The sequence below is a fragment of the Monodelphis domestica genome, chromosome 4, assembly GCF_027887165.1.
Source record: "Monodelphis domestica isolate mMonDom1 chromosome 4, mMonDom1.pri, whole genome shotgun sequence".
NCBI classification, from domain to species: Eukaryota; Metazoa; Chordata; class Mammalia; order Didelphimorphia; family Didelphidae; genus Monodelphis; species Monodelphis domestica.
Window position 1 is genome coordinate 179,901,174 of NC_077230.1, and position 111,951 is coordinate 180,013,124.

A 111,951-nucleotide genomic window follows, 5' to 3' on the forward strand; every position below is an offset into this window, starting at 1 on the left:
TTAGTATTAACCTCTTTTTTAAAAACTCTAGTTGTATATAACTATATACATATTTATGTCTTGGAATTTCATCCTATACAGTTTTTCACTGTTCCGTCTAATTATAATTCTTCTAGCTACCCAGATGATAATAACAATTTTTAAGAGTTACCAATATCCTCTTTCCTTATAGGGATACATATCATTTTAACTTATTGGGTCCCTTAAAAAAGTTTTTTGTTTTGTTTTGTCTCCCCACCTCTCCCTTACTTACCTTTTGATAATTCTCTTGAGTTCTGTGTTTGGGCATCAAATTTTATGTTCAGTTCTGGTCTTTTTTTTTTTACAAATGTTTGGAATTCTTCTATTTTATTAAATGACCATAATTTCCCCTGTAAGAATATAGTCAGTTTTGCTGGGTAGTTGATTCTTGGTTGTAGACCGAGTTCCCTTGCTTTCTGGAATATTATATTCCATGCCTTTTTGTCCTTCAGTGTGAATGCAGCCAGATCCTGTGTTATCCTCACTGTAGTTCCATGGTATCTGAATGACTTCTTCTTAGCAGTTTGCAATATTTTTTCCTTGGTCTGGTAGTTCTTGAATTTGGTTGTATCATTCCTGGGTGTTTTTAGTTGGGGATTAAGTATAGGAGGTGATCTGTTGACTCTTTCAATCTCCACTTTTCCCTCTTGTTCTAGAATGTCAGGGAAGTTTTCTTGGATAATTTCCTATAGGATGATGTCCAGGATTTTTTCTTTTGTCATGGTTTTCCAATAGACCAATGATTCTTAAATTGTCTTTCCAGGACCGATTTTCTAAATCTTCTGTTTTGTTAAAGAGGTGTTTTATATTTTCCTCAATTTTTTCATTCTTTTGATTTTGTTTTATAGTTTCCTGCTGCCTTGTGAAGTCACTTGCTTCTTACTGTTGTATTCTGGTTTTTAAAGACTGAATTTCAACCCTGGCTTTTTGGATATCCTTCTTCTGATCTTTCATCTCCTTTGCCTCATTTTCAAGCTGATTAATTTTGGCTTTTAAGACACTATTTTCTGTTTCCAGGTGACTTATCTTGCTTTTTAAGTTCTTTTCCCAATTCTCTTCATCCTCTCTTAATTGTGTTTTGAATTGTATTTTCAATTTTTCCAAAGCCTATGTCCAATTCGCTGAAGTTTCTGTGTTTTTGCTTGGTGCTCCTTGATCCTCCTCTGTTACATTTGCTTTTTGTTCAATTTTTCATCATTTGGTCATTGCCTGGATAGAAATTGTCGATTGTAATTTCTTTTTCTGTTGTTTACTCATATTTGCTCCTTCTTTTCCCCCCTGTAGTTGCTTCCTCTCATTATGTGCTAGATCTGTGGGTTTGGGCTTTTCTGTCAACCTTCCCCCTTGGAGCTTAGCAAGGTTCTCAGAACAGTCTGTGGGGAAAAGGTGTTGGAGCTTGAGCTTCTCTGCCCTCTGAAGACTTGATAAGATTAAGCCCTTTGAAGTTGAACTTGGAGAGCTGGATGTGCCCTGAGGCCAAAACCTCGGGGGAGGGGGGGATATGGAGTATCTTGGCTGCAATTGGGCTGCCTTCTTTGAGGTTCTCCTCCAGCTGCCTCCTCGCAGCCTGTGAACAAGGTACTGAACCTGGCACAGCTTTGAGCACAAGGTACTCCCTCTAGACTAGCACCCTTTCCTGCCCAGATTCCAGCCACTGCTGGAGGTTCAGTATTGTGGGTGGGGGAGGGGTCCTGGGACCTTTCTTCCTCCTTCCCCATAAACCTTAAATTTGAGTGTTCTCAAATTCAGGCTTTTGCAGGAGTACCTTTTAAGTTGAGCCCAGCAGGAAGGTTCCTTAGCTCTGTCCTGTTGTTAGATTTGGTTTTCAGTCCCCTAGGAGCATTTGGTTTTTAATTGGTAAGGAAGGGTTTTCAGAGGTCTGAGCTTTTGCTGCCTCTACACCGTGATCATGACTCTGCCTCCTGTCAGGCTTTCTGCATAACCTTGTGGCAAATGACACCATGTGTATTGTGAACTTTTCCAAATGAATGCAGATATCTTCTGAGTTTTTATGAATGGGAATAGAAAAGTATACAGAGCACAATTCTACAATAGTGAAATATTTTGCATGGCTGGGAATTGTTAAAATTATTGTTGCAGGATTTGGGACAACAGGATGCCTTTTTACCACATGGTTATTAATTGCTCTGAGATCTTGCAAAAGTGATACACAGGGGGACATCTGGGTAGCTCAGTTGATTGAGAGCTAGGCCTAGAGACAGGAGGTCCTAGGTTTAAATCTGGCCTCAGACACTTCCCAGCTGTATGACCCTGGGCAAGTCACTTGACCCCCATTGCCTAGCCCTTACCACTCTTCTGCCTTGGAGCATTGGCTCCAAGATGGAAGTTAAGGGTTTAAAAAAAAGCGATACACAGCTTACCCAGTTGCATCCAACTTGGGCTTCTTCACTGGCAATATTGTGTTGTATTCTGATCTGCACGGTACTATAATCTTTTGCTTTATCAGGGATTCTGTCACTGGCATTATTCCTTCAATAGCTTCTCTAGTTAGTGGGTACTGTGGAATAGAAGGGGGGTAGTCCTCCCCTAGTAGGAGTTCTCACTGACACAGCTGATTTTAGTAACCCCACATCTGTTGAACTGGATGTCCATAATGACTCAGGGATATCTGCAGGGATTTTACATATATGATTCTCCTCTTTATTTGTATTTGGGCTTTCTAAAAACAATACTGGGAATAGATCCAATTCCTCTTGTAACTAGAAATATGTCACTAGTTGGGATATACACAATTGTTGCCCTCAATTTACACAGCAAGTCCCTCCTCATAAGATTCACTGAGGAATTGGGCATTAATAGAAATGAATGTTCCACACTCAGGGGATCAAAGGAAATCATCCTGAGTGGTAGCTTCTTGACCTCAAAAGATATCCCTGAAATCCCTACAACTTTCATTGATCCCATAGTATTACATTCTTTATCAGGTGATTTCTTTAGTACAGACTTAGAAGCCCCAGTGTCAAGCAGACGATCATACAAAGCAGTTCCCACTTGCAGAGTAACATGAGGTGTGGTGGCGTTCTGTGTAGAGTGTAGTTGAATTACTGCTGTTAACTTGGGATCAGGAAAACTATTCCCTTCAACCTGTCCTTAATTCTCTACATTCCTTATTTTACTTTCTTCATTTTCCAAATTCTCTGTTCCTATATTCCCATTTGCAATATCTATAATTCCACTCTCCTTGGAAAACCTTCATAATTGACTGCTACCACCATGTGCCACGAACTACCTGTGAATACTTTGGACATGCCCCATTCTTTATGTATGTCTGCATATCCTCAGTCTGGGTGGTACCCTGATAATACTTATCCTCGTATGCATTTGGATACTTAGGTCTCCTGTCCTGATATTCATATCTATATCCATTGCCAAAACCATTGCCTCTAAAGTCTCTGAATCCACTGTAACCTCTGCCTTAGTTTCCCCTGAAATAACTTCCAGTAGTTCTAAAGTTATTGGGGAAGTATCTGCCATTCTGCCTGAACACTTGTCCCTATGCTCTACAAACCCTCATCAAATGGCCATTTCTTCCACACATGTAGCACCATGGACCATGATTATTAAAGCTTCTTTGATTACAGAACTGTCTCAGTGGTCTGTACTCACGTACTGCTGCTATGGTTTTTTTCCTGGTGCTCTGTCTCACTTATAGCTTTAGGTTTTTTATTTCATTTCTTAAATCCTCAATAAGCTCATTGATTCCTTCCTCCTGTTTATCTTTATCAGCCCTTTCCTTAGAGGTTCTCTGGGAATTCCATCCCTCTGAATTCCTAAGAATTCTTCATTCCCTTAAAGGTTCTATGTCTCTCTGTGCTGAAACTTACTTTTTTGACTAACAATCTATTCTTAATCAGATTACTTAATTAGCTCTTAATTAACTATTACCCCAGTGATGAAAACACCATGTCCCCATATTCCATTTCTAGGTTGCTTTTGGAAATGAATCACCAAAGTACCCATATAGGGAAAAATACCCAAAAGGTAACCTAGAAAGAGTTCTTTGGGATTATGCAGGCTATTAGGTATAGGCATTTATCAGATTTAACAAGTCTTTAGATCTCAATCATATCCAAGGACAACAATGTGCCTCTTGTCAAGGCAACAGAGCATTGCCTTATTACACCCTTTCAGGCATTCTGTTGACCATGATCTGTCTTTGTTCCCTGAACCTTTTAATGGATAGGTTTTCCTGGTAGCATTATTTCATGGGGTTCAGATCCATTATCAGTTGGAAAAGCCTCAAGCATTATTATATAGTTCCAAAGATTCCATGAATCTCCCCGTCTTTCTCTGTGCCACCCACTTCTCTTCTCCAACATATTGATGCACATTTGGCTTCCCCTCTGCCTTTCGAAAATCTGTTTTGGTTTTCCCATTGAAGCACTTCCATTCTTCCATGGAACACTTGACTGACTAGATAATCCTCCAACTCTTTCACTTTCTTGTCTTGTAAGTCACCCCACCTTCATCTTGTATGTACAGAGCTGGCATGTGGCAAAAATATAGCATGATCTCTCTAGATTGCAAAATCAATCACCTCAAATTCCATACTTATTGAAATTTGCATCCTTGGTTCTCTATTATATTTACTGCTAGTTGGCTTGTTCCTGTTCCTGTTAACTTTTTCAGGGACCCCTAGACATAACTTGTTTAATAGTTGTTTCTTTTTTTGCTCTCTTTCCAGTTTTAGACTCCTACATTGCGTGTGCTTTGTCTCAGACTTTAACTGCTATCAGTTTCTGTCGTAGAGGATCTGTTGTAAAAAGGACCTTTGTGCCTCTTCTTTTTCTCACCAGATTCTTCCCAATGAACAGACATTGTGGTTGGCATCTTTTCTCAAGATAAAACAGTATATACATATATGTGTATGTATATATAATACCATATTAATTTAACCTTAATTTAATGCCAAATCTATGTACCATTTATATTGCATTGGGGCAATATAAATTTTTTTCATTTTGCAGAAAGAGTATACATTTCATTTTTTTTAGTACCCTTGAAAAATAATTTAAATCCTTTAAAACTTTGAGGGCAACAATCCTATTATGTAAAATGAGATTCTATATATCTTTTCAAGCAAATCTCTGCCATCTTGGCTTCGCCCCAAGGAATAAATTTTAAGGATGAAATTCAAAAGAATAAAAGACCCATCTCTAAAACTACCTATCATTTAACAAGCATTTGCAAAGCCAATTAGGTGAAATCTGAGATATTTTTATTTGCATTTCTTTTATTAATGACTTGAAGCAATCATTAATGTCTGTTAATAATTGGCTATTCTTCCTTTGAAAATGGGTTGTCCATATCCTTTCACCATTTATCTAGTAGGGAATGGTTCTTAGTGGTATATATTCACTAGATTTCTGTGTGTACTGGACATTATAACCTTATTTTAGATATGTGATACAAAAAAGGAATGAATAGCTCTCCAATGAAATTATAAAGTGGCAATCAGCAAAACTATCTGGTGCTAGTTAAAAAAATAGAAAAGGAGATCAATGGGAACAGGTTAGATAAGAATGAGAAATAACTATACTCAATAACCCAATGTGTGATAAACTAGATTTGCACAAAAACTCCCTATTTGACAAGAATTTCTGGGAAATTGAAAAGCAACTTGGCAGAGATTAGGTTTTGATCAACATTATATGCCATATCCCACAATAAACTGAGAGTGGATAAGCAACCTGAATATTAGATAGTACCATAATAAAATTAGAAATGAGCCAAATCCGGTACTGTTCACAGCTATCTAAGGAGAAAGTTCTTAAGCCAGGGATAATGTCAGTCACAAAAGAGAAAATAGATTCTTTCAATTGCATGTAGTTGAAAAGTTTTTTACCTAAACAAAATCCAAGCAAATAAGACACTGTTAGTAATAGTATTCAGAAAGAGTAATCCATTTAGATATTATGGTATGTGTGAGATTTCTTGCTTTAATTCAACTAAATTGTACTTAATAGTTATCAGGGATTAAAATTAGCCAACTTTGAGTCACCCAATTCATATGAATTTGGATATATTTTCATAATTTTCACTCTATTGTTTTTGTGATTTCCCCTCCTCTTTTTGTAGAACAGCTAGGTGGCCCAGTGGATAAAGCACTGAGCCTGGAGTCAGGAAGCCGTGAGTTCAAATGTGACCTCAAATAATTACTAGCTGTGTGACCCTAAGGCAAGTCAGTTAGCCCTGTTTGCCTCAATTTCCTCATCTGTCAAATGAATTGGAAAAAGAAATGGCAAAACACTCCAAATCAATGCATGAAGAATTGGACATGACTGAAAAATGACTGGACCAACTCTTCCTAAAAATGCTGCATGACACATATATTTCTAATTATTGGTCTGAATACTTTGTGATGTCCCTTGAAGTAGCTGCACACTCCCTGGGAGTACTCTAAAAACCTGCTGTAAAAATCATTACTATGGAATATACTATTAAAAAGCCTCCATCCAGGTCAGAACCTCCCCTTGTCGATAGGCCTGGTTTATTCTGTAGCCCAACAAAGGCCAGAGTTACTCTAAGCAATCCTTCTAGCTCTTATTATAATGTATGGGATTAAAATATATCTCTATCAAAACCTTTCAGAAGATTCCACACTTTTTATTACATTTATCTCCAGACTACTTAAAAGGCTATACTTGAATTAAAAAAATCTTAGAAAAATCAAACCAGGGACTTTTATTTCAAGTCATAATTGAACAGCCTATCACTATCATACACAGAACAATATTTTAATGAAGTCATTTTATTTATAGTAGCATTTAATAGTAGTGTAATTCAATGACATATGCAATGAAAATATTTCTGTTAACTGCATTAAAATTTTGAGACAAAGTTCTTCTTAAAGTGAAAAAATAAAATTTGTTTTCTACCATGTAAAACCTAGTCTTTTTTTTGTCGTTTCAAGACTATCATATTTCATTTCTCTCCTAGCCGCATAACTGGGGAGCTGGGTTCCATAGAAATCCCTTGACTGATAACTGGGCCTGATTCCACCTCTGTCTTCAAAAGGTATTCCGTGACCACCTCCAGGACCTAATTTTACAGCTTGTTCTAAAGGATAAACATTTTTTGCTGATTTTGATTCCTCTTCAATGACTTCTCTAGCATACAGTTTAAATTCCTTCTCCTTCTCAATTGCAATATCTTCAGTTTCCCTGTCATAGTCCAAATTATTTTCCAATTCTTCCTTTGAATTAACCTTCTTTTCAGCCTATTTGAAAAAAGAAGAGAGAGATTATACATTGGTTAACACAATCAGGATGCGAGTTAGATGAAATATGTTCATTAAGAAAGTTGTGTCTGCCTATGTGCCATGCCTGTTATGGGTGCAAGCTATAATGTGTCAGAAAATGTTGAAAGACATGTATCAACTAAAATTATAGCTATAATCTTAAGGCTTTCAAAATCTTTGCTTTTATCTAAGTGAAGGAAGTCACACAAACATGTCTACTGAGTCCACTACAAGTTTATTTCAGCTGGACCCTCACAATCTATACTTCACTCTGTGTGTGTGTGTGTGTGTACATAAATATATACTAGACATGCAAATACATCTCTGGAATATCCTTATTCTTCCCTGAAACACTCCTCATAGAGGCTACTATAAACCTTTTCTCTTTCCAATCTTGCTATACACTACACTGACAATCATTCAGTTATTTTAGAAACTCTCCCATATACTGCCCTAGCATAATACTATGCACAGTGCCTTATACACAAAGCAGCTCAATAATATTTGCTAAATGAATAGCCAGGATGGAAGATATTTTTATACATATCCAGTATTCCAGTTGTACAGATTTCCCTGGTACACATATCTTAATTTCTCTGTTACCCTATAACTTGCTTCAAAAAAGGAACTTGTAAGGCCCCTCCCCAATTTCATGTCTGTGTCAAGAAATATACAGTTGGTAGAAGATAAGCACAGACCAACATCTTACACCATACTCCTAGTAAAGTCAAAATGAATATATGATCTAGAAACAAAGGGAAATATCATAAATTAGAGGACACAAAATAGTATTACCTATCAGACCTATAGAAAAGGGAAGAATTTGTGACCACAAAAGATATAGAGAAGGGGGCAGCTGGGTGGCTCAGTGGATTGAGAGTCAGGCCTAGAGACGGGAGGTCCTAGGTTCAAATCTGACCTCAGACACTTCCCAGCTGTGTGACCCTGGGCAAGTCACTTGACCCCCATTGCCTACTCCTTATCACTCTTCTGCCTTGGAGCCAATAATACACAGTATTGATTCCAAGTGGGAAGGTGAGGGTTAAAAAAAAAAGATATAGAGAATATTCTGAGAAGTAAAATGGATAATTCTTAATTATGAAATAATGATTACATTAAATTAAAAAGAGTTTGTACAAACAAAACCAATGCAAACAAAATTAGAAGTAGAACAAACTGAGGGAAAATACTTTCTATAACAAGTATTTCTGACAAAGGCCTTATTTCTCAGATATATAGAGAAGTGAGCCAATTTTATGAGAATATAAGTCATTCCTCAATTGCTAAGTGGTCAAAAGTTAGGAACAGTCAGTCCTCAGTTGAAGAAATTAAAGGTATGCATAGTTATGCTATATTAAATTAGCTAATATGACCAAAAAGGAAAATTACAAATGTTGGAGGGCATGTGGGAAAACTGAGATATTAATACACTGTTGGTGAAGCAGTGAACGGATGCAACCATTCTGGAGAGCAATCTGAAACCATAGCTGAAAGGCCATAAAATTATGTATACCCTTTGATTCAGCAATACCACTGGTAGGTCTGAATCCCAAAGAAATAAAAGAAAAAGGAAAAACAATGTTTATTATTTTTGTGGTAGCAAAGAACTGGAAGGAGAGGCTGTCCATTACTTGGGAAATGGCTGTGGTATATAGTTGTAATGGAATACTACACTATTACACCAAAAGAAATGATGAACAGAAAAACCTGGAAAGACATATGAACTAATACAGAGTGAGGTAAACAAAACAAGGAGAATAATGTATACAAAAACAGAAACATTATACAATGATCAACTATGAAGAACTAAACTATTATAAGCAGTACAAGGATCCAAGACAACCCCAAGGGACTCATGAGGAAAATGTGATCCATAGCCATAGAAGGCACTGTCAGAATCTGAATGCAGATCAAAACATACCATTTTTCACTTTATTTCCTTCATGAGTTTGTTTTTCCTATGTGCAATGTCTCTTCTTTTATAACACACTTATATAACCTGTACCAGATTATTTACTGTCCCAGGGAGGGTAAGGGAGGAAATTTGGATTATGTTAGAAATATAAGAAAACAATTGTTAAAAATTATTTAATTGAAAAAAGGAATACATATAAAAATTAAGTTTTTAAAAAGAGAGAGATATACAGACAAAGGACAAATTAAAGATTAAGAATCTTATGGCCCTCTGTATTTTATTTTTTTAAATCCTTACCTTTTGTCTTAGAATTGACAGTAAATATCAGTTCCAGGGCAGAAGAGCAGTAAGGGCTAGGTGATTAGGGTTAAGTGACTTGCCCAAGGTCACACAGCTAGGAAGTATCTGAGGACATATTTGATACCAGAAGGTCTCATCTCTAGGCCTGGCTCTCTATCCACTGAACCCCCTTCTCTATTTTCTTAATGTTTTCTGTAGTTTTGTGTTGAAAAAAATTTATAAATATAAAAAAGTATGAGAAATGTCACTATGATTAAACAATTATGGAAACCTGCAAAATCAAAACTTCTGCTATTATAGTCATTTAGTTTAAAAATCTCAGCCCTTCCCCATCTCCTCCAGCAAAATAAGATAATATATTGTCAATGTACATGAAAAGAAAATTTAAAAACCACAAAACTATGCTGTCCATGCTACTAGCTAGAGTGTGCATTTTTAACAAGAAAATAAAACATTTAGGAATAAGAATATTTCCATAATTACTATCTGATGAATGATGAATGATTGCACTGTCCTGTGGTCCTCATCAGATCTTCGTTTTTTTTCCTGCTGGTGTTCCCTAAACAAATTATCCGCATTTATGAGAGATTGCAGGGTTTCTTGAGATTCTTTTTTATTTTGTCTTCTTTGTTCCTCTTTATTTCTCAACTAGATGTGAGGAAAAAAAGAGGGGAAAGAAAGTAAGAGAAATTTCTAGCCAGTCACCTAAAAAACAAACCTGCTTGCTTTCAAAAGAAATGCGAGTTACTAATAACTCTATAAAAAATATTTTAAATGATTATTAGTGAGGGATTAATTCAATTATTTAATGTAAATTAAAACAACTTTGAGGTTTTACCTCATAGCCACAAAACTGCAAAAGCCAACAAAAGACAATGTATAAAATATATTGGAAGGGCTTTGGGGAGACAGACAGTGTCATGTTGGAGTTGTGTGGTAGAAATTGAAATTTGGAATTATACTAAAAAAAGTCACAACACTAGACTTTGATCTTGTCAAAGAGCGAGGAAGTCCCATATATACAAAAATATAGAGGGCACTCCTTTTTGTTATAGCAAAGAACTGGAGAGATATAATTGATTAAGTAGATGAACAAATTGTAGAATATGAATATAGTATAATATTATTGCAGCATAAGAAATGATGACTATGCAGAATTCAGAAAACCTTGTGAAAACTAAGACATTCTTATGAACTGTTTGTAGGAATTAAGACAGAGCTAAGTAAGCAAAATCAGCAGAACAATTTACATGATGACCACAATAATGTAAAGGAAGCAAAAGACAGAAAGACTAGCAGTCTCATTAATGCAGTCACTAATCAGAAGTAGATGGTGTAATAAACTTCCTTCCTCTCAGAGAGAGGTGGGGGACTAAAAGTGAGAAATGAAATACACATTTTCAGGCATGGCCAATATCTTGAGAGAGAGAGAGGTGTGTGTGTGTGTGTGTGTGTGTGTGTGTGTGTGTGTGTGTATGTGTGTGTGTGTGTGGTGATGGGGAGAGATGGGCAGAAGTCATTGGGAAATAGCAATGTAGTTTTTTTGTTTCTGTTATTCATTTATTTATTTTTGTTTTCTGAATGAGCCTAATTGAATAGTACAGTGAGAATGAAGTCATGGTCTAAGGGCCAATTCCCATATGGGTCAGTTAGCTTTGTTCTGCTCTTCTTGGTCTAACCTCTTAATTCCATGTAAACCTCAAGAACAGTGGAAAAAAAGAAAACATTAGGATATCTGCCATTTATATGGTATGTTACAGATTATGACACACTTTTACATACATTGTCATTTAATCTTAATAGCAACTCAGTGAGATAAATGAGATGAAAAAACTTGGGACCAGAGGGATTTAAGTGACAAGGCCACAAAGCCAGGCAAATGGGGAGGAATCAGAGCCTTATTCTAAATCCAGTGCTCTGTCCATTATACTACAGCTACTTTTGGGATGAACCATCAGTATTGTCTTTGTATAAGCAAATATACATAGAATGGCTGTGAAAATTAGACATTTGTGTTAATTTTATTCTCCAAAATGGAAAAAATAAACTATTTTAACCTACAATTTTAAAAAATGATTTAAATGAAATATTTACTCGGACAATGATACTTCCTTATATTTTGTTAATTCAAAAATATTAAATGAATGTAATAGCTATGAATACCTTAAGATTTTTATAAAGGACTAGATCTTAGAGACTAAAATCTAAAGCACTAGCTCTGAAATACCAAAAAGGAATTTCTCTACAGATCTGTCAATATATGTAGTCCATTCTCCCTATGTCCCACAATCCTTGGTTCAGGAGGCAGGAACCACAACTGATGGGTTCATTATTAAGGCTGACAAATACAGAGTTCTTACAATCCCCTTCATTCTTTTTTGAAAAACAAAACAATAGCCTCCAAGCAGCTACAAATATTACTTACTTATGGTCAGATTAGGAAGAGAAAGGTGGATCTTTCCTCCTCCTCCTCCTAGTTCCCTTAACTAAGCCCAATGTGCCATAGGGTAATGAAAAGAACACTGAAATAGGAGTGAAAAGACCTGATTTCTAGGATAGCCCTACCCTGGCATGACCTTGAGCAAGTAAAATTATTTCTGTGGCCCTAAGTTTTTTCTTACCAAATGATGGGTTAGAGTGGTAGATGATCACTGGAGTTCATTCTAGCTCTAATGTTCTGTGACTGACTGCACAATTCTCTAAGTTATATTATCTCTGAAGTATAAGAATAGTTAAATTTTTAGTGGTTAAATTTTGGCTTTGTTGGAAAATTGGTATACCCATTCCTAACTCAGGGCTTTGCACTTTTCATAAAAAAAAATACTTTACCACTTCAGATCTATAGTCTTCAATCTCTTTTATCCGTGTCTTTCTTTTTTCTTCTTTTTCTTTTTCAGCCTGTTCATATTCTTCATCAGCTTCTGCTTTATCTCTGGCAATAATATCATCTGCATTGTCAAGTTTCTTTCTATTAAGTTCATTCAGGAAGTTAAAAATCCTCTCCTTACGTTCTTCCATAAGCCTGCAATGGAATTGCCATAACTTGTCAAAAATAGATAAGGGTTTGTTCAGGTGCCACTGTAACTTAAAAAATCTGGAATATTTTCCATTCCCTTGTTTTTGCCTTTACATTAGTTGTTTTAAAAAATCTCATTAGGCTGAACAAATTGTGGTATATGTTGGTGATGGAATACTATTGTGCTAAAAGGAATAATAAAGTAGAGGAATTCCATGGAGACTGGAACAACCTCCAGGAAGTGACGTAGAACGAAAGGAGCAGAACCAGGAAAACATTGTACACAGAGACTGATACATTGTGGTACAATCGAAGGTGATGGACTTCTCCATTAGGGGCGGTGTAATGTCCCTGAACAATCTGCAGGGATCTAAAAAATACAATCCACAAGCAGAGGATAAACTGTGGGAGTAAAAACACCAATGAAAAGCAACTTCTTGACTACAGGGGTTGAGGGGATATGACTGAGGAGAGACTCTAAATGAACACTCTAATGCAAATACCAACAACAGGGAAATGGGTTCGAATCAAGAACACATGTGATAACCAGTGGAATCGTGCGTCGGCTATGGGAGAGGGAAATGTGGTGGGGGTGGCGGGGAGGAAAAGAAAATGATCTTTGTTTCCAGTGAATAATGTTTGGAAATGACCAAATAAAATAATGTTTAAAATTAAAAAAAAAATCTCATTAGTCTATAAATCTGTCTTTTTTTTTTTCACTTTCCAAGGGCTTTAGAATTGGACTTCTTATCACCTTAATATGGTCTTCTGACAAAAATGGATGATGTGAATGTATTTACAAAAAGAATCAGTATTCACCATAGGTATATTTCTTTAAAGCAGACTATGGCTCAATATATAGCAAAATCATTCCATTGATTCCATGCCTGGAAGTAGGGAGACCCTTTAGTATGTCCCATTAAGTCACAGGAGTGTTACACTCTGAAAACACAATATAAGGCTGCAATATTTAACCATGCCTAAAATGATGGGACTGGACTGAATGATATCCGAGAAGGTCCCTTCCCATTATAAATCTATAAATAAATGATCCAAAGATCTGAGATTTTGACCACAAAAGTATCACCAAAAAACTTTCTGATGAAATGAGATAATATTTGTAAAGTGCTTAACACTCACAGTGCCTGGCACATAGTAAGTGCCTAAATGCTTGGGGTTTGAGAGCTGATTTGTTTTTCACACACCATTTAGCAATAAATTCTCTCTAAATGGCTGATTCTTGTGGTAAGTCTCTGTCCATACCAGAAAAATGAAAGCCAGTGTATTCACACAACTTTGTTGCTGAAAGCCTAATAATTTGTATCAAATAGTGGTAGGGGGTTGCTATCATCTCAGTTTGATCTCGAATGAATGGGAACATAGTGGCTGAATGTCTCTAGTTTGGTGGCACATTTTTCTAGGCTTTGGGAGGTTGGGGTGGGAAGTAGGATGTCTGGTTTTAGTCTTCTGTTGATCTCACTGGTGTAAGTGTACCAGCTTCAAAATAGCCTAAAGGTAGGATCTCTGGTTCTCTGTTTATAGAGAAAGAGGTCTCACTCCCTCACATCTTATGATATTTTCATCAGTCTTCCATAATTTTAAGATCCATACCATATGGGGCTCTGGGGCACAGAGCCTAAACTGAAATTTTGCTTAATCCTTTGTTTTCATAGTCCGTATGCCTACATGTATAAAGATACATTATTATCTACTCACAAGCTCTGGAAAAGTAAAAGACATTTAGGGACTCATAGCTCCCTGTCCTCAAGGAACTAAATCTAAAATGACTCAAAGTTGAGAGGGGAAGATCAAAAAAGACCACAGTAATCTGGATGAACCGAAAGTTGACACTGTAGAACTTAATAGGCATAAAGAGAATTTATTACTCTTAGGTTGAAAGATTATCTGTACAAAAACAGAATGGGTTGGGAGGATGGAAAGAATTTCAGTGAAAGGGAAAATAGAAATAGAATTGTCAAAAAAGAAGAAACAGGGTTGGTTATTTAAGCATTTACAAATATGCACAGAAAGAAGCAATTTCAGAAGGATATATAAAAAAAGGACAGCTTTGAAAGTAAAACTTAATTCATGATATTCTTAAAAGGAATGTCAAACTGAGGTTTGATGCCTCATGTAGAAACCTCATTATTGGCCCTACTTTGTATAGTGAAATATTCTCTTTACTTGGTGTTTGTTAAATTCAGAATGATTTTTAAATTTAAAGTACAGGATGGAGGAAACCTGGTTTAAAAGCAGTTCTTGAGTAAAAGATTTAAGTGTTTTTGTTTGCAAAAAAACAGTTTTGAAAGAGTTTTGAAGTTGCTTTGTTTGTTTAAAATTTTAGAAATCCTTAGTGTACAATTTGCATTTGATGTAAAGACAAATTCTAGATTTCTTCTCCAAAATTTTTTATATTCTTACATTTCCAATATTTCCATATAAGTATTTAAGTAGTTTATTCAATTGAGATATGTGTATGCATACTTATACATATATAATTTTTGTTGAAAAATTTTCCTTACAATATAGCTGCATATATACTTAATTTTTACACATTACCCATTGACAAATTGTATTTTAATGCATGTTAATCTTCAATGGCATTTCACAATAGCAGATTAATAATATTTGAACTTCTTTTTACTTTAATATTTTTAATTTTTACATTTTGATCTCAATCCCGGTTTACTCAAATAACCTTTTACAAATAATCAACACAGTAGGCATTATTTGACTAAGATTCAGTAGCTTAAAGTTTAGTTTTAAGCTGACACAATAGATGGTAATTTTTGCCTTTTGTAATATTTTTAAAAATAAAGATAACCACTTAAATTGAACCAGATTTTTCTATAGGATGTGTCATTACTTTCTAATTTTGAGATTTAATACAATCATAATTTTTGAAAATTTAGAAAACTTTAGGAAATTTCTAAACAATTTTTATGGGTATTAACTGTTTTAACCTTTTTTAAGTCTGTTTCTATATTTTTTTCATTTTCATAAGTAAGCTTAAATATTTAATTTAAACCAATATTTTATTTTTTATTTTACATTTTTTACTATTTTTACCATATTTTTTACCATTTTACATTTTAATCATAGCAATATCTGTGGTTTCCCCCTTTTCTATATCATTTGCATTACAATGCAAATGTTGCCCCCAGTAGTGAGAATGAACCCCAGTTGGCAAGGTCACTGGGAAGCCATAGCTTAGAAACAGCCAATCATGTAGCTTGCTCCTCAGCATGAGAAAGCAACCCCTTCTCTCCCCAAATACTGTACATTCTTCCAGGAAACTATTGATAGATACAAGAATTCTGTGGGAAACTTGGTTAGATGGTTACACACTGACATACTGAATTATCACCTATAGAAAACTCTGTTTAGAGCCACTGAGATAATCTAAATCCATTGTCTCCATCCTGTGAAATCACTTCCATTTTGAGTGATCTAATCCCTCTGCTTAATTCAGTCCTCTATAAGTATCTATCTGAAATCAATAAACTTTGTCAACTGATTAGCAAGAAGCCTTTGAGTCTGTATGTCTATCTGTGACCCTCTTGATCCCAACCTCATTCCTCTTATCCTGTTCCATAACTCCAAAAAACTTGATGAACTGGTCTCTACAGGCTCAAGGCTGTATACTAAGAGTCATAAGTGCATTTGTTTAAACCAAAAAAACATCCTAGCTAGGAGGTTTTTCCAACCATGTAGCTTGATGATTAAGTGTCAACATCGGGAAGAGGAAGAGGGAACCTCCACTCATTGACGTTTTTCTAGTTACCCAACTTGGGGAGATAATTATTCCATTGTCCATCTTATGACCTACCCATTTTGTAAGCAGAGATGACCCTTTTCTTGTTCCTTTTATAATCACTCATGGAAAGTCACTTAATTATTTTAGGAGTCCATTGCCAGGATTTGGGTAGGATTCTACCTGCTTTGTACTTAATATTAAGGGAACAATTGCTCAACATTATGCAACAATCTGGTGGAGATCTACTGGTCTGTTATCCTGGGATTTACTAATAGTCCATTAATTTGTAAACCCCAATGTGAATACCAATGATATTTTGTATTTTGTGCTTCATCTGAACTGTCCAGAATTTTATAAAACTTGTACTCTAGAATATGGAGGGATTTCAGATTGTAAGAAAGATCTAGGATCCTGTTTGTTAAAGGTGGCCAGCTCCCTTTAATAAATTCTTCTTGGCTCAGAGTTCTGCCTCAGTTGTTTCATTGGAAATTAGACAAATTCCTCTTGAATGCGTTTGAAAATACTACAAATCACAATTAGAGAAATGCACATTAAAGAACTCTATGGTTCAAACTCACACCCAATGGATTGGCAAAGTTGACAAAAAAAGGAAAATGACAATTATTTAAAAGGCTATGGAAAACCAGCACCACAGGTAGAATTGTGAACTCATCTAGCCATTCTGGAAAGAATTGTGGAACTATACCCTAAAAGCTAGTAAACTATGAAGGTCTTTGATTCGGTAATACCACTACTGAGTCTCTACCCTGAAGAGATCAAAGAAATAACAGGATCCATGTGGACAAAGACATTTACAGTAGCTCTTTTTGTAGTAGCAAAGAACTAGAAACTAAGGGGATGCTAATAAATTAGGGAATAACAAAACAAAATATGGTATATGAATGTAATATTGTTGAGCCCTAAGAAAAGAAAGGTACAGTTTTTAGAGAAACCTGCAAAGATTTATACAAAATGATAAATATTCAAGTGAGCAGAATCATAATAACTGATACAATGATAAAATTATTGTTACAACAAACAGTTCTAAGAGACTTAGGAACTCTGATCAATTTAAAGACCAACCACTATTCCTGAGGAACAATGACAAAGCATGCTACCTACCCTTCTAACAGAGGAGGGATATGGTGGAAAGAAAGGAAGAGGGGGACAAATACTGAGGAGGAACAGAGTGGATGGAAATGCACAGGTAGTAACTATGACATTGGGTATAAATGGGATGCATTCACCCATGGAAAGAAAATGGAAAGATAAACCCAAAGACCCCAACTTTTGAGATAAGACCTCACTATCTGACAAAAACTGCTGGGAAAATTCAAAAACAGTATGGGAAAAATTAGGTTTAGAACAACATCTTATACCCTATACCAAGATAAATTCAAAATGGGTAAATGACTTAAGTATAAAGACTGAAATCATAAATAAATCAGGTGAACATAGAATAAAATACCTGTCAGATTTGTGGGAAAGGAAAGAATTTAACACCAATCAAGAGACAGGGAACATTACAAAATGTAAAGTGAATAACTTTGATTATATCAAATTAAAACTTTTTGTACAAACAAAATCAATGCAACCAAAATTAGAAGGAAGCAACAAACTGGGAGAACATTTTTTTATCTTGAGAAAACTTTACTTAATTAGTTAATTTAGAGTATTTTTCCATGGTTACAAGATTCATGTTTGTTCCCTCCCTTCCTCTAAGCCCCCTCCCATAGCTGATGCACAGTTCCATTAGGTTTTACATGTGTCATTGATCAAGACCTATTTCCATATTATTGATATTTGCACTAGAGTGATCTTTAAATGATCTACATTATTTTTATTAGAGTCTACATTCCTAATCATATCCCCATCAATCCATGTGATCAAGCAGTTGTTTTTCTTCTGTGTTTCTACTCCCACAGTTCTTCCTTTGAATGTGTATAGCGTTCTTTCCCATAAGTCCCTCCAAATTGTTCTGGATCGTTGCATTGCTACTAGTAGAGAAGTCCATTACATTCGATTGTACCCCAGTGTATCAGTCTCTGTGTATAATGTTCTCCTGGTTCTGCTCCTTTCACTCTGCATCAATTCCTAGAGGTTGTTCCAGTTCACATGAAATTCCTCCAGTTAATTATTTCATCATCAACATATACCACAATTTGTTCATCCATTTCCCCAATTGGGAGGGCATCTGAAAGAACATTTTTATAACAAAATTCTCTGACAAAGGTTTAATTTCCTAAATATGTAAGGAACTAAGTCAAATTTACAAAAAATCAAGACATTCCCCAATTGACTAATGGTCAAGGGACATGAATAGGCAGTTTTCATGTAATGAAATCAAAACTATCAATATGCACATGGAAAAGTGTTCTAAATCCCTCCTGATTAGAGAAATGCAAATTAAAACAACTCTGAGGTATTGGAGGGGATGTGGCAAAATTGGACACTGCTGGTAGAGTTGTGAATTGGTCCAACCATTCTGGAGGGCAATTTGGAATTATGCCCAAGGGGCTTTAAAAGAATGCCTACCCTTTAAAAGAATGCCATGCTACTATTGGGTTTGTACCCTAAAGAGATAATAAGGAAAAATACTTGTACAAAAATATTTATAGTTTTACTCTTTGTGGTGGCAAAAAATTAAAAGAAAACAGATAGCAGAAAGTATAAAAAACCAGAAGCTGATGTGCTGTTTACAATAAACATTGAAAATGAGGCACATAGAGTAAAGGTGAAGAGCTAGAATAGAATATACTATGCTTCAGCTGATCCAGAGATGGCAGTGGTAATAGTCATTATCTCTGACAGATTTGGGACTAAAATGGATATACTCGGAAGAGATGAACAGGATAATTATATTATGTTGGGGGCTGTTATGGGTAACAAGCATTATCAATATTGGACCTATATACCAAGAATTATAACATCCAGATTTTTAAAGGAAAAAAATAAATGAGATACAGATGGAAATAGACAACAAAATAATAATAGTGGGGGACTTTATAACTTTCCCCTCTCAGAAGTAGATAAATCTAACCAATAAATAAATAAGAAAATAAGGAGATGAATAGAACCTCATATGAGTTAATATGATAGATATCTGGAGAACCCACACACACCTGCATGAAGCTAGCAGTAGATATAAACCTGAGCACATATATAATCCAAACATAGCTTCTGATGGGACAACAATGGTTTAGAAACTGTAAATATTCTTCAAAGGTCTTACTCCAATACTCATCATACTATGGAGATAATTCTGCATTCCTGAGGGGTTGTAGCATTGGAACAAAAGTTCCACTGGGTATAACCAAGCTGGAAAGACTTTGTTTAAGAAAGAGTATGGTCTGGGGGGGGGGCGGAGGGGGAGACTGGGTAAGCTCAGTGAATTGAGAGCCAGGTCTAGAGATAGGAGGTCCTAGGTTCAAATCGGCCTCAGATACTTCCCAGCTGTGTGACCCTGGGCAAGTCACTTGACTTCCATTGCCTAGCCCTTACCACTCTTCTGCCTTGGAGCCAATATACAGTATGGACTCCAAGACGGAAGGTATGGGTTTAAGAAAGAAAGAAAGAAAGAAAGAAAGAAAGAAAGAAAGAAAGAAAGAAAGAAAGAAAGAAAGAAAGAAAGAAAGAAAGAAAGAAAGAAAGAAAGAAAGAAAGAAAGAAAGAAAGAAAGAAAGAAAGAAAGAAAGAAAGAGACAGTCCTGACAACAGATTGTGTCTGCTGCCTAAGACCAATCTAGTTAAATATGGCCCTGGTGATGATGTATGTTAACTTGTTAACTGAGAACCAGACAAATTAAGTCGACCAAATTAAATGCTGACAGAAACATGAAAAAAATAGGCCTTATATTACATCACTAGAACAGTTATGAATTGTTTTTTAGAAAACAAGATGGAAATATACATTAAGAGCTGAAAAGCTGTAAAGCTGTTAGTCCTCATTGACCTAGGGATCTCATTACTAGGAACTGGCCCTAAGAGAATTATTGAGAGGATAAAAAGCTGTGTATATACTAATATATTCATAGAAGCTCTGTTTGTAATAACAAAATAACTGGAAATAGCACAAATACAATTAGGAGAAATGGCTAAATAGACTGTGATATTTGAATGTAACAGAATATATGCATTATGTTATTTAAAATGACAAATATTAGAAGTATAAAAGAAAATAAGGGAACTATATGGAGAGTTCAAAAGAGAACAAGAATAATACATACTATGACTACATTGAAAAACAATAGCAACAAAATCAAGAGAAAAAATATTAAAGTAAAACAAATCCAAAGAGAACTAAAAAACAGAGGCTGTTTATATTATTGCATGCTGGGAGCCATCAGGCCACAATGCATTGACAGAGTTACGCATGGTAGCTAAGGATACCACAGAATGGTCCTTGGCAAGATGTGATTGCCCACTCTATCCCTTTTACATGACCTCTTTCATCAATGCCCCTTACCTATGAATTGATATGATTATTATTCCTCCTGGTCTCAAAAGAAATAATGCAAGAGCAAAACAACTGTACCCTAATTCTCTAAAACATCACCAAAAGATAAGACCCTTAAACCCAGTCCCAAAAAGACTATCATGGGTTAACTTTTACTTAGGTACATAATTCCCAGCAAAACCACAGCTACAGGCCAAACCCAAAACTTTCCCACTCACAGAAACCTATTCTCATGAAGCCAGCACACAAATCAGAGAGGCCCATGTGATAAGTACAAGTACATCAAGTTTCAGTATGCCTCAGTGATTCGATTACACAAATCAGTAACTCAAAAAGTCCCTAGTAAGACACCAGTCTAAATCTGAATTGTGTTCCCAGTACCCCTCAACCTCAATGATATGATTGTTGAATTGTCTTTTAATAACTGTTGATTAATTATTCCATTTTATTAAAAGCAATAAGTAATTTTCCTTGATTGTTTGTAAGCTCAAAACTTCTCACAGGGTAATGAGAAAATTAAGCTACCTGTGATGAAATCATTTATCTTGTATGCTGTTTGTAATCAAAATATAAGAATATAGAATGTTAATCAAGTGATTTGTTAAAAGTTAATGTACCACTTTTCCAATTATCTCTCTTTGAATATGAGTGTTAGGTAATGTAATCTGCATGCCAAGAAAATGGGTATAAAAATAAAAACCAAGCCTAGGAATGGTGGAGCAGCTGTCAGATGCAAAGTAGTCCCATGGCTGTAATGATTAAGCTGTCTTCTGTTTGTTATTTATTTTGACTGATCGTTCGCCACCTGTCGGGACCCTGGAGTCTTGAGTGAGGCTGGACCCCACCCGTGTCAAGCGCACATATAATTTATAAATTTTAAACAAATTGTAAACAATATGGAGTTTGTGGTTTTGCACATATTTTTTATTCATTTACTTATTTAAATGTTTTTTGGTGGTGGTGGCAGTTACTAAGCATATAATTTTTAAAATGATCAGAAAAAAAAAAGAAGAAATACTAAAGGATTTTCCAAATAGAGGTGCTCAGGATACAGGGCAGTCGTGGAATGAAGTTTTGACTAGTTTCAATTCCTGTACATCAGATCTGTCTCTATATTTTGATTTATGAATTTCTCAATGATAATAAAATTCTGCTTGATCAACTTAAAACAACAAGAAGAAACCCTGACATATCAGACACAGTTACAGGAACCAAGGATATTTAGCCAACAAAAAGATTTTAAAGGAAAGGTTCATAACCCTAATTTATACATTTAATTCAATTCAACAAGTATTTATTATTTTCCATGTACAAGCTACTATGCTAGGTGTTGAGAGACACAAAAATTTTAAAGACATAGTCTCAGAGTCTGTCCCCAAAGAAGAAATGGAAAAATGCCTCTCTCCCCTACTGTCAATGGAGACATGAAGAACTATAAGTATGGAACACTGGATACCTTGTTAGACTTGATTGATGTAATGATTCATTTTTTTGAACTGTTTCTTTATCTTCTCTGTTTTTTACTTTTTGTTATAAGTGATAGATTGTTGAGCAGAGGAGTAGGGAAAAACTTATTTAGAAGTGAATTAATATAAAAACAAAAGACATTAATAATTTTTCTTTTAAAAACACCATCAGACTTCAAGTGCTAAGGAAGGCACCCTCCTAAACTCTCCCAAATTCCTCTCCAAACCACACTAAAAAAAACTTCACATCAAATTTTGGAGGAGAGAATTAGCTTACTTAAACCAGAGCAATCTGAAAGACAGGACAAGAGGTCTATATCAGTAGAGTAGGGGGGAAGTGAAATCCCATCAAGCAGCAGCAAAGGCAGACCACAACCCAGCAGGCTCCTGGAGGCCCTGCCCCATCAGCAGTGAGGGCCCAACCTATGCAAACATCCTATGAGGCTCCATCCCTGGGTCTGGCAAGCAATAAAGCTCTGTCCCTGGAACCAGCCAGCAGTAAGGCTCATCCCTTGGGACACAGAGCAGAATAAGGCTTTGCCCCTGGGAGCTATCCAGAAGTCTCTGCTCCTCAATTTGTCCAGTAATGAGTTTCTGCCTCAATACAACCCTGCAGTGAGGCTTTCCATCAGTGAAATCCAGAAAGGAGACTCCCTACTATTATAATCCAGCAGCTAGATATCAAGGACTGGTACAAAACAGAGGGAAACCTCAAGCCTCAGCACAAGAAATATGGGATGGCACCCTGTCCAATTCACAAACAGAGCCTAAACTTTATTATATAGTAAAATGAAAAAAAAATCACAAAATAAGCTGATAATAAAAGAACAAAAAAAAAATCTGATTCTAGATCATTATCATAGTGACAGAGAATTTCAAGATAAAAATATAGAAGAGGATAGCATTGTCAAAATAGCTACATAAGAATCATCAAAGAAAAATATAAATTGGTCTCAGGCCCCAAAAAATCTAATGGAAGAACTCAAAAAAAAAAAAAGATTTTAAATATCAAATAAAAGAGAAGAAAAATGGAGGGGAAATATGAGAGTAATACAGAAAAACCATGAAAAAAGAATCAATAGCTTGGTAAAGGAAACACAAAAATTGGGAAAAGATATCTAAAAATTAACATTAAGTAAAGTCTTTTATTTGCATCTCCAAGGAAAATCAGGGTACTTCCATTTAACTGCAACTTCCTTTTGTCTTTTGTTTTTGTTTTCTTAAAACCCTTATCTTGCCCCCCAAAACAAAAAAAAATAGAGGTTCAAGAGCACAGACAAATAAATGCGGGGAGAAAAGAAGGGGTATATGAGCAAACAACAGAAAAAGAAGAAATTACAATAGACAGCTTCTATTCCGCAAACTAAACAGAAGGGGAGAGATCAGTAATAGATAAATCAGAAATGCCAGCAAATTGGATACAGACTGTGGAAGAACTCAAAACACAATTAAGAGAGACTGAAAAAAATTGGGAAAAGAACTTAAAAACTAACATAAGTCATCTGGAAACAGAGGCACTTGATTTAAAAAGAGAAAATAGTGTCTTGAAAGCCAAAATCAACCAGCTGGAAAATGAGGCAAAGAAGATGAAAGATGAGGGAAAGGATGACCTTCAAAGAAAATCAGACAAGAAGGAAAAGGATGACCTCACAAGGCAGTATATGACACTATAAAACAAAACCAAAAGAATGAAAAAATTGAGGAAAATATGAAGCATCTCATTAATAAAACAGATGATTTAGAAAATCATTCGAGGAGAGACAATTTAAGAATTGTCCAGAAGACCATGACAAAAGAAAAAGCCTGGACATAATACTACAGGAAATTATTCAAGAAAACTGCCCTGATATCCTAGAACAAGAGGGAAAAGTGAAGGTTGAAAGAATCCACAGATCACCTCCTGTACTTAATCCCCAACTGACAACACCCAGGAATATTATAATTTCCGATTTGAATTCTTCAAGAGTTTGTGGAGATTTTCCATTTCCTTTGGAAGGTTTTGGAGCATTTGTTTGCGTTTCCTCTTCTATCTCCTCTGTATTTTGTATTTTTGCTCCACAAAATGTGTCCAAAGTCACCCCCTTCTTCTTGCTTTTCTTGGTGATTGGAGGTTTGTGCACTTCTGTACTGTTTGCCATCTCTATGGTTTTTCTTCCCCTTTACAGTCAGAAATCTGAGTGAGGAGGGCTGGCTCTTAGTGTATCTGTCTGATGGTCCAAGGCGTTAGCCCCACACAGATTGTCCGTTCTCCTCAGCTGTACTGTCTTCCCAGGGAAGTCCAGGGTCTGCCCTCCCCTGCCTGCCGACGTTTCGGGTGTTACTTCTCTCAGTTCCCTCCAGTTGCTTCTCCACTGCCTTACTTCCACACTCCGAGCCTGGCACAGCACTGTCCCCAAGGTACCTCAGTGCCTTTGCCAGCCCTGAGGTTCCTTCCTTTCAGAGGGCCCTGCACTCTAAGGGGGTAGGGGTCCTGACCTCCTTGAGCTCTGATGGCTCCTAATGGGATTAGTTTCAGCTGGGTTGGTCTGGATGTGCCTCGAGGCAAAAACCTCCTGTGAGACTCCGATGGAAGGACTCAGCCAGGGGGCTACAGGCTCCCCCCATCTCTCTCAGATTGCTTCCCTATGTTGGATGCCCCGAGACTGGCCCAGGTTGCTTTCAGGGTATGCCCTTCAAACCAGCACCTTTGCAGGCCCTGAGGTTCCCGCTGCTACTGCGGGCTCAGTGCTCTGGGATGGGGGGGAGGAATCCTGGGACCTTCCTTCTGCCTTCCCCTTAGACCCGAGTGCTCTAGGACTCTGGCTTTTGGGGGGCATACCTTTTGATTTGAGTCCAGAAGGAGGGTTCCCTGGCTCTGTCCAGTTGTTGAGTTTGAATTTCAGTCCCTAGGGGCATTCAGTTTGCGATGGGTAAGGAAGGGTTTTCAGAGGTCTGAAATTTTGCTGCTTCTAAGCCACCATCTTAACCAGAAGTCCAACACGCAGGAATATTATAGCCAAATTCAAGAACTAACAGACCAAAGAAAAGATATTACAAGCTGCCAAGAAGAAGTCATTCAGATACCAAGGAAACACAGTGAGGATAACACAGGATCTGGCTGCATCGACACTGAAGGACCGAAAGGCATGGAATATGATATTCCGGAAAGCAAGGGAACTAGGTCTACAACCAAGAATCAACTACCCAGCAAAACTGACTATATTCTTACAGGGGAGAGTATGGACATTCAACACAATAGAAGAATTCCAAGAATTAGTAACGAAAAGACCAGATTGGAACAGAATAACATTTAGAGGGGACAGTGACAAACTGTATAGGATGAAAGGACAAGACATAAATAGGTATATAGATATATACATGCATAAATACATATACGTGTGTATATATATACATATATACACATATATACAAGTATACAACTAGAGCCTTAAAAAAGAGGTTAATACTAAAAGAAATGGGAAAAGAAAAAAATGGTGGTAAATTTATGTCACAAAGAAGCTCATGGCGGGAGGGGGAAGAACATCAATACACTGGAAGGGTAAAGAGGTTGGAGATAGGAAATACTCAAATCTTATGTGCTTTGAAATTGACCCAAAAAGGGAAGAACAATCCAATCTATTGCAGAGAATAAATTTGCAGCCTATAGGGGAATAGAAGGGTAACAAACAAACTGGTGGGGAGGGAAGCAGTACAAGGGAGGGAGAAGGTGTGTGTGGGGGTAATTTTAGAAAGACAACAGGGAAAATAAAGGAGGGAATAAAAAGGGAGGGGGATAGAAAGGGAAGTAAAATAAGGGTGGGAACTAGGGGGACTGATTATAAACAAACATTGGTGTAGAAGGAAATAGTGAAAGAAGAAAAAGCAGGACCAGGAGTAGAAATCAAAATGCTGGGAAATAACACAGCTAGTAATCATAACTCTGAATGTGAATGGAATGAACTCACCCATAAAACACAAGTGAATAGCAGAATAGATTAGAATCCAAAGCCCTACCATATGCTGTCTGAAAGAAAAACACATGAGGAAGATAGATACGCATAGGGTGAAAGTAAGAGGATGGAGCCAAATCTATTGGGCATCAACTGATGAAAAGAAGGCAGGAGTCTCAATGATGATACATGACAAAGCCAAAGTAAAAATAAATCTAGTTAAAAGAGATAGAGAAGGTAATTACATCCTGATAAAAGGCAGGATAGACAATGAGGAAACATCTGTACTCAACATGTATACACAAAATGGCATAGCATTCAAATTTCTAAAGGAGAAACTAGAGGAGTTCAAGGATGAAACAGATAGAAAAACTATACTAGTGGGAGACCTGAACCTTCCTCTATCAGAACTAGATAAATCAAACCAAAAAATAAATAAGAAAGAGGTAAGAGAAGTGAATGAAAGCTTAGAAAAATTAGAGATAGTAGACATGTGGAGAAAAATAAATAGGGACAAAAAGGAATATAACTTCTTTTCAGCAGCACATGATACATTCACAAAAATTGACCATGTATTAGGGCATAAAGACATTGCAAACGAGTGCAAAAGAGCAGCAATAATAAATGTAACCTTCTCAGATAACAATGCAATGAAAATAATAATTAGTAAGGGTGCATGGAGAGGTAAATAAAAAATTAACTGGAAATTAAACGATACAATTCTCCAAAACATGTTGAAGAACAATTCGTAGAAACAATTAATAACTTCATTGAATAAAATTACAATGATGAGACATCCTTTCAAAACCTATGGGATGCAGCCAAAGCAGTACTCAGGGGGAAATTTATATCCTTGAGTTCATATATTAACAAAATAGGGAGGGCAGAGGTCATTGAATTGGGCATGCAGATTAAAAAACTAGAAAGAGAATAAATACTCAAATCCTAAAAAAAAAAATCCTTAAAAATCCTCAGATGAAGACTAAATTAGAGATCCTAAAAATCAAAGGATAAATTAATAAAATTCAAAGTCAAAGAACTATTGATTTAATAAATAATACTAGAAGCTGGTACTTTGAAAAAACAAATAAAACAGACAAAGTACTAGTCAGTCTAACTAAAAAAAGGAAAGAAAAAACAACAAATTGACAGTATCCAGGATGAAAAGGGAGACCTCTCCTCTAATGAAGAGGAAATTAAGGCAATCATTAAAAACTACTATGTCCAATTATATGGCAACAAATATGGCAATCTAGGTGATATGAATACTTACAAAAATATAAATTGCCTAGACTAACAGAGGAAGAAAGAAATTACCTAAACAACCCCATATCAGAAAAAGAAATTGAATAAGCCATCAAAGAACTCCCTAGGAATAAATCCCCAGGTCCAGATGGATCCACAAATGAATTCTATCAAACATTCAAAGAACAATTAATCCCAATATTATACAAACTATTTGACAGAATGAGGCAAGAATGAGTTCTACCAAATTCATTTTAAGACACAAACATGGTACTGATCCCAAAGCCAGGCAGGTCAAAAACAGAGAAAGAAAACTATAGACCAATATCCTTAATGAACATAGATGCAAAAATCTTAAATAGGATACTAGCAAAAAGACTCCAGCAAGTCATCCCAAGGGTTATTCACTATGACCAGGTAGGATTCATACCAGGAATGCAAGGATGGTTCAATATTAGGAAAACCATTCACATAATTGACTATATTAACAAGCAAACTGAAAAAAAAATCACATGATTATCTCAATAGATGCAGAAAAAGCCTTTTATAAAATACAACACCCATTCCTATTGAAAACACTAGAAAGTATAGGAATAGAAGGGCCTTTCTCAAAAATAATAAACAGTATATATCTAAAACCATCAGCAAACATCATCTGCAAAGGGGATAAACTAGAAGCCTTCCCAATAAGATCAGTAGTGAAACAAGGATGCCCATTATCACCTCTATTATTTAACATTGTACTAGAAACACTAGCAGTAGCAATTAGAGAAGAAAAAGAAATTGAAGCTATTAAAAATGGCAATGAGGAGACCAAGCTATCACTCTTTGAGGATGATATGATGGTTTACTTAAAGAATCCTAGAGAATCAACGAAAAAGCTAGTCGAAATAATCAACAACTTTTAGCAAAGTTGCAAGATACAAAATAAACCTGCATAAGTCATCAGCATTTCTATATATCTCCAATCCATCTCAGCAGCAAGAAGTAGAAAGAGAAATTCCATTTAAAATCACCCTAGACAATATACTTAGGAATCTATCTGCCGAGACAAACACAGGAACTATAGGACCACAATTACCAAACAATCTCCACACAATTAAAACTAGATCTAAACAACTGGAAAAACATTAATTGCTCATGGGTGGGACAAGCTAACATAATAAAAATGAGAATCTTACACAAATTAATTTACTTATTTCGTGCCATAACCATTGAACTACTAAAAGACTACAGAATTAAAAAAATATATATAATAAAGTTCATTTGGAAGAACAAAACATCAAGGATATCCAGGGAAATCATGAAAAAAATGCAAAGGAAGGAGGACTTGCAGTCCCAGATCTCAAACTATACTATAAAGTAGTGGTTAACAAAACAATTTGGTACTGGCTAAGAGACAGAAAGGAGGATCAGTGGAATAGACTTGGGGTAAATGACTTTAGCAGGACAGTCTATGATAAACCCAAAGATCCAAATTTTGGGGACCAAAACGCACTTTTTGATAAAAACTGCTGGGAAAAGTGAAAGACAGTATGGGAGAGATTAGATTTGGATCAATACCTCACACCCTACACCAAGATAAACTCAGAATGGGTTAACGACCTGAATATAAAGAAAAAAACAATAAGCAAATTAGGCGAACATAGAATAGTATACTTGTTAGATCTTTGGGAAAGGAAAGCAAGAGCTAGAAAAAAATCACAAAATGTAAAATCAATAATTTTGATTAGATCAAATTTAAAAAGTTTTGTACAAACAAAACTAATGCATCCTAAATTAAAGGGAAAGCAACAAATTGGGAAACAATTTTCATTACAAAAACCTCTGACAAAGGTCTAATTACTCAAATATATAAAGAGCTAAACCAATTGTACAAAAGATCAAGCCATTCTCCAACTGAAAAAATGGGCAAGGGACATGAATGAATAGGCAATTCTCAGTTAAAGAAATCAAGACTATTAATAAGCACATGAAAAAGTGTTCTAAATCTCTTATAATCAGAGAGATGCAAATCAAAACAACTCTGAGGTATCACCTCACACCTAGCAGATTGGCCAACATGACAGCAAAGGAAAGTAATGAATGCTGGAGGGGATGTGGCAAAGTAGGGACATTAATGCATTGCTGGTGGAGTTGTGAATTGATCTAACCATTCTGGAGGGCAATTTGGAGCTATGCCGAAAGGGCGATAAAAGACTGTCTGCCCTTCGATCCAGCCATAGCACTGCTGGGTTTGTACCCCAAAGAGATAATAAGGAAAAAGACATGTACAAAAATATTCATAGCTGCGCTCTTTGTGGTGGCCAAAAATTGGAAAATGAGGGGATGCCCTTCAATTGGGGAATGGCTGAACAAATTCTGGTATATGTTAGTGATGGAATACTATTGTGCTCAAAGGAATAATGAAGTGGAGGTATTACATGGGGACTGGAATAACCTCTAGGAAGTGATGCAGAGTGAGAGGAGCAAAACCAGGAAAATATTATACACAGAGACTGATACACTGTGGTACAATCGAATGTAATGGACTTCTCCATTAGTGGCAACACAGTGATCCTGAACAACTTGGGAGGAACCTATGAGAAAAACCACTATCCACATCCAGAGGAAACACTGTGGTAGTAGAAACACTGAAGAAAAACAACTGCTTGAATACATGGGTCAAAGGGATATGGTTGGGGATGTAGACTAAATGAACATCCTAGTTTAAATAACAACATGGAAATAGGTTCTGATCAAGGACACAAGTAATACCCAATGAAATTGTGTGTTGGCTGCTGGAAGGGTGGGTGCAGGGGAGGGAGGGTAATAATGTGATTATTGTAACCAAGGAAAAATGTTCTAAATTGACCAAATAAACTTATTCAAATGGAAAAAAAAACCTTATCTTTCAAATTAGAATCAGTATCATGTATTGATTCTAAAGCAGAAGAGCAGTAAAGGGATAGGCAATAAGGGTTAGGTGACTTGCCCAGCATTCACACTGCTAGGAAATGTCTGAGTTCAGATTTGAACCTAGGACCTCACGTCTCTAGGCCTGACTCTCTATCTACTAATCCACCCACTGCCCCCTAGGAAAACGACTCCTTAAAAAGTATAATTGGCCAAATAGAAAAAGGAGTACAAAAAGTCACCAAAGTAAACATGTTTTTAAACTAGCTAAATGGAAAAGGAGATGTATAAGGTCACTGAAGAATATAATTTCTTAAAAATTAAAATTAGACAAGTAGAAAATAATGGCTCCACAAAGCTTCAAAAACTCAAACGAAAGCTAAGAGAGAAAAAATAGAAGAAAACATGAAATTTCTTATTGGAAAAACATGAAAAGTAGATCACAGAAAAATAATTTAAGAATTACTGGACTGCTTGAAAATCAAGTTAAAAAACATTCACCTGGATATCTTACTAAGAGAAATTATCATAGAAAACTGCTCTACAATCTGGAATGTGAGGTAAAATAGAAATTGAAAGAATCCAATGATCACCTCTCCTGAAATTCCAGAAAGAAAAATATCAGAAATATTATAGTCAAATTTCAGAGCTCCCATACCAAAGAAAAAAATACTTCAAACGAGCTGAAAGAAACAATTCAAATATCATGAAGTCACAATTAGGATTACACAGGATTTAACAGCTTCCACTTAAAAGGATCACAGAGGGAGAGCAGAGTCAAGATGGTAGTGTAGAAGCAGGAAAAACTTGGAGCTGGTTAGAATTTTCTTCCAAACTGATCATGACAGAGTGTCTCAAAAGGACAGAAGTCAAAAACGGACAAGAAAGAGGCTCTTCCACTAGACACAAAATGAAAGGGAGGCAGTGAGAGGGGATTCCCATGCTATAAGGAGTTAAAGCTACACAAGGAAAAGCACAGGGTGACCACCACCTGCCCCAAACTACTCTACCATGCCACAGTCAGATTCAGAGTCAGTGCCAGGGAAATCTCCGAACTTTTGGGGGTGGGGTGGGGTGACTGGCTGAAAGCACCATAGACTCATCCCAAAGGGCTGAGCCAAGCCTGGGCAGTGAGACTCGAGGCTGTGAATTTCAAAACTACTCCACCCTATTCAAATCATTCTTTAGAAGATCAGATTTAGCAATTTTCTGATCAATAACAACAGAGATACTTGCAATAACAGAATCAGATCTTGGAAACTACATTCTCCACCCTACTCAGTGTAACAAGATTAGGAAGGGCTGCAGCAAACACAAGATTTAATTACTTGAGAATATGGCCTTCAACAGACATGTGCAAAAAAAGGTCAGACCTCTGGGCAGTCCTAGGTCAAGCTAGAGCCACCATTGGCACATGTGAGATGCAGGAAGTGAGGTAGAGAACAGCCTCTGGAGTTCTCAGGACTTCCTGTGAGGAGGGCTAGAGTCAGTTCGAGGCTGGTGCTTGGAGTTGGAGAAGCCCCACAGACTGCATTCCTTCAAACTAGTCACATGAGTGATAAGGACTGATCCCTTTCCCTGCCTTGGCTATCCAAGGCCTTAAAGCCCGCTTTGGCTCAGCCTGAGCCAGAGTGGGTCTGAGTTAAACTTCTTTCCTTCTATCCCTTTTCCTTCTCTCTCTCTCCCTCTCTCCCTCTAATATTTTCTTCCTCCTGTTGTAATTAAAACACCATAAAAAATTTGGCAGCTGACTTGAGTGTTTCATTTAGGAATTACATAAGTGAATTCTTTGGCGACCTTAAATATATACATATATATATATATATATATATGTATATCAGTCTTTTAAAGTGATTTCAATATCACAGTTTGGCTGACCATAAAAGTTTAATGAGTCCCCTCAATAAATTTCCTGAATTTTCTTGCCTTTTACTCTACTTTCTCCTCACTCACTCAGTCCTTTTTAACAGCTAACTTGTCTTAAAGACATAGCTACTAGAATAGGTGAGTATAAAAAACTTCTTCTCTCTTCTCCTTAAGTTAAAATGGAATTGGCAGGTTTATTTTTTTTTACTTTTACTCTTAAGGGGCAGCTGGGTGGCTCAGTGCATTGAGAGCCAGGCCTAGAGACAGAAGCTCCTAGGTTCAAATCTGACCTCATATACTTCCCAACTGTGTGACTCTGATAGCTAGATAGATAGCTAAATATAGTTAGCTGACCCTTCTTGATTAGCAGCAAGGAAACTCTGGAAAATGGAGATCTTGCTTCTATCTCTCGCAACAAAAACAGCTAGACCACCAGAGTACAAAGCCCATTTTCCTGTTTTTGGGCCTCTCTCCTTAAATTAGATAGAACACAGCTGATTTAAATCTTAGCAACAGGGCCCTATGGTCCTGGCTGGGAGAACTGTTTCTAAATATCCTTTCCCTTAGAAAACAACTGCCTAGATTAGGAGTGGAAAAAACCTGTAGAAAGTTTTGGCTTTGTCCTGCTCCCCACATGTTTTGTGAAGACCGTTAGAAAAATAATTAATATATATATTTATATATATATATATATAAATGAATACTATATTCTTCAACATTTATATGAGGGACATTGAGGAATACAGCATACCTCCAATTTTTTATATTAATAGGTAATGTCATTTTTGTACTCCGCAGCACTGTAAATCTTGAAATCTTTCAGACTTGTGAATGTTAAAAATTTCCCCATTGGGGAATTCTTAATTGGAACAAATTCCCTACTGAGAAACATTCCTCATTTTGATGTGAGAACTCGCCAAGATCAGAAATGGGAGGACCTCTACTCCACTCGTACTTAAGACTGCTTTAGAAGAGAAAACTCCTTGCTAAAACTTGGATCCATGCTTATGGTGGGGCAAGGAGTTCTTTGAGCCAGGCCTGTTTTTAGAATTGATACAATGAGACGCTAGGTACCTAAAAGGGTCGGGCAAGTTTAGTCTTAATGAGATTAGTTGACTCAGCTGTGTTTTCACTGGTTCAGACTTACTGAGGAGATTTGTCGACTTAGCAGGTATTCAGATGGGCAGTCCTTTGGAAAGTGTCTATAGTGATTGGTAAATGTAGGGACTTAGGAGAGGTGACATGGGAGAAAAACCCCTATATAAGAAAAAGCAGAATCTCTTGAGGATTTATATCCTTTTGGAGAAATCCTTTTGGAGGATCTCTGATGAGGATTGCTTGGGAGCTCTCTCTGGTGAAGTCAGCTGAGATGGAACTGGCCTGGTGTCACTAGAATCCTTGTTTAGGCAGACCTTGTGGTGAGTGTTAAAAGACTGACTGACTGATTTCTCTCTTAAGACTCAGGTCTAGGCCATATTGGCTTGCGGCCCTTCATACTTATTCCTTTCCTACTCTCTCTCTCTTTCTTTGATTACTCATTGTATTGTTAATTAAAATATCTATAAAACCCAATTGACTTGGGTATTTGAATAATTGGGAATATTTCCCTGGCGACCACCTTGTATTTGATTTAAAAACCAAGACACTGTAGTGAAACATATTTTCTGCGGTTAAATTTACTCACCCTCCCTTATATCTATCACAATTTATATCTTCCACTATTTTAATCACTACAGTTTATGGGCTTCACTATTTTAAATCTCACAGCACTGTGTTTAGAGATGCTAACTGTAAACCTTAAAATTTCTTAGACTTATAAATGTTGGAAATTTCACCATTGGGAAATTTCATACTTGAAAATTTTCTTACTGATAGTCTATTGAAATGTGAACCCCATTGGCATGGGAGGTTCCTCCTTCTCCCTTCTTAAGATTACTTTAGGACAGAAACCTTTTGCTGAACAATGGAAAGGGCTGCAGCATAGATCAAAATTTAATTATTCCAATCTCTACCCTACCCAGGGTAACAGGATTTAGGAAGGGCTGTAGCAAAGGATCAAGATTTAATTATTTGAGAATATGACCTTCAATAGACATGTGCAATGCCACAGACCTCTGGGCGGTCCTGGGTTAAGCTAGAGCCACCATTGGCACAGGGAAGACATGGACAGTGATTGGTAGATGTGAGAACTGAGGGGAGGGAACTTGGATGGTTTCCTTAAAGATAGCGGGGTCTGAGGACTAGAGGTGGTTGGAGAGTTTTTGCTCTGAGAGGTTGTGCTCTGAGGAGCTTGCTCTGAAGGAAGCTGGAGGTGGAGGCCCCTGAGACTGTTTCTCCATTTTGGTCATGTGAGTGATAGGGACTGATCTCTTTCCTTTGCCTCAGCTATCTAAGGGCTTGGGCCTTTTGGCCCAGCCTAAACAGAGGGGGTATTTAAGCCCTATTCCCTTCTCTCTCTCTCTCTCTCTCTCTCTCTCTCTCTCTCTCTCATACTTTTCTTCCTCCTGTTTGTAATTAAACTCCATAAAAAGTTGACTGCTGACTTGAGTTTTCATTTAGGAATTTCATAGCTGAATTCCTTGGTGACCTTAAATTAATATTTATCAGTCTTTTAAGTGATTTCCTTCCCACATAACATAAAAAAATTAATTGAAGCTGAAATTCAGAAAAACACTTAAAAAATTGAGGACATAAAAAAGATGCAAGAGAACATGCAAGCCCAGTTTGAAAACTTAAAATGTTTCTTACAGGATCAATTGGCAAACATCCACCCTACCAGAAACAGACCTGTTTCAGAACCTTTGAATGAGGAAATTTCCTTCCCTGAAATAGAGATGGAAAGCACCTTCCCTATAGCTCAGTTAACAGACTGCTTCTCTTCTGTAGTGCAAATTTTGACTGAATTTAATCCCCCAAACCCTTCCCCTGCAATCCCAGTTTCTCATGTTCCCTCTCCTACAGAAAACCAAATTTCAGCCCAAAGGAGATCTCATCCTCCTAGAGAAACTTGTCCTAGTCAAACTGACCCACAGGTACAAAATTCAACTAGAGACCTCTTCCTCTAAGAGAAGTACCTGAAATAGGACGGAATGGGGATGTGGTGACTTTAAGACACAGGATTCCGTTTACTCCCCAAGAAATAAATATATTTACATGAAATATCCCCACATATGAATAAGATCCCTTTCTAGTAACAAAAAAGATGGGAGACATATTTTTTTCAGTAAAATCCATCTTACAAGGACATTGAGAACTTGCTACAGGCTTTTATAACTGAACTTGAGAAAAATAAAATAATTATTCATGTCAATAAAACCTGGGGGCTTAATGCACCACATTGGCCATCTCAGGATCCAGAATGGGACTATAACAACCCTGAGGATTATCTACAACTATACCTTTGTAGAGAGGCCATCCTTACAGCAATGAGGGAATGTGCAGACAGTACAGATAAGTGTATGGAACTTGAAAAAATTAAGCAAAAGGATGAAGAAACACCCTTCAGATTCATGGATAGAATAATCGAGTTTGGGGACAGATACCTGAATTGGGACCTAACTAAAGAGAATATCTTAAGACAAGTTAGAAGGATCTTTGTCAATAACTCTTGCAAAGCAATTAAGAATTATTTTAGAACACATTGTCCAAGATGGTCAGAGATGGACCTTGAAGAATTACAAAAAACAGCTCTATATGTTTTAAAGAGAAACAAAGAAAAGGAGGAAGAAAATAATGATGCCTTGGAGGAAATGAAGAAAGAAATGAGATGTTTAAAAGATAAGATAGCTAAATTAGAAAGTTTTATAGACAAAAGAGTGGTTGCCTTAAACTGTGACTGCGAAAATATGGTTTCAAGACTTTGAATTGCCAAAACTGTAAAGATAATTTTTAGTGTCTTGATTTTATATTAAAAATAAAGTGGTCGCCATGGGAGAATTCCCAAAATATGAAATCCCCAAGTCAGCTGGGTTTTATGGAGATTTTAATTAATACAAATTAAGGAATTAATGAAAGGGAGAGAGAGAGTAAGAGGAAATAATGAGAAAAGGGCTAGGCCAGCTTAGGCCAAAGCCTTAAGAGAGAGATCAGTCAGTCTTTTATCAACTCACCACAAGATCCTTCCAAGCAAAACTCTAGTGTTCAAAGAAACCCTCCAGTATAGCTCAGGAAGATGAACTAAGTTCAGCCACTGAGAGAGAGACCAGTCTCCAATTCAGCTCCAAAGCTGAATTCCTGTTCAGAGGCCTTCTGGCCTCCTTTTAAGGAGAATTTTCTCCTATGTCACCTCCCCTAAGTTTTCATATCTACCAATCACAGTAGATGTTTTCATAGGACTGACCATTATTAATTCACACCTTGTTATCACCTTCTCTGGGTAGACTAAAATCTCATACCTCTTGCTAAGCTTGCTTGAACTTTTAGTGATTAATTTGACCTTCATAGGTACTTAGCACCTTTTTGCATTAGATCTAAAAATAGACCCAGCTTAAGGGTTTTAGCTTTACTTTAAGTATGGGTTAAGTACTTTTCATTGTTCAGTAAGGAGTTTTACAACTTTATCTTTCCCTAAAGTATGCCTAAGTATGGATGGAATAATGTTAGTGTTCCCACCTACCTTCCTGACTAAAGTCCCTTCATTGAAAAATAAGGGGATAGCAGCCTTAACCAAAAATGTTCTAAGGCAGAGTCTGAGAATTTTTACGATTCACAAGTCTGAGAAATTTTAAGATTCACAATCACCCCTGATGATTATTGGGAGACTAGTCTCCCCACAGATCATTTAACATAATCATCTTGTAGTCCTAAACATACTTCTAACTACATATTCATACAATATTCAATTTTCTAAGAGGAAATTAGAGTAGTAAGGGAGGAAATAGAAAATGAAAGCAAAACCAATGTTTTGCTAGGTGCACTGACAGAAAACCAAATTACGGGCAGTCCCTTTTGGCATAAAAGAGTACATTTACAATAAATGTTCAATCAAACTTCAGTTCAATCAACCATATCCAAAGTTCATTCTTGATCTTCCTGATGTAGTGTGGATTTTCCAGCATCTTTCTGCAACAATTCATTCTCTGGATTTAGGAGTTGGCAAGCTTCTTCCTTGAAGATCTTTTCTCGAACAACAACAACAACAACAACAAAAACCACAAGTTGGATTTTTAAAAAAATATAATCTCAAACAAAAAATCAAAAATCTTGGATTTTAAATTAAAATACAATCCCCCCTGAAGTAGGTGTTAAAAAACATCCAGTTCAGCTCAGGATGCAATGATGAGTTATGGGGGTGTATGAGTCAATTATCAAAAGAAGAGAAAAACACAACCAAAAACATAAGGGGAAAAAATTCAAAATAGGCCCTTGTATAGGTCCAATTTAAATAATTTCTATCCCACAAGTCTGTTGGACAGAATGCAGTAATATTTCACTTAAGAAGGAAAGGAACTAGAATTCTATTTTGATAGGGAAGAGTCATTCCCTCGTCTGATTTTTTTGTCATTCTCAGGGATATAGGGAGCCAGCATGATAGTCAAATTTTGTACTTGTATGAGTACTTCACAAAGAGTGTAGATACAAAGAAGTCCTACCACGTAAAATATGTCAAGCATCGCAACCTCGAATCTCACATTAGTATTTCCTGTGTGCTCTTTTTGACACTTTTCAGGTTAAGTCTGTGCTCCTTGTTTTTATCCCATTTTCTGGAGTCAGATACAAACATCAATCATAGTCCCTTAATATTTTATCAATAAATGGCAGGTTCCCATAGTTTAATGCTTTGGGGTATGCATTGATTTTTATAGCAAGTATATATATATAATATATATATTATATTAAACTTCTATTACTGCAGAAAGAATAATATTAATTGTATGTACCTTTAGTAGAAGAAATGACAAAAAAATCAATTATTCTAATCAAAGGAAAAGAAAAGCAATAATGAAAATAAGGGGAAAAATCAGTAATTCAATGTGAAAAACAGCATCCACTTGTCAATGGATTATTATCTCCAATGCATGTGATAATCCTATCACATGTCAATCAGTCTCAACAGAAGATGCTTTCTTCCCATGTGAGCAATGAATCCAAGAGTCCTTTTCTCCAACCTTTATAGATGTTGGAGTAATAAACAATAATTGGAATGGTCCTTCCCACGAAGGCTGAGTTGCTCCAGTATGCTTGAAATTCTTAATATGCACTTTGTCTCCTGGGTTCAGATCATGAAGAGAAAAGTCTAGTGGTCCAGCTTATACTGCTGCTCCGGATTCATGAAGTTCACACAGTTTGTGCTGTAATTCCTATATATAGGAAGCAATAGTAGTATCTCCCCCTAATAGCGATGTATATGCAGGGGAGAAAGGCTTAGCCTGTTGAGGTGGATGTCCAAAAATCATCTCAAATGGTGAGATATGTAAGTCTCCTCCAGGCCTGCTTCTCAAGAGACAATTGAGGGAATTACCCCAGTAATTAACTCATTAATTGCACAGGGAATAATAATCCCTTGTAAATCTGAATACAACACGCCCATCCTGCCAGTTAAAAAACCAAAAGAGGGCCCGATGGCAAACACCTCTATAGATTCGTGCAGGATTTGAGGGCTGTGAATAATCACGTTATAAAGAGACACTCCGTAGTTTCCAATATCAATACTATTCTTCTATTCCTTCTATTTCTTCTATTCCTAGCATAGGTACATACTTTACCGACTGAGTGACAAATGCCAAAAGCATTTCTAGAGTCCGTATAAATTGTTGCCTTTTTACCCTTGGCAATTATACAGGCATGTTTGAGAGTTATGAGTTCAGATCTGAGTTGTTTAAGGGAGTGTCCAAGCGATCATCTCGAGATTTTTCTGCCATGGACACTAATATTTCACAACTATGCAATGGTTCTCCTGACGTTGGTAAATCTGGAAGCAAGGTGGCAGGGTTAAGAGTTGAACAGCGCTTCAAGGTAATGCTTTCATTGTTTAACAAGATTATTTCATACCTTGTAATTTGCTGATCAGAAAATGCCTGTGTTCTATGTCTTAGCAACAATGCTTCTACCTCATGTGGGAACATAATTGTTAATGGGCATCCCAATACTAGATCAACAGTTTTTATCACTAGTAAGGCTGTAGCAGCTACTCCTCTAAGACATGGTGGTGCTCCTGATGTTACTGGATCCAGTTGGGCAGAATAATAAGCAATTGGGTGCTGAGAAGGTCCCAAAGTCTGAGTTAAAACACCTGAAGCTACCCCTCTTCTCTCATGTACATACAAAGAAAATGGCTTGTTGTAAGCTGGGATGCCTAGAGCAGGGGAAGACAGGATAGCCTTTTTTAGATCTGATAGAGCTGATAGGTGTTCTGGTTCTAATTTGAGGAGTTCAGGGACCGAATCCCTTGTTAGTGCTATAAGGGGTTTTGTAATTTCCCCATAGCAAGGTATCCATTGTCTACAAAACCCTGTTGCTCCCAAAATTGCTCTCAACTATTTTTTAGTGGTAGGAGAGCTTAAATTTTGAATATTCTCAATTTGTTTGGGAGAAATGAAGCAGGCACCCTCAGTCAGTATGAACACCAAATATTCTACTTTAGGGAGGCACCACTGAACCTTATCCTTCGAGATCTTATGCCCTCTTTTGTGCGATTCCAAAAGGTGTTTAATGTCTTCCTGACATGTTTCCCCATCTGTTGAAGCCAAGAGTTGATCATCTATGTACTTGATTAATTTGCTGTTTTTAAATTTCATATTATCTGTATCTTGGCTCAAAATTTGCGCTAATAACCTTGGGCTGTCTATGAAACCTTGTGGCAAACGACTCCAGGAGTATTTACAAAATTTAAGTGCTCCTACCACTAAAAAACAGGTTTTTCTTTTATGAGAGATGTCATACGCTACACTGGAGCTGCTGTAGTCACAGAATTTGCCACTGAGTGGTCAGCTTTGCTGCCCTCTAATATTAGAGCTCAAGGGGCAGAACTCATAACTCTCAAACATGCCTGTATAATTGCCAAGGGTAAAAAGGCAACAATTTATACGGTCTCTAGAAATGCTTTTGGCATTTGTCACTCAATCGGGATGATATGACTCCAGAGGATTTTTAACCTCAGCTGGAAAATCCATAGCTAATGCAGAAATTATTAATGAAGTTCTTTCTGCTCTCAAAATGCCTGAAGCTCTAGCTATAGTTCATTGCTCTGCCCATTTAGGTGGCTCTGACCCTGTCTCTAGGGGAAATGACCAAGCAGATACTGCTGCAAAGCTAGCAGCCATAGAAGGGTGTGGATTAATTTTAACATTAACAACCACTGATGATTTACATTTATCACTTTCCTATAATGAAAAGGAAGTGGAAAAATGGAAATAAAAATTTAAAGCAAAACAGATTAATGGAGTATGGGTGTCTTCTGAAGGGAAACCACTGCTCCCTAGAGTTTCTATCACCAAATTTGCCAATCTGTTCATAAAAATGGTCACTTTGGTACCCAGGGCATCATGGACTTTGTTAAGAGAGTATGGATAGCTCCCGGTATAACTAACATAGCCTCTAAAGTGTGTTCAGCCTGCTCTACCTGCCAGGCATATAACCAACACGCCTTTTGTAGCAAAGCCTTCGGTATGCGTCCTCTGGCTTACACAGAGGATCTACAGATAGATTTCATAACAATGCCAAAGGCCGGACATTATAAATTTTGTCTAGATCAACTGACCAGATGGCTGGAAGCATTTCCTGCAACCTGAGCCACAGCGGCTTTTGTTACTATGGTGCTTTTAAAAGAAATTATTCCTTGTTTTGGCCTGCCAGCACGTTTTGATTCAGACAGAGGAAGTCATTTTACTGATTCTGTCTTAAACCAAATATATTCTTGCTTTGGGATAACTCCCAAATTCCATGTTCCATTTCATCCCCAGAGCTCAGGCCAAGTTGAAAGGATGAATAAAGAACTTAAAACTATGATTGGCAAATTATGAGACACATTTAAAATGGCCTGAAATTCTCCCTCTGGCCCTATTTTATCTTAGAAGCAGGCCTAGAAGAGACTTACATATCTCACCATTTGAGATGCTTTTTGAACATCTGCCTATACAGGCTAAACCTTTCTCCCCAGCATATACATCGCTATTGGGGGGAGATACTACTATTGTTTCCTATATACAGGAATTACAGCACAAACTGCATGAACTCCATGAATCCGGAACTGCAGTACGAGCTGGACCACTAGACTTTTCACTTCACGACCTGAACCCAGGAGACAAGATATATATTAAGAATTTCCAGCTTACTGGAGCAACTCAGCCTTCATGGGAAGGATCATTCCAAATATTGTTAACTACTCCAACATCTATAAAGGTTGGAGAGAAGGACTCTTGGATTCATTGCTCACATGTAAAGAGAGCATCTTCTATTGAGAATGAATGACTATATCCTATCACATGCAATGAAGATAATACTCTATTGACAAGTGGATGCTGTTTTTCAAAAACACATTGAATTCCTGGTTTTTTTCTTCATTTTCCCTTATTTTTTTATTATTGCTTTTCTTTTGAATATTTGATTTTTTTGCCCCTTTCCTCATTTCTTATAAAAAAGGTATATACAATTAATTTTCTCTCTCTCTCTCTGCAATAATATATTTAAATATACATACTTGCTATATGATTAATACATACCCAACAGCTTTAGACTATGGGAACCTACCATTTATTGATGAAATGTTATGGGACTATGATTAATGTCTGTGTCTGATTCCAGAAAATGGGATAAAAACAAGGAGCACTGACAACCTGAATAGTGCCAAAAGAGCATACAGGAAATACTAATGTGACTTGAGGTTGCAACGCTTGACATACATTAAGTCGTAGGACTTCCTTGTATCTACACTCTTTATGAAGTACTTCTATAAGTACAAAAATTTGACTATCATGCTGGCTCCCTATATCCCTGAGAATGAAGAAAATCAGACCAGGGAATGATGCTTCCCTATCAAAATAGAATTCTAGTTCCTTTCCTTCTTATAGTATGGCAAATTCCTGTAGTCTTGGCTGCAAATGGGTAAGTGAAATATTACTGCATTTTGTCCTACAGACTTGTGGGATAGAAATCACTTTAAATTGGACCTGTACAAGGGCGTATTATGAATTTATTCTTGCTTACTCAACATTTTATATACATAGATTTTGGTATTTTGATTCTGATTTTGAATTTTTTTTCTTCCCTTTCTCCCCAAAGTTAACTTTCTTCCATATTTTCCCCTTTATATATTTTTTGGTTTGTTGTTTGTTTTATTTTTATTGTTTTTGAATTATTTTAATAACTGACTCATATACCCCCATAACTCAACAACAGCTAAACTGGATGTTTTTTTTAACATCCACTCCAGGGGGGGGGGATGTATTTTTTTAAAAATTCAAGATTTTGAAAAGTTTTTTGTTTGAGAAAGATCTTCAAGGAAGAAGCTTACTAACTCCTAAATCCAGAGAATGAACTGTTGCAGAAAGATGCCAGAAAACCTACAGTACATCAAGATGAAGAATGAACCTTGGGGTGTGGTTGATTGAACTGAAGGTTGATTGAATTTATTTTGAATGTACACTCTTCTGCCAAAGGGGACTGCCCCATAATTGGCTTTTGTCAATGTGCCCAGCGAAACATTGGTTTTGTTCTCTCTCTCTCTCTCTCTCTCTCTCTCTCTCTCTCTCTCTCTCTCTCTCTCTCTCTCTCTCTCTCTCTCTCTCTCTCTCTCTCTCTCTCTCTCTCTCTCTCTCTCTCTCTCTCTCTCTCTCTCTCTCTCTCTCTCTCTCTCTCTCTCCTCTCTCTCTCTCTCTCCTATTTTTCCCTTATCTCTATTGTAATTTCATAGCTGGTATATTTACAAGACCCATCAAAGGGACTAGTCTTCCTTGGGGCCTCAGGGGGAATTGTGAATTTTAAAACTACTCCATCCTATTCAGACCATTGTTTAGAAGATCAGATTTAGCAATTTTCTGATCAATAACAATAGAGATACTTGCAATAACAGAATCAGATCTTGGAAACTACATTCTCCACCCTACTCAGTGTAGCAAGATTAGGAAGGGCTGCAGCAAACGTAAGATTTAATTATTTGAGAATATGGCCTTCAACAGACATGTGCAAAAAAAGGACAGACCTCTGGGCAGTCCTAGGTCAAGCTAGAGCCACCACTGGCACATGTGAAAAGCAGGAAGTGAGGTAGAGAACAGCCTCTGGAGTTCTCAAGACTTCCTGTGAGGAGGGCTAGAGTCAATTTGAGGCTGGTGCTTGGAGTTGGAGGAGCCCCACAGACTGCATTCCTTCAAACTAGTCACATGAGTGATAAGGACTGATCCCTTTCCCTGCCTTGGCTATCCAAGGCCTTAAAGCCCGCTTTGGCTCAGCCTGAGCCAGAATGGGTCTGAGTTAAACTTCTTTCTTTCTCTCCCTTTTCCTTCTCTCTCTCTCCCTCTCTCCCTCTAATACTTTCTTCCTCCTGTTGTAATTAAAACACCATAAAAAATTTGGCAGCTGACTTGAGTGTTTCATTTAGGAATTACATATGTGAATTCTTTGGCGACCTTAAATTAATATATATCAGTCTTTTAAAATGATTTCAATATCACAAGGCTTAATAACACGGAGTTCAGTCCCTGCAGCAGTGGTAGCAGCCTGGCCAAGCTGGTGGCAGCAGGGGTTGGTAAGATAGCCTCAGGGGAAAACACAGTGCCACTGGAGGTGGGGCTCAGAGCTGCAGCTACAGAAGAAGCAGCAGCAGCTGAGGAAGATAGCCTCAGGGCAAAACATTCTAAAGCACATTACACCAAGATCTACCTGCCCTCACTCAGGCCTCTGATACAAAAGGGAAGACAGTCCCAAGGCAAAGCCCTACAAGATAGATGCTAAGAAAGCAATGATCAGCAATAAACAGGAATCCGAATCCTTCAGGGGGAATGAGTAAACAACAGCAAGAAAAGCTCTTGACCCTGAAAAATTTCTATGGAGAAAAAGAACAAGATACTGAAGCAGTAACAGAATAGAGTGAGAAGCAAGCAAACTCATGCAAACTCCCCTAAAATGATCACTGAGCTTAGAATATGATATATTATAAGACAAAAAAACTAGGATTACAACCTAGAATCATTTCCCAGTAATACTCAATATAATACTTCAAGGGAAAAAAATGGATGTTTAATGAAATTGTGAAATTTGAAGAATTCCTAATGAAAAGAACAGATCTTCTTAGCAAAATTGATTTCAAAGAGAAGACTCAAAAGAAGTTTAAGAAAGCAAATAGGAAAGAGAAAATGTAAGGACTAAAAAGGTTAAATTATTAAACTGTATATATTCTCATATGAGAACATCAAACTTATAACTCCCATAAATGTTATCACTAATAGGGAAATTAGTAGGAATATACTCAGAGGGTGTGGGTATGAATTATATGTATGAAGATGGGATTAACTCTCCCCTGCCTACTTTCAGATTTAATCACCAGAAGCTTATACACCCCCCACTTTACGCTTAAGGGGGGAGGGGTCCTGCAACCGATGTGCTAAAGTGTGACAACTCAGAAATGAATGATTGCCCCCTGGACAGTCCTAAGAAAACTTAGGAACTACAATCAGTTCACATAAAGTGGAAGGAAGACACAGGAAATGATGCAAAGAAGGGTCTTTAAAAGTGGTTGCAACTTCCTATGAGGGAGTTTTTGCAAGTTTTTCAGAGTTGGAGCTGGCATTCATTTGGATGATCTGAAGGCTGGTAAAGGATCTTCTCTTTGGACTACCACATGAGTGAGTGAAAAAGACTGATTCCTTTCCTAGCTCCTGAAGGGACCAACTTCTGGAGAGACCCCCCTGACTTGGAAGAGGCCTCATGGCTGCAACCTTTGCTTTATTCACCACCAGCCCCTCTGACCCATGATCCTCTGGTGGAGAGTTAACAAGCCTTGTCTGGTTCGAACCGGGCCAGAACAATTGTCTAGTGTGATACGATAGATACCTTCTCTACCATCTTTCTCAGTTCTCTACTTTCACTCTTTCCCTCTATTTTGTTTAATTTTATTTATTTATTTTTTTAAAAACCCTTACCTTCCGTCTTGGAGTCAATGCTATGTATTGGATCCAAGGCAGAAGAGTGGTAAGGGCTAGGCAATGGGGGTTAAGTGACTTACCTATATATTTTAAAACCCTTACCTTCCATCTTGGAATCAATACTGTGTACTGGTTCCAAGGAAGAAGACTGGTAAGTACTAGGCAATGAGGGTTAAGTGATTTACCTAGGGTCACACAGCTAGGAAGTGTATAAGGCCATATTTGAACCTAGAACCTCCCATCTCTAGGCCTGACTCTCAATCCACTGAGCCACCCAGCTGCCCCCTCCCTCTATTTTTTAACCCTTACATATGTAATGGGAAGATATCAGAAGAAAAAAAATTAGGGGAGGAGAAAGAAGACTGCAGTGGAAGAAGAATGAAGGGAGAAATAAGATGGGTTGAATTATCTCACAAAAGAGGCTCAAAAGAACTATTTCATAGGAGGGAAAATGACAAGGTGGCTGGTAACACTGGAATCTTACTCTCATCAAATTTGGCTCAAAGAGGAAATAATATACACACTCAGTTAGATATAGAACTCTATGCTACTCTAAGGAGAAGTAAAATGGGATGGGGAGAAGGGAAGACAGATTGGAGGAGATGGTGATCAGAAGTAAAACACTTGTGAAAAGGGGTGAAGTGAAAAGAAAGAGGCAAATAAACAGAAGGCAGGATGGAAGGAAATACTCAGTTAATTATCATAACTATAAATGTGAATGGGATGCACTCACCCATAAAACAAAATGGATGGCATAATAGATTAAAAATGAGAATCCTACAATATGCTGTTTACAAGAAAGACATTTGAAGCTCCACAGAGTAAAAGGTAAAGGGCTGGAACAGAATCTATTATGCTTCATCTGAAGTTTAAAAAAAAAACAGAGGTAGCAATCATGAACTCAGACAAATCTAAAGTAAAAATAGAATTAAAAGAGATAAAGATGGAAATTATGTCTTGCTAAAATATATCACAATGAACAAATTTCAATACTAAATATATATGCATCAAATGGCAGAACATTCAGAATTTTAAAGGAGAAGTTAAGAAGGAACTAGATAGTACAACTACATTAGTGGGGGACCTCAATTTTCCCCTCTCAGAATTCAATAAACCTAACCAAAAGGTAGTCAAGAAAGAAGTAAGGAAGTGAATAGAATTTTAGAAAAGTTGGACATGATAGACTTTTGGAAAAAGTTAAGTGGAAATATAAAAGAATACATCTTTTTTTTCCAGAAGTACATGGCACCTACAGAAAAAATTACCATATATTGGAACATAAAAACCTCACAAATCAAATGAAGAAAAGCAGAAATATTTAATGTATTCTTTTCAGATCATAATACAATAAAAATGGCATCCAATAAAGGTTCATGAAAAGAGATTAAAATTAATTGGAAACTAAACAATAATCTAATTCTAAAGAATAATATAATAATATTAGAAACTATTAATAATTTTATTACAGAGAAAGGCATCTTACCAAAATTTATGAAATACAGATAAATCTATGCTTAGGGGAAATTTTTTATCTCTAATTGCTTATATCAGCAAAATAGATAAAGAACAGATTAACAAATTGAGCATGCAACTCAAAAAACTACAAAAATAAAGAATTTAAAATCCCCAATAAAATACTAAATTGGAAATCCTGAAAATCAAAGGTGAGATTGATAAAATTTAAAGAAAAAAACTGAACAAATAAATAAAACTAGAAGCTAGCTTTATTAAAAAAACACCACAAACAATAAAATAAATAAACCACTGGTTAATCTGATTTTAAAAAAGGAAAGAAGAAAACTAACCAGAATCATTTAATAAAAGGGTTATTGTACCACCAATGAAAAGAAAATTGAAGTAATTATTAGATCTATTTTACCAGATTATAGGCCCACAAAACTGACAATCTAAATTAGATGGATAAATTAAATTGCCTGGATTAATAAAGAAGGAAACAGAATACCTAAACAATGGCATCTCAGAAAAAGATATTGAACAAACTATCAATGAACTCCCAAAGAAAAAATCCCCAGGGCCAGATGGATTTACAAATGAATTCTACTAAACATTTAATGAACAATTACTCTTAATACTATACAAACTATTTCAAAAAATTGCTGAAAAAGTCATGTTACCAAACTACTCCTTATAAAATACAAATATGGCACTGATAATTAAACCAGAAAGAGCAAAACTAGAGAAACTACAGACCAATCTCCCTAATGAATATTAATGTCAAAATTATAAATAAAATATTAGCAAGAAGATTACATTAATATATCATGAAGATCATACACTTTGACTAGGAGAGATTCAGAACAGTAATTCAAACTAGTTCAGTATTAGGAAAACTATCAGCATAACTGACTTAATCAATAACAAAACCAACAGAAATCATGTGATCATCTCAATAAATATGGGAAAATCTTTGGACAAAATACAACACCCAGAGTGTAAGAATTAATGGAACTTTCCTTAAAATGATAAATAGTATATATCTAAAACCATCAGCAAGCATATCTATAAAAGAAATAAACTAGATGCCTTCCCAATAAGATCAGAGGTAAAGCAAGGATGTTCGTTATCACTACTATTATTCAGTACTGTACTAGATTGAAATGTTAGTTATAGGAATAAGAAAAAGGAAATAAAGAATTTAGAATAGGCAATGAAGAATTAAAAGGACCTCTCTCTATAATGCAGAAGATATATTGATATAGAGTCCTAAAGATTCAACTAAAAAAAAGTTGAAATAATTAACAATTTTAACAAAGTTGAATGATATAAAATAAATCCACATAGATCATCAGCATTTCTTTAAATTGCCAAGAAATCCCAGCAACAAGAGAAAGAAAAAGAAATTCCATTTAAATTAACTATAGCAAATCTAAAATATGTGGCTGTTTGCCTGCAAAGACAAACCCAGCAATTACATGAACATAAAAAAAAAAAACACTTCATACACACACAAAAAAGTCACATTTAAACAACTGGAAAAATATTAATTTCTTATGAGTTGGTGGAGCAAGTATAATAATAAAATGACAATCCTACTTCAATTAATCTACTCATTCAGTACAGCAATCAAACTGCCCAAAAATTATTTTATAGAATTAGAAAAATAACAAAATTCATGTAGAAGAACAAAAGACCAAGAATATCAAGGGAATCAATGAAAAAAATGTGAAAGGTGGTCACACATGATCTCAAAATGTATTACACAAAGTTGTAATCATCAAAACAATCTGGTAATGGCTAACAAACAGAGCAATATAGATCAATAGAGATGATTAGGTAGTAATAGCAAATGATCATAGTTATTTACTATTTGAGAAACCCAAAGATCCAAGCTTTGGGGATAAGAAATAACTATCTGGAAAAAAAACTGCTGGGGGAAAAAAAAACAGAAAAAAATATAGCAGAGCCTGGGTTAGGCTAACATATCATACTAAGATAAGGTCAAAATGAATGCATGATTTAAACATAAAGGGTACTACCATTAGCAAATTAGAGGAGTATAGAATAGTCTACCTATAAAACCTATGGATAAGGGAAGAATTTTTGACCAAACAAAAAATAGAAAGTATTTTAAGATATAAAATGGATAACTGATTATATTAAAAAGGTTTTGCACAAAAAACCCAGACAACCAAGCAGAAAAGAGGAAAGTTGAGAAAAAAAATTTTTAAGCAAGTATCTCTAATAAAGGCCTTATTTCTCAAATATATAGAGAACTGAATCAAATAGATAACAATACAAATTATTTCTCAATTGATACATGGTCAAAGGATATGAATAGGCAGTTTTCAGATAAGGAAATCAAGACTATATTAAAAAATTCTCTAAATCACTTTTGATGAGAGAAATGCAAATTAAAACAACCCTGAGATACCATCTCATACCTAACAGATTGCCTAATATGACAAAAGGAAAATAATAAATGAAGAAGGGAATGTAGCAAAATTGAGATACTATGCCCTGTTGGTAGATTTGTGAGCTGATCAAACCATTCTGGAGAGATTTGGAACTATGCCTAAAGGGCTTAAAATTGTGCATATCCTTTGATCCAACAGTAATACTACTAGATCTCTATCTCAAAGAGATTTTTAAAAAGCAGAAAGGACCTGTTTGTTCAAAAATATTTCTAGCAGCTCTTTTTGTCGTGGCAAAGAACTAGAAACCAAAGGGATGTCAATCAGTTGGGAAATGGTTGAACACATTGTGATACATGATTGTAATGAAATACTACTACACTATGAGAAATTTTATTTAATTAGTTAATTTAGAGTATTTTTCCATGGTTACAAGATTCATGTTCTTTTCCTCCCCTTCTCTAAGCCCCCTCCCATAGCTGATGCACAGTTCCACTAGGTTTTACATGTGTCATTGATCAAGACCTATTTCCATATTATTGATATTTGCACTAGAGTGATCTTTAAATGATCTACATTATTTTTATTAGAGTCTACATTCCTAATCATATCCCCATCAATCCATGTTATCAGGCAGTTGTTTTTCTTCTGTGTTTCTACTCTCACAGTTTTTCCTTTGAATATGGATAGTGTTCTTGTAGATCCCTCCAAGTTGTTCAGGATAACTGCACTGCTACTAATGGAGAAGTCCATTACATTCAATTGTAAGTACTGATCTTTTTGCCTAAAGCTCAGGGCAGAACTCCACTACAGAATAATCAAGGGTGTGCCTGATTGGAACAGGTACACAGTGAGAGCAAAAACTTGAGCCTAAGCCTGGGGCTAGAATCTGATCAGCCCCTGACCTGGTCAAGATCAGAGTGAGATGAAAAACTTACACTTAAGCCTGAGGCAAGTCTTTAAACTATCAGCATTTCAAGGGTCAATTGAATTAGCAGGGGAGGGGGCTCCCAGAGCTCTCAGCCCTCAGACCATCACATCAGCCCCCACCCTCCAACCTATATATAATAGATAGGAAAAATGAGCAACCAATAAAAAAGTACCTAACTAAAGAATTTTTATGGAAACAAAAAGCAAGGTACATACACAACAGAAGGGGACAATAAAAGCAAAGGAAACACATGCAAAGTCCAAAAAGAAAAATACGGATTGTACACAGATTCTGGAAGAACTAAAAAAAGACTTCAAAAACCAATTAAGAGAGGCAGAGGGAAAAGTGGGAAAGAGAAATGAAAGTGATGCAAGAAGAAATGGGCCAATTGAAAAAAGAGAACCAATCTAAATCCCTTTTGATTAGAGAATTTTAAATTAAAACAACTCTGAGGTACCACTTTACACCTAGTAGACTGGCCAATATGGCAGCAAAGTAAAGTGATAAATGTTTGAAGGGGATGTGGCAAAATTAAGACACTAATAGACTGCTGATAGAATTGTGAATTCTGGAGAGCAATTTGGAATTATGTCCAAAGGGCTTTCAAAGAATGCCTGCCCTTTGATCCAGCCATACCACAGCTGGGTTTTTACCCTAAACAGATAATAAGGAAAAAGACTTCTACAAAAATATTTATAGCCTTGCTCTTTCTGGTGGCAAAAAATGAGGGGGGTATCTCTCAATTAGGGAATGGCTGAACAAAATTGTGGTATCTGATGGTAATGAAATAATATTGTGCTGAAAGGAATAATGAGCTGGAGGAATTCCATATGAATTGGAAAGACCTCCAGGAATTGATGCAGAGCAAAAGGAGCAGAACCAGGAGAACATTGTATACAGAGACTGATACATTATGGCACAATCAAATGTAAAAGACTTTTTTACTAGCCGCAATGAAACAACCCAGGACAATCCAGAGGAATTTGAGAAAGAACACTATCCACATCCAGAGAAAGAACTGTGGGAACAGAAATGCAGAAGAAAAACATATGATGAATCACATGTTTCAATGGGGATATGATTAAGGATTATGATGTTAAAAGATCATTCTACTGCAAATATGAATAACATGGAAATAGGTTTTGAACAATGATACATGTATAACCCAGTGGAACTGCTTGTCAGAAGTGAGAGTGAAGAGGGAAGAGAAGGGGGAAATATGAATCATGTAGCCATGAGAAAATTTTCTAAATTAAAAAAAAAAACAATAAAGTAGAATCAAAGAAATGAAAAAAAAACCAGAGGAAAATATGAAATATCTTATTGAAAAAAACAACTGACCTAAAAATAGATGTAGGAGAGACAATTTGAGAATTATTGGACCACCTGAAAGTCATGATCAAGAAAAAACCTTGAACATCATATGATCAAAGATAACTGCACAGAGATCCTCGAACAAGAAAATAAAATTGAAATTGAAAGAATTCACAGATCACCTCCAGAAAGAAATCCTTAAATCACAACTTCCAGGAATATAATAATTTCAAGAGTCATCAAGCCAAGGAAAAAATACTTCAGACAGCCAGAAAGACACATGAATACCATGTAGCTACAATCAGGACCACACAAGACCTAGTGGCTTCTACATTAAAGTATCAAAAGGCATCTATCCAAACTAGATAGGTCAAACCAAAAAATAAATAAGAAAGAAGTAAGGGAAGTGAATGAAATGCTAGAAAAATTAGAGTTAATAGATATCTAGAGAAAACTGAGCAGGGATAAAAAGGAATATACCTTCTTCTCAGTAGTACATAGTACATATACAAAGACTGACCATGTACTAGGGCATAGAAAAATTGCAAACAAATGCAGAAAAGCAAAAATAATATATGCAACTTTTTAAGATCATAATGCAATAAAAATTATAATTAGCAAGGTTCCATGGAAAGGCAAATTTAAAATTAGTTGGAAACTAAATAATCAAATTCTTCAAAACTGGTGGGTCAAAAACAAAGTCATAGAAACAATCACGGACTTCATTTATGAGAATGAGAATGAGGAGACAACATATACAAACTTATGGGATATATAGCCATATAGGATTTATACCAGGAATGCAAGGATGGTTCAATATTAGGAAAACCATCCACATAATTGACCATATTAACAAACAAACCAACAAAAATCACATGATTATCTCAATAGACGCAGAAAAAGCCTTTGACAAAATACAACACCCATTCCTATTAAAAACACTAGAAAGCATAGGAATAGAAGGGTCGTTCCTAAAAATAATAAACAGTATATATCTAAAACCATCAGCTAATATCACCTACAATGGGGATAAACTAGATGCATTCCCAATAAAACCAGGAGTGAAACAAGGATGCCCATTATCACCTCTATTATTTAACATTGTACTAGAAACAGTAGCAATAGCAATTAGAGAAGAAAAAGAAATTGAAGGCATCAAAATAGGCAAGGAGGAGACCAAGCTATCACTCTTTGCAGATGATATGATGGTCTACTTAAAGAATCCTAGAGAATCAACCAAAAAGCTAGTTGAAATAATTAACAGCTTTAGCAAAGTTACAAAATATAAAATAAACCCACATCAGCATTTCTATATATTTCCAACACATCTCATCAGCAAGAAGTAGAAAGAGAAACTCCATTTAAAATCACTCTAGACAATATAAAATATTTAGGAATCTATTTTGCCAAGACAAACACAGGAATTATATGAACACAACTTCAAAACACTTTTCACACAATTAAAACTAGAGCTAAATAATTGGAAAAACATTAATTGCTCCTGGGTAGAATGAGCTAATATAATAAAAATGACAATCCTACACACAAATTAATCTACTTATTCAGTGCCATAACTATGAAACTACCAAAAAAACTTTTTTATAGAATTAGAAAAAATTATAGCAAAGTTTATCTGGAAGAAAAAAAGATCAGCGATATCTAGGGAAATAATGAAAAAAATATGAAGGATGGCAGTACCAGATCTATAAAGCAGTGGACAACAAAACAATATGATACTGGCTAAGAGATAGAAGGGTGGATCAGTGGAATAGACTAGGGGTAAATGACCTCAGCAAGCTAGTGTTTGATAAGCCTGAAGATCCCAGCTTTGGGGATAAGAACTCACTATTTGACAAAAATTGCTGGGAAAATTGGAAAATAGTATGGAGAAAAATCGGGTTTAGAGCAACATCTTACACCCTATACCAAAATAAATACAAAATGGTTAAATAGCTTAAATATAAAAAATGAAATAAGAAATAAATTAGGTGAACATAGAAAAAAATACCTGTCAGATCTGTGGAAAAGGAAGGAATTTAAGAACAAGCAAGAGATAAAGAACATTGCAAAATGTAAAATGAATTATTTTGATTATATCAAATTAAAAATGGTTTTATACAAACAAAACCAATGCAACCAAAGTTAGAAGGAAAGCAACGAACTGGGAGAACATTTTTATAACAAAACTCTGACAAAGGTTTAATTTCCCAAATATATAAGGAACTAAGTCAAATTTACAAAAAATCAAGCCATTCCCCAACTGACAAAAGGACATTAAAAGGCATTTTTCACATGAAGAAATCAAAACTATCAATTAAGCACATGAAAATCCCTCCTGATTAGAGAAATGCAAATCAAAACAACTCTAATCTTCCACCTAGCAGACTGGTCAATATGGCAGCAAAGGAAAGTGATAAATGTTGGAGAAAATGTGGCAAAATTGGGACACTAATACACTGCTGGTGGAGTTGTGAATTGGTCCAACAATTCTGGAGGGCAATCTGGTATTATGCCCAAAGGGCTTCAAAGAATGCCTGCCCTTTGATCCAGCCATACCACTGTTGGGCTTGTACCCCAAAGAGATAATAGGGGAAAATACAGGTACAAAAATATTTATAGCCACGTTCTTTGTGGTGGCAAAAAACTGGAAAATAAGGGAGTGTCCCTCAATTGGGGAATGGCTGAACAAATTGTGGTATCTGATGGTGATGGAATACTATTGTGCTGAAAGGAATAGTGAACTGAAGGAATTCCAAGTGATTAGGATTTTGATGTTAAAAGATCACTCTACTGCCAATATGAATAACATGGAAATAAGTTTGGAACAATGATACATGTATAACCTAGTGGAATTGTTTGTCAGCTCTGGGAGTGGGGAGGGGAAGAGTAGGGGGGGATCATAAATCATGTAACCATGGAAAAATATTCTAAATAAATTAAAAAAAATTTTTTTAAAGAAAAGCCTGGAAAAACCTATATGAACTCATATGAAATAAGTGAGCAGAGCCAAGAGAACACTGTCATAGTAATAACAATATTACATAATGACCATTTATGAATGTTATAACTATTCCTAGTGAGGGAGATCTAAATTGAAAATTGCCTTTAGAAATTCAGCCAGGAAAAATGCCAAGGCCCCGCTACAGACAGATAAACTTGAAACCTGGCCAAGGCCTTGCTACAGACAGATAAACTTCAAACCTAGCCAAGGCCCTGCTACAGACAGTTAAGCTTCGGCCCTTGCGCTGGGACCTGTCCAAGGTTCCTGATAAACTTCAGCACCAAGACCCCAGGTGCAAAAAGCAACTTTCCAACAAGGACACGCAACAGGGGAATTATTCATGCTGAAAAGTATTTAAGACTGAATCTTCAGGAGGGAAATCGGAACTCTGATGGCAGAGGTTCCCACTGATGCACATATCAGTTCAATAAAGGGCCTTTTCTGTGTCTGATTGCATTGCCCGAGGTCTCCCTTGGTGGTGGGTAAATTCCCGGACCTTAACACTAGCAATATAGTGATGCAAGAAAATCTTTAAGGACTCATGATGAAAAATGCTATCTGCTTCTAAAGAAAGAACTAATGTAATCTGAATGCAGACCAAGACATACTGGATTTCAGTTTATTTCTTCATTTTTCTTTTGTTTAAGTTATCTTTCAAAAAAGGACTGTCAACATGGAAATCTAGAGATCCCCAGTTTATTTAGTTGGAGTATAGAAACCTCAGGTTTTGACCTTGTCACAGGAGAGTTTCCCCCTGAGGGAAGGTCCCTCTTCACCAGACAGTGAACTTCCTGGTAGTTTGGGTGGGAACAGCTAATCCCATCCAATATTGAACATCCCTTTTGTCCCAATGGTTTCTTCCCCCTAGGCTATGGTCCATGACCAAGGTGACCCAGCCCTAGGCTAAGTCTTTCCCTTTTGTGTCCATTGTAGGGCATCAGCCCCTCACTATTATTCCTGTCTGGAACTCTTCATTTTCCTTTCTTACCATTGTAAAGTCAATCAACTGTCCCTCTAATCCTAAAGCCCCCAGGTCATCTAGAGTGGTATATAGGTTCCCCAAGTTCTTTTGTTCCTTGGAGTCCATCCTGAGTCTGTGGCACTCCCAGGGGATGGTGACCAGGGCGTCTTGACTCCGGTGCAGTCTTGGAAATCAGCTCTGTTGTCGTAGTAGTAGCGCTAACCCCTTTTCCCTTGATTAAAGAGTGATTTTGACTATTTAATAGTTCTGTGTTTTTTCAAGTTGACAGGACCAATATAGTTTTGTACTATTTCACATGTAAAATGTATATTGGGTTACTTGCCATCTCAGGGAGGGGGAGGAAAGAGAGGGAAAAAGGGAAGGTGAGAAAAAAAAGGTTAAAAATTTTTTCATGCATTGAGGGAAAAATATAAAAATTAAAAATTAAAATTAAAATGATATTATTTTCAGCACAAACAAAACCAATTCAGCTAAAATTAGTAGGAAAATGAGAAAAGAAAAACTTGGAAGCAAGTTTTCTCTGATAAAAACATCTCCTTAGATATATAAAGAAATGATTCAAATTTAAGAATAAGAGCCATTCCCCCATTTAATAAATGGCCATGAGATATGAGGGAGTGGAATAGAAATTAAAGCAGCTCAAAAATTCCCACTTACAAAATGAATGGGACTCAGAAAGCAGGCTTGAAAAAGAAGCACTTTTATTCCTTTCATATTCCTTCAGAATTCTTCAGATTCAAAGTTGTAACTGAATAGTCTATCCATGTAAATTTCTAAGATAACTTATACAAAAGAAGAATTACATACTCCAACAAGAGTTACATTCCCCTAATAATCTCAGGAGAAAACAACAACAACAACTAACTGTAAATAGCCCTTGAAATCAAAGCCTCTGTATTTTCTCAGGCTTGTTCTAACAGTCACCTTCTTCCAGACTTGTCCTGGAACAATATTCTTTTGTGATTTAAAACATTGTGCCTACCTGAATTTAATTGAAACAAGTCAAATGCTTCATCTGGGAAAGATGCAAATTTTATTTCACATAAACAGATAAATAAATGAATGAATGAATGAATAAACAAACAAATAGATGATTCATAAATAAATATTTACATAAAATAAGTGCCTCTGCTCTGAGAATATTGGGGTTGAGAGTTAAGCCAAATATTTTACTTTGAGAATCACACACTTAACTCCATCTCATGAGCAAGGAGGTTTTAAAGGAAAAAAACTTAAGCTTTCATATGAAAAAATACTCTAAGTCACTAACAAAGAAATGCAAATTAAAATTCTAAGGTTCCACTACACACCAACAAGATTGGAAAGGCTGACAAAAAATGACAAATGCTAGAGGAGATATGGAAGTGATAGAACTGTGAATGTACTGGTACAGCCATTCTGGAAGGCAATGTAGAATTATGCTCCAAAAGTTACTAAAGTATGCATATTCTTTGACCCAGAAATACCACTATTAGGTCCTTATCTCAAAGAAATCAAAGAGGAAAAGGACCTTTTTTTAGATAGACTGTAATAAGAAAAGGAAGATTGCAAAAGGACTTTGCAATGTGAACTTCCAATTGATTGACAGGGACATGTTATGGAGAGTCACATGGGAGCCTAAGGCAAGATCTGGGTGAAGATTCCAAGGTCCCAACTAAAAAAAATTACTCTCTCCTGAAGAAGGTTTTAGAGAGAAAGAAGAATTTCCATCTGTCTACCAGGTTTCTGGCCCTTTGGGAGATACCAGCTTGAATGAGAGAGAACCTGCTTGGACTGGCTGCTGGCAGCTGGACAGAAGACCAAAGAACCACTTCTCTACTGGACCTGCTTTGGACATTTTCTTCTGAAGATCTTGGCTCATATACTGGACTCTATTTGTGAGATTGTGTTAGGGGAAACTTAATTTATTCAGCTTAGATAAATTAGCTATTAAGATAGTTTTATAGGAATTAGGTTTGGGGATTAAGATCAATAATCTTCCCTTACCCTTTTACCCTCCTTCCTCTCAACTTTCCCAACAATAAACTTAAAATATTTGTGTTTCCTTCTTGTTCTTTCCCCTAATAATAAGACAAATAACCAAAATATATTTACAGCAGCTCTTTTTATACTAGCAACGAATTGGAAAATCGGTGGAGGTGTCCATCAATTAGCAAATAGCTGAACAAGTTATGGTATATAAATGTGACAAAATTCAATTCTGCTACAAGAAGTAATGAAAGAGGGCTGGTTTCAGATAAACGGGAAGACTGATACAAACTGAGTGAACAGAATGAACAGAAACAGAAGAAAATTTATATAATAACAGCAGTGTTGCCAAGACAAAAAACTATTAAAGATTTAGTACTCTGAACAACACAATGACCAACCACAATTTCAGAAGACTCAAAATGAAACATGCTACCCATCTCCTAATGGAGGTGATAGACTCAGAGTACGTATTAAGACTTTTTTTGGGGGGACATGACCAATATAGGAATTTATTTTGCTTGACTCCACATGTTTGTAAAAGAGGTTTTATTTTTTTTTTCCTTTTTCAATTGGGGGAGGGAGAGATAAATTTTATTTTAAAAAGAAAAGATTAAGTGGCACCCCGATTGCCTAAAAGAAAAAAAATTTTAAATTATATTTGAAAAAAAGATCTGATATTTACCTTCAGGGAACTTAAAGTCTAGTAAAAAGAGACTAAAATTTTGGTTAGAAATATAAAATAGAAATAAAGTGAATGTACATAGAAGAAGCACAAAGTACTTTGAGAGTTCAAAGACAAGAGAAATTGCTTCTGGCTTTCCCACTCAAAATTTCCATGATAATCTGAACTACCAAAAATATGAGTATACCTATCAACTCTTACCCACCACACTATCACAGCCTGCTTATAAACATAAGCAAAAGAATTATAATCAACCTGATTTCTCCAAAATATCGTTATCCTGGATACAACTGAAGTGCTTTTATTAAAAAAAAAATTGTCTAGTCATGTACTGGATAAATAAGCAACTGTGGCCTACTCTAGATCTTATGTGTCATTGTCATATAATCATGATTATAAACACAGCAATTATTTCAGATAACATTTGTTAAGTATCTTAAATGTAGCCTACTTGTATGTTTCAGCATCCTTTTCTCTTTTAATATTTGCCAGAGCCTTCTTTGCAACGAGGAATTTTCTAATTTTTTCATCTTCCTCCTCTTCTTCTTGTTGCTCTATTGCCCTGATTACATTTCTATTTTCCATGGTTTCCTTTGAAAAAATGAAAATGAACTATTTCAGCATTTTATAACAAAAATTCAAAAAAATGTTGTTTCGATTACCATATATAAAAGAAAACCATATCACCAAAAGGATCATGAAATCTAGAGCTAAAGGGGGCCTTAGAAGTCAACTAATCCAATACCCTTATTTTACTGGTGAAAAAAATGAAACCAAAATATTGTGAACAAGATTACAAGGAAGACTGAGGAACAATACATGAAACAATGAATTTCCACCGCTTATCTGGAACATGCCTCAAAATCCGTGTCCTCCTAATTATGGATCAGAACCATCATTGATTTGACAGTTATTTATTAAGCAACTGTGTCAACATAGCATGGTGCACTAGGAGAAACAAAAAATGACTTAGTCCTTGCTGTCACTGAACTTATCATCTAAATGAGGAAATAAGACCAATAAATTATAAAGTTAATTAGCAGGAAAAGAGTTCAATAGTGAAGTCAGTGAAGCAACATCACAAGGCAGTACAAAATGTTATTGGAAAGTAATTTAGACAGTAAGGACCAAGGAGTTAGAAAAACAGATCACTTGAGCTGGAATAATTAAGAGGAAGTTTTCACAATTGATGTGTTTTTTCATTAAGCCTTGAAGGAGAGAATGGCTTTCTACTGGAGACTAAAAAGAGGACATTTTGGATGAGGGGAGTATGTATGAAGAAAAAAGAAAAAAAAGAACCCCCCAAATCCCATTTCTTGTATAATCCAAAACCTCATATTAAATGGGGAAGAAAAGGGAAAGATTTAGCGCTAGTTACCTCAAAAATGAAACTGGTTAGGGGACAGCTGGGTCCAGCTCATTGGATTGAGAGCCAGGCCTAGAGATGGGAGGTCCTAGGTTCAAATCTGGCCTCAGACACTTCCCAGCTGTGTGACCGTAGGCAAGTCACTTAAACCCCATTGCCTAGCCCTTACCACTCTTCTGCCTTGGAACCAATACACAGTATTGATTCCAAGAGGGAAGGTAAGGGTTTAAAAAAAAAAATGAACCTGGTTAACTTAAAAAGCACAATCTCCAAATATCCAATATTACCAAGCATTGTTATTTCTTTCTTTCCTCAGAGTATCTCTTGCATATGTTCCTTCTCTCCACTTATTTAGCTACCATGTAAGGCCCTCATCCTGGGCCTGGACTATTGCAAAAGCCTGCTGGTTAGTCTCTCTACCTCAAGTGTTTCCCTACTCAGTTGAAAAAACAGAAACAAAAAACTATACTAGATATATCCAAGGTTCAAGCTTAGAAATGCATAAAGTCTTCCTTTATGTCCTTTTTAGTTTTCCATCAATCTCAACATTCACTAGTTATCCTCTTCCCACCAGTTCTGGCTTATAAAACATAAGCTAGTCAGTTAGTTGTGGTTTTTTTTTTGTTTTTTTTTTTAACCCTTACTTTCTGTCTAAGAACAACAAAAAGCACTAGGCAACTGGAGTCAAGTGGCTTGCCCAGGGTCACTCAGCTAGGAAGTATCTGAGATCACATTTGAACCCAAGTCCTATTGACTCCAGGCCTAGACCTCTATCCATTGTGCTACCTAGCTGCCCCTAATTAGCTTTATTTTTACAGTTCTAAATATTCAAGGTATTTTTCTCCTTACAAGATGCATCCTTTGGCATTCAAGCATCTTTTCTTCTTTCTTTTCCTTTCTCTTTGCTAGTTCTACTTCATACAACTTTGCCTGTCTTTCTATTTCTTTGGCATCTTTTTCTTCTTCTCTTTTCCTTTGTTCTTCCACCTCATCTCGCTCCTTCATTCTAAAGTATAAAAATAAATATAAAGAGGAAGAAAACTGGTTAAGCATTTATGAAGATTACAGCCTACTCTGAATAAAAATTTAAGAGAATATGTTATTTCTTGCTGGAAAACAGTAAACTTGAAACAACTTCCCAATTTAAAGCACTAGCTGAAAATACTTTACTAGATAAAATAGGAGGAAAAAAGCCCAAGCTGAAAAGTTTCTTTCTCTTATTACCTTTTTTAAAAAACAAACAAAAAACCTTATTTTTTTCTCTTAGGATCCATAGTTTGTATTGGTTACAAGGCAGAAGAGCACTTAGGGCTAGACAATGGGGATTAAATAACTTGCTCAGATTCACACAGCTACAAAGTATCTGAGATCACATTTGAATTCAGGACCTTCAACCCTGGTTCTCTATCCACTGAATCACCTTAGCTCCTTCTTCTATTACTTTTAATCCCAAACCAAAAGGAGTCAGTTGAGCTCCTATTCCTTCCAATTGCTTAGGCAAATACCTGAGTGGTGTAATGGTTATATTGTAGCATTTATAATGGTCAAGTCATTTAAACACCCTTGTAATTTCATTTTTCTATTCAGATAAAGCTCTCCAACTCATCCTCTCTTCCTTTTCACTGCTAAACTCTTAGAAATAATGCTGATCCACCTTTCCTTCAAATTTTTTCTCAGTTCCTCGAATGTGGTTTTGAATCCTGCTGCTCTAATGAAATGGCTTTTCTAAAGTCATTCATGACCCCCCCCCCCCGAAAAAATCTCTAAATCCGGTATGATTCTTCTTATCTTTCTGTAGCATTTGACACTGTGGGCTACCCCATTCTCCCTGAACTTTTGCAACTATATTCGTTTGTTTTTCTTACTTCTCTGACCACTCCTGTCTCTCTTGCAGACCATTCATCCTTTTCCTGCTCTTTAAATGTAGGTTTATGCTGAGGTTTTACACTGGGCCAGCAAGCCCACCAGCTTATTTTAGGCATCTCATGCCCTCCCATCTGTATGGAGATGGCTCCCAAATTTATATGTCCAACCCCAACTTCTTCCTATAGTTCCAAGCCCACATTTTCCAAAGCCTGCTAGATATATCAACCTAGACATCTCATCAATAGCTCAAATTCAATATTTCTAAAACTGAACTTCTAACATTAATCATCTTCCCTCCTAAATCTGCTCTTTACCCTAAGTTCCCTAAGTTGTTGTTGGGGTTGGGGAGGTTTGTATTTTTTCTACAAGCACCACCATCCTTCAGACTTCTAACCATAAAAGCATCTTTAATTCTTTCCTTGCCTACCAGTTTCTAAGACTTATCTTAATAACTCTGCAAAGGCTCTTATATTTATCCCTTCCTCTTTCTTTCCACTGCCACCACTCTAGATCACGTCCTTTTCATTTAGTCTATTATAATACCTCCTAATTGGTCTTCCAGCCTCTCGTTTATCCCATCTCCAATCTCTCTTCCATGCTGTTCCCAAAGTTAGCTTCTTAATAATACACTGCTGCATCCTGACATTTTTCTACTCAAAAACCTTTGGTAGTTTAATGCTTCCTTAAAAAAGTATAAACAAGTTACACTGGCATCTATCTAGGCTTATTTCATACTCCTCTTTCTTCTGCTTTACATGCTAGCCAAACTGGGCCATTCTCTATCTCCTGTCTCTTCTTCCATCTCTGGGCTCAAGATATCCCCCATACTGAATGGACTGTCACTCCACAGCAATCTTTTAATATCCCTTTCTTCAAGGTACACCTCAGGCACCACTACCTCCATCAACGTTATCAATTCCTGACTCACCCTTCCTCTACCCCTGCAAGTAAAAGTTCTCTTTGTCCCTCCCTCCCTCTCTCTCTTTCTGAAATTTTCATAGCATTCCCTCCCTATAAACTTACCTCACTCCTTTCTACTGAGTCAACACCTGTCTTTTCCTTCTTTAGATTGTAAGCTCCTTGAGAGCAAGGCCTATAGGACATCTATCATTGTATCTTCAGTGTCTCACACAAAAAGGAACTGTCTGTTAAACTGAATCAAATGAATGGGTAATGAATTCTTTACATGCTGGGAGCTTCCTTTTATTAAAAAAAAATACAATCTTTCTTCAGATGGTACAGCAATTGAGAGGACCATTATAAGATAAAGCTAACCTGTACTAATGATTTAATTATCTTCAAGGAAAAACCTGACCTTTTTGGCCAGGGACAGTGACCAATATTAGATGATTATATGTCTAAAATTCCTCAGAAAGAAAATACACAAGTAGTCAAATACAGACATTATAAAAGGAGATGTATTCACTTTAAAACATAATAAAAACATACATTTTAAAATCACTATTTTCATCCTCTTTTGAACATACCTTAAATCCAAATATTTAAATTACTTCATTTAATTACTAAATTAATAATATAGTTGAAGATATCCTAATAAAACTATAGTAGAATTGCTTATAACATTTTAAAATAATGTAAATATTTTATGATTTTAATATTATATATCTTTATTGCCAATAAAGCACCGACCATGGTGCCTGATACATAATAGGGACTTAATAAATGCTTAATGAACTGACGTAAATGGGCAAATCCTCTCTGTAAATCTATCTTTAGTTTTACATCTATATAGTACATATCCCTATCAGAAGAGTACTAGGTACTTTATAATACCATTATTTAATATAGTTTTTAAAACCAAAGTTATACTAGAACCAAATACATTTCAGAATAGTCACCAAAATATGAAGCCACCTATTTGCATTAGGTTTTATCTAATGCAATTTATAACAAAAGACTGAAAAATATCAGAAGAGAAAAAGTGCACTAAAAACAGCGTAATCTCACATACTGTTTAAGATGATCATTTGCAAGTGCCACTCTGTCACTGTGACGTTTCTCCGCTTTGTCATTTTCCTCTTGATAAGCTTTTTCAATATTTTGCTTCAATTGTTCCTCCCACTTTGTATCTGTTTTCATCTTCCTCTTCTGGAACTGAACCTGAGCATCTCGCTCTTTCAGAACTTTAGTAAGAAGAAGTGCCCTCTATACAAAAAAATGTGCAACATGTCATGTAAATAATGCCCAGCTATGTACAAGTATTATATTAAATAGATATGAAAAGCAAGGAATCATAGATAGTACATGGAAAGTTTTCACTCTATCTGTCTGGTAATAGTGAGAGAGTTTTGCACTTTCAATGGCCTTTTTTCTTTCTTGTGCTCTATATAATGCTTCTTCCATGTCAATTTTTTGTTTTTCTTTTTCTTCATTTTGTTCACGCAACTCTTTAGCTTCAAGCTTCTGTTTTCTCATCCCCTGTGAGAAACAAAATCAATTTTCATTTTCCAACAAAATTTTAGAAAAAAGAAAACATTAAAAATAATTATCACAAACTTTGGAATTTCATTATAGGTTTCTATTGTATTTTTATGTAAGTTAGTAAAACACTTAAAGTTACATGAAGTAATTCCTTTAATAATTAAAATATTTTTATTAAAAAATGTTAAAGGCTTGAGAATATGGTAGCAATTTAATTAGTGGAGAAATAAATTTAATTTGATATTAGACTGGGCAAACTTTAGCAAGGCTAATTTATCAATTTGAGGTCTTAACCCCAAAATTATATCGTCTTTTAATAAATCTTTAAGCCCTTCTCAACAAGTCTCTTAACTGTTACAGAAAACCAAGTAATTTTTACTCCTGTCATTGAATGTACCTGGTATGGCTTATTGCCATCTTTTGGGACATGTTTATGGGGCCTGTTAGAAGATTCATCTACAAACTGAAAACACTGCATCCCAGCTCTGGTTCTAATTCTTATCTACCTTCTACCCCTTCTCCAGTGACATCAGGGCAATAGATATACCAGCCCCTGTGGACCCAACACGTCCCCTTCAGTCCTTCTGGTCTCTCATTAGCCTCAAAAAGCTTAACTACTAACTGGAACCCACAGATTTCTCTCCTTCTTGGAATTCTCTTTCCTCTCCACCCCTCCTTGGCCACTGGGAACAACAAGCCACATCATCTTATACTTTAAATGTAATTTAAAAACTACTGAACAAAAAAATGGCATCTTTCTAAAAATTGAAAGAAAGCTCTCAAAAGGAAAATATACCACTCAATAAGTATATCTGGTCAAATATAAGCTATATTGAAACAAAACTAAAAACATTTTCCTGTTTTTATATAACACCATGTAGTTCTGGTCTCCAGAAAAACATAATGAAGCTGGTCAAATTCAAATAAAACTAGTCAACAACTCTGAATATTAATATTTCAATGAGACTATTGGGCTGATAATTTACTTGTCTGGAGAAAAATTAGTAATTAGTAGTGCATTATTCACAATTATGGTTAGTATTAGGATTAATAGTAGTAGTGATAATTTCTGATCAATTATCCCTGTAACTTTCCTATACAGCTTAGTTCATCTATGCCCTTCAGGGAAGAGAGAAAAGAAGCCTATCTCTACATAACAAACAGTAGAGACATCCTCCCCCTGAAGAAAACAGCCCTTTCCCCTCATCCAATCCCATTCTTATTGCCTTAGTACTTATTTAAAAGCAATTTTTCCTTTGCTTTGCTATTAATTCTCAACTGACTTGCAATCAGCATTTCAAGGGTTAAGAAAAATGAAGTCCCATGGAAAATTACAGTACAAAGAGTCCAATGAGGAGTCCATGGAACCTAAAAGATACAGTATGAGAATCTCCCATGGGAATTAGTCTCCCCATTTAGAAAGACTGTGGCTCTGGCCTTGCACATTCCTGAATTATGATTAAAACAGAGAAATTGTTAATTTGAGAAATGCTTCCATGGTTCAAAGAGAGCTGGGAACCAAAAAGGGAGTAAGGAGTATCTCAGATAAGAAACCAATGACTCAAACACAGGTGGCTGTAAACTCAAGGCACCACTGTATAGATTTCCTATAAAATAAGGATTCTTTTTGTAAGCCAGTGGACATGGTTGAGGTAAAACCCAGAAATGTTCCATGCTCTCTGCTTTTTTCTCTAATGAAGGCCACTTCCTGTCACCATCTTATCTAAGACTCCTGTCTACTCATTAGAGTGATTTCTGGGGGTATTAGCCACCAAAAAAAACATGCCACACACTTCTGATTATTAATCTTAATGCTTTTGTCTATATAAACATGTACTTACATTGTGTGTGTGTGTATATGTGTGTATGGAGCCTCAGTGTTCTACTCAGGACCTACCCTACACAAGAACTAATACATCAATAATTAAATATACCTTAGATAAGGCTCAAGTTAAACACTGATTGGTCTTTTTAACACTTTAGCTCAATACAGGAAAGGCAGTCCTCCTTGTCCTTCACCTCTGCTACATCTGACACTGGACCCACTCTCCTCTCTGAAATACAATAAAGATTTCCAGGCTATTCCCACTAGCTAGCTAACTGTTCCTTGTGCCTCTCTCATCAGCTCTCATTTAGCGTATTTAATGTTGTCATTCCTCAAGTTTCTTAAGTTTTAGTTCTTATCTCATATCTGCATGTTTATTCTATCCCTTGCGATCTCATTAATTTCCAACACTTCAATTATCACCTCCACTTTATCTTTAGTTCAGACATGACTTCCACAAGGTGGACCTTTTTCTTACCAAGGTCAACTTTTTTATATGTGCCTTTTTTGCCACCTCCTCCCATTTTCTCTAGCAGATTGCTGCCTTCATTATACCCTACCCCATAAACTTTAACCTCTGCCTCTACTGGTTTCTTCCTTACTGCCTTCAAAAATGTCCAAGCTTTCCTAATTCTTAAAAATCTTCAGTAAGTTCTACCATCATGCTATTATTGTCCCATCTCTCCTCCCTTTCACAGACAGACTCCTAGATAAAACTACATTAATTACGTCCTTCACTGACTCAACCCTTTGTAGTCTGGCTTCAGATCTCATCACTAAACTAAAACTGCTCTTTCCACATATTAATGATCTATTAATTGGCACACCTGATAGTTTTTTCTCACTCCTTATCCTACTTGACCTCTCTGTTATATCTGACACAGAGCTACCCTCACCTCTGTGATAGTTCCTCCTCTGGGTTTTCATGATCCTGCTCTCTTGGGTCTCTTCTACTTGGCTGACTATTTCTTTTCCTTTGCCGATTCATCATCCATATCATGTTCCTAACTGTAGATGGTCTTAAAGGCTCTGTCCTGGACCCATTTTCTTGTCTCTCTACATTATCACTCCCTTGGTGACATCCTCATTTCCTAGGAGCTTAATTATCTTTGTGTAGATGACTCCCAGATCTATATGGTCAGTCCCACTCAGAAACCTGAATTACTCCCTATTATCTGTCAAATAAAAACCTGACACCTTAGCCTAACATTTAAATTCCATCAAGATTTCCTCTACAACTTATTCCACACTAATCTTCACAGCAGTCAAATCATACTATGTCTTATTATTTTGCTTAAAAAGAATGATTATGTCCATCAACTCCTGTCATTCATCAAGTCCCTATTCAAATGCCATCTCCTTGACACATCTTCTGACAACCAGGGAGAAATGATCTGGTAAATCTATCCCTCCTGTAAACTACTACAGCACTTTGATCTCTGATATTAAATGTTCACATCATAACATACAGGTAATTGAAAATATGTGTTGCATCCACTATGAACTATAAGATGCCCAAGGATGAAGGTTGTATCTTCCTTTTTTGTATTCTTCAGAGCAACTGACATGAATTGGCTTGTATGTAACTCAATTCAACTTTGTACTCAACTTTTGTAAAGGAATTAAATTTCAATAAATTTTAATAGTTTCTCTTATAAACAACAGTAATTCTTCAATGACTAGGTATTCTATATAAGTTTATCACTTACTGCATAAGTATTGGCCCAATGTTTCATCATTTCTTGGGACTTTAAATGCATATCTTTCTTTGCCTTCTTTTCAGCACGAAGTTGTGCTGCTTTTCTACTCATCTTGTCAAGGCTATTTTGAATTCTATTCCATTCATCATTTGGAAGTATAGTAACTTGATGAAGATCTACTCCACTTGGTAAAAGACTACCACAAGGAATTTGATTGTCAGTTTCTACAAATGAAGTTTAAAAAATGGTTAAAGTTAAAATATTTTCACTAGACATTTTTTTCTCTAAGCAATTCTATGTTGCCACGATATCAAGAAAGGCTTTAAGCTAATTTCATTGTTTTAATTTTAGTTTTCATTATCAATATCAAATTAAGATACCTTTTTAAAGGAATTTCATGGAGTTCACTAAAGATCACTTATTGAAGGTGTCAGTATATGGACTAGAAAAACCATATGCCAGTGATGGCAAACTTTTTAGGGACCCTGTGCCATGCCCTAGCCCCCACTGCCTATCATGATCCTCCCCCATCTTTGTGTCCCATCACCTGCATTTGCGGATGGGGCCAAGGGCAGGGTCTTGCTACAGGCCAGTCAAGCCAGGGCTGAGCTCTGAGCTCCATCAGGAAGCTGGATCAAGTGCCCCACACCCTCCCCCTGTGTTCAGTGGCGGAGCCAGGTTCCCAGTCAGCCAAGCCAGGGGCCTACAAGTGCCCACAGAGAGGTCTCCGTGTGCCATATTTGGCATGAATGCCATAAGTTGACCATCATGGGTAAGTACCATAGTTCTAGCTCATTTTCTGACATAAATTAGAACAAGGAAGTCTCAATAATGGGTTATGAGCTGGAAACTCTCAGAATGAAAGGAGTATAAGGAAGAAGAACACAAGTAGGGGGAATGAATTACTCAGGTTATTTCATCATTAAGCATCTACTATCAGCAAGTTATTTTCCAGAAAAAAGAAGTATACAGAGCAGAGCTACTCTCATTCACCAAGATATTCCCCATCTCTGACCATATGCAGTGCTCCTCCACTGAGTGCCAGGCACATCCTGCCCCACCTCCCTTACCCCATACAAGGAAGGTAGAAAGCGCTCCCATTGGGTTGCTGGGTGAAGGAAGTGAAAAATGTCCTCAGGCATTCATAGAGAGAGGGGAGTGGCCTGAGCACTCTGCTCCCCTACAGCTCTGCCACCTGTGAGGTGCCCACCTTAACCCCTGTGTACTCGCAAAGGACTATGGGGCAGAGGTTGTGAAAAAATGTCAAGTGCAGTAGAGATGGGAAGAGGAGGAGCTCTGCCTGAGTCCCTCTGCCTTTCTAGTAATGAACTCTTGGGAGCAGTGGGATGCTGGGGGTGGTGGCTGAGTGCCCACAGAGAGTGCTCTGTATGCCATCTTTTGCATCCATGCCATAGGTTCACCATCACTAGCCCAGACTTATTTGCCAATGGTTAGCTAGCCCCAGTGATACTGAATCACCAACTTCATAAAAGCAAACCCCACACCAAGACCCTAAATCCTTCCTCTCTTATTTCACTCTACCTCAATCCTACCCTTCTAATGTCCCACTTCAGAGTTGGCTACCCCTCCTGTGGTGCACTCTGGAACTTGAAGGTTATTGTTTATAAACTTTCCTTCATCTTAGATGCATTCCTGTCATGTTCTTTCTATCTTTTAGCATTCAGTGAGATTTGGCTTTCTTCAAGTAAGAATGTATCCTCAGTCATTCTTTCTAGTATTAGTTATATTTTTTCTAAAGTTCCTCCTTCTCTTAATTTATTGGTCCCAGAAGGGAAATAAGAATATCCCTTATTCCTCATTGTCATTTCCAAACTCTCTCATTACCACCATCACTCAAGCAACCTCCTGTCCTTTGAGGTTCTACACAAATTAATCACCTGATCTAGTACCCTAATTACTAGTTCCTTCCCCTTTGAGATTATCTTCCATCTATTCTAAATATATCTTAGATGTCCCTACTTATTTAGATATTGTCTTCCTCATTAGAATGTGCATTTAATGTGGGACTGTTTTTTGCCTTTTTTTTTGCATCCCTAGCATTTAATATAGTGCTCAGAATACAGTAAGTATTTACTAAATGTTGACTGATTAACTGAACTGAAGTAAGCATGGCTTTCCATTGCCATTGCAAATGCACTGCTCTGCTCAGTTCAAATGCAAACTGGTCTTCACTCTTAAGAGACTAATAGTTGGGGGGTGGAGGGGGAGGGTGCAGAGCCAAGATAAGTGCTAATAGCAGCAAAAGCTAGAACCATTGTGAGAATCCTCCCACATAAACCTTAAAATAGCACTTCAAAATGATTGAAGACAGAGATCCAACAAGGTGACAGGGTTCTCTGGTGGAAAACAACTTGAAAGGTAGAAAGAGCCCATTTTTACTGGAACCGGAAGTAAAACAGAACATAGGAGTGCCAGCTGACTACTCCCCCCAGCCCCCACCTAATGTGCCAGGTTCTGAGCCTAGGCATAAGCCAATTTTGTGATCCTGAGACCCTGTCTAATCCAACAGCAGAGCACCCTTTATCCACCCCTTGAAACCCCAAACTCTGAAACCAGTCCACAGTGAGATCCCAAAGTCCATAGTTCTTGGCCTTTTCAGGACTGCAGTGAAGCCCCTAGGCCCAGGGCAAAATAAGCTCACAGTGCTCAGCCCTGCAAGGCATCACAGAGGAAACAGAATCAGCCATTTTGAAAACTCCTAGTATACCAGCAAAAAAAAAAGGCTAGGAAAATGAGCAAACAATAAAAAAACAACACCTAACCATAAAAAATCTGTATGGAAACAAGGAAGAGCAAGGCACTGATTCAGTAGAAAACAGTGAGAGCAAAGTAACTAATGTAAATTTAAAAAAAAAACTGAGAAAGAGGCAGCTAGGTAGCTCAGTGGATTGAGAGTCAAGCTTAGAAATGGGAGGTCCTGGGTTCAAATCTGGTCTCAGACACTTACTAGCTGTGTGACCCTGAGCAAGTCACAACCCCATTTACAAGCTGTTCTCTTCTACCTTAGAAGCAATAAACAGTACTAAATCTAAGATGGAAGGTAATGGTTTGTGGGGTTTTTTTTATGGTAATTGGTCTCATGCACTAGAAGAGCTCAAAAAGAAATTCAAAAATCAAATGGCAGGTAAAAGAAAAATGGGAAAAAATGAAAATAATGCAAAAAGAAAATAACAGCTTAAAAAGCAAAACTGGTCAACTGGAAAAAGATGCACAAAAATCCAATGAAGAAAAGAGTTTCATAAAAAAACAAATTGACCGATTGGAAAAAGGTTTAAAAAAATCCAGTGAAGAAAAGAATTCCAGGAAAAGTAGAATGAACCAAATGGAAAACGAGGATCAAATGGTCATGAATGAAAATCAATCTTTAAAAATTAGAATTGGGCAAAACAGAAGCTAATGACTTCATCGAGAAACGATAAAAAAAATCAAAAGAATGAAAAAAGATAAAAGAAAATGTGAAATACCTCATTGAAAAAACAACTGATATTGAAAATAGATCCAGAAGAGAATCTAAGAATTATTGGATTACCTGAAAGTCAAGATAAAAAAAAAAACCCTAGACATTATATTACAAGAAATTATCCAAGAAAATTGCCTTGATATTCTTGAGTAAGAGGGTAAAATAGAAACTGAAAGAATACACAGATCAATTTCTGCAATTAATCCCCAAATGACAACCCCCAGAATGTTATAGCCAAGATCAAGAGCTCCCAGATCAAAGAGAAAATACTGGAAACAGCAAGAAAGAAACAGTTCAAATATCATCAAGCTCAAGTCAGGATTATGAAGGATCTGGCAGCTTCTACAATGAAGGATTGGAAGACTTGGAATATGATATTCCAGAAGGCAATGGAACTGGGTTTACAACCAAGAATCATCTACCCATCAAAACTAACCATATTCTTTTATAGAAAAAGTCATTTAATAAAAGAGTTCCAATCATTCCTGAAGAAAAGATCAGACCTATGCAGAAAATTTGTTGCCCAAATACAAAATTCAAGAAAAACATAAAAATGTAAATAAGAAAGAGAAAAAAATTTAAAGGACTCAATAAGGTCAAATTATTTATATTCCTACGTGGAAAAATAATATTTATAACTCTTAAAATTTTTATCATTATCATAGCAGTTACAAGAAGTATATATATAGACAGAGGGTATGATAGTAAACTGTTTAGGATGAGATGCAAAAAAAAATCAAGAGATGGGGGCAGCTTCATTAAAAAAACTACTATGTCCAATTATATGGCAATCTAGGTGATATGGATGAATACTTACAAAAATATAAATTGCCTAGACTAAAAGAAGAAGAAACAAATTACCTAAATGACCCCATATCAGAAAAAGAAATTGAACAAGCCATCAAAGAACTCCCTAAGAAAAAATCCCCAGGTCCAGATTGATTCACAAATGAATTCTATCAAACATTCAAAGAACAACTAATCCCAATATTATACAAACTATTTGACAGAATAAGCCAAGAAGGGGTTCTACCAAATTCTTCTTACGACACAAACATGGTACTGATCCCAAAGCCAGGCCGGTTAAAAATAGTGAAAGAAAGCTACAGACCAATCTCCCTAATGAATATAAATGCAAAAATCTTAAATAGGATACTAGCAAAAAGACTCCAGCAAGTTATCACAAGGGTTATCCACTATGATCAGGTAGGATTCATACCAGGAATGCAAGGATGGTTCAATATTAGGAAAACCATCCACATAATTGACCATATTAAGAAGCAAACTGAAAAAAATCACGATTATCTCAATAGATATAGAAAAAGCCTTTGGTAAAATACAACACCCATTCCTATTGAAAACACTAGAAAGTATAGAAATAGAAGGGCCTTTCCTAAAAATAATAAATAGTATATATCTTAAACCATCAGCAAATATCATCTGAAGTGGAGATAAATTAGAAACTTCCCAATAAGATCAGGAGTAAAACAAGGATGCCCATTATCACTTTTATTATTTAATATCGTACTAGAAACACTAGCAGTAGCAATTAGAGAAGAAAAAGAAATTGAAGGTATTAAAATTGGCAATGAGGAGACCAAACTGTCACTCTTTGCGGATGATATGATGATTTACTTAAAGAATCCTAGGGAATCAATCAAAAAGCTAGTCGAAATAATCAACAACTTTAGCAAAGTTGCAGGATACAAAATAAACCCACATAAGTCATCAGCATTTCTATATATCTCCAACCCAGTTCAGCAGCAAGAATTAGAAAGAGAAATTCCATTTAAAGTCACCAGAGACAATATAAAATACTTAGGAATCTATCTGCCGAGACAAACAGAGGAACTATATGAACACAACTACAAAACACTCCCCACACAATTAAAACTAGATCTAAACAATTGGAAAAACACTGATTGCTCATGGGTGGGATGAGCTAACATAATAAAAATGACCATCCTAATGAAACTTATATATCTATTTAGTGCCATACCCATTGAACTACCAAAAAACTATTTTACTGAATTAGAGAAAACCATAACAAAGTTCATTTGGAAGAATAAAGAATCAAGGATATCCAGGGAAATAATGAAAAAAAAATACAAAGGAAGGTGGCCTTGCAGTCCCAGATCTCAAACTATATTACAAAGCAGTGGTCATAAAAACAATTTGGTACTGGCTAAGAGACAGAAAGGAGGATCAGTGGAATAGACTTGGGGTAAATGACCTCAGTAAGACAGTCTTTGACAAACCCAAAGACCCCAGCTTTTGGGACAAAAATCCACTATTTGATATAAAATGCTGGGAAAATTGGAAGACAGTGTGGGAGAGATCAACACCTCACACCCTACACCAAAGGAAAGATTTTAAAACCAAGCATGACTTAGAAAGAGTCACCAAATGCAAAATAAATAATTCTGACTACATCAAATTAAAAAGATTTTGTACAAACAAAACCAATGTAACTAAAATTAGAAGGGAAGCAACAAATTGGAAAACAATTTTCATAAAAAAAAACCTTTGACAAAGGTCTAATTACTCAAATCTATAAAGAGCTACAAGTTCTACAAAAAATCAAGCCATTCTCCAATTGAAAAATGGGCAAGGGACATGAATAGGAAATTTTCAGTTAAAGAAATCAAGACTATTAATAAGCACATGAAAAAGTGTTCTAAATCTCTTATAATCAGAGAGATGCAAATCAAAACAACTCTGAGGTATCACCTCACACCTAGCAGATTGGCCAACATGGCAGCAAAGGAAAGTAATGAATGCTGGAGGGGATGTGGCAAAGTAGGGACATTAATGCATTGCTGGTGGAGTTGTGAATTGATCTAACCATTCTGGAGGGCAATTTGGAGCTATGCCGAAAGGGCGATAAAAGACTGTCTGCCCTTCGATCCAGCCATAGCACTGCTGGGTTTGTACCCCAAAGAGATAATAAGGAAAAAGACATGTACAAAAATATTCATAGCTGCGCTCTTTGTGGTGGCCAAAAATTGGAAAATGAGGGGATGCCCTTCAATTGGGGAATGGCTAAACAAATTGTGGTATATGTTGGTGATGGAATACTATTGTGCTCAAAGGAATAATGAACTGGAGGAATTCCATGTGAACTGGAATGACCTCCAGGAATTGATGCAGAGTGAAAGGAGCAGAAGGAGGAGAACATTGTACACAGAGACTGATACACTGTGGTACAATCAAAGGTAATGGACTTCTCCATTAATGGCAATGCAACGTCCCTGAACAATCTGCAGGGATCTATGAGAAAAAACACTATCCTTAAGCAGAAGACAAACTGTGGGAGTAAAAACACCGAGGAATGGCAAGTGCTTGATTACAGAGGTTGAGGGGATATGATTGAGGAGAGATGCTAAATGAGCACCCTAATGCAAATACCAACAACAAGGAAATGGGTTCGGAACAAGGACACATGTGATACCCATTGGAATTTTGTATTGGCTAGGGGAGGAGTAGGGGTGGGGGGAGAAAATGATCTCTGTTTCCAATGAACAATGAATGAAAATGACCAAATAAAATAATGTTTAAAAACTTAAAAAAAAAGACTAAATTGGAAATCCTAAAAAGGAAAGGAGAAATTTTTATTAAAAATTAAAAGTAGGAAAACTATTGAACTATTAAATAAGATTATGAGTTGTTTTTATTTTAAAAAATGAAATAAAATAGAGTAATGGTTCATTTTATTTTAAAAAGGAAAGAATCAAATTACCAGTTTCAAAAATGAAAACAGTGAATCCACCTCTAATGAAGAGGCTATCAAAGCAATCATTAGGAGCTATTTTGTCCAATTATTTGACAACAAATTTGACAATCTAGGTAAAATGGTAGAATATTTACAAAAATATAAACTGCCTAGACAAACAAAAGGAGATTGAATACTTAAATAATCCTGCCTCCGAAAAAGAAATTGAACAAGCCAATAATGAACTCCCCAAGAAAAAGTCCCTAGAGTCAGATGAATTCACAAATGAATTATATCAAATATTTAAAGAACAATTAATCCCAATACTATACTATCTGGCAAAATAAGCAAAGAAGGAGTCCTACAAAATTATTTTATGACACAAATATGGTGCTACTACCTAAGGCAGGAAGACCAAAAACAGAAAGAAAATTATAGAACAATTTCCTCAATGAATATTGATACAAAAATCTTAAATAAAATACTAGCAAAGAAACTATAGCAATATATCAGAAGGATTATTCACTATAACCAAGTGGAATTTATAGCAGGAATGCAAGTCTGATTTAAGATAAGGAAAAATATTAGTATAAATGACCATATCAATAACCAAACTGTAAACCTTAAAATTTCTTAGACTTGTAAATGTTGGAAATTTCACCATTGGAATGTGAACCCCATTGGCAAGGGAGGTTCCTCCTCCTCCCTTCTTAAGATTACTTTAGGACAGAAACCTTTTGCTGAACAATGGCAACTATACCGTTGTAGAGAGGCCATCCTCACGGCAATGAAGGAATGTGCAGACAGTACAGATAAGTGGATGGAACTGGAAAAAATTAAGCAAAAGGAAGAAGAATCACCTTCCAGATTTATGGATAGAATAATCGAGTTTGGGGACAGATACTTAGATTGGGACCTAACTAAAGAGAGTAGTTTAAGACAAGTTAGAAGGATCTTTGTAAATAACTCTTGCAAAGCAATTAAGAATTATTTTAGAACGCAATGCCCAAGATGGTCAGATATGGACCTTGAAGAATTGCGAAAAACAGCTATATATGCTTTAAAGGGAAACAAAGAAAAGGAGGAAGAAAATAATGATGACATGGAGGAAGTGAAGAAAAAAATGAGATATTTAATAGATAGGATAACTAAATTAGAAAGTGGGCATGATAATGAACCAACAACAATTGCCCCTCCCCAGAAATCCAATTATCAATCCATTACTTGCCACTTCTGTGAGAAGAAGGGCCACAAAATGATGGAATGTAGAACCTTTCTTAAGATGTTTGGAAGGAATACACAGTTTAATAATACCTTTAGAAATAATAACTATAGAAATGATGATAATGGTTATAGAAACCAGAATTCTAGAAATTATAATAATGACTATGGAAATAACTATAATGAATATAGAAATAAGAACTTTAGAAACCAAAATTATAGAAATAGGAATTGGGAAAATAATGACAATTCTCCAAATGAAGAAAATGATAATACTCAACAACAATATATGAGAAATGGCGCTCGTCCAAAACATGCTCGAGGTGCTAATGAACCTCAGAGAGGTGCCCTTCAGGAGGGTGCCCAAGGAACTTCCTAATATAATGAAGATGATTCTTCTTAGATTGTATTGATTTTGTTTATATTAATTAACCTTTTTCAGTTTTTTTTTCTCCTCTCCAAATAGTAGGAAAGAATGAATAAAGAACTTAAGACTATGATTGGCAAATTATGCACTGAGACCCATTTAAAATGGCCTGAAATTCTCCCTCTGGCCCTATTTTATCTTAGAAGTAGGCCTAGAGGAGACTTACATATTTCACCATTTGAGATGCTTTTTGGACATCCACCTATACAGGCTAAGCCTTTCTCCCCAGCTTATACATTGCTATTAGGGGGAGATATTACTATTGCTTCCTATATACAGGAGTTACAGCACAAACTACGTGAACTTCATGAATCTGGAGCTGCAGTACAACCTGGACCATTAGACTTTTCTCTGCATGACCTGTACCCAGGAGATAAAGTTTATATCAAGAATTTCAAGCAAACTGGAGCAACTCAACCTTCATGGGAAGGACCATTCCAAATATTATTAACTACTCCAACAACTATAAAGATTGGAGAAAGGGACTCTTGGATTCACTGCTCACATGTGAAGAAAGCATCTTCTGCTGAGACTGATTGACTGTATCCTATCATATGAATTGTGACTCTATCTTATCATATGAATTGGAGATAATAATCCATAGACAAATGGATGCTGTTTTTTTCAAGAATATATTGAATTACTGATTTTTTTTCTTATTTCTTTTCTTTTATTTTTTGATCAGAATATTTGAATTTTTCTCATTTTTTGTACTGAAGGTACACATAATTAATATTAATATTATTTTTTTCCTACAGTAATACAAGTTAATATATATATACTCTTGCTATAATATCAATATATGCCTAAAAGCTTTTAACTATGGGAACCTGCCATTTATTGATAAAATATTATAGGACTGTGATTAATGTTTGTGTCTGATTCCAGGAAAAGGGATAAAAACAAGGAGCACAGACTAAACCTGGATAGTGCCAATAGAGCACACAAGAAATATTAAAGTGAGACTCGAGGTTGTGACGCTTAACTTATGTTTAAGTCGTAGGACTTCCTTGTATCTACACTCTTTATGAAGTACTTAAACAAGTACAAAGCTTGACTATCATGCTGGCTCCCTATATCCCTGAGAATGAAAAAAAAATCAGACGAGGGAATGACATTTCCCCATCAAAATAGAATTCTAATTCTTTTCTTCTTATATTATGGCAACTTCCTGTAGTCTTGGCTACAAATGGCTAAGTGAAATATTACTGCATCCTGTAAGAAATTACTTTAAACTGGACTTATACAAGGCCTATTTTGAATTTTTCTTATGTTTTTGATTATTTTTCTATTCTTTTGATAATTAACACATACACCCCCATAACTGAACATTGCATTCTGAGCTAAACTTGATATTTTTTTTAATACTTACTTCAGGGGGGATTGTATTTTAATTTAAAATCTAAGAATTTTTGAATTTTTTTTGTTTAAGATTGTATTTTTATAAAAATCCAAGAATTTTGAATTTTGTTTAAGATTGTACTTTTGTAAAAATTCAAGATTTGATTTTGTTCGAGAAAAGATCTTCAAGAAAGAAGCTTGAAACTTTTATATCCAGAGAATGAACTGTTGCAGAAAGATGCCAAAAACCTACACTTCATCAAGAAGATCAAGAATGAACTTTGGATGATTTTATTGGACTGAACTTTTGATTGAACCTTTATTGTAATTGTACACATTTATGCCAAAAGGGACTGCCCCTAATTTGGCTTTCTGTCAATGCGCCTAGCAAAACATTGGTTTTGCTTTCTTTTCTATTTCCTCTCTCAGTATTCTAATTTCTCTTAGAAAATTGAATATTGTGTATATCTATAGTTAGAAGTGCATTGAGAACTACAAATTGATTATGTTAAATGATCAATGGGGAGACTAGTCTCCCAATGATCATCAGGGGGGATTGTAAACCTTAAAATTTCTTAGACTTGTGAATGTTGGAAATTTCACCATTGGAATGTGAACCCCATTGGCAAGGGAGGTTCCTCCTCCTCCCTTCTTAAGATTACTTTAGGACAGAAACCTTTTGCTGAACAATGGAAAGGGCTGCAGCATAGATCAAAATTTAATTATTCCAATCTCCACCCTACTCAGGGCAACAGGATTTAGGAAGGGCTGCAGCATAGATCAAAATTTAATTATTCCAATCTCCACCCTACTCAGGATAACAGGATTTAGGAAGGGCTGTAGCAAAGTATCAAGATTTAATTATTTGAGAATATGACCTTCAACAGACATGTGCAAAGCCACAGACCTCTGGTCGGTCCTGGGTTAAGCTAGAGCCACCATTGGCACAGGGAAGACATGGACAGTGATTGGTAGATGTGAGAACTGAGGGGAGGGAACTTGGATGGTTTCCTTAAAGACAGCGGGGTCTGAGGACTAGAAGGGGTTGGTTGGAGAGGTTGTGCTCTGAGAAGCTTGCTCTGAAGGAAGCTGGAGGTGGAGGCCCCTGAGACTGTTTCTCCATTTTGGTCACGTGAGTGATAGGGACTGATCTCTTTTCTTTGCCTCAGCTATCTAAGGGCTTGGGCCTTTTGGACCAGCCTAAACAGAAGGGGTATTAAGCCTTATTCCCTTCTCTCCCCTTTCTCTCTCCCTCTCTCTCTCTATCTCTAATACCTTTCTTCCTCCTGTTTGTAATTAAACTCCATAAAAGGTTGACTGCTGACTTGAGTTTTCATTTAGGAATTACATAGCTGAATTCCTTGGCGACCTTAAATTAATATATATCAGTCTTTCTAAAGTGATATCCTTGTCACAAAACTAACAGAAATTACATTGAATATCTCAATAGACACAGAAAAGGCTTTCAGTAAAATACAGCATCCATTTCTATTAAAAACACTAGAAAGCAAAGGAATAAAAGGATCTTTCCTTAAAATAATAAAATAAAATTTTTTTCCCTTAAAATAAGTATACCTAACTAAAACTATCAGCAAATATCATATGCAATTTTGATATGGTAGAAGATTTTCTAATGAGATCAGGAATGAAATCAGGATGCCCATTATTACCACTATTATTTAATATTGTACTAGAAATGTTTACTTCAGCTAGAGAAGAAAAAGAAATTTAAAAAGCAGGCATAGAGGAAACTAAACTATTACTCTTTGTGGCTCTGATAGAAAAATCCCAGTTGGAATAATAACTTTAGCAAAGTTGCAGGATACAAAATAAACCCACATAAATCATCAGAATTTCTAAGGTATTTCCAACGAAGTCCAGCAGGAAGAGTTAGAAAAGAGAAAGTCCACTTAAAATCACTCTCAACAATTATATGAACACAATTACAAAACACTTTTCACAAATAAACTTAACTCTAAACATTTGGAAAAATATTAATTGCTCATGGGTAGACTGAGCTAATATAAGAAAAATGACAAATGTATATAAATTAAATTTACTTATTCTGTGCCATGCCAATCAAACTACCAAAAAACTATTTCATAAAACTAGAAAAAATAACAAAAAAATTTATCTGGAATATTGACTATAGTTATATAGAACTAATGAAAAAAATCTGTAATTATCAAAACAATCTGGTACTGGCTAAGAAAAAGAAGTGTGGATCAATGAAAAAGAGTAGAGGTAAATGATCTCAGAATCTAGAATTTGTTAACCCAAAGATCCCAGCTTTGGGGATAAGAACTTATTCTTTGAATTCTGCTGGATAAATTGGAAAACAGTATGGCAAAAATTAAGTATACATCAATATCTCAGACCTTATACCAAGATAAGGTCAAAATTGGTATATGATTTAGACATAAAGGATATTACAAATAAATTAAGGGAACATAGAATAGTTTGTCTGTCAGATCTATGGAGAAGGGAAGAATGTATGACCAAACAAGAGATAAAGAACATTATAAGATGTAAAATGAATAATTTTGATTATATTAAATTTAAAAGGGTTTTTACAAATAAAACCAATGAAACAAAGAGGGAAACAAAAACTAAGAAAAAAAATTTATAACAAATTTCTCTGATAAAGATCTCATTTTTCAAATATATAAAGATAAAAAATCAAACTTATAAGAATATAAGTCATTCCCCAATTGACAAATGGTCAAATTATATAAATAAGTAGTTTTCAGATGTAATCAAAGCTATCAATAATCATATGAGAAAATGTTCCAAATCCCTCCTGATTAGAGAAATGCAAATTAAAACAACTCTGAGGTACTACTTCCCACCTATGAAATTGGTCAATTTGACAGTTAAGGAAAATGACAAATGTTGGAGTGGATATGGCAAAATTGGAACATTAATGCATTGTGATGGAGCTGTGAACTGTTCCAACATTCCGGAGGGCAATTTGGAATTATCCCCCAATGACTCTAAAATAATGCGCATATATATATATATATATATATACACATATATATATATCCCTTGATCCAGTAATACCATTCCTAGGTCTGTATTCTGGAGAGATTAAAAGAAAAGGGGAAAGGCCTACTTGTACAAAAATATTAATAGCTGCTCTTTTTTGTGGTGGCAAAGAATTGGAAATTAAAGGATTCCATCAATTAGGGAATGGCTGAACTAACTGTGGTATATAATGATGATGGAATACTACTGTGCCAAAAGGAATGGATGCTATAAATTTGATTTCAGAAAGAGCTAGAAATACCTAGGTGAACCAATGCAGAGTGAAGTAAACAGAATCAGGAAAATGTTGTACAACATAACAGCAACATTATGGAATCATCAATTGTGACAGACTTAGCTATTATCTCAAATCAATGATCCAAGGGCGATTCTGAAGGACTTATGGCAAAGAATGCTATCCACCTCTAGAGAAAGAATTGTTGGAGACAGAATGCAGATGAAAGTAGGCATAAAACAAAGGAATCAAACCACACAGTGTAATTTCGATGGCAACAAAAGATTATTATAGGGGGCAGCTGGGTAGCTCAGTGGATTGAGAACCAGGCCTAGAGACGGGAGGTCCTAGGTTCAAATCCGGCCTCAGCCACTTCCTAGCTGTGTGACCCTGGGCAAGTCACTTGACCCCCATTGCCTAGCCCTTACCACTCTTCTGCCTTGGAGCCAATACACAGTATTGACTCCAAGACGGAAGGTAAGGGTTTTTAAAAAAAATTATTATAAAATATGATAATAGTCCAAATGACTGTTCCAGTTATATTACCTTACATTTCAGTGGCACTTTTTACTTTTTGAAATAATGTCATGTATTACCCCAAAGTTATCAAGGATGATATATCCTCACAATATTTTTTATATGAAAACTGTCCTAGACATGGAGCTTAGAGATTAATAGTATGATGAGAACAAGTAGGCCAATTTGGCTGGATCATACAGTATAGGAAAGAGAGTAGTGTGTATTAAGTCAGGAAAGGTATGCAGAAACCAAACTGTGAAGGACTAAAATGTCAGTGTCTTGCATTTCATCTTAGAGGTCACTGTATGGATAGTAAAGAGTAATAAGTCGGCCACAGTAGGCAGAAACCAAATTGTGAAGGGCTTTAAATGTCAGTAGTTGTGTATTTCATCCTAAGGGCAAATGGGCGCTTCTTGTGCAAGGGAATTACTTGGTCATTCCTGTACTTAAGAATTATCTCTTTGGCAACTGACTCCTATGTGTCAAGGTCTAAACTCGCTTATGAGGGTCTCTTGCTTTTCTCGTCCACTGCTGCTTCCATCAGCCCTATCAGCCTCTTCTTGGGTAAGTAGCCACACAATTAACACTCCTGCATGAGTCCTATTCTCTTTCTCTCTCTTCCTTCACCTCTCACCTTTCCAGGGTATACCGGGGGTGGGGTGGGGAGTGGGGACGGTCTACTTGGTAGCACGCTGACACTTCCCGCCTCCCAGATTTGCTGGAGCTCGAGAGGGCGGCGAAGCCCAGCTGCTGCTTAGTGCTCTCGCCTGGCCTCGCGTGGAGGTCCGGGAGGAAGCCGTCCCCTCCCCCGCCTCACCTGGAGTTTCTCGCATCTGTCCGGTGCGCCGCCCAAACCGCACCAGAGAGTCGGTCAGGGTGCCCAGGGTGGCCATGGCGCCTCGCGGCCCCAAAGAGCCAAAGCTTGGGACACGACCGAGCCGAGAGCTCTCCCTCCGGCCGTCAGCCTCCGAAGCCGGGCAGCCTCGGAGTGTTTACCTCGGACGCTTCACGTTCCTTAGCAACGTCCCCGGAAGTGATAGGAAACCGTTTGCAAGAGGAGAGAAACAGATTCCGGCGGCCCACGCAGGGGCGGAGCGGAGCCGTGTGGGGCGGAGTCGCATCCGGGAGGGACGGTCCGACCTTCGTTGGGGGCGGGCGGGCGGAGCGGAGGCCGCGGCGGGGCGGGGAGCCAAGGGCGATGCCTGTGAGTGCGGGAACCGGGTCTGGCCGCTGCCTGGGGCGCCTTCGGAGGCGAGAGGGTGGGCCACAGGGCGATCTCTTCTCCCCAGGCCCGGGGAGAAGGGGAGCTCCGCAGCTGCCGCCGCTGCTTCAGGGAGGGAGAGCCGGCGAGGGCTGGGGGCTTGGGCAGTGGGGGGCGGGGGACACCCTGAGGGGAGCCTGGCAGGCCGTTTACCCCCAACCCGATGCACTTCCAAAGCATCCAAAACATCTTGGTGGAATCTTTTGGCTTTCAAATTCAAATGGCTGGGGCTCTTAGAGAGGAAGGGAGACGTTTCCCAATCTCAACCATAAAAAAGGACCGTAGAACCTTGGTAATCTTGGGCAAAGCACTTTACCTCGCTGGGCCTCAGTTTCCTCAACTGTAAAATAAGGGAAGATTGACCTAGGTGGCTTCCACCGCCCCTTCTAGGACTAGATGTACGGTCCTAAGAGCTCCCCCCACAGGTAAAGACTTTGGGTCTCTGCTTCTTCTCCACCCTTCCCGGTCCAGTTGACCCTTGGCTAGACCTTTGACCTGGTGCCTGGTTGGGTAGGATTTATTGGCCACTTAAAGCTCTAGGTACCTCCCGGGACACTCATAGAAATACTATTAAAGGGCTGTGCTGTTATACTTCCCCCTACGATGACACATCAAATTCGGCCAAAAAAGTTTAATTTTTTTTTAAAAATAAAAATACTAAACTACTTATCAAGAGACCTGACCCTTGCCACTAGCCAGCTACGTTTTCACGAGTGATTTTATCACGCCAAATATATTTTTTCATCTGTAAAATGAGGTGGGTCTAAATCCAAAGGTTCCTAACCTTTTTTTGTGACTTGGATCCCTTCTCAGATATTTTTTAAATGTATAAAAGAAAATGCATAGGATTATCAGTGGTTTAGCACAATTCCTGTCACATGGTAGGGCGCTTAATATATGTTTATTAGATTATATAAAGAAAACCATTCATATTGAAATTGAAAATGTCAAAATACTTTGAAAAAAAAGCTCAGCCAGCCCAGTTTAAAAACTACTGGACTACATTTTTTTAAAATCCTTATCTTCCGTCTTAGAATTCAATACTGTGTATTGTTTTAAGTCAGAAGATCGGCAAGGACTAGGCAATGGGGGTTAAGTAACTTGCCAGTGGTCACACAGCTAGGAAGTGTCTGAGGTCACATTTGAACCCAGAACCTCCTATCTCTGGGCCTGGCTCTCAGAGTCTCATTCATAGGCTGATAGGGCTCGAGGAAGACCTTAGAAGCATCTAGTTGAACCCCTTCATTTTATCCATTTTTAGAGTGACCCAGGGAGAAGGGATTTGACCAGGGTCATAGAAGTAACAGTAAAAATATGGATGAGTTTTAGACCAGGATCTACTGGTTACAGATCAGCATCCTTTCCACTGTACTAGGCTCTTTTCCTATCTGCTTTAAGTAAAATTCCTTGTTGTCTTGGAATGTTTAAATAATATACTATATAAATAAGTATATCATAGGGACATTATCTATTCTCTTAGATTTTTTGAAATTCAGAGACTATTGTAGGGACTAGACAGGCATCCTAGAATTAGAAAAGGCTTATTTTTTGTAAGAACTAAGCCTAAAAGTATTCAAACAATCCTTCCTAAATGTTCATTGTGTTCATCAATATGTTCATTGATTTACAGATTATTTTATTAACCAAAATTCTTGTTAAATCCTTCACAGTGGCCGTTTCAGTGACGAATGGGACTAGTTTCTATAATTTATTTCCTTTGGAAATTGTTTCCAACTTTCTCCTGTTTCCTTGTTTTTAATAGGATCATAGAGCTGGAAAGGAACTTGAGGCCATCTAGTCCAAATCCCTCATTTATATGTGAAGGAACTCAAAGGCCTAGGAAAGTTAAGTGGCTTGCCCAAGATCACACAAGTAGTAAACATCAGAGGCAGTTTTCAGTTCTCTTTTGTTTTGATCCATTTCTTATCTATCTTGGATCCTATTTTGGATCAGTGTTAAAACTTATTTACCAACATTGAAAAATACTTTTTTTTATAACTAATAATATTGTTTTGCAGCTGTACAACTTAGACCAGACCCATTGTTCCAGGCTATAAACCATTTAGTTTTAAGAATTATATTCTGAAAAATTAAGAATTTTTTTATGGTTATGATCTGCAACTGTACCATATTACTTCAGACTCACAAACATCAGTTAATGACATAGGTAAGTGGGAGAAGGGTTAGTGAAAAATAGTTGAAATTATTTTTATAGATAGTGTATAACCATACAATACTTGTAATTTTATAAATGTGTGTTTCATTTTACTATGCTATGGAAAATTTGTAGGTAATTTTAATTGTCAGTTAAAAATCATTTTTAGTTTTCTTGAGTTGGCAACAAAAGATTAACATTTTCAGGTTGGTCAGATATAACTTAATCATGCTCAGACCATAAGTTCTTAATCTTTTTTGTGTCATGACAGTCTAATGAAGCCTATAGATCTCTTTAAATAATAATGTTTTTAAACCACAAAAAACAGGGATACCAAAGGAAATCAAGTAGTATTGAAATACAGTGTCCATTGTGTTTTTTTATGTTTACACAACCCTTAGGTTAAGACCCACTGTTCTAGACTAATACATAAAATTATTTTCTTGTTTCAATTTAGTTTCTTATAGTAAAAGTTGATTGCTAAAGCAGCTAGGTTGCCCAATGGCTAGAGCACTAGGCCTGGAGCTCAGGGAATTTCCATTTAAATCTAGCCTCAGACACTTCTAGCAGTGACCCAGGGCAAGTTATCTAACCTTGTCTGTTAATCCTTAATCATTTTGTCTTACAGTTGTTACTAGGACAGAAAGGAAGGGTTTAAATTTCTTAAAAAGTTGATGGCTACTCCTTTTAAACTCTAGGGAAATGAATGCCAGTTAAGAAAAAAAACCCACAAAATTTGTGAAGAATTTCTGATCCTAGGAAGAGAATGGAAATATAAAATATTGAATAGAGCATATTTCAGGGCAATCTTCTGAGCAACTTGTATATAAAAGGCATGACTTTTTTTTTTTGTTAGAAGCTGACAGTCATCTGAACCAAACTATTTTGGCAAAATTAATTTGCACCAAAAAGAAAAGTTTCAAGTATTTTCAAATGTAAATAATTAAATATGGGCATTTTACATATGTAGACACAGACTTGCCTATATATAAAATGTTCTTTACTGAAGTCCAACTCCAGTTCCTCATTGTGGTAGGGAAATTCTCAATGGTGAAGTTAAAACATGTAAAGTTTGGCTTCTAGCTTACCGTCAGACTGGCCATAAGGTGATGGATTTTCCAGCTTCATTTCATGAAGACTTTCTATTAAGGCATAGAAAGGTTGTAACCATAGTTCTTGGGAAGGGCAGAGAATGGTACTCACCCCTACAAAGTCTGTGTTTCACTGAAATATTGAAAAAAGTATGTATGAATAACTTACATGGTAGTAGAATGCAATTGCTTTTTATATTATGTCTTATGGGCTACATTAGTGATAGGGAATAGAATATAATATTCTAATAATCTATAAAATTGCCTTTTAACTAAGACTAATCTATTTCTAGTTCAGACAGTCAACTAGCATTTATTAAGTGCCTGCTATGTGCCAGGCACTCTGTTAAACCCTTGAGATATAAAGAAAGGGGAGGAAAAAACTTACAAGGGGTTTACAGTAATGGGGGAGGTAAAAAACAAACATTTTTTGAAGTATTTAGTATTTGTCAGACAGTGTGCCAAGCACTTTACAAATATTATCTCATTTGATTCTCACAACAGCCCTGTAAATTAGGTGCCATTATAATCCTTATTTTACAGTTTAAGAAACCCAGGCAGATAGGTTAAGTGATTTTCTCAGGATCACACAGGTAGTACATATCTGGGGCTGGTTTTGTACAGGTCTTCTTGAGTCTAGGCCTAGCATTTTATTCAGTACACCAAGTAGCTATGTACAAACACTATATTTAGGATAATTTGGGTACAGGAGAAGGGGACTGGGAGGTAATCTCAAGGGGAAAAGACTAAGATTAAAGAGCACTGGGAAAGGCTTTTTGCAAAAGATGGGATTTTAGCTGAGACTTGAAGGAAGTCATGGAAAGGAGGGTGAGATAAGAAAGAAGATCATTTCAGGCATCAAGAACAGCCAAGAAAAACACTTGGAGTAAAGGGATGTAGTGTCATGTACAAGGAACAACAATCTAGTGTTATTGGATCATATAGTAAGTAAATAGAGAAGAATAAGATCTACAAAGTTAAAGAGTTTTGAGAGGCTTTGAAAGCCAGAGAATATAAATACAAATTTGAAATCCTTTTTTTCAATACTCATTCTTCTTGACCTCTCTGCAGTTTTTGGCACTGTCATATCACCTTTCCCTTGATACTCTCTTTCTCTAGGTGGATCACACTATCCTTTTCCTATTTCTTCTCTTAACTTTCCCATCACTTCTTAGAGTCCTTTGCTGAATCTCCAACCAGGTTATATTCCACTAAACATGGGTGACCCCCAAAGTTCTGTCTCATGCCCTCTTGTCCTTCTATACTATTTTATTTGGTGATATTGTCCGCTCCCATGGATTTAATTATCATCTCTGTGCTGATGATTCTCAAAACTACCTATCCTGCCCTAATCTCTTAACTGACCTCCAGTCTTGTATCTCTGGCTGCCTAGTAGATGTCTTGAACTGGATGTCCTGTAGACATCTTAAACTCAATGTGTCCAAACTCAAATTTCCTCACAAGTCCTTTTGGTTGTAGTTGTATCTGACCCTTCCTGATCCCATTTGGGGTTTTCATAGTAAAGATACTGCAGTGGTTTGTCATTTCTGTCTCATTTGACAGATGAAGAAATTGAGGCAAACAGGGTTAGGTGACTTGCCACGGGTCACACAGCTAGTAAGGGTCTGAAGCCAGATATTAACTTGGGAAGATGAGTCTTCCTGACCTGGTATTCATCCATTGAGCCAGCTCCTACCCTCCAGATTTCCCTCTATTGAAAGCATCACCATCCTCCCCATCTCCCAGGATCTCAATTTAGATGTCATTCTTGAATCCTTACTATCTCTCCCCACTCCCACCACATCTCATCTGTTGCCAAGACCTATCAGTTTCACCTTTGCAATATTTATCCAATAAACCTTTTCTCTCATCCTTTCACCACTCTGGTGTCAGCCCTCATCTTGTCACACCTGGACTACTGCAATGGATTGCTGGTGAGTCTGCCTGCCTCAGGTCTCTCATATTCCACTTCATCCTCTATTCAGTTGCCAAACTGATTCTTCTAAAGCACAGATCTGACTGTTACCCCTCCCCCCACATACACTCAATAAACTCCTGTTTATTAAGCTTATCTGTCTCTTCCACAATCAAATATAAAATCCTCTGGCATTTAAAGCCCTTCATAACCTAGAGCACCTCCATCCTATACTTTTCTATTCTTATACCTTATATCTCCTCCCCAACTTAATCAGCCTTATAACTTATACCCCTGAAGTACTCTTTGATCCATTGATACTGGCTTCTCTGCTTCTCTTCAAACTAAATATTCCACCTCTTGGCCACAAATATTTTCACTGGCTATGAAAATTCCATGCTTAGAATGTTCTCCCTTCCCACCTCTACCTTCTGGCTTCCTTGACTTTGAGTCTCAGCTAAAAACTCACCTTCTACAGGAAGCCTTTCCCCAATCTCTCTTCATTCCAGTGCCTTTTCTCTGTTGATTATTTTGTTTATCATATACATAGCTTACTTTTACATATTTATTTACATGTTATCTTCCCCCATTAGATTGTGAACTCCTTGAAGGCAATGTCTGTATTTGTATTTCTATGCATTCTTAGCACTTAGCACAGTGCCTGGCAAGTAATAACACTTAATAAGTTCATATTGACTAACTGATTGGTGGATCCTGGAGGTAATAGGGTGGAAGAATTGAAGGAGAGGAAGAAAATAAGCATTTATACAGTGCTTACTATATGTTAGACACTGTGCTAAGCAAGTTATAAATCTTTTATCATCACAACAATCCTATTAGGCAGGCATGGCTATAATTATCCTATTTTATCACTGAGGAAACTAAGGTTAAGTGACCTAAGTATCTAAGGCCAAATTTGGACTCAGGTCTCATAACTCCAGGTCCAAGGCTCTATCCATTATGTCACCTTGATGCCGCTTGGATTTATTGAATGGAGAGAGGGGATAGGGTATGGTCAGACTTGCAGTTTTAAGAAAATTAAAATGGCATCTGTAGAGGATGAATTCAAATGGGAATAGTTGAAACACAGAGACTAACCAGCAGGCTATGGCAGCAGTCCAGGTGTCAGGTGATAAGTACCTGCACCAGAATGGTAGCAGTATCATAGGAGAATTGGGGATGTGTGAGATACTATGGAAGTGTATTTGACAGGCTTTGGAAACACTGCATGGGTTGTAGAGGGTGGGGAGTAAGAGTAGAATGATGTGTAAGGATGATGCCTAGATTGTGAGCCTAGGTGATTTGGAAGGATTGTAGTATCCTCAGCTATAATAGAATATTTAGAAAAGAAGAGGAGAGAGTTTGGGGAAAAAAAGGTTGAATTTAATATTCCTGCTGGACATCCAATTTGAGATGTCTAAAAAGGCATGACTAGAGGTCAGCAAGAGAAGTGAAGACTGAATAGGTAAATCATTGGCATAGAGATGATAATTGAATCCATGGGAGCTGATGAGTTCAAGTGAAATAGTATAGAAGGAAAAGAGGACCCACAACAGAAACCCATGTTTAGTGGGGATGGCCTTGATGAGCATCTAGAAAAGGAGATTGAAAGAGAGGTTAGATAAAAGGACAACCAGGAAAAAGTACTGTCACAAGAATCTGGAAAGAAGAGAGTATTTAGAAGGGGATCCTCAACGGTGTCAAAAGCTGCAGAGAGGTCAAACAGAATGAAATTTGGGATAAAGTATCTAGAATTGGTACTTAAGAGAAACTTTGGAGAGATAAATTTCAGTTGAATTATGAAGTAGGACACTTAGACTCGAAGTCTTAACAAAATACAAGGAAAGGAAGTTGAGGCTGCTATTGAAAACAGCCTTCTCAACAAAAGGGAAGAGAAATATAGGATAAGGTCTCACTTCCCTACTATTTCTAGGCAGTAAGGAAATAGTCAATAGACAAAGAATAATTGAATGAGAGTTGAGATTATTAATAATAAGATTAGTTGGATAAAATTAATATAAGGAGAGAGAGGAGAAAAGTTAGTTCTAGACCAATCTAAAGTGAAACCATTTTGTGTGTTCTACTCAAGGCATCCTGCACTTTTAAGATTGAACATGGGTCATTTCTGTTGTTGGAGATCCAAGGGAGACCAAGCTTCCCCCAAGGGTTTGGGTAACTGTGAAGTTTAGAAGGTTCTATTCAGTCTAAAGACAATAGTGTCTTCCTAACCACTGTGACACATCATAGATCCATTCTAGAATAACTGAATGCCCTAAAGAGAAATGCAAAACTGAACCAGTTTCCTTTCTGACCACAAGCTTAATTTGATCCTTTCCTATAGATGCAGGTTATAGGTTTCACCTGAATGAAACAGATATATATATCTGAAACAGATATATATATCTGAAACAGATATATAGATATATATAGATATATATATATATATAAATAACAAAACTAAATGACTCACTAGATAACTTTTTAGTGGGTAAAAGAAAACTAAAATGTTCTCTGATTTGGTAGAGATGTAAGATAAATCTGGATTTTTTTTTACTTTAAAACTATGAATATTTAGGAACAATTCAAAATTCTGTCATTAAATCTTCTTACCCCATGATTGTCTGCTAGACATAAAATCTAAAAGAAGAAATTGGATCTGGAAATATCTATATTATTGCTCTTATATCTATGAGTGCTTATTTTATTCAATTAGTTTTCCCCTCTACCAATATGGGTTATCTTAGTGGAAGAGGAAAGAGGAGGAGTGGGGTGTTATACAACACAAATTAAATTAAAGGTATTGGTTTTCAATTTTAGGTGTTATTAAGAAGCCTCACTTCTATTGTTTCCGAAAAAGGGCTGCTCCTCATGAAAGCTTTATGAAACATATTGGCAAATAACAACTTCTGCATGGTATTTAAAATGAGATGGTTCTGGTCATTGAACTCCGGCTCTAAGGTGAAGTAAAACACTGTTCCCTTGGAGAAATTAATTTGGGTAGGTATCTCTCCATTAGCTATTTCTCTTTATATTTAACACATTATTGGTTGGGTTCTTTAGATAGCTTGAAAGATAGACAGAAATAGAAGAAAAAAAGAAGAGCAACAGAAACATCTGCTATTATTATTTATATGGATACAAAGTAGACTAGTGAAACTATATTCACTGGAATTATTATAATCCTATTTTGGAGGAGATTGGTAGCTACAGAGTTTTAGTAATCTCCCTGCTATGGCAAAAATAAATATAAATTGCAGGTGATCTTTAAGTTAGAAAGGGTATATATGTCAGAAGTTCATTTCCTATAATTTGGAATGCACATTGCATTTTCCCATAGAAACCTTGACTCTGCATAAGAGAAGATATTTTTCTGATCTCTATTTTTTCTGAAGCCCAATTAGTGAACAGAGATCAGTTAACTTCCATGAGATTAGGAAGATATCTAGATTTGAACACCCCTACTATTGTTCATCTATACAAATCATTCCAAAGTCAGAGAACTACTTATGTTTAAATGCCAAATATTTCAACTCTTCTATTGATATTTTCTTTTTTATATTGGTTGTGTTCTCCTTTTTTTCTTTTTAGGTACTTTTTGCTAAAAATCTCTTAACAGTTAAAAGGTCTTAACAAAGTTAAGATAGGTCTCATATAGGAATGTTTTTGATTACTTTGTGCTTTGGAGCTTATTGACATTTTCAGGTAAGTGCTAAATTTTATGCAAAAACTATTATCTCCTTTTATCACAAGTTGTTTTTATGGTTTGATATCCCTGTGTCTCTAAAAACCTTTTCCTTTTCTGTACCTTATTATTTATATCTATAATTGGTCCCCTTTTGTAAATTTTTCCCATTATTATTGGATCTAGTCCAAATTCTCATATATTTATTTACCTTCCATTTTGCTACTAATTCCCATCTGTCATCTTTTCCTTTGTTTTCTTGCTAGCCTTCTTATAGCCCCACTGCTAATCCCCATCTGTTCTTTCAGGTTATCTTCATTCTCTTCAGAAGACTTCATATTGGAATCTATGAATTCTCTAATAGCTAGAGTAAAACAGAACAAAATAAAGCTATAATTTAAATTATAATCCATTTCCCACCAGAGTGATAAACCATACAAGTACCATTTTTATTTGGCATTTTACTGCCATACTATCCATATCTTGCAAATTTCTTGCAAAATGGTTACAAGAAGTTATTTTGGATCAAGTGTCTTCTTTTGTCTGCTGTTTAAGCTTTAATAGCACCTCAATATTAATATTCTAGTAAGCATTGGATTTAAAATTAATTAAGCTATCTTTAATAAATTTTTAAATGCCCAATAGAATAAGAATTTTAAATTACAAAAATTCTTGCAATACTACATTTTGGTCAGAATTTTACAATGGCAAATAGAATCAGGAATGTTTTAAAACTTTTTAAAACAAAATTATTTTGATAAATAATATTTAGTGTTTTAATAATATAAGCCTATCTTTTTCTTTCTGTTTTGCTCCTTTGGGTTTTTTTTTTTAGCTTTCTCAAAATAGCTCAAGTTAGTATATATTACTAAGTATACTTTCATTTTGATCTTTAAAAATAACCTAGTCCCATGGTCTGTATCTGCCCTTCCAACTGTAAGATTGTAGAATAAGAACTCAATAATATTTTGGATAGCATTTTAGATGGTAGATATGGTGCTTTGAACTTCATTATCTACTTAGATGTAGTTGCAATTTAATATTGATGTCCTCTCCACCAGTATAAATTACAACCCCTTTATACCTTCATCTTTTGTATGTTTTTTCATTCAGTTCTTTTCATAAATCCTCCATAGGAATTGGGGAGGAGGAGGGTTCCATCCAATGTACTGAAGACTTCCTCTGTTTCTTTTAATATCTCATTATAGTGCTTTCCATTTGTTTCTAATTCTCACTACATGACTTTGCTTACACATATCCTTAATTATATCTTCTCTACAAATAAACCTATTTATATCTACCATGTATCCTTGAAACAGTCTTGAAATCATCTATAATTCTGATTACTAGGAAATTGTGTTATTATTTTATTTGAAGCTATTGAATGCTGTTGGTATTTAAAAATTGAGTTTTTGCAGCAGCAGAATCATCAGAGGTTCTATAGTTTGCCAAATGTGATTCAGCCTGATATTGCTTACTTAATTTTGAGCTTAGTTAATTATTCTTCTGCAACACTTTTCCATAGTTGGACTGTATAGTTGCACTAATTGAGTGGGCTAGTAGCCTGTCATAATCTGAACAACTTCATTTTTCCATTTTAGATTGGTAATCTTTTAAAAATTTTTACCAGTTTCACTGAGGTGCCTCAAGAGTGTGCTATGATTTCAGCAAGTAATACAATGTAATCTATAATTAGAGCACTTAGAAAAACCTCACCATCAAAAGGGGATCGTTTTTGTTTGGACTCTACAAGACATCTAATGTACTGGCAGACATTATAGATGAGCATATATCTCTCTGGTTATATGCCTTGTATGTGATGTCAGTGTTAGGCAGATCAAATAAAATTAATCTCCATAGGCATAATTATCATTAAATCTTATTTAATCTTAACATATTCCCTGTCCTGCCTTTAAGGCTTTGCTTATAAATTTTCTCATGCTTAGAATAGACATCCCTAGCTCCATATGCATATCATGACCATGCCTTTTTTCCATCTCTTCCATAAATTCAATTGCAAGCTCCTCCATAAAACTTTCCGACACATTTTTCCCTTTTCCTGTTCCAAGTGAAAGTGATCTTACCCTCATTGAAATTCTCATGGCATTTTGCTTAGACCTAGAATTGACATTTATCTCACTTTCCTTCACTTCATAGGGTTTAGGTGTTTTTTTTTTTCTTTACTGATCACATTTTCCCTCATATCAGACTGCCACATCCCTAAAAAAGAGTCTTTGTTTTTATCCTTAAAACCTAGAACAATGTCTGTTATGTGGAAGGAATGTTTCCTGAACTGGATCTTATTGGAGGCAAGCCTATAAAGTTCTCTTTAGCTTTGTCTAGTCAAATGCCTTCTAAAATCAGCATAGATATATACCAAGCTCTGTATGCTCTACATCTGTCATTGAGGGACTGTCAAGGTGCCATCTGCTCTAGAAAATTATCTGCAAAAGCCTGTCTGGTATCTTCTGTTTTCATCAAAAATACTCTTGTGCATAAACTGTAAAGATTTTATAGAGATGAAAAATTAAACACATTATGAGTTGGCAGTTACTGATCTTTGCAGTAAACATTTTTCTAGTTAAAGAGCCAACCATGATCTTTTCCATTCTTTTGAAAGCTAGCTTTCTTTAAGGGATGTCCAAAATAGATTATCAAATGCCTTCAAAATCTTCTTGTCTCCACAGATTCATTGACCAAATATTTATTAAAAATTTGTGTGCCATAATTATACCTGTAAAATTTATATCATATTGCTTGCTGTTTCAGGGAGTGGGAAGGGAAGGAAAGAAGGGTGAGAATTTGGCTCAAACTTTTTTAAATTTAAAAAGAGTTTTTTTAATGACATTAAGAAAAAAAATAAAATAGTCAAAAATTTAAAAATAAAAATTGGGATTTTATGTGCCAGGTACTATGCTAGTCACTGGGGATTGAGAAACAAAACAGTTCCTGTCCTTTAGTTTACATTCTTTGTATGGTTGCATTGAATAAAACAATATGAATATTTTAAAAATCAAATGCTAAATATATTAAAAGATTTTGAGGGGTGGGAATGGGAACAATCTAGCAATTAAGGAATACAGAATAGGCATCTTGTAAAAGATCACACATGAGGAACAGCTAGATGCTTCATAGATCAGTGGTTCTCAACCTTTCAATTTGTAGCAATGAGAATACATAATGCATATCAGGTATTTACATTCCAAATCACAACTGTAGCAAAATTACAGTTTTGAAGTAGCCACCAAAATAATTTTTTGGTTTGGGGTCACTGCAACATGAGGAACTGTATTGCGGGATCACGGCATTAGAAAGGTTAAGAACCACTGTCATAGATGGACAGAGAACCAGGTGTGGAGAAGGGAGGTCCTAGGCCCAAATCTGACATCAGATACTTTCTAATTGTGTGACTAGATAAATCACTTAATTCTAACGGCCTAGCCCTTACTGCTTTTCTGCTTTGGAACTAATACTTAGTATTGATTCTAAGACAGAAGATATGGTGTTTTGTTTTCATTTTAAGTAAATAAATAAATAAAAAATTGCAAATTAGTTAAGCCTTGGAACAAAAAGAATTTTAAAAACCAAAGATGAAGAGGGAGTGCATGGTAGGTCCAGAAGATGCTTGTACAAAGGCACAGAAACTGGAGATGGAAATTGTGTGCAGGGAATGACTAAGCCATTTGGCTAAAATATAGAATCATTGAAGGATGATTCTGAGGGGAAGTGTCTAAGCAGATCAGAAAACTAAGAACAAAGTCATTAAAACCCATGAAAGAGAGCATATCCAGGATGAAGGGTCTGTCAGCAATGCCAAATGCCACATAGAGGTCAAGGATGATGAAAAATGTGAAGTGATCATCAGATGTCATGTTAACTGTCATTTACTACTACCTTATTGGTAACTCATTTAATAAAAATTCATTAAGCACCCACTGTGTGTCAGGCACTATGCTAAGCACTTAAATACAAGTAAAGAACCCCAGACTTTTAAGTTTAAAATTCAGTTTAAAACTGTATGGGGAAGATAACACACAAAAGGAAGCTGAAAAGTAGAGGTGGAGGGGAAAATTCTGGGTTATGGAGAGAAGCAGAAAAAGCAGTGCAGCTTATGGGAAATGGGGAGGCTATGCTGGACCCACTTCTTAAATAGAGGTTTTGAAACTTGTGGCTCTACCCTCCCATCACAGGGGCTGAGGCTTCTGATGAGATGTCAGTATCAAGGCTGATTTAATCTTGCAGGATTACAAGATTTCTCATTCTGGCTCCGAAGCCAGACTGCAACAGGATGAAAGTGACAAAAGGAGAGGAAAGAAGAGGAAGTGAAGGTAATGAATGTAAGCAGCCTTTCCTAGGTTTATGTGAAAGAAGGGAGAACTAGAAGACCACAGCTTAAGGGGATATTTAGGTTAAATGAAGGGTTTTTTTAGGATCATGTAGATTTGACATATTTGTACACATCACAGAAGGAGCCAGTACAGGGAATATGAAAAATTAAAGCATGTAATTGTATGGGGAGGCTACCAGAGGTGATGGGATCAAGCAGATAAGTATTGAGGGATTAGCTTTGGGAGAAAAGACTACCTCTAATCAGAAACAAGAAGAAAGGATGGAGAGGGCTGATCACAAGATTTTGAGATTTAGACAAGGAGAAAAGAAGCATTTTAAATGGTCCCTATTTTCTTTGCACAGTATGTTAGAATCCTTTGCAAACAAGAATAGGGTAGGGGATGGTTTGGGATGCTTGAGGAAAGAAGTATAAAATTGCAGCTATGGGGAATGTGATAGGGAGTCCATTAGGAAAAAAGTAAAAAGTATGTTTTGCTGTAATGTAGATGCTGGTAATATTTGGTTTACAAACTCCTAATGGATCCATCAGCCATTGTGTGAATTCCTTCAGCACTATTCAGCAGTATTTGACTGAGCATGAAAGTATGTGTTCAGGGTAACCTAAACTTTGACAAGATATCAGTATATAATAGGATGGAGGAGGGGGACAAGATTTTTTTTTCCCCCTTTATATATCTGGACAGGCCTAGTTTTCTTTCCAAGTTCCATCTTATGTAGAATTACTGCTTGTTCGAATAGACATCTGGTACAGCTCTAGAGAATTCTGAATATGTTAGTTCCACTGAGGAGAGTAGATTGCTGTAGAAATGTCAGCAGAACTGCATCTCTTTCTCTGGCTTCCTCATCTATAAATGCTTCCAAGTATAATCTGGCATAGGTCTCTTTTGAGGTTCTCTGCAAGCTTGTTTTCTTCACTGTTTTTTTGCTAGATTGTGTGGTATTACCCATGGTTTTCTTTGTTCCTTTTCTGAAATGTTTTGTGAGTAACTTGTATGTTAAAATAGGATTTTCCTTGGCTGCTTGGTTTTTTGTTTGTTTGTTTGTTTTTGTTTTTATTTTGCTAGTTTTCAGGTAGTTTCTGAACTTTTTTGGTCTCTTTGTTGTAGTAACTGTTTTGCATTGGTTAACTTCTAAGAAATGATAACAGAGACTGCCTTCATTTTTTCCATGTCTCTCTTATAATAAACAATGGTTAAACAGGTCAGATTAAAACTGCTATAATCATATGGCATCATCTTACCTTTATCCTTATCCCAATTTTACATTTACTTTGAACTTACTTTTAGTTAATAATCTGACTACAGTCATTCTGAAATGACTGCTACATCTGTAATAGAGTATTTCTTGTTCAATATATATAGTCAGCTCCATTTTTGTGATGCCATTTGTTGCCAAGACTCCAAAGTAATCTGGAAGCCCTTGGCCTTTTTCATTTGTTCCAGAACTATATTTCCCAGCATGATTTTTGCCATCCTTTCCTTTGCTCAGCTTTGCATTGAATTCATCCACTATCAAAGTGTATTTTGACTTCGTTTGGTTAGTATTGACTTTGTTTTCAGCAAGAATTTATAAAACACTCCATGTGCCAAATACTGTGCTAGGCCCTGGATTGGAGTAACCAAAAATGGAGTGTCCCATCTCTATTAGAATCACAATGTACACAGATTTTTTAATAAAAAACATGTACAAAGCAAATTGTAAGTAATTTTGGAGCACTCATTAACTGGCAAATATCGGAAGATGTCTCAAGTAGGAAGAGAGAGTACTTTGAGTTGAATTTTGAAAAGAGCTGGGAATTCCAAGAGTCAAAAATGAGGTTGAGGATCATTCTAGGTATGGGATACAACTTGTACAAAGACATTGAGATGGGAAATGGAATTCAGCATATAGGAGACAGTGAGTGGGTCAGTTTAACTAGAACATAGAAGGTGTGTGAGGAAAAGTAATGGGAAGTTAGTATGAAAACAGATTGAAGCCAGATTGCAAAAGAGTTTTAGATACTAAACAAAGGAGCTTATATTTTATCCTTGAGAAGAGGGAGCCACTGGAGATTCCTTGTCTGAAGGAGTATCAATTTGATAGCTGTGTGGAGGAAGAATTGGAGAGGGAAGACACTTGAGGCAGAGAAGCTATTGCAATAATCAAAGTGAGAGCATTTATGGAAGGCAAGAATAAGAATTCACACAGATACATAATAGACATATAACAATGATGATGATAATAGCTAACATTTATATAGCCCCTGCTATTATTAGCATATACTGTATGCTAAATGCTTTATAAATAACTCATTTGATTCTCCCAACAACTCTGGGAGTAGGTGCTGTTATTTTTCCCATTTTATACATGAGAAGACTGAGGCAAACAGATTCAGCGATTTGCCCAGGGGTCACATAGCTATTAAGTGCCTGAGGTCAAATTTGAACTCCAGTCTTCCTGACTCCAGGCCCAGTGCTCTAAGACTGCACTAGCTTGCTGCCCCTAAAATTTATTGTATACAACTTATTTGGCAAGAAGGTATTTATAGGTTGTCATTCTCACTGTTAAAGAAGAAAGTCCCCCATATACATCAACTACAGGATTGGAGGATCTTGGCAGGGCTTTTTTTTTCTTTTTTTCTACATCATCCTCTGCACTAAATATTAGTGTATTAAGGAATAAGTACCTTCATGGTGCTTGCTGTGAATACTTTATGATAAAGTAATCAGTTGTCCCACAAATATCAGTATCCTGTCACTTTTACCCATAGAATCAAACCAGCTCTGCCAAATCCTTAATTTATCTCTCCAAGAAGAACTTGTGAGCCATCCTTTCATTTAGACACATCCTCTCCATGTATTCTAGCTTTAACAGGAATGTAAAGATATATGTGGTTCACTTCTATTAGCATGTTATTTACTTTGGACAAACATTGTACAATGAGGACCAAAAGTTTAATATTTGTTTAAAAACAATAAGATTTTGGGGGCAGCTAAGTGACTCAATGGATTGAAATCCAAGCCAGGACATGGGAGATTCTGTTTTCAAATCTAGCCTCAGATACTTCTTGAATTATGAACTTGGACGAGTCACTTAACTCCTATTACCCAGCCCTCACTGCTCTTCTGCCTTGAAACCAATACACAGTATCATTCTAAGATGAAAGGTAAAGGTTTTTTTTTTTTTAAGAGCAGTATAATTCTTAGAACTTCCTTTTCTCCTTTTCTGCTATTCTACCACCAACACTAAAAACATAGAATCCGTTTCATATTTTGTCATAATCATGGTAGCTAGCTTTCTCTTAATGAACTTTTCTATACTTATCTAAACTTCTAATTTCCATTTAGTAGAACTTGTCATAACTTACACTCCATTGACATGATGAGATGTCAGATCAATACTTTTGTGGAGGAAATTTATATTTCTAATGAAAAATGCTCTAGTAGTTTTCATGTAACTACAGGTGAGAAAAAATTTAGCCTCTTGTTGATTTTAACTTTTCATATTTTCAAATGAAATATTTTGATAAAATTGTTTGATCTAAGTGTGGAAGGTAAATATTTAAAATAGAATATATTTAGGGAAATAACATTTCTTCTTTTTCAGAGTAAGACAAATCTTATTCTGCAGCCATGAAAACTCTACTGGTTATGGACTTTGACCATACAATCATAGATGACAATAGTGACACCTGGATTGTGAAATGTGCTCCTGAGAAAAAGCTTCCCCAAGAACTAATAGATTCTTATCAAAAAGGAAAGTGGAATGAATATATGGGCAGAGTCTTTAAATATTTAGGTGATAAAAGTGTTGAGGAAGGTGAAATTAAAAAAACTATGATAAAAATGCCTTTTACCGAAGGAATGTTAGAGCTTATAAACTTTATTGGAAAAAATAAAGATCTTTATGACTGCATAATCATCTCAGATTCAAACACAGCCTTCATAGATTGGATTTTAAAAGCTGCCAATGTTGACAGTGTTTTTGATAAAGTGTTTACAAACCCAGCAGTTTTCAGTAGAGATGGTTTTCTTATTTTGGAAGGATTTCATGTTCATGAATGTGATCATTGCCCAAAGAATCTCTGCAAAAAAAAAGTTCTGGTAGAATTTATAGATAAACAGTCACAAAAAGGAGTGAAATACAGCCAAATTAATTATATAGGTGATGGCGAAAATGATTTCTGTCCAATAACCTCTCTAAAGAAGAATGATGTTGCTTTTGCTCGAAAAGGATTTACTTTATATAAAATGCTTTCTGAACCGCCTCAAGAATTTGTACCTGTGGAATCTTCTGTTGTAGGTTGGACATCAGGCACTGAAATACTTTCATATTTGCAATCATAAAAGAATGATTCATAACAAAATTGAAGATAGCTTAAGTGAATAAGCAAAGAAGCTTATGCTTAAATTTTATATGGTAGCAGAAAAAAGTTATATTCTAAAGGAATATATACAATATCAATATATCCCAAATTTTCATACTTCCTTTTGAAATGCAATGCAAAAAAATGTGTTTTTTAAAAAATGTTTATAGTTCACTTAATAAAATCTCATTTATTACTTTATAGGGAGTAAGTTTATTCACTGTGCATATAATGCTTGTCAGTGTAATCTCGCAACAGGGCTCAAAATTCTTAGGAATATTTGCTAATACTGAGCATGTTAGCAATTATTTTAGAGGATCATGCCAGTGAAATAATGTCTTATCGAGACTATTATACCAAAACATGTTAATTTTAAGGATCTAATTTTTAGGCTAAAATGTCCAGCATGTAATTATTCTTCTGGTTTTTATTTCTTCCAAATTATTAATGGAGGCCCTTAGCCCCTAAAAGATGTACTTAGAATAATTTAATGTGGAAAAAATATGTACCATTTATCCAGTTATTTTGTAAATGTAAAACATAAATAAACACATCTCATTTACCTTTATTTGTTGTAGAGAAAGTGACTTAGAGAACTAATAAGTTTAAATTATGTTAGCTTACATTCAGCTTTACAGGTGCCATACTACCTATATATCAGACCTAGTAATTAATGAAATTCCAGTTGTAAAACATGTTTTTGGAACATTATGCAGTACATACATACCCTATATAAAACTGTCCCAATCAATCTCTTTGGGCAGTAACACCAGCAATAGATTATTACCATATTCTGTATTGTCTTGAATTTCCTTTGGATTCTCTTTAATCAAGATTAACCCAGGCTCATTCAACTCATGTCCATCCCAGCATCTGCCTTCCCTGCCCAATTCTATTATTAGACCATCTCAATTCTTATTTCTCCACCCAGTCAGTCCTAGGACCTTGCCTCCTGTCACTCTAACTGGCTTAGCACGAAAGCCTTGAATCCTAAAATTGATTTTCTTTTTTTTCTCCTACTATCTCATTTTATAACATTGTTCCTATGATCCTAACTATAATGTTTTTTCACCTAATGTCATGTGATTAGGGGAATTAATTAACACTAGGCAGGATATACTAATATGGACAAAACAGTATGTATATGCAAATATGAGAGAAAAAACACCAGAGAGAAAATATAGCTTTAAAGACCTTAAGTTAATAAAGTATTTTTGTCCTAATAAACTTTTTTTTGTAAATCTATACCTTGATAATGAACAAATGCTTCCTAAGATTAGTTATACATTCAATAATATAAACTTCAAATGATAGAATATAATTTTATGGATCAATAACTTACTGAATCATACTCATAGCCAGGATTTTCCTTCTGCTATTTTCACATTTATATGGTTTAATTAATTCAAATAAATTCATTTTATCTTCCTCAATACCCATCAAGTTGTATGTAAGCATTAGGCTACCAGTATGCTCTTCCTTCCCAATTGGTGTTACTTTCTATTATCTGTTACCAGCACATAGTATCCAATAAACAAATTAAAAATAATTTATCCTATAATCTTAGTAATTATCAGTACTCATCTAGTCCAATCTTTGCCTAAAGTACGAATGCCAGTGCAAAATTCTTGACAAGTATGTCCCAATTGAACTTTTGGACTTTTAATTCTTAGAAAGTTTGGTCAGTAAGCATTTTCTCACCCAGGCATTGTGCCAAGTGCTAGGAATACAAAGGAAAGAAAAACACAAACCTTCCCATAAGGTAGTTCAAATTCTAATGGAGACCACATGCAAATAATTGTGCATAGAGATACAACATAAATGGTAGGTAACCTCAAAGGAAAGGCACTAGCTAAGAGAGGACTCCAGGAAAGGCTTCTCACCAGAAGGTGATGTTTGAGCTCTATCTTGAAAGAGGTCAAAGGAGTCAGGAAGTAAAGGTAAGGAAGAAGCATGTTACAGGAAGGCAAGAGAGCAACCCATGAAAAAATATCTGTTACTTCCACATATTTTTGAAGAAAAGTCTGATTCCTCTTCTATACAGTAGGCTTTCAAGTATTTAAGTCAGCAATCATGTAGTCTCCATGTTGAAGAGACAAATTTTTTTCAGTTGATCCATTCTTTGGGGTCCCCTCACCATCCTGGTGTCTGTACTTTAGGCCAATTCTAACTTGTCAAAGTCTTTAAAATGTGTCCATAACTGAACACAGTATGCCAGATAGATATCATCTGGACTACATAGGACAAAGTAAAATAAATCATCTCTCTCATTCCAGACCCTACACTTTTATTCATGCAGCCTAGTAGTATGTTACCTTTTTGGATGTCATGTAATATTGTTTCATGCGTTGCCACTTTGGTGGACCTCATGGCAAACTTATGGGATGACACAAACAAGTCACACAAGATATGTAGTAATGTCTAGGGTTGCAATCTCCATCAATAGAGGATTATAGATCCATTTGAGTATCAAATTATCATATTGACTTACAGTGAGTTTGTAGTCCCCTAAAATGTATTTTTCACATGAAGTATTATTCATCCTTAAGTTCTCTCTTAGTTCTCCCATCTCTGGCTGCTTTTCAGTCTCCTTGTCTACATTTTCATCTGCATCATGCCTACAAGCAGGTCTACCCCAACTCTTGGCTCTGGTACTCGTTTCAAATGATTTCATCAACCCCAGCTTTCAGTTTTCATCTCTGCAAATGGTTCCCACATCTACATGTCCAGCCCTCATCTACATCACCAACTGTCCTGTAGAAATTTGAGTGAAATGTCCTGGAAATATCTCAGAAAATATGTCTAATATAGTACTTATTCCTTCTTCCTAAAAGCAATCCTTTGAACTTCCTTATTACCTTCAAAATCACAACTATTCTTACAGTAGCTCAGGTGTATAATCTCAGGGTTGTCCCCAGCTTCTGTCTTCCACCTTACCTATGCAATCATTTGCCAAATCTTGTCCCTTACACCTTTACCACATCTCATATATATCTCTTCACTCTTACAAGCACCACTTTTTGACTATTGCAAAGGCCTCCTGATTGTCTCTCCTCTCTCCAGTTTATCCTCCACAAAGTTGCCAAAGTGGTTTTCCTAAAGTAAAGAACTGACCACATCACCTTCCTGCTTGATAAATAAACTCCTTTGTCTTCCTGTTATCTCTAGGAACAAACAATAACTCCTTTTGAGCACGTAAAGTGCTTCATAACCTGGTCCCTTTCTAATCTCTATGTTTCTTATACATTCTTTTCCCCTGAACTCTATGGTCCGGCAGTCCTTACCTACTTGCTTTTCTTCACACATGATCTCCCATCTCTATGCCTCTGTACTAGAAAAAGCTCTGCTTTCTCACCTCCACTTCTTGGAATCACTGACTTTCTTCAATATTTAAGCATCTCAATCCTTTCCCAGTCTACCCTGGTACTACTGCTTTCTCTTAAATTCACTACCTACTATATACTTCTATATTTCCATGTTATTTGCCTAATTAGAATGTAAGCTTCATAAGGGCACAATTTACTGTTTATTTTTACCCCTAGCACTTATTACACTGTCTGGCACATGGAAAGCATTTCATAAATGCTTGGTTGATTAGTTATAAAATTGGATTTTTTATACTAAGTAGAAGACTTTACTAAATTTAATTTTATTAGCTTTAGACCACTGCTCAAAAACTGTTGAAGTTCTGACTGAGACTAATTGTGTTGTCTCTGGGTTTCAGTCTCTTTATTCATAAAATGAAATGTTTGAACTCGGTATCTTTAGAGATCCCATCAGCTCTAAAAAAATCTGTGAGCCTAGCAATAGTTGGTGGAACTCATACTTGTATTGATTCTAAAGCAAAAGGTAAGCAACACTATTGCTAAACCTGTTTCCCTCCCATTACCTCTGAGAGGTAATTAAATTACCACAACTAAAAACTAAGATAAAGAACAGGGGGAAAAAAACCCTCCAAAAACCTTTTCATCAAAATCTATGTCTTTTTGCATCTTGAGTTCAATATACATCAGATACCCTGTGTAATATGATTGATTCATCATGGGTCTTCTGATCATTGCATCAACTAGAGTTTCTAAGCCCTTCAGTTATTTTTCTTTGCAATGTTGCTGTTCTTGTCGAAATTGTTCTTATTCTGCTTACTTCACTCTGAATCAGTTCATAATAACTAAGATTCTCTGAAATCATCTCTTTAGTTATTATTATTCTATTGCCTTCATAAAGGACCCTTTTTCAACTACTCCCATACTGATGGGCAACCTCTTAGATTCTCTTCCTTTTTCAACATTTATATTTTTTTCCCCAATTGCATGCTGATACAATTTTTAATAATTGTTTTCTGAGGGGGCAGCTGGGTAGCTCAGTGGATTGAGAGCCAAGCCTAGAGACGGGAGGTTCTAGGTTCAAATCTGGCCTCAGACACTTCCCAGCTGTGTGACCCTGGGCAAGTCACTTGACCCCCATTGCCTAACCCTTACTTTCTGCCTTGGAGCCAATACACAGTATTGACTTCAAGACGGAAGATAAGGGTTTATAAAAATAATAATAATAATTGTTTTCTGACATTTTATGATTCATGTTCTCTCCTTCCTTTACCTCTTCAAAAACGGTAGACAATATGATAGAGGTTATACATGTGCTATCATGTAATACATGTTTCCAGGTTTGTCATATTGTGAAAGAAAGCACTTATATAAGAAAAAACTCATGAAGAAAATAAAATGAAAAATGCCATGCTTTAATCTGTACTCAGACTGTATCAGTTCCTTCTATGATAGTGAATAGGCTCTATCACTATAGTCCCTTGGAGTTGTCGTGGATCCTTGCATTGCTGATATTGGTTAAGTCATTCACAGTTGATCGCTGTACATTGCTGTTATTACTTCTTTCCTTCTTTTTTGATCCCCACTTTGGGATCAATAAATTTATTTTCTTTATGAATATTCCCTCCCTGTTGTTACCTTTCTTCTTAATCCCTCTCCTATATCCTGATTATTAAGTTTAATGTATTTCGTCACTAAACTTTTTTCTGTGTATATGTTCAATCCTCTTCCAGTTCTAAGATATCTGGGTACTTTTCATTTATGATTTATTTCTTTAAAGATTTCTTGAAATATAAGGTTCATTTAAAATCATTTTAAAAATGATTTTCATATACTCTGGTGATTCTTAAATTATCTCTCAATTTATTTTTGCAAGTCAATTGTTTTTGGTATCAGATATCTTATATTTTCTTCTAATTTTTTCTATATTTTTATTTTGTTCTAATATTTCTTACTATCTCATGAAGTCACTGGTAAATTGACGTGTATAGAATTGTCAAAAAGATCACTTTTTGATCTATTCTGGTGGGCTAATGGACATTCCTTATGATAGATAAGAATTTTATAATATATAAGAATTATGTACATAATTACATTCAAATATATATATATAAATTCTTCCTGACAAGGGAGAAAAACTACTCAACTTCAATAAAGCATTGCAAAAAAATTATTGAAAGATTAATGACAATAAGACAAGTTGCTTCATAAAGTAGGATTTTCAAGATCACATTAAAAACATTTAAAATTCTTAAAAGTCCTAATAGTCTCCCAAGCTCGTGGCTCTCCGTGATCCAATCCATACTCCACATAGCTCCTAAAGTTTAATTCTGACCAAGTCACTCCCCTAATTCAACAAATTCTAGTATATTGTATTTTACAAAAGAATTAAATCCCAAAAGGTAATTTCAGTTGCAATCAATCATTGATTCTAAGGCAGAAGAACAGTAAGGGCTGGGCAACTGGGGTTAAGTGAATTGTCCATGGTCACACAGCTAGGAAGTATCTGAGACCAAATTTGAACCCAGAACCTCCTAACTTCAGGACTAGCACCCTATCTACTGTCCTACCTAGTTGCCCCTAACAGTGTATTTTTGTGATATTCTTGGCTAATAGAATTTATACTGTAATACTAATCTACAAGTTGTTTCCATTTCAACCCAATTTTTCAGTGGCAATTTTTTCACCTTTTTACCTTTTTTTCACATACTGTATGATTTGTCATAAATTACTTTTTTATATGAAATTATGAACTTTTATTAATTTTATTTTTGAGTACTTTTTAATTTTAAAGAAACATTTACATGTTAATACAATTTTTAATCATCATTTTCTGACATTTTGTGATCCATGTTCTCTCCCTCCCTCCCATTCCCTTCACTTCCCCAAGATGATGATATAGTGTGTACATGTGTTATCATACAATACTTATTTCCATGTTCTTTATATTGCAAAAGAAGATATATTGTTTATGCTAGAGTAAAATTCATGGAGAAAATAAAGTGAAGAATAGTATGCTTCAATCCGCATTCAGACACTGTCAATTCCTTCTATGGTTGTGGATAGCCTTTTTTGTCATGTGTCCCTTGAAGTTTTCTTGGATCCTTGCACTGTTAATAAATTAATTCATTCACAGTTAAGCAATGAACATTATTATTTTTTTAAACCCTCACCTTCCATCTTGAAGTCAATACTATGTATTAGCTCCAAGGCAGAGGAGTGGTAAGGGCTAGGCAATGGGGGTCAAGTGACTTGCCCAGAGCCACACAGCTGGGACATGTCTGAGGCCACCTCCTGTCTCTAGGCCTGACTCTCAATCCACTGAGCCACCCAGCTGCCCCCAGCATTGAACATTATTGCCATTACTGTGCACACTGTTTTCCTGGTTCTGCTCACTTCACTTTACATAATTTCACATAAGTCTTAACAGGTTTTATAATTGTCTTATTCATTTCTTATAGCAAAATAGTACTGCATTACAATTGTATATCACAACTTGTTTAGCCATTTCCCAACTGATAGACAACCTGTCAGTTTCCAATTTTAGCCACCCCCAAAAAGCTGCTATATATATTTTTGTACAACCAGGTCCTTTCCCCTGTTTTTGATCTCTTTGGTATACAGATCTAATAGTGGTATTGCTGGGTCAAAGGGTATGCACGGTTCCAGATTGCTCTCCAGAATGGTTATATCAATTCATTATTCCACCAACTGTATATTGGTATCTCAATTTTACTAGATCCCCTTCAACATTTATTATTTTCATTTTTTGTCATATTAGCCAGTCTGATGGGTATTATTTAAAACTCAGAGTTGTTTTAATTAATTGCATTTTTTCTAAGTGATTTGGAACATTTCTTCATGTAGCTAAAGATAGTTTCAATTTCTCTATCTGAGAATTGCTTGTTTATCCATTTGTCAATTTGACTACTTGTCAGTTGGAGAATGCTCTGTAATTTGATTCAGTTCTCTATGGGGTTTTTTAAAACCCTTACCTTCGGTCTTAGAATCATACTTTGTATTGGTTCTAAGGCAGAAGAGCAATAAGGGCTGGGCAGTAGGGGTTAAGTGACTTGTCCAAGGTCATAGAGCTAGGAAGTGTGTGAGGCCAGATTTTAACCTAGGACCTCCTATCTCTAGACCTGACTCTCAATCCACTGACCCACCTAGTTGCCCCTCTAGTTCTCCATATGTTTGAGAAATGAGGCCTTTGTCAAAAAAAAGTTTGTTATAAATTTTTCTTCCAGTTTTTAATTTTCCTTCTAATCTTGGTTGCTTTGGCTTTGTGCAAACTCTTTTTAATTTCATGTAGTTAATGTTACCAATTTTAAATCTTATAATGTACTCTATGTTGTTTGGTTATAAATTCTTGGCCTTTAGTTCTCCTAGATAAATTTTATTATTTTTTCTAATTCTATGAAGTAATTTTTGGATAGTTTGAGTGGTATGGCACTAAAAAGGCAAATTAATTTAGGTAGAATTATAATTTTTATTACATTGGTTCTGCCTACCCACAAGCAATGTTTTTCCAGTTATTTAGATCTGATTTTATTTGTGTGAAAAGTGTTTTGTAGTTGTTATCATACAGTTCCTGTGTTTCTCTTGGTAGGCTGATTATGCTTAAGTGTGTATTAACTTTAGCACCATATTAACAAAACTGCCCTGTTTGTGTCCCCCTCTGACTTTCCTTCTGTTCTCCTCTGTGTATCTTTTCTTTTGTTGATTTAGAAAAATATTTTCTATCACATTAATCTTTCTCCTTTTCTCCTTTTTTGCTCTCTCTCTCTCTCTCTCCCTCTCTCTCTCCCTCTTTCTCTTTTGCTCTCTTGCTCTCTCCCTTTATTTGCTTTCTTGCTTGCTCTCTCTCACACATCAGTATACACATCATTCCACTGAATCAGATAAGTAAAGCAAAACAAATAATTGGCTTTATCTGTAATAACTGCCTTCTAAAGTAAATTGGGTATCTCCATTTGCAAATGAAAAAATTAAGAATTTTATTAATCATTTATTATGGACCAGTCACTAAGCTATGCAATGGGGACACAAAGACAAAAACAAAATTTTTCCCACCTTCATTAAACTATATTGGGGAAAACCTGAATTTGTAAAGTGTAGCATCTCCCCTTAGGTTCATGGATTAAATCCCCAGTATTTCTTGAGGTAAATCTGCAGGTCTGAGTTTCTAACACTAAAATTTACAAGCTATCACTGGGATGTTTCCCATGAACAATTAGACTGTATTCTCAATAAGAAAAATTAGATACAAAAATTCCAATACTCTGGAATGCACTCCCCCACAAATACATACTTTTTTCCATGTGTTGAGAGGGCACCAATTCAAAGTACAATAGTCATAAGGAACTTCTATGTGGCCAAGGTTTAGAGTATTTTTTCATATGGCTATTGGTAGCTTAGATTTCTTCTATAAAAAACTGCCTGTTCATATCTATTGACTATTTCCTGCTTAGGGGATGGCTTTTATTCTTATAAATTTGTGTTAGTTACCTATATATCTGAAAAATGAGGCCTTTGCCAGAGAAACTTGCTGTAAAAGGTTTTTCCTGCCTCTTCTAATTTTAGCTGCATTGGTTTTGTTTAGGCAAAGACTTTAATTTTATGATATAAAATTGTGCATTCTACCTTCTGTGATACTTTATCTCTTTTTCAGTCATGAATGTTTTCTCCATAAATCTAAGGGGTAAATTCTTCCTCGCTCTTCTAATTTATTTTATTAACTTAAAATTTTTTTTCGATTACATGTAGAAGCAATTTTTGGCAACTATTTTCTGAAATTTTGGAATTCAGATTCTCTCCTTTCCTCCCCTATCTTGTATGGTAAGTATTCTGATATAGGTTATCTACTATACCAGTGTTTTTGTGCACTATATATTTCTATATTCCCAGTGCTATGACAGAAGACACATATCACACATACAATTAAAAAAAAAACTCACAAAGAAAATAAAGTGAAAGATGGCATGTTTTGATCTGTGATCAGATTCCAACAATGATTTCTTTGGCTGTAGAAAGCATTTTTTTTAAGTCCATAGAGTTTATTTTGGAACCTTGTTTTGCTGATAACAGTTTCTGGTGGTGGTTGTTGTTTCAGTTCTCTTTAAAAGCAGTTTTAACATGACTACACAACCTTAATTTGAAATAGGTAACTTTAAAAAATCATACGACTTAGACCAATGCTAATGTTGTGGCTCCTTCTGGTGCACCTATGTGTCATAAAAGCAGTGCTACAAAATTCAGGAGGAGAACAACTAAGCAGAACATATTCAAGAGAGAATTGGCTAAGAAAAAAGCAAAGAAACTTGATGGCTAGCTAGGCATATTTTGACCTACAAATATTAAAAAAGCAACAGTTACTTAGTTTGGACTAAGACAAATATAAAAATAACATGTACAAAATGCTATTTATATTTATCTTCTTGTGGCTAAGAAGTTTTTCTTCTCTTTCTCACTTCACTCTTTTTTAAATATCTACCCCTGACTCAGGGGCAGATAGATAGTTCTATTCCTAGCAGCTAGACACTTCCTACAACAAATACTTTTTTAAAGGGTGTAAAGTACAGAAAAATCAACAAATGTAACAAAAAATTCTGACATGGATCCACATCCTCAGTCCCCCATCTCAGAAAAGAATCATAGGAGGTCTCTTCTAGTACCTCGTCTTTCAGGGCAAGTTTGTAACCTTTTAAAATGAATGTTCTGAGCTGACCCAGAACTGTTTATACATGTTGTTTCCTGAGCTATCACTTATGGTAGCCAGGATCTCTGTCCTCACTTCAAAAGTACCTTGCTGGGAGTGATTAGCATAAAGCTTAAGTTTACCACTGATTTCCACCCATTTAACCTTTCCAGCATCATCTGCTTAGACAGTCAGATTATCCGTTGTCTCACCTGTTTTATCATAGTAGTTCACAGGTTCTGTCTCCATCCATGCATTATCAGTGTTTCCAGGGTCATCCACATATCCCTTATAAATCATTAAATGCTCTTGGATGAATTTGTTGAATTGTTCCTCCAGCTCTTTTCAGCTGTTGCCTTCTCTAAGGAATTCACTGCTTCTTCACCAAATTCTCCTTTCAAGGTACCATTGATTTTCTTTCCTGAATTCACTATGCCCCCTAAGAACGCACTGTGTGTTTTATGGCTGCAAACTGTAGAGTATCTTTACTAGAAGGAGTGGAAGATCCAATTTCCATGGTTGGCTCTTTTCCATGTAGTAATGATAGGGTCTGTGGCCTCAACACCCAGGCCCTGGCCAATAGGTCCTGTGCATCCTGCAGGATTTCCAAGTTGCTCATTTTCATTTTCATATAGGCCACTGCAGTTCTTCCCATCAACAAGTTCATCTTTTCCATTAAACTTGTAAGAAAGACCCTTTTTCACTTCTCTGGGGATCTGCCCATGTGGGCCCTGCCAGGCCTGCGGATGCCATGTCCTCCATGGGCTTATATTTCACCCCACTCAACCTACCAGGCCCCTTTTTTCGTAGGTGAGGTGACTTCACTCAACTGTGGAGCCCAGTTAGGGTGTCACTGGAGCCTACTGTGGATGTTCACTGCAGCACGTGTCCTCCTGAGGCCACAAGCCCATCAGGGAAGTCTCCAAGGCCAAGGCCCCTGACCAGCTCAGAGGTCCGGGATCCTCCACCCCAGGCCCCACAGGTTTCCTGAAAGAGGTTTGTGAGAAGCTGGGCAACTCCTGGTGTGGACCTTACGTCCGTGGCTCCTGAGACCCGAGGGGGTGGTTGGACCAGTGCCTAGCCCGCTCCTGAATGAACCGCTGCCTTGTTTATCTCGGTCAGCCAGAATGCAGCAGTGGACAGATGTCCCTTCCCCCATGACAATGGCTGCCAAGGGGTCCCAGGGCAAATGCTGAACTGCTTTCCCGCCGCTTAGTGCAGAGACCCAGGAAGTGCAAGTGCCCTCTTCAGGCCCCGCCCCATTTTGCCCTCTGAAATTTCATCCTTTATGTACTAAGTCATACACCCATTTAAAGCTTAAATTGATATATGGCATAGGGCATTAGGCTATACCTGCTTAGAGACTTTCTAGTTTTCCCAACAGTTTTTGAACAGATGGGGTTCTAACCCCAATATCTGGGATTTGAAGTTTTATTAAACACTAAACTTATTTGCTTCTATATAATCTAATCTGTTCCTACTCTGTTCTACTTATCAACTCTATTTCTTGATCTGTACTAAATTATTTGATGATTACTGTTTTGCTTTTCCCTTGCCTATGTTTGTTTCCTTCTTTGTCTTATTCCCTCATTTTTTTCTTATTGCCATAGCTAGCCTATATTGAATAGTAATGGTGATAATGAACATCCCTACTTTACCTTTAATCTTACTGGAAAAGCCTCTAGTTTTTCCTCATTATAGATAATGCTGGTCCTTGGTTTTGTTATCAATAAAATTTAATCAGGAGGCTTATTACCAGATTTATAAGCATGTATTAGTAAAGAGAAAGAGAGGGGGAAAGTGATTTTCAGCCTTTCTAACTTTAGGTAAAGATCCAATCCTCCCTGGTCAGAGATGGCCTGGTGAGAAAAGGGAACAGATAAGAGGGCAGTGCCAACCCCAGGAATCACATTAGTTCAAGAGCCAGATCCAGAAAAAAAAAAGCCCTCTCTGCTTCTTGAACTGTTTTTTTAAACCTATAGCTCCTCCAGACCCCATCATAGGCCTGTGACTT

The 111,951-nt window shown here is 36.2% G+C and overlaps 2 protein-coding genes and 1 pseudogene across 13 annotated transcripts; 1 reads left to right on the forward strand and 2 right to left on the reverse strand.

Moving 5' to 3' along the window:
- Positions 1-6,706: 6,706 nt before the first annotated feature.
- CFAP210 (cilia and flagella associated protein 210) lies at positions 6,707-82,148 on the reverse strand. Of its 2 annotated transcripts, XM_007494338.2 has the most exons (9): positions 81,936-82,148; positions 67,165-67,379; positions 63,454-63,627; positions 63,161-63,354; positions 60,172-60,328; positions 58,408-58,547; positions 12,327-12,519; positions 9,981-10,145; positions 6,707-7,261 (listed from the first exon to the last, which is right to left on the reverse strand). In XM_007494338.2, exons 1-9 carry the CDS (start codon positions 82,009-82,011, stop codon positions 6,917-6,919), a joined length of 1,659 nt encoding a protein of 552 aa, XP_007494400.1. In that variant the 5' UTR covers positions 82,012-82,148; the 3' UTR covers positions 6,707-6,916. The 2 variants fall into 2 exon arrangements, with proteins under 2 accessions (XP_007494400.1, XP_007494403.1); XM_007494341.2 differs by lacking the exon at positions 67,165-67,379 and having other exon boundaries at positions 81,936-82,076.
- A 38-nt stretch (positions 82,149-82,186) lies between these two features.
- Positions 82,187-100,485, forward strand: PHOSPHO2 (phosphatase, orphan 2). Of its 11 annotated transcripts, none has more exons than XM_056797270.1 (6): positions 82,187-82,322; positions 84,398-84,546; positions 90,358-90,537; positions 91,129-91,242; positions 95,413-95,559; positions 99,158-100,485. In XM_056797270.1, exon 6 carries the CDS (start codon positions 99,184-99,186, stop codon positions 99,895-99,897), a length of 714 nt encoding a protein of 237 aa, XP_056653248.1. In that variant the 5' UTR covers positions 82,187-82,322; positions 84,398-84,546; positions 90,358-90,537; positions 91,129-91,242; positions 95,413-95,559; positions 99,158-99,183; the 3' UTR covers positions 99,898-100,485. The 11 variants fall into 11 exon arrangements, 9 of the variants coding, with proteins under 9 accessions (XP_056653248.1, XP_007494395.1, XP_007494396.1 ...); XM_007494333.3 differs by having other exon boundaries at positions 95,413-95,550; XM_007494334.3 differs by having other exon boundaries at positions 95,465-95,559.
- Positions 100,486-109,943: 9,458 nt separating this feature from the next.
- On the reverse strand, positions 109,944-111,096 carry LOC130458960 (ADP-ribose pyrophosphatase, mitochondrial-like; annotated as a pseudogene).
- Positions 111,097-111,951: the final 855 nt, after the last annotated feature.

Excerpts from the sequence above, each read along its gene's own strand:
- PHOSPHO2 (XM_056797270.1), top strand. The coding sequence starts at position 99,184 with ATGAAAACTCTACTGGTTATGGACTTTGACCATACAATCATAGATGAC.
- CFAP210 (XM_007494338.2), bottom strand. The coding sequence starts at position 82,011 with ATGGCCACCCTGGGCACCCTGACCGACTCTCTGGTGCGGTTTGGGCGG. Across the intron at positions 67,380-81,935 it reads ACAGATGCGAGAAACTCCAG|AAACTGACAATCAAATTCCT; the intron begins GTGAGGCGGGGG and ends CTTCATTTGTAG. Across the intron at positions 58,548-60,171 it reads AATGCCAAAGGATGCATCTT|GAAACCATGGAAAATAGAAA; the intron begins GTAAGGAGAAAA and ends ATTTTTTCAAAG.